Raw genomic sequence first — 144,179 nt, forward strand, 5'->3', positions numbered from 1 at the left:
AATATATGAATTTTGGAGGGGGCACAAACATGCAGTTTATAACAATGACTTATTTTAGTAAATCCAAAGCCTTCTACAAAAGTTAGTTTAAATATTTTTTAAAAAATTCTAGAGCAAAAAAATAAATAAATTCTTGAGCAGTTTTTTTATCTGGTGTGCAATGCAGAGGAGTCTTAATTCAGAGGTGTGGGGGATATTCAGGTAGTTGCTACATTATGCTTTTGTATTCAGAAATACTTGCTGTGGATTATTGTTATAGAAAAGAGCGGTGGTGGTAGTTTAGTCGCTAAGCCGCGCTCGACTATTTGCAGCCCGATGGTTTGTAAACTGCCAGGCTCCTCTGTCCATGGGGTTTCCCAGGCAAGGATAATGGAATGGGTTGCCATTTCCTTCTCCAGGGGATCTTCCCAACCCAGGAATCGAACCTGCATCTCCTGCGTCTCCTGCTTGGCAGGTAGATTCTTTACCACTGAACTACCTGGGAAGCCCATAGAAGAGATTAAAACTATGTAAACGGCATTAAGTAGGCCAATGGTTTAAAAACATTAAATACAGCCGTATATGATGTAGATATTTTTTAAAACGTGGTAGGTATGAATAGCTTTCTCTAACACTGTTGATATGGGTCAGTGTCCAAGATGCATATACAAGTGGAAAAAGCAGATACAGATCAGCGTGTCTAATTGGGTTCATTTGTAGCAACAAATAAAAAAGTCAGTGTAAAAACCTTTGCTTGTCAATGTATACAAATCTCCAGAAAGAGAAACAAGAAACAAGGGCGGTTGCCTTGGGGATGGGAATCAGTGACTGCATAACAAGAAAAGCAAGTGTTTTTATTGCACAGCACTTTGTACTTTTTGAATAATGAAGCTCATGAATGGATGGCCTCTTTTAAATAATTACATGCACACACACAAATGATGAAAAAAAAAAAAGACAAGCGAAAATCATAAACACCAAAACAACATAGGATTATCTACAGTATTCTGACCCAACAAAATTAAAAGATTCGCTTGGAATTTGGCTGAAACTCTAAGTCATATTAGGGAGTGAGGCCCTCCTAACAGAAGCCGTTTGAGGAATGGAATGCCTTCCACAGGTGTGGTCTTGGCCCCAACGTTCCAGCATCAGTGCTGAGCTCTGTGCTGAGTTTCACCATCCTAGTGGTACGCAAAGGGGCTTCCCAGGTGGCTCAGTGGTAAAGAACCCACCTGCCCATGTAGGAGATGCCAGAGACGAGCTTTGATCCCTGATTGGGAAGGTCCCCTGGAGGAGGGCATAGCAACCCGCTTCAGTGTTCTTGCCTGGAGAATCCCATGGACAGAGGAGCCTGGCGGGCTACAGTCCACAGGGTCACAAAGAGTTGGACAGGACTGAAGCGACTTAGCACGCACACATGCAATGGTGTGCAAAAGACAGACGCATCCAGACATCTCTGAGGTTTTCCCTGTTGCGGGTATTCACAATGGTTTGTTTTGCTCCTTTGTGCCTTTAAAAACATTGTGTGTGTGTGCGCTGCCTATTTGGTAATGAAAAGTGGGAAAAATGAACGCTGCTTAGAATTAATATAATGACAAGTATATTCCCATAAGAAAACTCCCCAAACGTCTTTAAACTCAATGAAAAAAATAAAAAGAGTCTTGTCTGGCCCTTGAGACTGTAAGGCGTCTTTTCTTTCTTAAAAATATTAAGCTCCCAACAAGTAGATTAAAAACTTTACCCTCCATTAAGTCCTAAAACAGTGAAAGTGAATGATCCATCTCCCCAGTGTCATATTTCCGGAGGGGACAGTGATTATGAATGTCTCTGGGATCTGTACGCTCCATTAAGTCCTGTTAGGAAGAATACTTTCCAGCTCTAAGACACAATTAATATCTTACCGGCAAAGGCATTCTTGAATAGATGACTGAGATTTTAATTACACTCAAGCAGAAAGTAATACTTTCTCAGGCTGGGTAAAAACACTCTTCGGAAGTAAGTTTGGGGTCCATAAAGACTGGGGATTAGTTTAGCTAGTCATTTGTAACAGGTAAGTGTTTGTGCTTTAACTTCCTGGACTTAACGCTGGAGAAGCAGAAGATGGTGTTTTAGGAGGAGGTCTCTCCTTGTCCAGCTGAAGGAGGGGAAGGTCTTTATGAATTTTTCCACGGCTGAGAATTCATAAATAATGATAGTGTTGATTGTAAAAAGGACAAAACGTCAGGATCAACATTCCCACAAATCTGTAAGTTAACCATTTGTTTTGTTTACCCAGTGCATTCATTATTACTGTAGGAAACGTAACGCATCTCACCAAAGCTGGAGAGAGAAACTGGAAGACAGCCACCAAATCTTCAGATGCAAGCCTAGCAAGTCTAGCCCAGTGGTTCTTTGTGAGGGGCAAGCAGGCAGCTTGTGGGATCTTAGTTCCTGGACCAGGGATCAAACCCGCAACCCGGTCCTCGGGAGTGAGAGCGTGGAGTCCTAACCAACGTACGCCAGGGAATTAATTCCCTAGGCCAGTGGTTCTTAAGCAGCTATGGTATTTATCCAGGGCGTATTTCATGCTGTCTGGAGATACTTTTGGTTATCACAACTGGGGGGTACCACCGGCATTTAATGGGCCAGCGATTAAACATCCCTGCTAAACAGCTCCCACCACAATGAACTCAGAAGACCAAAGTGCCAGAGTGAGAAATCAGGTCTAGAGGTTGCTGACTAAGGTGTTGGAGGGTGTCCCTCAAAGGCGACAGAGGTTTAGAGTAATCTCCTTTTAGAAGGGGGTCTCATCCATGATGTATCATTTCATTAGGGGGAATTATTCAGACCCCAGGAGACACCGCAGTGACAGCAAAAACACCGGGGAACAAAGAACATGCTTGTCATTTGTCCCGACAGCAGACAGCGCAGACCGTCCCTTAAGGGATAGCTAAAAAGGCCTGGAAGATAGAAATGAGATATGTGGCTTTTCCTTTTAGTAGGGAGGATGTAGGGAAAACCAGAATACTAGTTAAGAGAGAAGTTAGGCCTATTGGTAGCCACTCTAATTGGAGTCTTACTCTTTAAAAATGTTGGCTGGGGCTCAAGGTCTGGGGGTCCCCTTGAAATTAAACGCAGAATATAGTTTGTACATGTACAGTGCGTACTTTCATCAGATTCTCTGTGCAATCTATAAGCCCCAAAGACTGAGAACCATGACTATAAAGGGTCCTAAACGCCAGTTGTGGTTAAATGCATTTCACCCCCTATTTTTGAATAAGCCATACTTACATGTGGTGAGAATAAAATAAAACAGTGTGAAAGAGGAGTGAGAACCAAGGCTGAGGGCCCCTCACTCACCTTGGGCACAAAACGCTAAGGAGGTTTAAAGAAACTCAGTAATCAAGATAAATACTGTTTAAATGTAGTGTCTTAAAAATGAAATTATAGAAACAAAAACATTAATGGAAAAAATCCATGATGAACAAAATATAAAAATTCAAATGAAAACAAGGTCAGAACTACAGACTTTTTTCCTTTTGGCTCAAGCTCCACTATGACTCAGAAGAGCACGGTTACTTCCATTCACGGCTTATACAGGTTTCCTGTCTATTCTTCCAGAGAGGTTCTATGTAATTATAAGCAAATACGTATAGATCAGCCGCCTACCTGTACGCTTTTTGTTATACTAGGTATACCATGTCATACCTTGACTTCTTCATTCACTATCTCTTCAAGATTGTTGTTCCATATCAGAATGGAACGCAATATATTATCTATTTATGTTATACACATAGACAGCTTCCCAGGTGACTCAGTGGTAAAGAATCCACCTGCCAATTCAGGAGATGCAAGTTTGATCCTTGCATCAGGAAGATCCCCTGGAGAAGGAAATGGCAACCCACTCTAGTATTCTTGCTTGGGAAATCCCATGGACAGAGAAGCTTGGTGGGCTACAGTCCATGGGGGTCACAAAAGAGTCGGACACGACTTAGTAACTGAACGACAAGACGTGGATATATTTCAGGTGATCCAGTTACGCCAGAAAATGCACTTATTGTCTTTTCTTTTAAAGCACTGGTCTCACTAATTGCTTTATTAATTAAACATTTTTGTGCAAAGCACCATCTTTTCCTTGAAAATCCATTTGTCGAATACTGGATGCTACATCTGTATGCCAGGTCACATCCTATAGAAAGAAATATCCGGAGAACCATTCTTGATTAGTTCTGTTTTTAAAAAGTGCACGCCTCCTTCCCTCCCACACCGGACTTGGTAACCTATCTAGAAATGGCTGGATGGACGTGGTGAGACTCCCAGGTAAACTGAGTGTCCTAGAGGGCACACTGGCCTCCTCAAGTTACTGGTCACTGCTAATTAGTTTAGAGAGTGTAAATCCTTCATATTCTCAAATTCCGTTTTCAAAGAAACAGGAGGCTTAAGTCGCCACAGATGTGAATGATGTCATTAAGAGGGACTTCAGGAGACACAGTTGAAACCATCTGAAGCTGGCAAGGCACTGCAAACCCACGGACTGGCCCTGTGCTAATTCATTTAGCCAACACGGAACCATCCAGCTGAATCTGGCAGGAGCTCAGTGCCTCTAATAGAGTCTGAAAAAAAAAAAACCACCTTTTGTTGTTTCAGTTTGGGCTTAACAAAAAAGACAGTAAAGAATAAAGTTGGAAACGCATCTTTTGTTGGAAATTTGACCAGTACGTTCTCAGAGGGTATTTTCCATGCTCCAATAATGGCAGTGATTTCATAAGACTTATTTTGTGCAATGCCTTTTATTGCTGTTCTGGTCTCACGTTTGCTATATCGTGCTAAGTGGCTTCTCTCATGTCCAGCTCTTCGCGACCCCATGGACTGTAGCCCACCAGGCTCCTCTGTCCATGGGATTCTCCTGGCAAGAATACTGGAGTGGGTTGCCATGCCCTCCTCCAGGGGATCGTCCCTGACCCAGGGATCAAACCTGCGTCTCTTATGTCTCCTGCATTGGCAGGTGGGTTCTCTACCACTAGTGCCACCGGGGCGGAGAAGGCGATGGCACCCCACTCCAGTACTCTTGCCTGGAAAATCCCATGGATGGAAGAGCCTGGTAGGCTGCAGTCCATGGGGTCGCTGAGGGTTGGACATGACTGAGCGACTTCACTTTCACTTTTCACTTTGATGGATTGGAGAAGGAGATGGCAACCCACTACAGTGTTCTTGCCTGGAGAATCCCAGGGACGGCAGAGCCAGGTGGGTCCCACCTGCCGTCTATGGGGTCACACAGAGTCGGACACGACTGAAGCGACTTAGCAGCAGCAGCAGCGGCAGCAACAGTGCCACTGGGGAAGCCCATTGATTTCCCAAAAAAACGTGTGGAGGGTCTACTTTGTGATTGGCATGCTTCCAGAACTGGTGATGTATGATGAAGAAGGCAAACAAACAAAAATTCAAATGTTACAAAATGCATTCCATAGAAAGGCAAGACGACGACGAGCCCGCCCACTCCAGGGACCACGGGTTTCTCCATCTTTTTTCCTTTCGAAGCCTCTGCTAACATATAGTATTTTATAATATATAGTATATACATAGTGTTTTATAATGATGGAGGTACTTGTATGGATAGGTATATACTTATAGAGACATTCAGAGAGTCACGATAACATCTGTGAGGGGAATAAAAACCTCCCACATTTAAAAAATATTTTAAAAATTCCTTTTTATCTCGAATCTTCACATGGATTCCAACTGCTGATACTTTGAACTAGATTCTACATTTAAAAGAGTTCTCTGCCTTTGGTCAGTGTTGCCACATTTACAGGGATAAGAATGACGGCGATAATAATAAAAATCACAGAAGTGAAAATGCTCCATTACTGAGGTCTGGGTGCCTGATGTGTACACTGTAAATCATGTGCACCACTATAAAGCTTACACACAGCCCAAGCATGTACCCACACTCGGGCTGGCTCTTGAAATCACACAGCAGCACCGGGATGCGGGGCGAGACCCACCCTCCCCTTGCCTCCCCACCCCCAGGGGAGATCAGTACAGGAAGGGTTGGGGCTCAGGGCAAGTCCTTAGCCATCCCAGCACAGATCTGTTGGGCTCCCAAGCACTGTATTTCCCACTCTAACATCATGTGAGCAAACAAGAAGCTTGTAAATCGACATGTAGTAACCTGGGCTGGCACTTGTCAGCTGCTGGATTTGATGGAGCAGGCACACTAATTTCTAAGCCTCCAGTTCTGTGTTGTCACTAGAGGGTGGCAGAAGGTGAGCTGGGCCCCCTGGCTTCAATATGAAATGAGATAAACATTCAAAGTATGGACAACAAAGGGGTCCTGGCCTATGAGGATCAAGCCAGACGTGGCACGTTAAAAAAAAAAAAAAAAGAAAATCCATAAATTTTACAGTGCTCTCCAAATCTTTATTACTATATTATCTCTTTTTTTGGTAGGATTATCTCATTTTTATTTTTGATTCACATACAATTCACATCACATGAAATTAAGTATTTTAAAGTGTATAAATTAGCAGGCATTTAGCCCATTTGCGATGTGCAGCCATCAAGTTATACTATTTTCATGAGCATACGTATACTCACATATATATGTGTCAGCCGTGACAACGTGGGCACCTGACGGGCCTCCTTGGTCTTTGATCCTCTAGTCATTTAGTGCCCCTCAAGGACACTAGGCTCCTGCAAGAGTCTCCCAACCCCTGGGCCTCTAGCTCACACAGGGTTTCCTGCCTCTTCCCAATCCTGTCTTTGAATTTCAAAGCCTTACACTTGCACTCAACAAATTGCTATCGGTATTTAAGCATGGTCTTTGTGATATTTGCTGTTTTACAAAGCAAGTGAATGTCAGGGGCTCTGATTGGTTACAAAGCCAAAACTAATTCTGAGATAGCAAGATGAAATTTTAATTACAACCATCCTTGGTTTTAAAGACACCCGAATACTAAATAACTGTACACAGAATGCAAACACCACCTCCACCCCCAGTGGTGCTGGGCTGCTGGCGGGGTGGGGAGGACAGACAGTGCTAACTGTTGGAAAGTTCTAGAAATAAAAGTAAGGCTCAGCAACACTTAAGATCTTTGTACAGAAATACAGAAGCCAGTTGAAAGCCTTTTCCATATCTGATAACTGGAGCTATCACTTCTTTTCAAATGCAAATAAGTGATCTGGGGCATGATCAGAAAAAGGTTGAACTGGATTACTTGCAACAGAGTGCAGGAAGATGACTTTTAGCAGCGATGCATGTGTCCACAGGAATCAGCCCTGTTTTAATTTCTAGACTAGGAGTTCTACAGATTCACAAATAGGGAGAGGCCCTGGTAATTCCTAAAAAGCCACAAACAAGCCGTGCATTTCTGTTCCTTCCAATGAAACGCGCCAGACTGGGCAGTGTGTTCATGATCACACCAAAGTAGCAGCACCCAGTTCAAAGCGGAGGAAAAACAGTCCTAGCAATGCAAGAGTTTCCCAAAGTGCAAACATCCCAGGCCACGCAGCTCCCACAAATGGAAATGGTGTCAGATCTGCATCAGAATCGATCCTCCAGATTTCCATCCACAAAAGAAGGATGTGGTCAAACAGAACAAACAGCACCGGGGACAACAGAGCAGCCTTTTGCAAACGTTCCCCTCCCCTCCGCCCACCAAAGTTTAGAAACCGACATCCATTTCAGCGTAATCGCTCAAGATACAATCACGGCGGAGGGCAGGGGACGAGCACATCTGTGCTGTTTTCCTCTGAGAGATGTGAGCTGCTGATAAATATTCACAGCAGAGGTTTTTCCATAATTCTTGGAGTCTTCAAAAGCAAAGCCATTTTGGGAGCCCAAGCTTTTTGCTCCTGCCCCCGCACAAACACCAGGGGGAGGCAGGAGAAAAAATGAGTGCAAATGAGGGAGAGTAAGAGGAAAAAAGAAAAAAATTATTGATACAGATAAAAGAAATTAAGCGAGCCATAAAGTCTAGGCTTTGTTTTAACTGGGTTGTAAGGTCCTGCTGTGCTGCCCATAATCCAGCTGGGAGAGGCACCCCTGCTGGGTGGCTAATTAAAACAATTATAAATACAAAGAGGGTATCAATGGCATTCCAAGATTCAGACAAAGAGATAAAGCATTGAAGATTTAAATTGTCAATGGTCAGTCTCTCTTCAGGCGGTTCTGAAGAGGAGTCAGAGTCCCCAAGAACTCCAGACTCTTTTCTATTACTGACTTGCGTCTGGCTACTCAGGACTCTGCCTTCTGTTGGGTTTACAAACATCAAAATATGTCAATGATGGAATTAAGGGAAATTTTAGGCACAAAAAGACTTCAGTGTCCAGCATGTCAGGACGGCGGCTCTGAATTTTAAAATAAAATTCTATATGGGGAAAAAGGCCCCTGACCTGTCTTTGGAATCTCTATTTTCAAAACAAGAAAACAGAAAAGATCTTGAGACATTTTCCCCCAACTCAAAGTGATGAAATGAAAGTCAATGAGAAGTGATTAAAGAATATTTTTAAAAGTACTATGGGAAATTTAAGCAATGTTGAAAAGGTAGCAAGTTTGCTCACGTTACCCCTTCAAAGTATCTTTTAAAAGTGAGTTGCACGATTAAACAACAAAAGTGAAAATCTTTCTTTATTTCTTAGAACAAACTTCTTTTTATTTTCCCCCTTTCTGGCTTTTACAGGTTGAACCCTATGGAAGGAACACTCAGAAGTATAATAACCTAGAGTTGTGTAAATGAGTTCGCTGATTATGGTAAAGACTCTCAAAGGTGTGAAACTGAAAGCCACAGGCAAGAGCTAACATATGCAACTCTAGGAAAATGTCTGGCAACTTTCAATAGCTACAGCGCAGGACAAAATAAGCGTCAGATGTAAATTCGAATGTGGGAAGAGCAACGACCCTGATTCCTTTAAAGAACAGGATCCAGATACTGTTCTGCAGGCGCCTTGCACCTTCTCAGCCAGTAGGGACAGTCACTCTCTGCACGCTCGGAGCCTCTCGGGACTCAACCCCAGAGCGGAAGGCATCACAGATGTTTCCAGGGACACCACAGGGAGGGTGGTCTGTGTGTTGTCTCGAGTGGAGTGTGACCACTGAGAGCCTGCACTTCGGGGCCGGTTGGCTGGGCGTCAGGACAGAGACCCTGGAGCTCCAATTCGCCAAGGCTCACCCTTAAAAGGAACAACATACCTCTTCCCATCCTGAAAGAAAGGAGCTGGTGTAGCTGGTGAAAGCGGTTCAGGAGGCAGTGGTTAAGGCAGATGCGGCTCACAAGGACCCAGTGGGGGTCAGAGGCGGGTGCGTCCTCTCCCCGCCCCCCGCCCCGCTCCTCCCCTACCATCTCTCACTTCCTTTCTCTTCTGTCTCATTTTGCCTCCAGTGGCCAGGGGATTGAAACTTTCCTTGGGCTTATCAATGCTCTCCCATCTTTCTTCCATCAAGTAACTGGAAGATGTGTATCTTTCCTGGTGTTGAAATTGTATCAATAAAAAGGTCTGTGAGACTGAACGGAAACAATGGCCCGAACACATGACCGATTAGTAAAAAGAAAGGATTTGACCAAAATGTCTCCCCTGCCCCAAGGATAAAATGTTGCCTCAAAAAAAAAAAAAAAAAAAAGTTGCCTCTCACATGGATGGACCTAGAGACTCATACTGAATGAAGTAAGTCAGACGAGAAGGAGAAATATCCTACGACACGTGGAACCTAAAAAGAAGTGATGCAAATGAACTGATTTACAAAATATAGACTCTTTTGGAGAACAAACTTTATGGTGTGGGAAGCCGGAGTTTGGGGAAGAATGAGGAGAAGGGATAGTTAGGGAGTCTGGGATGGACATGTACACACTGCTACATTTAACATGGATCACCAGCAAGGACCTGCTGTTCAGCACAGGGGACTCTGCTCAGTGTTGTGGCAGCCTGGATGCGGGGGTTGTTGGGGGGAGGATGGACACATGTATACGTGTGGCTGAGTCCCTTCACTGTGCGCCTGAAGCTATCACAACATTGTTAATCGGCCATGCTGCTGATCTTAGTTGCTTTGGTCGTGTCCGACTCTGTACCCTATCGACTGTACCCCACCAGGCTCCTCTGTCCATGGGACTCTCCAGGGAAGAGAACTGAAGTGGGTTGCCATGCTCGCCTCCAAGGTATCTTCCCAACCCAGGGATCGAATCTGGGTCTCCTGCATCGCAGACAGATTCTTTACCACTGAGCCACCAGGAGGCCCATTAATACGCCGATACAAAATAAAATTTAAAAAAAAAATGTTGTCTCATAAAACACCTTTGCTGCTTTAGGTATTCTGAAGTTATTATATATCCAGAATATTCATGAAAAGTACAGAAACTTCTCTAGTTATGCACGTTCAACTCAGAGCTTTTCTGGATTTGAACAAAACTCCACATGGAAGCAAAAGTGTGACAAAAACCTGCTCAGCGCCAACAGACGGTGATGGGTTCTGGGCTCTGTCACTTGAGGCTGGTCAAAAGTTTTAGGCTAAGGCAAGGCTGAAACTCAGAAGCACACACTCAAGGCGCAGAGGAAAACAGGGGGCAGGTCTTCCAGCACTGGGCATGGTCTGAGTCCTGCACGTCAGGAGGCGTAAAAGTCATTAAGCAAACCTTCAAACATCTGAGCTTCCCATTTGACACACATGCCTTCATAATGACAAAAGCAAGACACACAAGTTATTGTGCTTTTTTTGTTTGTTTTTAAATTTGGCGGCACCGAGTGCCATGCAGGGTCTCAGTTCCCCAACCAGGGATCGAGCTCAGGCCCCAAGCACGTCCTGAGCACTGGGCTGCCAGGGAACTCCCAAGCTATTGTCTGTATGTGATCCCAGAAACCACCACAAAGGAGAGAATTTACTTACTACACGCACCCAGAACTCTGGGTGTTCTGAAGATGGGCCCTGATGGTCACGTGAGTAACAAACATAATTCATAAATTATTATTTATCCCGTTTCCTTTTGTTGCTTCCATTTCAATAAAATCAAAAAATGTGTAGTTTTAGTCAGTTTTTTCCGTAAAGTTATATTCTATTTACCAAAGACTATAAAAGATTTTGTAAAGAGCCAGATAATAAATGCTTTAGGCTTCGTGGTCTACGTATGGTCCCTTTCATATGTTTGTCTTCGTTTGTTTTACAAACCTTTAAAAATATAAAAACCATTCTTAGTTCATGGGATAAATATAGCCCTGAGGCTGTCTGAAATAAAATCCTGTCATTTGTTGACCCCTGATTTTGACAATAATCATCTAAAAACTTTAAAAAATAAAATACAATGATCAAAGTATAAAAGATTTGAATCCTCATTAAAAAACTAAATGCTAAAAAGTAAATACTTAATAAACATTTTAAAATATTTTTCTTCCAAAACATTCAAAATTATTTAAGATGGAAAGGTAAAATACAAATGATAATTGACATCAAGCTTTATGTAAAAATTATTTAAACAAAGCTGAAAAGTATATATAAAGTATTTGTTAAAGCCCATTAAATATGTTATAAAAATAAAACTATTTTCAATTCCAGCATTCAGTCAGTGTTCATCTAACTGTCGGTGTTGAGAACCTAAGCCTGTTACGTCAAGACCAATCTATATGCAAATGGAAGAGGAATATGAATTAATATTATAAAATGTTCTCTGTTGCCGTGTGCCGCTGGTACCAATACCGTGCTCTTTGTAACACCTCTGGAATCACCAATACCGTGCTCTTTGTAACACCTCTGGAATCACCAATACCGTGCTCTTTGTAACACCTCTGGAATCACCAATACCGTGCTCTTTGTAACACCTCTGGAATCACCAATACCGTGCTCTTTGTAACACCTCTGGAATCACCAATACCGTGCTCTTTGTAACAGCTCTGGAATCATGAACCGGGACGATGAGAAACAGGAAAGGGGAAGATCTGGCATTGATGGGGCGATGGACTATACAAAGTATCTCACTAATTTACGGCACGGGAGAAGGCTTCGACAGTCAATTCAGTTATCTTTCTCTTTCTTAAAGTACTTCCCCGGCTCAAATCCTCTATACACAGTAGAGTGTCGTCGGATATCGGCAGCAAGACAACCACAAACCTTCAAGGCGTTCAGAAGCAAGTGCCTTGTGCTTGGCAGAATAGCACCAGAGACGTGAAGACGTCAGTCATGGGTGAGGATGTCAGATGCCATGGCTCACATGATGCCATCACTGAGTACCAGGTGCTGAGGGGCCGACTTGCCCACGATTTTAAGATTTTCTTTTTATATGCACTATTTTTAAAGTCTTTATTGAATTTGTTACAATATTGTTTCTGTTCTGTTTTGGTTTTTTGGCCGCAAGGTGTATGGAATCTTAGCTCCCTGACCAGGAATTGAACCCGCGTTTCCCGCACTGGAAGGTGAAGTCTTAACCACTGGACCACCAAGCAAGTCCCCGCCCATGATTTTTTAATAAATATTTTGTGTGCATATTTTATATTCAGAACCACAGAAGTGAAGTGTCCAGGGCAGGGGTCCTTCCTGCCCAGGTCTAAAGGGAGATTGCAAAGCAGATTAAACAAACAAGGCCAGGTGGAAGGTGATGGGCGGCTGGCAATGGGGGGCAGACAGAGAGAGGGCAGACGGGTGGAGAAGCAGTGGTCTGGGAGGCCAGGCCCTGTCTAAACAGAACGGCCAGCATTCTGCCCTTACCAGTGACCGACATTAGTGAAGTGGACCTCGTGTTGCTGGAGCCTCTGACTTCTCAAGACAACGCTAAATCCTGGGGGTGTACATTAAAAAACTGACATTCAAGAGAACCCAGATTGAAAAACTAAAAAAAGCACATTTGGTGGCATCACATTTTTAGGCTGGATTGATGCCCAAAGCCACTATGAGCAGCCTTCTGGTCTACCGCATTTTCCTATTTGTGCTTATTTTTGAAGCATCTATGAACACTAATTCTTCATTTTGGGTAAATACTAAAGTAATGACAGAGCCAAAAGTGGGGAAGAAGAAGTAAGTCATTAGGTTAGAAAAGAAAAGAAAAGGGTAGGTTTACAGTGATGTGTCACAAGGGCGAGGTGTGTTCGGTCACTTGAACTTAGTAGAATATGGACTCTGCAGTGTCCTGTTTCCCGGTGGAGAAGCTTCTATAATCGACCATGTTAGTTTGTTTCTGGCTCTGCCACTAAGTTCAGATAACTTCTGAGAGATCTGCATTGTAATTCAGCTCATTTTCAGGAATAGGAGAGTAAGTGGCAAAAACTGTGAGATGAAAGGCAGAGATCTGCAGGGAATATTTCCGGGAGATGTGAAGACTCAGGACATGGGGTCACATCCCATGGATCTGGAGAGGCAAACGGAAGCTATCTGGCCTGAGAGTGGGGCAGGGAGAGAGAGAAGGGGATGCACGGAGTGCCGTGTCAGGCCTTTTGGAGCACAGGAGAGACACCTACAGGGAGGCTAAGAGGTCAGACTGTGCCAAGTTCAAAACCCAGTTTAAATTCTTACAAACTGGAAGAAGTTGCTTCTCCCTCTGAGGTTCTGTTTCATCATTTGGAGGAGGGTGACAATGATGGCCCATCTCCAAGGGCTAATCTGGGAAAATAAGTGAGCTAGTCCAAAGTCAAGGTCTAGTGCATGTCCCTCAATAAGTACTCAACCAAGCTGACTATTGTTAGGAGAATCCCTGGGATCCATCAGCAGTACGGGAGGCAGCTGAAGTTGAAGAGCACGCCTTGGAAGGGGGGCATATGTACTGGGGAGCATATGGTGGTGCTAGTGTCAAAGACCCCGCCTGCAAATGCAGGAGATGTAAGAGTCGTGGGTTCCATCCCTGCGTGGGCAAGATCCCCTGGAGGAGGGCATGGCAACCCACTCCAGTATTCTTGCCTGGAGAACCCCACGGACAGAGGAGCCTAGCGGGCTACAGGCCATGGGGTCAAACAGAGTCGGACTCGACTGAAGTGACTGAGCATGCCCACAGCCACGTGGATTTGGGGGAGCAGTGGAAGGAAGTGAAACCCTCAAAGCGATCCAGAGGAGGAAGTCAGGTAGGAGAAAGGCCGAGACAGGATTTGGGGAAGGTCCCTGGGTGAGAATAAAACAGAGATTTAATTTTCAGGGCAGTGTGCAGAGTAAATGTGAGGTCAGTTCAGTTCATTTCAGTCGCTCAGTCGTGTCTGACTCTTTTCGACCCCATGGACTGCAGCACGCCAGGCCTCCCTGTCCATCGCCAACTCCCGGAGTTTACTCAGACTCACGTCCGTTGAGTCAGTGATGCCATCCAACCATCTCATCCTCTGTTGTCCCCCTCTCCTCCCGCCTTCAATCTTTCCCAGCATCAGGGTCTTTTCCAATGAGACAGTCCTTCGCATCAGATGGCCAAAGAATCAGAGCTTCAGCTTCAGCATCAGTCCTTCCAATGAATATTCAGGACTGATTTCCTTCAGGATGGGCTGGTTGGATCTCCTTGCAGTCCAAGGGACAATCAAGAGTCTTGTCCAACGTCACCGTTCAAAAGCATCAGTTGGAATGACATAGAGGGGAGATGTTTAAAGTGCAGATTTTCAGAAAGCCTGACTCGGTGGTTCTGGGTGGGGGCCCAGGAATCTACAGGGATTCCAGCTGAAGTTAGGCAACAAGCCATTCTTGAAAGAACACTGTTAAGACAGAACATGCAGCCAGGGAGAAGAGACACAGAGGCCCCCATTGTTTCAGGGTGGTTGGTTACAGTACACATGTGTTTTCCTTCTAGTATCCATGCATTGACTAACACTTTCACACATGCATTGAAGAAAGTAAAAAGTTTTCAAGAGAAAACAGGTTGTCTTCAACAGGTTGTTTGATAGATAAAGGAAGGGATGGTGGCTGCTGGTGTTTATTTCTTTATTTTAATGGCCAAGGGACCGGCAGTGGTAAAGAACCTGTCTGCCAGTGCAGAAGACTAAGAGATAAGGGTTCAAACCCTGGGTCAGGAAGATCCCCCAGAGAAGGGCATAACAACCCATTCCAGTATTCTTGCCTGGAGAATCCCATGGACAGAGGAACCTGCCAGGCTACAGTCTATAGGGTTGCAAAGAATTGGACTCCAGTGTAGCAACTGAGCATAAGACGACAAATATCTGTGACCCAAAGTTTGGATGGATGAATTAAAGTGGTTGATTTTCCAGTGTTAAATCAACCTTGCATTTCTGAAATAATCCAACTCAATCATTATGCATAGTGGGAAAGACATGCATCAGTCAGGCTTCAATCTCAGGTTCCAGGCTCCCTTTCCTCTCTCAGGGTTCAGGCTGACATGACTTTCTCTCTCTTAACAACACAACAGTTCCCCAAGACTTGGAAATAAACATCAGTTAGTCTAGGGCAGTAATTTTCAAACTGTTTTCCTCTTAGACTCTATAAAATATTTTTTAAAAACCTCTTATGTGCTTTAAAGTTGACATCTACAAGATTTTCATATGTTTAAATAGCTTAAGAGGATTCTGGGACATTGTAATGATTTGCTGTTAATACATAATTTTGTTAAATGCATTGAAAATAACCTAAATATCATGTATTCTTGACCTCCCATTATCCACTTAAATCATGCATGAATAATCTGTTCTCCAGTATGGAGGTTCCTTAAAAAACTAAAAATAGAGCTACCATAAGACCCTGGAATCCTACTCCTGGGCATGGATCCAGGAGAAAAACATGACCCGGAAGGATACATACACCCCAGTGTTCACTGCAGCACTGTTCACAGTAGCCAAGACGTGGGAACAAGCTAAGTGTCCATCATCAGAGGAATGGGTGAAGACATGGTACACACACACACACACACACACACACACACACACACACACACACAGAGGAATATTACCGAGCCATTAAAAAGAATGACATAATGTCACTTGTAGCAACAGGGATGGACCTGAAGAGTCACACTGAGTGAAGTTAAGTCAGACAGAGAGGGAGACGTAGTGTATGACATCCCTTATATGTGGACTCTAAAAAGAAATGATACAAATGAGCTTACAAACCAGAAAGAGACTCACAGACTTAGGAAACAAACTGAAGATTGTTGGAGGGTGGGGGGCAGGGATACTTAGGGAGTTTGGGAGGGTCAGGTACACACTGCTGTATTCAAAATGGAACCAACAAGGACCTACTGTATCGCACATGGAACTCAGTGTTATGTGCCAGCTTGGATGGGAGGGGGGTTTGGAGGAGAATGAAGACATGTATATGTATGGCTGAGTACCTTCGCTGTTCATCCAAAACTACCACAACATTGCTATACCCCCAATACAAAATAAAAGTTTAAAGTTTGAAAAAAAAAAAAAAACCCTGTAATTTAAAGTCAAAAATTTATGTCAGTATTTAAGTTTTTCTTTCTTAAATTTGCACTTCAATTCCACATCCCCATGGAATTTGATATTAATGTAACAAACATTTTTTTAATGTTATAAACACTTTTGGCTTAGAAGTCTTTTATTGGTCACCTTATCAAACTTCTTGGCAAGGAAATTTACATATAAGTTGTAAAAAGTTCAGTTTATCTGGTCAGAATTGAGTTACTTTACAACAATTAATTTTTGTGCAATTGGTGAAAATAAGGTGAATATACTACAAAATCAGAACAACAGAAGTTACATCATTGTTGACATTTGGCCATGAATGCACATAGGCTCGTTATGATTTTCACTCCCTGCATATGTTTGAAATATTCCACTATAAAAAGGTTAAAAATATATTGAAGAAATAAGTTTGCTACAAACTCTGGTTAAACACTCCTAAACAAAAAGTGTAGAATTTTATTGGCAGTAACATTTTTAACATGGGCACAAGTTTGATCCCTGTTTGGGGAACGAGGATCTTGTAGGCCATGTCAGTTCAGTTCAGTTCAGTTGCTCAGTCGTGTCCGACTCTTTGCGACCCCATGAACTGCAGCACACCAGGCCTCCCTGTCCATCACCAGCTCCTGGAGTTCACTCACACTCACGTCCATCGAGTCCGTGATGCCATCCAACCATCTCATCCTCTGTCGTCCCCTTCTCCTCCTGCCCCCAATCCCTCCCAGCATCAGTCTTTTCCAGTGAGTCAACTCTTTGCATGAGGTGGCCAAAGTACTGAAGTTTCAGCTTTAGCATCATTCCTTCCAAAGAAATCCCAGGGCTGATCTCCTTCAGAATGGGCTGGTTGGATCTCCTTGCAGTCCAAGGGACTCAATACCATAGTTCAAAAGCATCAATTCTTCGGCGCTCAGTCTTCTTCACAGTCCAACTCTCACATCCATACATGACCACTGGAAAAACCATAGCCTTGACTAGATGGACCTTAGTCGGCAAAGTAATGTCTCTGCTTTTGAATATGCTATCTAGGTTGGTCATAACTTTCCTTCCAAGGAGTAAGCGTCTTTTAATTTCATGGCTGCAATCACCATCTGCAGTGATTTTGGAGCCCCCAAAAATAAAGTCTGACACTGTTTTCCCATCTATTTCCCATGAAATGATGGGACCAAATGCCATGATCTTCGTCTTCTGAATGTTGAGCTTTAAGCCAACTTTTTCACTCTCCTCTTTCACTTTCATCAAGAGGCTTTTTAGTTCCTCTTCACTCTCTGCCATAAGGGTGGTGTCATCTGCATATCTGAGGTTATTGATATTTCTCCCGGCAATCTTGATTCCAGCTTGTGTTTCTTCCAGCCCAGCATTTCTCATGATGTACTCTGCATAGAAGTTAAATAAGCAGGGTGACAATATACAGCCTTGACGTACTCCTTGTCCTATTTGAAACCAGTCTTTTGTTCCATGTCACGTGGTGTAGCCCCCCCCAAAGAAAAGATGAATGTGATTTTTAACAAGGTGGACAGTCCCTTCCCTTGGTGCAATCAAGCAGCAGTCACGATTATTAGGTTCTCCTGTATCTTCCCAGTGATGCTGGATGGATATATGAATACTCACATATGCTCTTTCTGATATACAAAAGGAGCACATTGTGTGCACATTCTGTGCCCTGGTTTTTGCCGATGTGTCTTTGTGTATGACTGTGTCCTATAAATATAGACGTATATATACAGACAGACACTTGCTTTTCATTTTTAAAAATGTCTTCAGGGAATTCCATGGAATGAATAAACAAATTATTTATTTATTTACTATTATTAAAAAATACTTGTAAAACATTTATTTATTTGGCCATGCTGGGTCTTAGTTGTGGCACCTGGATCTCGATCTTCATTGCAGCATGTGGGGTCTAGCTCCTTGCCCAGTATGGAACCTGGGCCCCCTGCCTTGGGATGTGGAGTCTTCGCCACTGGACCACCGGGGGAGTCCAGAAGTATGTTATATAGACAGAGTCTTCCCTACTTGGGGGTACTGAAGTGGTTTCTGATACTATGCCTTTATAACAGGAGCTACAGTGAATCATCTTCACAAAATACTGTTTTGTTCATCTCTGATTTTATCTTACAAAAAAACCCCCACAAGTTTTTAAGACCAATTTTAAAAGAAAAATGCCTCCTTTCAACAGCTTAAGCAATGCCTTTCATAGATTTAAAGACTCATCAGAATTGATTCTCTGGATCAGATTCAGGTGGGAACTTTATCCCCTTCCTGGTTCTCTAATACAAACTGGCCACCCCTGGTGACCCATACAAGTCTCACCTTTTGTTATTTATTTTCCAAATACCTAAGCACAGCTGTTTGCCCCTTTTCCCTGAAATGACAGAGGAGGGAAGGTTACCATTTATTGAGAATTGATCATGTGCAGGTACCGCACCAGGAGGTGTCGTCTCACGGAGCCCTCACAACAACCCGATGAAATGGACATTGTTTAAAGATCAGAAAACTAACGCTTTGAGAAGCTGAGTCACTTACTTAAGGTCGCACAGCTGGGAAGTGGTAGACACGGGGATTCATTCCAGGTCTGTTCAATTTCAGGAACTCATTCACTGCCTTGGGAGCCTGTTACATATACCCATGCTATTCAAGCCAGCACTGCCTCAGACACTTTTACAACTACTTTTACATTCATGGAAATATTTCAAAAATAGTACAGAACCTTCTAGAGATGCTTCACCCAGCGTCTCCTAGTTCACAGACTAAGACATTAATATTGGCTTCAACGCTGTTAACTAAACTAGATATTTTGTTTGCATTTCACTGATTTTCCCCACTGACGTCCTTTTTCTCAGCTTTGGGCTCCAATCCAGAAAACCATATTGCTCGTAGGATTTCCTACTCCTTTTAGCTTTAATTCCTGTACTTCTCAGCTCCCCCCCCACGTCTTGAGAGCAGAAATACTACTGGACATTTGAATCCATTCCAGCGTCGTAGGAACAGTGCTGGACCCATGACGTGAAGTGATTTATCTGGTTTGGCCTGATTTATTAAGCTTCTGGCCGAAGAAGAAAGCAGAAGTTGCCAGGCTCCAGAATATCAGGTGTGCTAATGAACGCCACCCCACCGCCCACCCCGACCCCGTAAAGCAAGAGCTGGGGGGACACATCAGCACCTTGTCTGCCGGGCGCTGGAGGAAGTGGGAGATTTGCTCATAACACCAGGTCATTTCCTCCCGTCCTGGCCTGACCTCCCAGCTCTCGTAGCAACAGCCAACAGAAGCCACGGCCAAGGCACTTAGTGACATCTTAAGGTGAAGGAGAGAACTGACAGGGCACAGGGTCCCTCACTCAGAGGGGAGAGAGCTGACAGGGCGCAGGGTCCCCTCACTCAGAGGAGAGAGAGCTGAGAGGGCGCAGGGTCCCTCACTCAGAGGAGAGAGAGAGCTGACAGGGCGCAGGGTCCCCTCATGCAGAGAAGAGAGAGCTGAGAGGGCGCAGGGTCCCCTCACTCAGAGGGGAGAGAGCTGAGAGGGTGCAGGGTCCCATCACTCAGAGGAGAGAGAACTGACAGGGCGCAGGGTCCCCTCACTCAGAGGAGAGAGAGCTGACAGGGCGCAGGGTCCCATCACACAGAAGAGAGAGAGCTGACAGGGCGCAGGGTCCCCTCATGCAGAGAAGAGAGAGCTGACAGGGTGCAGGGTCCCTCACTCAGAAGAGAGAGAGCTGAGAGGGAGCAGGGTCCCTCACTCAGAGGAGAGAGAGCTGACAGGGTGCAGGGTCCCTCACTCAGAAGAGAGAGAGCTGACAGGGCGCAGGGTCCCTCACTCAGAAGAGAGAGAGCTGAGAGGGAGCAGGGTCCCTCACTCAGAGGAGAGAGAGCTGACAGGGTGCAGGGTCCCCTCACTCAGAGGAGAGAGAGCTGACAGGGTGCAGGGTCCCTCACTCAGAGGGGAGAGAGCTGACAGGGAGCAGGGTCCCTCACTCAGAAGAGAGAGAGCTGAGAGGGAGCAGGGTCCCTCACTCAGAGGGGAGAGAGCTGACAGGGCACAGGGTCCCCTCACTCAGAAAGAGAGCTGACAGGGCGCAGGGTCCCCTCACTCAGAGGAGAGAGAGCTGAGAGGGCGCAGGGTCCCATCACACAGAAGAGAGAGCTGAGAGGGCGCAGGGTCCCCTCACGAAGAGAAGAGAGAGCTGGGAGGGCGCAGGGTCCCCTCACTCAGAAGAGAGAGAGCTGAGAGGGCGCAGGGTCCCATCACACAGAAGAGAGAGAGCTGAGAGGGCGCAGGGTCCCATCACACAGAAGAGAGAGCTGAGAGGGCGCAGGGTCCCCTCACTCAGAGGGGAGAGAGCTGAGAGGGTGCAGGGTCCCATCACTCAGAGGAGAGAGAGCTGAGAGGGCGCAGGGTCCCTCACTCAGAGGAGAGAGAGAGCTGACAGGGCGCAGGGTCCCCTCATGCAGAGAAGAGAGAGCTGAGAGGGCGCAGGGTCCCCTCACTCAGAGGGGAGAGAGCTGAGAGGGTGCAGGGTCCCATCACTCAGAGGAGAGAGAACTGACAGGGCGCAGGGTCCCCTCACTCAGAGGAGAGAGAGCTGACAGGGCGCAGGGTCCCATCACACAGAAGAGAGAGAGCTGACAGGGCGCAGGGTCCCCTCATGCAGAGAAGAGAGAGCTGAGAGGGCGCAGGGTCCCCTCACTCAGAGGGGAGAGAGCTGACAGGGCGCAGGGTCCCCTCACTCAGAAGAGAGAGAGCTGAGAGGGAGCAGGGTCCCTCACTCAGAGGGGAGAGAGCTGACAGGGCGCAGGGTCCCTCACTCAGAGGGGAGAGAGCTGAGAGGGCGCAGGGTCCCCTCAGAGGGGAGAGAGCTGACAGGGCGCAGGGTCCCCTCACTCAGAAAGAGAGCTGACAGGGCGCAGGGTCAACACACTCAGAGGAGAGAGAGCTGAGAGGGCGCAGGGTCCCCACACGCAGAGTGGCTGTTCCAAAAGCAGAGTTCCTGTCCTTGTTTTTGTTGCCTGCCCCACAGAAATACGAAAAGTCTAGACACTGAAAGGACATCAGAACACACTCAATAAAAGGAAAAGTTTGCTATGTAATTCTACCTGATCTCTATGATTATCTAGTATTTACCATGCACAGTAAAGTGTTTTTTAAAAATATTTTTGGGGTGCCAGGTCTTATTTGCAGCACGTGGGGTGCAGTTCCCCCATCAGGGATTGAACCTGTGCCCCCTGCAGTGGCAGCACTGTCTTAGCCACTGGACCACTAGGGAAGTCCCCACAGTAAGGGTTTTTTAAAATATATGAGGTTTTGTTTGTTTGTTTGGCCACAGGCAGCAGGCGGGATCTTAGTTCCTCAACAAAGGATCTAACCCACACCATCTGCAGTGGAAGAGTGAAGTCTTAATCCCTGGATCGCCAGGGAAATCCCTAAAATGTGTGAGGCTCATCCCGGATCCATCTAACAAATATATACTGAACACTGACTATGTTCCAGGTACTATTTTAGGGACTAGCTGTAAGGAATAAATGGTAGAGTTCTAACTTCTGCCCTCTGACTTTATAGGGATATAGAAAGCAGACCAACAATCAATCAACATAGCATACAAAGTAAGTACCATGTTTGTCAGTTGTGGGGTTCAGTTCAGTCGCTCAGCCTTGTCTGACTCTTTGTGACCCCATGAACTGCAGCACGCCAGGCCTCCCTGTCCATCACCAACTCCCGGAGTTCACTCAGACTCACGTCCATCGAGTCAGTGATGCCATCCAGCCATCTCATCCTCTGTCGTCCCCTTCTCCTCCTGCCCCCAATCCCTCCCAGCATCAGAGTCTTTTCCAATGAGTCAACTCTTCACATGAGGTGGCCAAAGTACTGGAGTTTCAGCTTTAGCATCATTCCTTCCAAAGAAATCCCAGGGCTGATCTCCTTCAGAATGGACTGGTTGGATCTCCTTGCAGTCCAAGGGACTCTCAAGAGTCTTCTCCAACACCACAGTTCAAAAGCAGCAATTCTTTGGCGCTCAGCCTTTTTCACAGACCAACTCTCACATCCACACATGACCACAGGAAAAACCATAGCCTTGACTAGATGGACCTTAGTCGGCAAAGTAATGTCTCTGCTTTTGAATATGCTATCTAGGTTGGTCATAACTTCTCTTCCAAGGAGTAAACGTCTTTTAATTTCATGGCTGCAGTCACCATCTGCAGTGATTTTGGAGCCCCCCAAAATAAAGGAGGAGCAGTGGCTGCACGGGCACAGGAGGGCCTAGAGGAGCCATCCCACGTTGAAGGTCAGTAAGGGTGGCGGTAAGGAGATACCCCTCGTCCAAGGTAAGGAGCAGTGGCTGTGCTTTGCTGGAGCAGCCGTGAAGAGATACCCCATGCCCAAGGCAAGAGAAATCCAAGTAAGATGGTAGGTGTTGCAAGAGAGCATCAGAGGGCAGACACACTGAAGCCATATTCACAGAAAACTAGTCAATCTAATCACACTGGGACCACAGCCTTGCCTAACTCAATGAAACCAAGCCATGCCCGCGGGGCAACTCAAAACGGGCGGGTCATGGTGGAGAGGTCTGACAGAATGTGGTCCACTGGAGAAGGGAATGGCAAACCACTTCAGTATTCTTGCCTTGAGAACCCCATGAACAGTATGAAAAGGCAAAATGATAGGATACTGAAAGAGGAACTCCCCAGGTCCAACATGCTACTGGAGATCAGTGGAGAAATAACTCCAGAAAGAATGAAGGGATGGAGCCAAAGAAAAAACAACACCCAGTTGTGGATGTGACTGGTGAGAGAAGCAAGGTCCAATGCTATAAAGAGCAATATTGCATAGGAACCTGGAATGTCAGGTCCATGAATCAAGGCAAATTGGAAGTGGTCAAACAAGAGATGGCAAGAGTGAACGTCGACATTCTAGGAATCAGCGAACTAAAATGGACTGGAATGGGTGAATTTAACTCAGATGACCATTACATATACTACTGCGGGCAGGAATCCCTCAGAAGAAATGGAGTAGCCATCATGGTCAACAAGAGAGTCTGAAATGCAGTACTTGGATGCAATCTCAAAAATGACAGAATGATCTCTGTTCGTCTCCAAGGCAAACCATTCAATATCACAGTTATCCAAGCCTATGCCCCAACCAGTTGTGGGGTTAGATCCTCTTAATGACTATCTGAGCACTTCTGCGTGTAAATCCTGGAAATATGACAAGGAACAAAATAGCTCCTTAGCTTTGAGATAAGACAGATTCTAGTCGAAGGGGAGGCAATTTTAAATGGAGGGGTCAGGGAAGGCCTTTCCAAGAAAGTACCCTTTGATCTGGGATCTGCTGCTGCTGCTGCTGCTAAGTCGCTTCAGTCGTGTCCGACTCTGTGCGACCCCAGAGACGGTAGCCTACCAGGCTCGGCCGTCCCTGGGATCTCCAAGCAAGAACACTGGAGTGGGTTGCCATTTCCTTCTCCAATGCATAAAAATGAAAAGTGAAAGTGAAGTCACTTAGTCGTGTCCGACTCTTAGCGACCCCATGGACTGCAGCCTACCAGGCTCCTCCATCCATGGTGTTCTCCAGGCAAGAGTACTGGAGTGGGCTACCATTGCCTTCTGGGATCTAAAAGATAAGGAAGAGGGAAGAAGGTAGAAAAAGCGTTCCAAGCAAATGGGGTAGCATGTGCAAAGGTCCTGAGGTAGAAAAGAGACCAGTAGTTTTGAACAACTGAGAGAGGAGAACATAGTGAAGAGTGTGTAGTGAGCAAGGGAGGAATTTCAGTCCATGGAAACAGGAAAGCCACAGGGCTGATTGGTTGCTCTTTTGACATTTCCCAGAATCCCCTTCCCTGTGGTTTCAGGTTCTGCCAGGGTTGTGGGGGGCACCCTTAAGAGGCCTGGCAGACAGAAGAAGACAGGCTAGCCGGTGGGCAACTTTCTGGAGAATTTTGTGTAGATCAGCTGTGCAGCTGCCCACTGAGAGCTTTCTAAAGGTTCTCAGCAGTTTCTGGCAACCTTTAGGAAACTGTCTGACTCTGTGACACTCTGGACCACAGTGCACCAGGCTCCTCTGTCCATGGGACTTTCCAGGCACAAATGCTGCAGTGCGTCGTCATTTCCTCCTCGAGGGGATCTTCCTGACCCAGGCATCGAACTTGCACCTCCTGTGTCTCCTGCATTGCAGGCAGATTCTTTACCTGCTGAGCCATCAGGGAAGCCCTCCCTCTAGGGCAGTGGTTGACAGTCTATGGCTCTCAGGCCTAACCAGCCCACTACCTGTTTTTGTAAATAAAATTTTATTGGAACATAGTGACACTCATATACTTGCACATCGTCTGTGCCTGCTTTGGGGCTGCAACAGCAGATCTGAATGGCCTGCAAAACCTAGAACATTTTCATTCTGGTCCTTTTAAAAGAAGTTTGCCAATCCTGTGCTAAGATATGGCAGGTTGCAAGCATATCTTACAGATACACCCCTGTATCTGTATATGTCTATGAGTGATTTCAGTTATCTGGCCCTACCCTTGAACATCCAGCAAAAGGTTTTGTGCAAGGAAATGATGGGGTCCAGCTAATGTCTTTGGAGAAGGCAATGGCAACCCACTCCAGTACTCTTGCCTGGAAAATCCCATGGACAGAGGAACCTGGTAGGCTGAAATCCCTGGGGTCACGAAGACTGACACTCAGTCAGACACGACTTCACTGTTCACTTTCATGCGTTGGAGAAGGAAATGGCAACCCACTCCAGTGTTCTTGCCTGGAGAATCCCAGGAACAGCAGAGCCTGGTGGGCTGCCATCTATGGGGTCACACAGAGTTGGATACGACTGAAGTAACTTAGCAGCAGCAGCTAATGTCTTGGTTGTTCAGACAAAGTAGAAGAGCTTTATTGTTTTGCCAGGCAAAGGAGGCCATAGCAGGCTAATGCCCATTAGACTGTGTCCTGCCCTGGAGGGAGTAGTGAGGAGTTTTATAGAAATGGTTCATAGAGGGCATGATCGCTCGTGGACTTTCTTCTGATTGGTTGATGGTGAAGTAATGGGGAGTCAGCATCATCAACCTTCTGGTTCCAACTGGTCTTGGGGGTGGGGTCTATGTGCTTGTGGGCAGCATAAGTTAACATCCCCCACCTGGTAGGGGTTTCAGTACCTGTAAAACAGCTCAAAGGACATGGCTCAGAACATCAGCTACAGTCCTCGAGGAAGAACGAAAGGTCCTTGACCTTGTTTAATGGCTTGAGTATTACTCTTTTGTCTTCTAGCTAATGTTTTAAAATTCTATTTTTGCTACTGTTTGGAGGGGCTTGGAGGAAGGCAAGACTGGGGGGGGGGGTCCCATAAAGAGGCAGTTATCCAGATGAAATGTGGTGTCAACTTGTACCAGGGGCATGGTGGGAGGGATGAGGTGGGAAGACGCAAGATACAGTCTAGAGACAGCCTGGCAGCAATGGACACACTAGTGTGCAGATCAGGATTCAATACTCTTCTCCACTGAAAAGAACCAGAGCCCCTCTGAGAAACAGTCCATCTCAGAGCTGGGGCGGGAGATACTCAAGAGGCACCTGGAACATGTGATACCAGAAAGTAAGGACGTGCTTAAAAAGCCAGGGGACCATGCTGAAAGGACACAGGGGCCAAACTGAAAGGCCTCCCAGTGGCCAAACCTGGAGCGATTTGAACAAACTAAATAAGCAAAGAGAAGAACACACAGTGTGAGCCAATAAATACAAGGGGAGGTAGGACAGCGCCTCCTTACAGAAACTCCCACAGACACATGAGAAAAGAATGATAGAATTTGAAAATCGCCACGTGGCAAATGGGAGCATGGAATCTTAATCACTGGACCACCAAGGATGCCCCTCAGCTATTTTTTTTTAGATATGTATTTTATTTACTTGGCTGTGTTGGGACTTGGTTTCTTCTGTTTCAGCACATGGACTCTCTAGTTTGGCCCAGTAGTTGAAGCACACGTGGTTGCTCCATAGCAGCTGGGATCTTAGTTCCCTGACCAGGGACTGAACCCATGTCCTCTGCATTGCAAGCTGGATTCTGAACCACTGGACCACCAAGGACATCCTCTCTCTGCTATTCTTAAGCTACTTTTACAGCAATCCTGAATCTTTTCCCAAATAATTAAATGATACAGAAATGAAAGCACAAGAAGTAGCCCTTAAAATACTAGATAAGCTTCCTTCTTTCCTTCCTTTTAAATATGTAAAAATTTAAGGAATTGCTTCCTTCCATCTGCCCCCTTTGTCAATCGCAGCATTTTTTCCAATTTTTAGGTTGCCCTCAGTTACTGAAAATCTGGCGAAGCTCTGCATTTTTTTGGGGGGGGGTGCCCATCCCATCTCCTTTCCTTGATCACTGTTACGTTCAGCTTTCAAGAGTCACATTTAAATATAGGAGTAGAAACAGTCTGCGGAGAAAGCAATGGCACCCCACTCCAGTATTCTTGCCTGGAAAATCCAATGAAGGAGGAGCCTGGTGGGCTGCAGTCCATGGAGTCGCTAAGGGTTGGACACGACTGAGCAACTTCACGTTCACTTTTCCCTTTCATGCATTGGAGAAGGAAATGGCGACCCACTCCAGTGTTCTTGCCTGGAGAATCCCAGGGACAGGGGAGCCTGGTGGGCTGCCGTCTATGGGGTCGCACAGAGTCGGACACGACTGAAGTGACTTAGCAGCAGAAACAGTCTGTGAAGCTATTAGCAATGAAAGATAATCAATTGGAAATGGTCCCCTGCCTGGCAATTTTCAAGCAGTCATCACCAAAAAACCAATTATGCTGTCAGCTCTTGGTCATCATGAAAGTCCTTGTCCAGTTAGAAGTTACAGCATTTGCTGAGATCTAAGATTTATATACAAGTAGTATTTAATATTGATTAAACAAATAAAGGCACATCATATAAATTCCCAACATTCTTGAGCAAAGTCCAGATTTTTAATAATTCTTCCTTTTACTGGTTACAATAGGAATTAGGTGCTAAATGTGAAATTTCAAATGATTTTATTTCTATACGGTGTTCACAATGTTGCTGGATCAAGGGGTTGGTGGATTTGATATTTGCAAATTGATATCTGGTCATCAGGACACTTGTGATATTTTTTTGCCATTTAAAATTTAATCAGGGCTTCCCTGGTGATTATACAGTAAAGAATTTGCCTGCAATACAGGAGATATGGGTTCGACCCCTGGGTTGGGAAGATCCCCTGGAGAAGGAAATGGCAACCTACTCCAGGATTCTTGCCTGGAAAATACCATGGACAGAGGAGCCTGGCAGGCTACAGTCCATGGGGTCTCGGAGTCTGACATGACTGAGTGACTAACACTTTCACTTTCATCAGGACACTTCTGATTTTTTTTTGCTATTTAAAAATTTAATACACATCACTTAACTACACAAAAATATGATCATGGATGGATTTTTAAAAAAGTCCTCCACTAATGCCATTAAAAGTTACTAATGCAATAATGATAATCAGCTTATCTAAATTAGCACAGTACTTAACAAAATAATGCTCAATTTTGGAGAAGGGGAAAGCCAACTTGGCATTCCAGTATTACTGATGAGGATAAACTGGTACAATCTTTGTAGAAAGCAATTTGGCAACGTTCAGTAAAAGCCTTAAATATATTCATGACCTTTGACCTAGTAATTCAATTTTTGGGAATCTAACAGAAGAAAACCAGTCGATCCTAAAGAAATCAGTCCTGAATATTCATCAGAAGGACTGATGCTGAAGCCAAAGCTCCAATACTTTGGCCACCTGATGCAAAGAACTGACTCATTGGAAAAGACCCTGATGCTGGGAAAGATTGAAGGTGGAAGGAGAAGGGGACAACAGAGGATGAGATGGTTGGAAGGCATCACCAACACGATGGACATGAGTTTGAGTAGACTCCAGGAGTTGGCAATGGACAGGGAGGCCTGGCGTGCTGGAGTCCATGGGATCGCAGAGAGTCAGACACGACTGAGCGACTGAATGGAAGAAAATCCAATATATGGAAAGAGCTTTATGTATTATTTTTAATGAAAAGAAACCCAAATGTCCACCAAGGGAGTAATGGTAAGTAACATTTATATGTCATTTTGACAACATGGAAAAATGCTATGTTAGGTTACAAAGAGGGGAAAATAAAAATTTCAAATTGTGCAGACATTAATATATATTACACTTATTATATACAAAGTGTATATTATATACACATATATATACACATATATTATTACATATTAGTGTGTATAGTTACTATATTAATGATGTAAAAATGTACTAAGCAGACCAAAAGACTAAGAAAATAGAGCACCATGTTACCAACTGATGCCTATGGATTCGTAACTAAATTATAGGTAATAAACTGCTTCCCAGGTGGCGCTGGTTGTAAAGAATCTACTTGCCAAACACAGGAGACCCGAGATTGATCCCTGGGTTGAGATGTCCTGGAGGAGGCAACCCACTCCAGTATCCTTGCCTAGGAAATCCCATGGGCAGAGCAGCCGGGCAGGTGCCAAAGACTGAGCACACACACAAAGGTAATTTTACTTTTGTGTATCATTTTGTGTTTTCCAAATTTTCTATAAGCATGAATTTAATTTATATGATAAAAGTGATAGAATGTATTACAACAGTTTTAAATTAAAAAAAATTAGATCATTATTTTTTTTTGGTGTGAAATATCAATCACGCATTGGATTGTCCCCAGCACAGTATTCCCTGTTCTTCAGAGGTGTGGTCACGTTCTCTGAGAATATTTTGTTAAAGGGAAGCCCAAGACTGGAAAGTGAATTGCAGATGAAAAAAGAGCAGATCTACTTGGTAATTGGATTCTTTTTGGCAAAAAACAAGGTCAGTTGCTGAAATTACTGCTCTAATTAGGTAAATCCCTATTTTATCCTGAAGTTAGAATGCCAGAAAATAACAAACCCATGAAGGTGATGGATTTTTCCAGGCTCACATTTTGAAAGAAGTTCTGGCAATTCATAAGCGGCATTATAAATTACTTTTTAATTTAGTTATCCAAGTATTTTCCAGAAAATAAGATTAAAAAGTGTCCAAAGGTGGGTAGGAGGGTGGAGGAGACGGATGTGGAGGCAGAGTGTGTAAGACACAAGGGATGAAATGCTCACAGAATTTTTAAATTTCAAAGGATTTTACATTTTAAATCAGCGTGTATATTTATATTTAGAACATGGACACCAAAGTCAATAAACTGGCAAAGTGGATGAGAATCTGGCAAATAAAAGCTATTTTTTTCATTAATTTAATATTCACTTGCTGTAAAAAGCCCAACAGACTAGATTTTATTAGTCATAAAACCTCTTTCCCACGTCTGCTTCGCTTACAGAAGACAGCCACCATTCAAGTTATTTCATATCCTTTAAGACAATCTCTATTTAAAACACTAAGGGGGATTAAACTGCAACTTTTTTTTTTCACTTAATAAATGACCTTCAGCTACTTTCCTCTCAACACACACTGCACCTTTTTCACAAAGCGTTTTGGCTGCACTGGGTCTTTGCTGCCCAGGCTTTCTCTAGCTGTGGCTTCTCCTGGCGGTGGTTCCTCTCGCTGGGGAGCTTGGGCTCAGTAGTTTCGCCAACAGGCTTAGTTGCCCATGGCTTGTAACATCTGTCCAGACCAAGGATAGAACCCACATCCCCTGCATTGGCAGGCAGATTCTTAACCACTGGACCACCAGGAAGTTGTGTGTGTGTGTGTGTGTGTGTTTTTAAAGTAATGCGTGGTCACGACTGCCTGACAATATCATCATTTGACAGTCCCATTCTCAAGACATTTGGTTGTATCCTTCTAACTGCTCTCATGGACAACGCTGCTCTGAACAACTCTGTAAATACTCATTTGCTTCCTTAATTCCACAGGAGAAATTTCTGTAATTGCTGGGTCAAAGGGAACTCACATTTTAATATTTTGGTAGATATCACCCAACTGGTGCCCCCCCCAGCCCAATCTCTTCCTAGCAGGGCGTAAGAATTCTCTTTCCTCACTAACTGGCTATGGAGTTGAATTTTGTTTAAAATGAATAGGTGATTTCTATTCTATTGTGTTCACTTTATTATGTCCATTTCTTTTCCTTAAAAAAAAATGTTTTTATTTATCTGACTGCATCAGATCTCAGTTGCTGCACGCGAGACCTTTGACATTTGCTTTGGTACGTGGGCTTCACTTCCCTGACCAGGGATCGAACCTGGGTCCCCTGAATTGGAAGTGAGGAGTCTCAGCCCCTGGCTCACCAGGGAAGTCCCTTGTCCACTTATTTTCAAAGGAGAGGAGTTTTGTATTTGAACCAAACAGAAGAGCACGAGGACAAAGTCTGTGCAGGTTTGTTCTAATTCAAGTAGGTACATCGGGAGTTACTATTAACAAAGTAAACCCAATATGCAACATATATAATGCATTCTAAAGTCACACGTAATTGATTTGAGGATTAAGGAAACTCCTGGGTATTTGAGAATTGTTGGCAGCTCTTAATGGCTCATTAAAAAGTATAAATTCTAGTTAGCGAGTCTGATCTGGGGTTGGCACGTGCCAGGCACTGTTCTAGCTCTTTTACATAGACTAACTTACTTAGCTCTCAGGACAACTCTATGAGGTAGGTACTATAATTATGTCTATTTTATAGATTTTGAAAAATGAGGCATAGAGGGTCTTAACTAATATGACAAGGTCACGCAGCTAATAAAATGACAGACCCAGAATTCAAACCAGACACTAGGACTGCAGCCTCTGGCCTCTTAACCACTATTCTCTATTCAAAGTTCATCTTCAGGAAATAAGGATGCATTCCACAGTCCTCTGCAAAGCTTTTTATCATAGCACTGACAATGGAAACTTCCTTACCTGCCTTTGGGTGGAGATGTCCCAACCGCCAAGGTGTTGCAATGGCTGAAGCACGGGTTAATTTCTTTAGGCTTACAGCAACAGAAAAGTATTATTTCAGAGGTTTGGAGGCCAGAAGTCCAAACTCAAGGTGCTGGTGGAGCCATGCTCCCTGAAGGCTCTAGGGGAACATTCCTCCTTGCTTCTTTTAGTTTCTAGCAGCTCCTGGCAGTACAGGCTAATTTTTATTTTGCTTTTCTCCATTTCCTCCAGTGACCACATATTGCTTTTGTACTAAGAGAACCCCAGTGACAGTTCTTAAGAATAGAACACTTTCAATACCAGAAAGTGGCTCATCTTTCAAATGTCTCATTCAAGCCCTGTACCAACAGCCACTTGGCATCAGGTTTCATTTCATAAAATCACACAGACACCATGACCCGCTGATGTCCACTCACTCTGCCTGCAAGAGTTCAGTGTGGAACATGGGGCCAGCATCACCTGCGACGGAGAGTTGCTGCAGGCGGTCAAGACCTTTGAGAGGTTCGGAGCGCATCTGGCCCGGGCAGCTGCTATAATCATGACTTTTGCAGCCAAAAGACAGCCATGGTGCATCATTTATTTATTGCCACTTCCTGCAGCTTTTAGGATCTTAGTTCCACAACCAGGTATTGAACCCGGGCCCCCAGCAGTGAAAGCATGAAGTCCTAATGATTGGACCAACAGGAAACTCCTGAAGACAAAATTTTAAACCAAAGAATTCATAGACACAGCTAATGGTGACTGCCTATTGAAAGGGAAAATGAGGGGCTGTGATGGGAAAGAGACTTTTCACTGTACATCCCCTGGTATTGCTTGATTAGAAAAACTATGTATAGATTATTATTTTAAAATAAAACATTTTAGGACTGCAGGACTTTACGGTGAGCTTTTTAATTAAGTGAACATTTCACAAATGTAAATTTACTTCTTATCAACATACTCAAACCACACTAGAATCTTTAATTCTAATAGCTAACAGCTAAGGCTTTCGTATTTGAACTGTAATATAAAACCAATATTTGGGGACAACCCATGTCAGAAAAAAATCCTACTCAAGCATTCCATTCATGTCAAAAACAATCTCAGAAATAGGAGAGCAGGTTCAAATTATGCATCATATTTTCATAAGCTGTTCTCACTGGCAGGGGTGGTAAACCACAGCCTGGGCTAGTGGCTGCTAAATCCAGCCAACTACCTGTTAGTTTTTTGAATTAAAATTTGTACTGAGATCATTGAAGATCCATGTATAGTTGTAAAGGTTACAGTGAGAGATCCCTATGTACTCTGCCCAGTGTTTCTCACAGTAACCCATGAGCTGCTTTTGTACAACCCACGAGCTGAGAGCAGTTTTTAGATTTTTAAATGGTTGAAAAATTTAAAAATATTTTGTGATGTGCAATTGCATGCAATCCAAATTTTGGTGTCTGTAAAGCGTTCCAGGGACACAATGACACACATTTCTTTAAGTACCATCCCTGGCTGCTTTTGTGTTTTCAGGCCAGAGCTGAGCAGTTGCAAGAGACTGTACAGCCTGCAAAACCTAAAATATTTCCTACCAGCTTTATAGAAAAAGTCTGCCAGCCTCTGGGCTGGAGACGAGGCTGGAGTCAGGAGAGAAATGAGTATCTGGAATAAAGATTTTTCTTTTAAAGACAAAACATTTCCAAATGACATCTGCACCATTGACTCCCTCAGGTCTTGCTGTTAGAAACGTCTTCTTGCAACAAGGGACAAATGGACAACCGACAAAGAGGCGGAGATAACCAGTTCCTCTCCAAATCCAGAGATGTTTATGCATTTGGAAAGAATTACACACAGGACATGAATTTCTTTTAAATCCAAAGGGATCATTTATCAAAACTACAAAAAAAAAAAAAAAGTGAAGGTAGATTGTTGCAGATGGACAAGTGACCACCAATACAGCTGAGATAATACTTTTCCTCCTAGGATGCCTAAGATGAGTGAGTACAGACGACCCTGGGCTGAATACTAGAATCATCCGCTGTTGTTACTCACGTGTTATGCTCCCAGCCTTAGGTCAAAAGCCTTCCGTGTTTGGCTGAAGCCAGTCTGCTGTGACCTTGCAAGAAACAGGTGGTACAGCAAGAGAGCACTTGGGAATTTCAGAATTGCTTGATGAACATACAGTGTCTGTTTTCTATAAGCCAACGTCCCTCAAACTAACAGGTGAGGATTGAGCCATCTTAAGAAGAGCTTGTTGGAAAAGGGCTGTACATAGGCACTACTACAAAGAGCCCTGTTTGATGAATCCCTTCTAACGCGCGGTTTTCTTTGGGGTGGGGTGAAGCAGGGGAAAATGTTTAAGCACGGATGCTGCTAGACCTAGTAATGATGGCAATAACTGCAAGTTCCAGTTTCACCCAGAAAATCAGACCCCAGAAATTCCATTAGCACAGAGGTCTTAACCAAGGGACCATGAGTAGAATTTTTAAGGTCCAGAGTTTTGCATGGGAAAGAAGATGAATCTTATTTCACTCATCTCTAACTGAAATTGAGTGCCTGTCAGTTTGGGATGTAGGTACGAGAACACAGAAGCGTTGACAGGACCAGTGACTGGGTCAACAAGAGAGACCGGCAATTTTCATATCGCTGGTGTCTCAGTGGTAAAGAATCTGCCTGCAATGTAGGAGATGTGGGTTCAATCCTGGGTCAGGAAGATCCCCTGGAGGAGGAAATGGCAACCCACTCCAGTATTCCTGCCTGGGCAATCTCATGGACAGAGGAGCCTGGCGGGCGACAGTCTGTGGAGTAGCCAAAAGGTGGGACACAACTACACTCACACGCTTCCTATCTTCCAAGTTTCATATAACATCCCGGTTGCTGTAACTATCTTGAAATACCATTTATGAGCATCTCTCCTTCAAAATAGGATTGCGGTTGATTGACCTTTGAACAACATAGGTTTGAAATGCACTGGGCCACATAAGTGGTCCACACAGATTTTTTTCAATAATAAATTATTATTATTAACCAACCTTGCAGTTGGTTGAATCCATGGAGGAATTGTGGACGTGGAAAGCCCAAGGCTGACTATAAATGATAGTTATGCTAGAGGTCTGCTGCTACCTTTAATACAATGCTAATTCAATGCACTTAAACCAAGAAATATTTTGATAACGATTTCAATAGTTTTCCTCTGCAAGCTTATACATTTTGCTTTATTTTCTTAAACATGATTCAGAGAGAGGATTCATAGACTTGGCTGGACTGGCAAAGGGACTCATGACTCCAGAAGCAATGAAGAAAACTGGCATTAGGTGTCTCGAGCAGGTGGTGTGAGGTAATAGAAGGAGTTCCACTCAGAGGACACGGATACAGGTTCTAATTCTGACCATGTGCTGGACTTGGATTCTTTACCTTCATTTTCTTCTCTATTAAAACAGAAGCGTCTCAAGGTGTGAGACATAAATGAGATCCTATCTAAGTGGCCTCTGAGAGTGGCTGAGGGTGGGCTCTGGGGGCCTGACACACTGCTGGGAGTTCAAGTGTAGTTATCATCAAGATCAGTATCGAAGCAAAATTTGCTCAACCATTTTGTAACCTGCCTGAGCTGGGGGAATGTAACATCAGTCATTCCTGCAATACTTACCCGAAGCACGTGGACACATAGCCTAGGGACATTTTCCAATTATCCAATAATACCCACATTCAAAATACTTTCCAAGCCAACTACAGACCTCACCGTTCTTGCAAAAGATCATGTCCTTTTCCGGCCTCGACACTTAGAACTCAAGTGGCTCCCTCCCCAGTTCCCCCACTTCTGCCAGTGGACGACAGCCCCGCCTAAGCTGCAAATAACTCACAAGCACAGGAGTCTGGCACACGTGGGCTTGCCTTTCCTGTACCAGATGCACTGAGCAGGTTTAACTTCTCCGAAAATCAGCTTTGTTCGTAACAACAAATGCAAATGGCATTCATGGTAACAGCTGAATGGAACTGTGTGGGAAAATTCTAGACCATCATGATTCATGGTGCTTTTCCCCTCCTATCTGGAGCCCTGGCTGCCCGACTCCAGATAGGAGTATTGGTCACAAAGGTTGAGACCTTTTCTGTACCAGTAACGTACACTGGCTCCCTTCCTAGGCATCTTCCCTTTCCTCACAGGACTGGCTATGTAATTTGGGCTTAAATGCAAACTCAGGACCCCTGGTTCAAAAACTCAGAATTATAGAACAGCGTCAGCAGAGCGGGTACCCGAGTGTGGGGCCCGCCGGGACCATATAGGTGGCCAACATCCATGAAGACAGCCCTGCTTCTTCACTGGGGCAGCTGTTCCCACCTGGCTGTATGTTAGGATCACGTGCACAACCTTAGAAGGTACCAATGCCCACGGCCTCCCTGCAGAGGCAGATTCCAATTACCCAGGAGCTTCCCACATACTTCAGCCTGGAGCCAGTTGGACCCACCAGACCGGAGTGACAGAAAACCTTGGAAGGACGCCATGGGCCTATATCACAGAGAGCAGCAGAGGGAGCCCCAGTGAGGGCCTGATAAAACAGACATTCCTGAGTGGAATACCTTGGGTGTGCAAGGCCAGTGCGAGGTGTCTTGTAGCAAAGTCACCTCCAGCCTTCACGAGAACGCTGCATGACTGCTCAGGGGCAGAGGATACATGTGACCCAGCATCTCCTTCCAGGTTTTAACTCGGGAAAGCTACTCTAGTGCCATGATTTCCTAGCACCCTTTGAACGGCCATGGCGTATAACCAGCCAGGTAGCAGGGGATGGAAACAGAAGCTTATGTGCAACCTTCTGCAGTGCTAAGGGGAGGCCTCCTCCTACCCTGGCTGCAGCTTCAGTGGCCACCGTTTTGGACCACGTGTTGCAGATATGGGTTGGGGTGGGAAGGAAGACAGAAACCATGATGCCCAAAGTCATAAGGTCACAGTGCTAATTCTTGGTTATCCCCATGCCCCAGCTCCGACAAAATAAATGAGAAAAAGACACAGGTGAGCCGATTTTTGCTTTGCTGTTTTAAACCTGTTGACATTACCATTAAGCCAAATGCCTGAAATGGCCCATTTTACAGATAAGCGAAAGGCTTCCTGGGTGGCTTAGTGGGTCAAGACTCTGCACCACAGAAGACTAGGGTTTGATCCCTGGGTTGGGAAGACCCCCTGGAGAAGGGAATGGCTACCCACTCCAGTATCCTTGCCTGGGGAATCCGGTGGACAGAGGAGCCTGGTGGGCTATAGTCAATGGGGTTGCAAATAGCTGGACACGACTGAAGCGGCTGAGCGCTCCATGAACAGACAAGCAAACTGAGAATCCGAGGTGCAAACTCTGGCCGGATGCTCGCCACACAGCAATGCCGGAGCAGGGCCGTTTGGACCCCTTTCCTCCTCAACCCCAACGCCTTTTAACAAGACGGCTCCTTTCGGATGAGTCTGTCATCGCCCCACTCAGCTCAGATTATTACTCTAACAAAATATAAAGTTTAAAATTGGAGAGCCAGCCCAGTTCTCTGGTTAAAAATGTGGACTCCGGAGTTACTCTGCCTGAGGCTGAAACCCAACTCTGTGCTAGAAGTTCCGTCACCCTCATGCTTCAGTTTCTGCATCTGGACAAGAGGCAGGGACGAGGGTGAAGCGGTTGAGGCACACCCCTTCAGTGCAAACGGAAAGGGGTGCCCAAAATCTCACTGATCAAGGAAAGTATTTTAATGCAATTTTTCTAAAAACCAAACTTAACACAGAAAATCCACAATGAACAGAAACATCACAATCTTAAAGACAGGACCAAGTCCTGCCTCAATTCCCAGGCTAACTTCTAATAAAACTTAAAAGAACAACAAAAACAAAACCAACAAAGCAGCTGACCTGTAGGCCACAGTTTGCCAATTTAAAAACTAGATTGCTTTAAAACATGTGATTGCTGAGTTTTGAGTGCCCTAGGCCAGTGCCTTCCTCGTCTCAACCTAGCTCCAGCTCTGGATAGCAACTGACAGAAGGAGATGAGTCAACACAGGTCAAGTTCTTATCACAGTGCCTGGCTCAGAGTAAGGACTCACATCAACATCGCAGCAGGAATTGAGGCTCATTCTTTTTAAAAAATTAAACACAGGGACAAATGAATTCATGTTCCATTGTTTAGAAGGCAGCAGGAAGTCTTAAGCAGAGGAAAGCAAGAGGGTATCTCCTTGATTTTTTAATTCACTGGACATTTTATAGCTGCACTGAATAGACATCCAAAGGACTTAGCATTTCCCAGTCCCTAACCTCCCTGGTGGAAGGCAATGGCACCCCACTCCAGTACTCTTGCCTGGAAACTCCCATGGACGGAGGAGCCTGGTAGGCTGCAGTCCATGGGGTCGCTGAGAGTTGAACATGACTCAGTGACTTCACTTTCACTTTGCACTTTCATGCATTGGAGAAGGAAATGGCAACCCACTCCAGTGTTCTTGCCTGGAGAATCCTAGGGACGGGGGAGCCTGGTGGGCTGCCGTCTATGGAGTCGCACAGAGTCGGAAACAACTGAAGCGACGTAGCAACAGCAGCAGCAACCTCCCTGGTAGCTCAGCTGGTAAAGAATCTGCCTGCCATGTGGGACACCTGGGTTTGAAAGATCTACTGGAGAAGGGATAGGCTACCCATGCCAGTGTTCTTGGGCTTCCCTGGTGGCTCAGATGGTGAAGAATCTGCATGCAATGCGGGAGACCTGGATTCAATCCCTGGGTTGGAAGATCCCCTGGAGAAGGGAAAGGCTACCCACTCCAGTATTCTGGCCTGGAGAATTGCATGGACTGTATAGAGTTGGTTACGACTGAGCGACCTTCACTCATAACCTGGAACTTGGGCTTCCCAGGTGGTGCTAGTGGTAAAGAACTCGATCCCTGGGTTGGCAAGATCCCCTGGAGAAGGAAACAGCAACCCACTCCAGTATTCTTGCCTGGAGAATCCCATGGACAGAGAAGCCTGGTGGGCTACAGTCCATAGGGTTAGAAAGAGTTGGACATGACTAAAGCAACTTAGCACACATGTACACAACCTGGAATTTAACCTATCTCTGCAAGGAGATCAAACCAGTCCATCCTCAAGGAAATCAGTCCTGAATATTCATTGGAAGGACTGATGCTGAAGCTGCAATACTTCGGCCACCTGATGCAAAGAACTGACTCATTTGAAAAGACCCTGATGCTGGGAAAGATTGAAGGCAGGAGAAGGATACGACAGAGGATAAGATGGTTGGATGGCATCACCGACTTGACTGACATGAGTTTGACCAGATTCTGGGAGTTGGTGATGAACAGGAAAGCCTGGCATGCTGCAGTCCATGGGGTCGCGAAGAGTCAGACACAACCAAATGACTGAACTGAACCTGTCTCTTGCATGAAACTGTACCGGCTAAAGGGACCCCAGGAAACCTGGCATTCTTTGTGTTTGTCCTGTGTTTTGACATATCAATTACCTTGTTGCTTGCACTCAACAGCCCAGGTCAGGAATCAGCAAAGGACAGCCCTCCAAATCATGGCCTGCTTTTTGTAAACAAAGTTTTACTGGCACATGGCTATATCCATTCACTTACCTGTTATCTTCAGCTGCTTCAATGACAATGGCAGAGTTGAGTGATTGTGCTACGGAGGTGAACAGAGTTGAATAGAGACCGAGGCTAGCAAAGTCCAAGATATTTCCTGTATGGCCCTTTACTGAAAAAATTCACCAGCCCCTGGTCCATGTAATGTCAAACTGCAAACGTTCATTAATCAGCGTCTCCTTTGCGATCCATGTGCACCTTGCAAAACAGAGCTGGGTGCAGAAACCAATTCAGGGCCTCTTAACTACTGTGGCTGTTTCCAGTTTCATTTGGTGATAGCTGTATATTTTAAGTCTCATCCTCATTTCATAAAGTTTTGTTGGAACCCAGACAGTCTGGCTGCTTTTGTGAAGAGAGTTTAGTTACGGAAGAGCTCTTACGGCTTCATAAAGCCTCAAATACTTACTATCTGGTTCCAAGCTTTTTGCTAATCTCCACTCTACTGGGGATCCAAATTTGCTAGGTGATACCAGTGTGGATCCAAGACCCTTGATGCCCATACAGCTGTGAAAAAAAAAGCCTTCTAAAGAGGCTGATATTGTCCCTGTTTCTCTGAAGAGCTATGACACCAGAAGTACAAGGAACGTTTATATGATTTCAATCTATGGGCTCCCACTTGAAACGTCAACAGCCCCTCTGTTACCAGAACAGAGACATAGATAAGACTCATGACAAACAGCAAAAAGTGACAATAGAATCTGTACAATGCACCAGCAACCAGGAATGAAACACTTCTGAACAACCAAAGATAGCTCTAAAACAAAAAAGGATTAATTCTCTCTGACATCATTTCTGTCTTTTCTTCTTAACAGTCGTTATCGCTTGCCTTGAGCCAAATGGAATCAGATGTGTTCAAAGTAACCTTCTAAAATAAGCTCTGTGTCTTTATTTCATAAGTGAAATAGTCACTTTTACAATCTATTGAAATTTTGTTTTCACATCCCTGTTCCTAGTTTATAAAAAACAACGGATCTATTCAGTGTTTCAAAGGCCCAGATATTTAGTTTGATGAGAGCACACAAGAATCTGTATTAAACAAAGACTGTATCTGAAGAAAAGAAGAAAGAAACTTTGGACAAATTATATATCTGCTGGCATTCCAAGACCTCTTAAGTTTCAGTCAAGTTAAATGTCCATTTACAAGAGGCTTGGGATTTCCCTTATTTGTTGGTTCAGCAAACACCAAGTGCTTACTATGATAAAAGACACTAGTCCCAGGCTTTTCCACGCATCGCCATGTACCACAACGAAGCCCAGGACCCACGGGGCCCCTGCTCTCTTTTGATGAACACAGATACACAAATCTTGAATTTCACAACAGTTACTGGCTGAGCTAGTGTTAGCTTAATCTCTGGCGCCACCTACAGGTCAAACTGCACTTTGCTTCACTTTGGCACGAAGACGCTCAGAAATCCTAGGTGCGTTTACACTGAAATTACCACCGGGTGGAGGGCACTGGGGAACCCCACACTGCGTAGACCACAAAAATGGAGTGTCCCGTTGACACCATTCTACAGACGAGCTTGCCTTTTTATTATAAGACAACAGATAAAAGAAACCACACAGAAAACATATAAGGCGGATACTCTTAGAAACCACCACCCAGGGTAAGAAGTGGAACTCTCCCAGCCACCGGACCCTCCACATACTCCGACATCCCCTTAACCTGCTCTACGGATCAGTGTAGTGTTAGTTTCCCACGTGGTCTAATTCGTCTGTTTCATAATCCCATCAGGGGCGGATCAGTTCTAGAACTGGAATCCATCGTGAAGGAAGTATCCCTATCGGATAGAGCAGTGCTCAGTGGACCGAGGAAACCTGCTTAGACGATGCTTGGAGGGAAGACAGATACAAGGGGTGAGGTTGGGGGAGGTGTCTCCCCAGGGCTGCCTCGGCGCCTGCCCTCACCCCACGGTGACCGCAGCCGTGGCATCTGCAGGCCTCAGGGTGGAAGCAGGCGTCCCCGGAGCGGGCGAGTCCAGCCTGGCTTGAGGGCTGGGCAGCGGCGTTGCGTCCGGAGATGCGGCCGGCTGACCACCCTCTCTGGGGCAGCTAGAGGCACTGGCTGGATTCCAGGGGCGCCTCGAGCTGCCCGACGGAGACCAGCGCGCCCAGCTGCCCGGGGGCGCCGCTCTCGGGCGGGAAGGTGACCAGGCCCGAGCTCTGGTTCTCAGCGTGGTCGCTGTGCTGCCTCCGGTGGCACCGCAGAGAGTCGTCCCTGACGAAGGCCGCCCCGCACGTCTCGCAGCGGAAGGCCCTGTGCGTCACGATCTTGGCCACGGGCGGCCCTTCCCGGCCCGGCGGGGCTCGGTTCTCCGTTCGGGCCTCGTCCCGGTGCGCCTTGTCGATGTGCTTGGCCAGGCTGCTGGGCCGCTTGGTGTCGAAGCTGCAGAAGTCGCACTTGAAGGGCCTGTCGGGGCAGTGCACGCGGCTGTGCACGCGCAGGGCGGCCGCGCTGGAACACGAGTAGCTGCACTCGGGGCACTTCTCGGGGTGCTCGGCCTGGTGCAGCCGGCTGTGCTCCAGCAGGTCGGCCCGGTCCCGGCCCTGGAAGGCGCAGTGCAGGCACTTGAAGGTGTGCTTGATGCGGATGTGCGACTTGAGGTTCGCCTTCATGGTGCAGCGCACGTCGCAGAACTCGCACTTGAAAGGCTTCTCCCCCGAGTGCACGATCATGTGCCTTTTCAAGTCCGAGCTGATTTTGAACTTGGCGCTACAGAGCCAGCACTGGAAGGGGGTGTCCCCTGGCAATGGGAAGGTGCGTTTCCATTAGAGCAGGCAGGCAACACAGAACTCCCCCCAAACATGCGTTCAGAATGGCTGGTGGCAGACAGCCAGGTCTTTAAAACTCCAGTTCCTTGCCACCTCCTACCACCACCACTTGGGAACACTGTGTATTAACTCAGGGCAATCCCACGTGTGAGTACTACCCCCACTTTAACAGATGGGGTAACTGAGGCTCAGAGAGGTCACATTATTCGACCACGGCCAAACAGCATCATGGCATCCACATCCACCCTCTCCATGACACTTCAGGTTCAGATCTAAACTCACTTGACATCCCAGATTTGGACACAGAAGGAAGATGTGTGGTTATGTGATACAAAACTGTTTCTAATCAAGATTTATAAACATGCTCACTTTGGTGTTTGGACTTCCCCTGTGGCTCACACAGTAAAGAATCTGCCTGCAACGTGGGAGACCTGGGTTCGACCCCTGGGGTTGGGAAGATCCCCTGGAGAAGGGAATGGCAACCCACTCCAGTATTCTTGCCAAGAGAATTCCATAGACAGACGAGCCTGGCAGGGCTACAGTCCATGGGGTTGCAAAGAGTTGGACACGACTGAGCAAATAACACTTTTTACTTCTCACTTTGTCTTTAAGTTGTATTATTACATCAGTTAACTGGCTTGTATCAAGGTTTTGCAGCTTCACACTGACAGACTGAATTTTATTTATGAAATTAACCCGTGAATATGGCAGCAGGAGCAGAAGACAAACCTTGAAATGCCATAGCCTCCTCTGTACTTCCTGGAGGGACGGCTTAGGAGATTAGTTCTTTGCAGGCTGTTACTAACATCCCTGTCAGTTGATTACAGGCAAAGATGAGATTGCTACATATCCTACACAACCATCCTTTCCCCAAACTTCTCCTGTGTTCTGTTGGTTTTGATTTTGACTCATCTAGCATCACTCTCTAAAACGAGTAGTAGCTTCAATGTTTAGTTCATCAGCTTGAGAGGTTTAAGATGCCTTTCTCTTTGCCACACTACCTCTCCTTGCTTGAGAAACGGCTTTATTTCACTTGATTTTCTCACTTCTCTTTTCTTCCTGACCTTTTCAGAAACCAGACTTCTATATTCTGATTGTCAGTTCTGCAGCTTTTTCCATGCTCTCTGAAAAGTTAGACCTTATAGCCAGCAACCCCAGTTCCAATTCACACTGCTCTGTTCTGACTACTGTTTCTAACAGAGCTCTTGGATGCAACATTCCTGTCAGTAGGTTGATACCAATGAGAACTGAAAAACTCTGGTAAGTTATGCAAGTACTCTGTTATCTCCAGGATTTTTGTTAGACTTGGCACATTCATACCACTTATTTCCTGCAGATGACTCACAGTCCACAGATGACACTTCACAGTTAGGAAGAGGAGATCGGTTTAAGGACGAGACATTAGGTGGGTTTTACCTATTACTCGACAGTTTGGGCCATCATGCCAAGAGGCTTCAGCTGCTCCTCTGACCTCTGCAGCCTCTATCAGTTCCAAGTTCAGAACACCCAAGGCAGTCAGATGCGAGCTGCAAAGATTAGCTCCCAGCTCTTTGGCTGCCTCCCACTTGTCTGCTGGGACACAGGTTTCTTGACTCAATTTTGGATGTCCGTATATGCCGGTCTGCTTGCCACTTGCCATGAATTCACTGGAAATTCTAATTTTCTGACTCTCCTTATGGGCTTCCCAATCCCCCTTTTTCTGCACCGTGATGGGTTGGTTGGTTCTATCTCCTTATTTCAACAGGGTCTCACACAGGGAGGGAAAAGCTTTTCTGCAAAGCCTAATTTCTAGACGTTTGTGATTACTTTCAGGTAAATTTGGTACGTTTCTTTTTTTATTGGAGTATAATTGCTTCACAATGTCATGTACAACAGAGTGCATCAGCTGTATGAACACATATATCCCCCCCTCTTCAGCCTCCATCCCACCCTGCTCTTCCCACCCCTCCAGGCCAACACAGAGCACCAGCTGAGCACCTTGTGCTACACACCAGCTTCCCACTAGCCTGCCGTTTTGCACGTGGCTACATGTTTCTGAATTAAGCCACACAATCATAGTTGATGTTGAATGACAAACACCTAGTTTATTCATCAGCCTTTTATTGAGATGCACCCTTTGCTTCTCGCGTGTTGAAGTGGATAATTGCCCCCAGCTGTATTCTGTGCAGGCAAGTTAGAAAACTCAGCTGTCAGACTTCCAGTGTTTTACTAGAAGCTGTTGTCCTGGTGGGAGAAACCACACCCTTCATATTAACAGAGAAGCTCCAATTTCCTTTACTCACACCCTGGAGTCATTTCCATTGCCTGTGCTTTAACTAAATGAGCGCTGAGGGGTCGGAGGTGCAGAGAGGCCTGGGACTTACCCGTGTGGGAGCGCAGGTGCACGGTGAGCTGGCTGGAGTTGCGGCTGGCGTAGGGGCAGAGCTGGCACTTGTAGGGCCGCTCGTCCGAGTGGATGCGCAGGTGCTTCTTGAGGCTGCTGCTGTCCACGGCCGCGTAGTCGCACAGGTGGCACTTGTGGGGCTTCACGCTAGTGTGGCAGCGCATGTGCATGGCCAGGTTGTCCTTCCGGCTGAAGCACTTGTCACAGAACTCACACTTGTGTGGCTTGTCCCCTGCAAACACACAAGCAAGAGTCGCGGCTTCAGGGCTTTTGTCCGTCAGGACGCCGGCAGAAAGATCCAACCAAGAAGGCGGTCTGAGTCCTGGGCTCTGCCTTTCCCTTCTGACCAAATGCCTGGAGACAGGAAGACACTGAGGTCTAGACAAGCATCGTGGAACAAGAAGGTGTGCTGACTCGTTCATGGCTCAGAACTTTTGCAGACTCCTGAGGAGCAGAGATAAAATCAGGGTGAAAGGAAGTCACAGGCCAAACCTTGTTTGAGAAAATGAGAGCTTTCCTAGAAGCTGTCAAGATCGGAGGGGGCAGGTGGCTTTCCGGCTCTCTAGCTGATGAGCCACCTGGAGAACAGTCAGGGTGACTCTTATGTGTGCTAAACCACAAGCAGTAGAGGCACCTGCTCTCCTGGGCCGTTAGGGAGGCTGCTTAGGCTGGAGAAGCATCACCAAGGCTCCAAGAACGTGAAGGTTCCCGGAGAGCAGAGAACCCCATGCCCAGAGCATCACCACCAAACTGCGTTCTTCCTTCTCCCACGACTACTCCAGACGGGTCACATCCAAAGACCTACCCAACAACCCACTGCTTAGGGAAAGCCAGAATCAGAAGGCATGCCCAACCCAAGAACCTGGACTCAGAGAAAATCATTCTTTCAACACCAAAACTACATATGGGTCTTTAAAAGGCTGTTTTGGGTTGTGCGAGGCTTGGGGGATTGTCGTCTCTTGATAAGGGATTGAACTCAGGCCCCTGGCAGAGGCAGTGCTGGGTTCTAACCACTGGACTGCGGGGGATTCCTCAGACATGGGTCTTAAGATGGCTCAATTAGAGGCAGGGTGGGACAATGTCCGAAGCCTAAGAATGACGACATCCTAAAGCTTTCAGGAAAAAAAAAAAGGCCCAGATGAGCACACAGCTCCTCAGACAACACCAGATGGTTGCAAGATGGGAAGAGTACCTGCAGAGTCCCACAGAAATTACTGAAATAAAACCCCATACTTAACTCGCTTCCCTGGTGGTTCAGGTGGTAAAGAATCTGCCTGCAGTGCTGGAGACCTGGGTTCAATCCCTGGGTTGGGAAGATCCCCTGGAGGAGGGCATGGCAGCCCACTCCAGTATTCTTGCCTGAAGAATCCCATGGACAGAGGAGCCTGGCGGACTACAGTCCACGGGGTTGCAGAGTCAGGCATGACTGAGCGACGAACAGGCACACTTGAACTCGCATTCAGTGGGAAGAGAAGATAAAGCCAGTGGACAGATGACACAAGGCACCACACTTGAACCGTGTACATCAGACCACAACAAAAGGTAACCGGATAAGATGCGGGATATAAGTAATGAAATGGGGAGGACTGCTTTCAAACCAGAAAAGAGCAAGGATAAAAAAGGGGCACAACCGAACAGAAAAGAAGGTAAAAGTCAAGCTAAACGTTCAGTACAAATGGATTAAATTTCCTGTTAAAGGTGTCAGTCACATTTTTTTAAAAGTCAGCTTAATGCTCTTGAAAAGGGAAAGTGTTAGTTGGTCAGTCATGTCCAACCCGGTGGCCCCGTGGGCTGTGGCCCGCCAGGCTCCTCTGTCCGTGGAACTCTCCAGGCAAGAACACTGGAGTGGGTGGCCGTGCCCTTATCCGGGGGATCTGCCAGATCCAGGGACTGAACCCAGGTCCCCTGCACTGCAGGTGGATTCTTTACTGTCTGAGGTACACAAATAAAAATGAAAGAGAAGTAGAGAATGATACACAGTGTTCTAGGAAAATGCTAAAAGGCATCAGAAATATCAACATTAGGCAAAACACATCATGGTAAAAACCACTACAAATTTCATATGGAAGAGACAGACTTCACCAAGTAGATGTGACTCAAACTTATGACACTAACGTGGTTTCACAAAAGGGTTTCCAAGGAAACCTGTAGGACATATTTTAAAACAACTTTTGCTCCGACAGTCGCAATTGGATTACAGGCTCTTAAGAGATGGACAGTCAGAGCCCCAGGGCCTAACCACTTTTCAGAAGAGTCTCTGAACTTCAGGTCCAAAGGCTGAAAGCAAGTGAACCATGTGCAATTCGAGAAGCTGGGAGAAACGGAAGTTCTCTGGTGGCCCCACGGCTAAGACTCTGTGCCCCCAATGCCGGGGCCCAGGTTCGATACCTGGTCAGGGAACTTGATGCCTCATGCTGCAGTGAAAACCGAGGAGTCCACGTGCCACAGTCAAATAAATACTAAAAAACAAACAAACAAAAAAACCCACCAAAAAACCAACTAGAAGTGAAAACAGACAGCACTTGCTCAATAAAAACAAAAGAATAGCTATTAAAAAGGGAGGTTTGCGCAAAGAAAAGACACCAACAGACCAGTGTTTTCAGTGTTGCCACTACAGCCGTTTGGGGCCGGGTAATTCTTTGCTGTGCCCTGTTTCGTGCGTTGTAAAATGTTTAGCAGTATCCCTTACCCCTCCCCCACAAGATGCCAGTAGCACCTTCCTCTCCAGTTCTGAGACTCAAAAATGTCTTCAGACATTACCAAATGTCCTGGGGGGGAAGGGGACAACACTGTACCTGGTTACGATCCATTTTAATAGACACGGGAAAAAAGAAAAGGGACAGATAGATAAACTTAATCATGACTATTAAGTCAGACTTTACCCCAACCAGTTTCTGTGCACGTGTGCGCTTAGTCGCTCAGTCGTGTCCGACTCTTTGTGACCCCATGGACTGTAGCCCACCAGGCTCCTCTGTCCATGGAATTCTCCAGGCAAGAATACCGGAGTGGCTAGCGATTCCCTTCTCTGGGGGATCTTCCCCACCCAGGGAGAGAACCTGTGTCTCCTGCTTCACACGTGAATTCTCTATCATCTGAGCCACCAGGGAAGCCGACAATCAATTAAGATGACTCAATATAATGGCTATGGTCCAGGAAGACACAAAATTACAGTCTGAATTAAGAAAGAAAACAGAGCAATAACAAATTTAGAAAAACTGCTATGTTAGAGATGTGCCCCAAGGTAAACCGTTTTTTGCGCAAATATTTGCTGTCCTTCTCGGGAGAATTAGGCTGCATGATTCCATCACTGTCGGCCCGGACACAGGACTGGCTCTGCACAATGGAGACCAGCAAACGTTCTTAAGAGCCAGTACCTTGGGAATTCCCAGGTGGTGGAATGGTTAGGACTCTGCACTTCCACTAGGGGGCACAGGTTCAATCCCTGGTCTGGGAACTAAGATCCTGCAAGCCATGTGGTACGGCCAAGAAAAACCCCCAACCAACCGACAAAAAGAGCCAGTGTCTGGTTGGCTACACTTGCTGCTCTTATCCAAGATGACCTGTAACATTCCAGATCAGGGGTTGAGTTTGCTTTTTTGAACTATAGTTTTTTTGAACTATGTTTCAGGTGTACAACATGATTCACAGTTTTAAAAGTTATATTACACTATGGTTATCATAAAATATTGGATTTATTTCCTGGGAAGAGCTAGGATTCTTAATTTGGGCCCTGTGGGTAAAATTTAGGGAGTTCCAGACCTTGTATGTGGAGAAGGAAATGGCAACCCACTCCAGTGTTCTTGCCTGGAGAATCCCAGGGACGGGGGAGCCTGGTGGGCTGCCGTCTATGGGGTCGCAAAGAGTCGGACATGACTGAAGCGACTTAGCAGCAGCAGACCTTGTATGAGAAGGGATTAAGTTTTTATCTCTTTTACCTCTAACTGGAATTTACCATTCCTGGACATTCTGAGAACTCACTCTTCCTATAAGAACTGCAGGTCCGTACCCTCGATCGCTATCGCCCCATTTCTCAAACCGAACTCATAGAAACAAGGAGTAAGACGCAGTGTCGGGGTCAGTGGGTCTGGGGTCCTGTATTTCTAGTGAGCTCCCAGGTGGCCGTGACCTCTTCGGTCTGTACCACTCTTCGGGACTCCCCTGGTGGCTGAGATGGCAAAGCGTCTGCCTACCATGCGGGAGACCTGGGTTCTCTCCCTGGGTTGGGAAGATCCGCTGGAGAAGGAAACGGCACCCCACTCCAGCATTCTTGCCTGGAAAACTCCATGGACGGAGGAGCCTGGTGGGCTACAGTCCATGGGGTCGCAAAGAGTTGGACATGACTGAGCGACTTCACTTTCACTCTTCAGGAAAGCAAGGGTAGTCTATTAAGATACTACACAATGAACACTGTGATAGCAGCTGTACTTACATATAGTTTAATGTGATTTTATTATGTTTAAAAATGTTATTCTGGGAGGGCTCTATAAGCTTCACAAAATTGCCAGGAGTCTTCGCAGGAAAAAAGGGTTAAGAGCACCTTTAGGTGGCATGTTCCAGACAGGCCACCCCACCAGCTGGGTCCTGGAGGGGAGACCACGAGGCGTGGAGCTGCCACTGGCTCTGGGGACACAGGGCTCAGTGGAGCTGGCCTCCGCGGCCACTGAGATGGACACCGCCATCACAGCCTAGTCCATGCACTCTCCAGCCTCTGGGAAAACAAAGTTGTAAACGGAGTACTGTGCTCACGTTCACCCAATTTTCCAGCAAAAGTGTTTCCATGTTCAATTGTTTAATAGCAGAGGGAAAGAAAAAACTGTCTCAACTCACTTCAAGACAGATTAACCCTGATATCAATACCAAGTGATGAAATACAGAGTGGGATAAAACAAACATTGGAAGACAACGTCCTCTATGAGGTTAAACGCCAGACAATTATCTTAAGTGCAAAACATTTGAAATTAAACCGTCACTTGTTTTTTTTATACTTTAGTAGCCAAGTTTGTCCAACTTTTTTGCTATCCCAAGTACTGTACCCCGACAGGTTCCTTGGCCCATGGGATTTCCCAGGCAAGAATACTGGGGTGAGTTGCCATTTCCTTCTCCAGGGGATCTTCCTGACCCAGGGATCAAATCCATGTCCCCCATGTCTCCTGCGTTGGCAGGTGGATTCTTTATCACCGAGCCACCAGGGAAGCCCCTCAACCATCATCCTTGATGAAAAAACCCAAAGCCAAGCAATACACATCCCAAGACCCAAACCCACTTCCGCAGACTCGGCATAAGAACAGACAAAAACTTCTCAAACGTGACAAAACGACTTCCACAAGGGTCCTAAGGGCTTGAACCACAAACGGTGGTTAAAAAAAAAATCCAACTAACTCCCTGGCAGTCCCGTGGTTAAGACTGGGTGCTTTCACTGCCGAGGGCCTGGGGTCGATCCCTGGTTGGAGTGCTAAGATCCCATAAGCTGCTCTTGCAGAGCGGCCAAAGGGGGGTGGGCGGGGGGAAATCAAGGTATTTCATTAGAGTCAGGAGTAAGATTCGGATGGTTTGCTTCACCACTACTCAACTCTGACCCCGAGCACCAAGGCACTCTGGACCGAGTAGAAAGACAAACACGATTTGCATATGACAATCTACCAGAGCAATTCAAGAGCATAAACTTGACCTCCTAGAGGACACAAGGCAGCCAGGGGCCTGGAGAGAACGTGCAAAACTTCTCTGAAGCTCGTTCTGCCGCCGTCAGCTCTCCTAAGTCCCCACACACCCCATCGCTCCCCCACCCTTCCTCCCAGGCTTCTCCCTGGAGAGACCCACACCCTGACTTGGGCGGTGGGGCGGCCCGGTGCGGCGATGCTTGAATTAAGTGTCGTGTTCCGTGATTCAGTCTTAACTGAGTACTTTTCAGCTAGCCCACCTTGAGGCAAATACAGTTCTTGTGTTTCTTTTGGACTTTATTCCTGTGGGCTTTTCATCTGCATATTGGCACTTCTGTTTGAGTGACTGCTTGTTCAGGTCCTTTTCTATTGGAGTCATCACTGCTTTGCAGGCATCCTTGTGTGTTAAGATGAACGCTGCCCCATGTGGCAGATTTCTTAACTTCTTGATGTCTTAGTGGAAGTTTTAACTTGAGTCATATTTAATCTGTCTTCTTGGTGGACTTTGCTAATTGTGTTTGGCTATCTATTTTCACCATAAATTTGTCCTCCTATATTTCCTGGTAAGTTATAGACTTTATTTAGTATACTTGGAATTTGAATGATAAATTTCCCTATTAAAGATGTCAATTACACTACAAAGTGTGCTGTAAACCAAAATACTTGGCTGTCTTAACAAGTGCTTGAGGGGTGTCTGCACTGGGTGTTTTCTGTACCATGTTGACTTGAAAGAACTAAAAAAACCACGGGTATTTCAGATTTGGTGTTTGGCAGATGTTTCCTTAAATATGAACGAAGTGAGCCAGTCATATCAAGGGAAGTTACTGGCAATACTGGGATAAACTTTTGGATTCTATAAAGTTTGGATTGCAAAACATATCCCTCACTATCCCAGGCCTGCAGGATCCTAGCTTTAGGTATTTCTACTGAGATTCATAATTAAACATGATTTTTTCCTATGGTACAATGAAATGGATGAACATTTAGAAGAATTACAGAAGCTGGCAAAAGCCACATTTTCCCAAATGACTGGCATATGACTGTCAAACCAAGTGTGGTTTGAAAGCCAGTCAAGCATGAGTGAGGGCCAAAGTTGAAAACAAATGGAATTTAACAAGTTTGAAAATTTTATGGAAATGACTGCAAATTCTATACAGCAACTAATATTTAACAAACTACCATTTGTTGTATTTTGGTATAGTGTTACCTGAAAAGGCTATCGAAACTCCATTTCCAATTACATTATGTGAGCGGCCAGATTTTCCTCTTATATTCCAACCAAAGGAACACACAGCAACAGGCAGGATATTGGGATACAGGGGTGAGAGTTCAGATAAACCATGAAATAAGACATGTTTGCAAATGTCTATACATTGTTACTTGCTTTGTTTTGGAAAACAGTTGCTTCTCATAGAAGTGTTTATATATAGCGGGCTTACTGTAAATTTATTCATTTAAAAGTAAAAGTTTTGGTTTTAACTTCTAATGCAGTAACTGTCAATTAAACTCTTCGGGAAACCTTCAGGTTTGAAGTGTGAAGTATCTCAAAACGGTGGTTGGAAAATCAATGTTTTACCCATTTGGCAAAGGTCCAGCTTTCGCCTCAAGCGACCCCCTGCATACACACTGCCATCCCCCTTACAGCTGCACTGAGAGGCCATGTGGTCTATATGTGAGCTCTTTTTCTTGGTAATAGAACCGTTTCTTTGTAGCTGGGCACTTACCACACAGATTCAAGACTTCAAGCTCCCGGACTTCATTTCCACAGCTAAGAATCGCCACGCTACTAAGTTCTGGCCAATTGGGCATCAACTGAAATGACGTGTGTAACTTCCAGGATACTGCCTTTAAAGGTAGGAGTAGGGCTTCCCTGCTGACTCAGACAGTAAAGAATCTGCCTGCAGTGCAGGAGATCCGGGTTCGATCCCTGGGTTGGGAAGATCCCCTGGAGAAGGCAACCCACTCCAGTGTTCTTGCCTGGAAAATTGCACGGACAGAGGAGCCTGGTGGGCTACAGTCCATGGGGTCGCAAAGAGTTGGACACGACTGATCAACTAACAGCAGCCATCTGAGACCACACCAATCCTTGGGATATCCAAGCAACGAAATAGGACCCCGAGTCCCTGAAACCATGGGGCTGGCCACCACACTCGCCAACAGGATGGAAATATGTTGGCTTTATGCAACCATGGGGAAAAATGCTAACAGCGCCCCAGGGCCCATTCCTGCTTTCCAGAGGTAGCATGGGCCTGCCCAGCATCTCCCCGCCGACTCAGGGAGCCCCACCAAGGACATGGCCTCACCGTGTACTTCCGTGTCCCCCTCATGCTTTGTATGACTCCAATAAGACATTAATCTAGCTTAGCCCCCACCTGTCTCTCGAGGTCCTCCTGGTACCGTGGCCATAGGGGCCTGACAACCCTTTGCAGGGCCCATCCTGTTCATTGTAGGTTTTGGGCAGCACCTTCAGCCTCCGCCCACCAGAGTGGCACTGCCCCAACGGAGCAGCACTGCCTGGTTACCCTCAGGACGGAGTCGCCCCCTGGGAAGTTGCCTAACCCGGCCACCTTGATAGGGAGTCTCTCATCTTTGTTCAAATGGCTCCCGCGGTCTGCGGGTGACTGCCATCATCCCGGCAGCCCTACCTCCTGAGGCTTCACGAGGAGGCCGTTCATGACCCACCCTTCCCAGGCCGGCCCTTTGCTCTCTAGCTTCCACAGCCCATGGTCCGTTTCCAAGAGAGACTAGGTGTCCAGAAAGCTGTCCTCTTGACGCTGGAGCCTCAGCGTTTCAGGTGGGCATGTGGCTGCCCATCTTGGAGCCGTTTTCCAGCCCCGCTTTGTGCCTGGTGTGATGACTGAGTCCGGCTCGTCATCCGGCTAGTCACTGGGGAGGCCGCTTCAGGGGCCTGGCCTGGGGGAGGCTCTGAGCCTTCCTCCCGCTTCAGTTCTCCACTGGCTGAGAGACCGAGGTCTGGAGCAGCTGCCTCCGACCAGGAGATGAAGCTGTTTGTTAGAATGACAGCTATATCCCACCAGCTGGGGACTACCTGGCTTCTTAAATTGTACCTGAGAAAAAGAACACTGATTGTGTTTAAGTCATTTAGTCTGGTTTCTGTGAGAGCAGAGACATCAGTATCTCAACTCATACAGGTAGAGGGTGGCAAAGTTTCTGTAATGAGCTAGACAGTGTGTCTCTGGGGACTATTCAGTAATCCCACTGTAGGGCCAGTAATCCCATGCAGCTGTTAATATATGATGGGCTTACTCTATTATTTTCAACAGCAGCCACAGGTAACAGGCGAGCCTGGCAAGACAACAGGCCATACGCAGTTTGCAGAGCCTGCTTCTAGGTCATTCCTTTGCTCCAGCACATCTGGTTTCTCTGCATTCTCAACAGCATGGTTGCTCAGAAGGCACCTTCCATCCAGAAGCAGCCTCACTGCTCTTATCCACAACCCCTATGGCCACAGGGCCTCTGTGCTCACCCTCCCTCTGCCCGCCTCTCCAACCGCATCCCACACCCGTTCTGCTCCGTCCACGCCTGTGCACCGTAATTCCCTCCCCCTGGAGTCCTTCCCTCTCCTTGCCTGATTCCGCAGCCATCTCTCCTACCTGAAGAGCCTCTTCTTCCAGAGTCTGCCATCACCAGCCTGCGACAGGCTCCCCCCGTCTGTCAGTTACCATCACTGCCTTTGAGACTTTTCAGGTCCCAGCCTCTCCTGCTAGATTGCGTCCTGAGGCAGACCTTCCATGTCGGGTTCACCATCATACACTCGTGTTCTCGGTTTTTTTCCAACACGCGAACGGGTACCTACCCGTGTGGATTCTTAGGTGGCGGTCCAGATCTTTCATGCCATGAACAGTTTTGAAGTGGCAACCTAGAAAAGAAAAAACAGGTTCCCTTAACAGGACCTCAAAGAGGAAGTTACGAAGAATCTGAAATTCCGGCAAGTCAGTGCCTGAGCTCCCGTGACCGCGCCGGGTACAGGGAAGGGGCTCAGCCCATCGAGTCTCCCCTTCACCTGGGTAGCAGCAGTTGAAGGTCCTCTCCCCAAGGGTCGCTGTTGGTTCCTTTGACTCGGAGGGAAGAGCCGCGACAGGGGCTTTCTGGGCATCACTGCTGTCAGCGGAGGGACAAGGTGGTTTGGGAACATCGTTATCTAGTTCTGAAGCTGAAATCGATACAATGGAAAGTATTACTTGATTTCTCAAATATAAGCACCATGATCAGGAAGATCCCCTAGAGGAGGAAATGCCAGCCCACTCTAACACTCTTGCCTGGGAAATCCCATGGACAGAGGGGCCTGGTGGGCTACAGTCCACGGGGTCACAGTGTCGGACACAACTGGGCGCACAGGTGTTCGAGCAGCTTTGGGCTTATTTTACCTTCCCCCACTCCCCCCAGAAAACCCCCAAACATTACAGATTAGAAGCCATGCACACTCTGGTCTCAACCATCCTCTTCACCAACTTCCAGGAAGCAGAGGGGACAAAGCAAATGGAAGTGTGCCAGGGGCACGACTGTCAAGATCCAGACTTCGCCACAGCACCTCGCAAATGACGTGGGGAAGACCTGGTTTGTAAAATGACTTCCAACCCATCAGACTAGCGTTTTTAATAAAATAAACACAAAGTATGAGAAAAATGGAAAAAGACAGTAAAAGCCCGAACGTTTCACATGTGACATAAAGCTGGATGTTTGCCGAGTTACTTTTAAATGCTGCTTCTGAACTTATTTTAACTCAACTCAGCAACAAGTCACAAACCACACTTCAGTTGTCACTGCTCTCCAGGTTAAAATGCCCCTGTTTCAACCTGAAACATGAAGAAAGAGAGACTAGAAGACTTGAGATGGTCTGCAGTATCAGGACTTTCTGCGATCCTGACCAAACATACTGCAAAATGCATTTAAAACCCCAGGATGCACCAACACTAAATGAACGTTTAAGGGAAGTTTTTAAGGCGTGAAGATGAAGTTAAAGTTTTAAAGATGATTCTAGTTGTTTGCAGGCATTCATGCTCAGTGACGTCCAACTCTTCACAGCTCCACGGACTGTAGCCCACCAGGCTCTGTCCATGGGATTCTCTGGGCAAGGACACTGGGGCTGCCATGCCCTCCTCCAGGGGATCGTCCAACCCAGGGATTGGATCGGACTCTCCTGCATGGACGGGCGGGCTCTTTATCACTGAGCCACATGGGAAGCTGTGTTCTAGTAGTTTGGGGACGGCTATTTGTAGACTGTACATGTCTGATGTGCGTCAAAATAATCCAGGGCAGGGCAACGGCTGTATGAAGAAACAAGATCAGCCACCTGTAACCAGTGATTGAAACTGAGCCTCTGGTTCATGAAGTTCATCGCATAACCCTCTGTTAGCAAGGCTGACCCAGGTGTAACTGTGGTTTCTGTCAGCCAAAATGGCCAGATTATTTCATAAAATTCAATCTAACAGGAAACTTTAAAAACTTCTATAACAAAGACCAAGTGCTCCTCAAAGACTGTAAAGTGATTTCTCTCCAAATAGATTTAAGACCCGGGTAAAAAGAGGTGCTGTCACTATTTTAGATCTGAAGAGAAAAAAATGTATTGAACAGTTTATGAATTACAGCCCAGGGTCAGGGACTTTTGATCCCAGGCTTCCCAGGTGGCTCAGTGGTAAAGAATCTGCCAGCCAAGTGGGAGATGCGGGTTTGATCCCTGGGTTGGGAAGATCTCCCTGGAGAAGGAAATTGCATGGCAACCCACTCTGTTATTCTCGCCTGGAAAATCCCACGGACGGAGGAGCCTGGTGGGCTACAGACCGTGGGGTTCTAAAGAGTCAGACATGACTCAGTGACTGAACGAACACCACGGACGGCGGATTCCACTTTCCTCGACAGGCTGGTCAAAGCAAACCTTCTCACCACAGAAGCTGCAGAACACGCTGAGGAGGGCATAGGGTTGGCTTGGTCATGTGCCAGCTGTGTGATTACCAGCAACTTAGCCTTTCTGAGCTTCGGTTTACTTCGCTGTGAAGAGGCATCACTGACCCTCCTCCGAGTAAGAAGAGATGCACTATGTAAATTCCCAGCGCGGCATCCAGCCTCCATCGCGTCAACACTATTACAGGGCTTCAGTTAAAGGGCCGCAGGCGTCACATCCAAGGAGCTGCGATGCTTGAAGCCCCTTAACAGGGACTGAACAAGGGACCTAGGCCCATGCCTTTCAACTGGGGGTCATTGTGCAATACCTGGGGACACTTCTGATCGTCATGACCATGTGCTCACATTTGTGAGCATCTAGTGGGTGGAGGCCAGGGACGTTGGTGAGCATCCAGTGATGCACGGGACCCCCCACCCGCCACACCAGAACCACCTCAACTGTGGGTTAAATGTAGTCTCCAAAGCCTCATCCACCTTAACTGGGGAGGGGGTGAGCCCAGGAACCTGTGTTTTAAAGCACGCCAACCTCATCCTACTTACTCTCTAAGCCTTTGATACTCAAGGGGTGGTCCTCAGAGCACTAACACCAGCATGATCCAGGAGCCTGTTAGAAAGGCAGAACCTCAGCTCTTAGACGTACAGAATCTGCGCTTTAACAAGATCCCCAGTTGAGGCCCATGCACATCAAATGGGGAGAAGCACAGCTCCAAGCCATAGCTTCTCAAATTACCCGCGCATCACAGTCACCTGGAGGGCTTGTTAAGGTACAGGTGGCGTGGCCCCCCTTCTGGAGGTCCAGAGTGGAGCTGGCGGTGTTTCATTTCTAACAAAGTCCCAGCTGATGCTGCTGGTCTGGGGACCACACTGAGACTTTCTGCTTGCGGGAAGAGAACCTGGCTCAGAGATGCTGCTCAAGGCTGCTGGGCAAGAGTTTTCAGTGAATCAGAAAACTTGGCACGTCTGAAGTCCATCACTGTGCCTCTCAGAGGAAGACAAAACCTTGTATTGCTTAGCAATTCACGTGCTAAGAAAGCAAGCCATTAAACTCCTGAGGGTTTTTAATCCCACTGAAACCAAGAAAACTGGAAAGCTAAGTAGGAGGCTGTGAAGCACAGTGGTTTACGCCTGGGAAGCCAGCTGATAAAGAATAGAATTGGAATCTGGAACTTATTAGCTGTGTGACCCTGGTTGAGTTCCTCAACTTCCTTGTTCCTCAGTTTCCACATTTATAAAATGAGGATTTTGGTCCCCATTTCCCAGGTTTAGACGAAGATTAAATTCCTTAACATACTTTGTAAAAGAACCTTCTGAGTCAGCACTATACAGATGCTCTTGGTTATATTCCCTGATGTGCACGCACACACACCACACACTCACACACACCACACAGGCACACGCGCCACCAAATTCTCAGGGAGAGGGAAAACAGTTCACAGGGCCAATGTGAAGGCAGGCAGAAGGGAGAGTGTTGGGTTAAAGCTCTCAGAAAACTGTGCCCAAGGCTATAAAGGGTCACCCAGGCAGAAAACGGCAGAGCTTCAGAGGCGACCTCCTTCTTCCAGGAAGGGAAGGAAGGTGGGAAGCCTGCTCTCCTGAGACAGGCGCAGCTGGGGCAGAGACCCTCCTAGGCTGGAGGAGGCGGTGGGCCGCACCTGACGGTGGGAACTCAGGGTGGCTCAGTGGCCCTTCTAGCCTTTTGAGAACCTGCTGGTGTCTTTTGCTAAGGTTGTTTTCCTGCCTCTCTTAGCTTCTCTCTGGTGGTGACTGAAGTTCCCGACTGACCTGTGTCATTCTGTCTCCTCCAGAAGCTACATGAGTTGTAAAGCCATCTGCAAATTAAGAGCAGCCCAACCTTAAAAAACGGTATTCCGAGGTAGCTCAGCAGGAGAGTATCCACCTGCCAATGCAGGAGATGCAGGCATGCGAGTTCAATCCCTGGGATGGGAAGACCTCCTGGAGGAGGCAATGGCATCCCACTCCAGCATTCCTGCCTGGAAAATCCCACGGACAGAGGAGCCCAGTGGGCTACAGCCCATGGGGTCGGAAAAGAGTCAGACACAACCTAGTGACTGAGAGCGCGCATGTGCGCGCACACACACACACACACACACACACACACACGTGCAACCTTAAAAAAAAAAAAGGCAGGCCTCTAGTTCACATCATAACCGACCTGAGACAAGTGTAGGGGACGTCAGTTACAGGCTGTTTTTCTCTGCAGCGGTGGCCACCCGGCAGTGCCGCACAACACCCTCCCCAGCCCCTCCAAACACGGAGCAAGGCTCCAGGAGGTCGCCCTCCAAGCGCTGTTTGCAGGAGTAAAAAGTAGCCCATAGCACTCACTTTGAACAGCCTGTGTTTCTTCAAGAACCGTCTTATATTATCGCTCCCCCCACAAGACTCAACATCCCCAGTACCGCCCCAGTTCTTTACAGAGGAGCCGCAGCCCCGCCCCGCCCCCAGGAAGACCCTGGTTCTACCTGCCTATCCGCACTCTACACCTCGAGGGCAGAGACAGGGCATTTTGGTTGCAGAAGTTTCACCCAGCCAAGCTTTACGTTTATATGCAAGCCACCAGTTTAGGAGTGGCTTTGTTAAGCTGCTTCTCTCCTCCACTGGCTCCCTGGGAGCAGTGCGGTCATCAGAGCCCACCGGACACCTGCTGCTGGAGGTCTGCCCCTTCTCGCAGAAGAGACCAGATCCTGCCTCCCTTTCGGAGCCAGGAAAATGCAGAGGCGGCGGGAGGGAGAAGGGGACAAAGTTCCAGTGAGGGCTCCTCTCACCAGCTCCTGGCTAAGCAAAAGGCAGCAACTCATCGCGGGGCTGGCTGGGTGGGGTGGAGAGACCTGAAATAGGAACCTACACGGTCTCATCAGAGGACAAGATAATCACGGCGGAAGCGCCTTAGAAATGCAGATTCCTCGACTCCACTCCACCCCTGGGATTCCAGGAGCGCGGGGTGGGAGCCGGAGGAATCCAGCGAGTTCTCAAAGCTTCCCACCCGCAGAGTCTTCGGAAGCAGAGGCTGCCTCTGGGCACTCAGGGTTCCCCAGGGTCTCCAAGCTTCTCCCGGAACCCCTCTAACCCTACACCCCACCGCCATCCTTATCCCGCTCCCGCCCTAAACCCTGGCGCCACTTCATTCAGAGTAAGAGTCAACACCCTCACTGGAGCCCGGGGCCCCCGGCCCCTCTCAGACCTCAGCCGGACGCCCCCGCCCCAGCTCCAGCCTCGCTGATGCCCTCGGCCGCCTCTACCGCTCGCTCAAAGCCTCAGGAGTTTTCCTCGATGGTGCCCTCTGCCGAGAGGCCTTCCCCAGGCAGCACCCCGGCCCCTCCCAGATCGGTGCTGTCCCAGCGCTCACCCCGAACACGCTGCACGTGCCACCGCTTTATCTTGGGGGCCATCGCTCCGGTCCCCAGAGGCCTCGAGCTCCAGGTGGACGGGAACGGGTCGCAGTGCCTCCGCTCTAGCACCTCTCTCCAGGGCCCGGCAGAAGCTCGGACATTCCCCCCCCCCCTCAATTCCGTCCCCGCCACCCTCCCCCAACATCCAGGGAGACGCCCGGATCTCGGAACGCCCACCTCCGAGGCGCACAGCCCCAGCCCGGCGCCAAGGAGGCCGGGCACGCCGAAGGCTGCCTCCGGAGGGATGTCAGAGCATCCTTCCAAGGTGTGCGAGAGACGAACCGTCATCGAATAGCGCTTGGGGGGCTGGGGGGCAGGAGTGGTTGCAGGAGAGCGACTCGGGGAGCGACGTAATCTACCCGAGAAGGGTTAACTTACAAGGGTGTGTGTGTGTAACTTACAAAGGCAAGGGTAGCAAGGTCTGAGCCCCAGAACTCAAGTTGGAAGCCTCACCAACCCCCCCCCCCCTTCCAGCCCGATGTCCGAGACCTCGCACCCACGCGGGTCTGCGGAAAGTCCGAGAAAACCGCCCCCAGCACCCGGGGTCCCCGGCGCCACTCACCCGGCTCCCCCGCCGCCTCCGAGGCCGCCTCTGCGAACTCCCGGCTCGCGGACTGCGGCTGCTCGGAGCTGAGATGCTGGGGCCTGGCCTGCTTGCGCCGCGACATGGCGTGAGGATCGGGGCTCTGGCGACTCCCTGCGAGCGGCCAGCCTCACACAGCCAGTTCCCGGAGTTCGGGAATTAACCCGGCTCGGCCGCAGCGCGCACGTCCCGGCAATCCTGCTCATCAGCCCAGCAGGACGGTTTATCAGGAGCCCTGGCGGCGGACTGGCCCGCAGCCAAACCTCGGGACTCCCAGGGAAGCGCGGGGCGCACTCGGGCAGCCCACACCGGCTGGGAGCTCCTTAGAAATGCAGACTCTCGGGCTCCACCCCAGACCCGCGGAATCAGAATCTGCATTTTAACAAGCTCCCCAGGTGATTCGCATGCATATTAAAGTTTGAGAAACCGTGTCTGCATTTTAACGAGGTCCCCAGGTGATTCGTTTGCCCATTAAAATTTAGAAGTACAGCTCTCCTCCGACTTTAATGTGCGCGCGAATCACTGGGGATCTCGTTAAAATGCAGATTCTGACTCAGTGGGTCTGGGGTGGGGCCTGAGCTTCTGTATTTCTAACGAGCTCCCAGGTGAGGCGGCTGCTGCCCAGGCAGCGCTTTTAGATTCTGGCTTAATTGGTCTGGACTTGAACCCTGGACATTGGTGTGTATATATATATATATATTTAAGTCCCTCAGGTTATTCTGATTGCCAAGGTTGGGAAGCACGACCTCCACTCGTGGCTGCGTATTCGAATTTAAAATTTAAATTAGGCTACAACTGCAGGGTGAACCCACTGGTCCTGGAAGAGCTGGGTAAAAATGCAGATTCCGCAAGTTTTCGCTTCAGGCACCAGGGCCCAGGAATCTGTATTTCTGTGCACCGTCTTCCCCATCCGACCCCCAAACCACGCCCCGCCCGGTCCCGGGACCCCGGCGCCCGGAGTCCGAGACCACACAGAGGGAGCCTGGGGCCAAGAACGGGGCGGACCCCGCCCGGCAGGTGACCGAGGCGTGGTCCAGGGAGCGGGGGGCGGTTGAGCTAATTGGCGTTCTTGCTCAGACTGGCTGGGTCTTGATGAGACCCGAGGGGACCCCTCCTGGCACCAGGTAAACGACATCCAACTGGGAGCAGAAAGCCACCTACGAGCCCCAGGTGTTTGCGCTCTTCGGTTGGGGAGTTACTCGAGGCGGGCTGTGCCCGGAGCTTGCCCGAACCTGAGAGTCACGTGGTGCCTTTGGGTAAAAAGACAGGTTCAGCTTTGAACCCGTGGGGGCGAGGCCTGGGAGCCCGTATTTCTAACACAGCCGCCGGTGCGGTTTTCTTCAGTGGCTGGTCCGGCCCCGTGCGGCTTCCGCTTCACCCTGTCATTCATTCACCTTTTGTCACGTTTACCCTTGACACACCCTAGGGGACTGCCTGCGAGAAGCACATTTTTATATTTCTCAAAGACAGAGCTTGTTTTCCTCAAATTTCCTGTTGATTTTCAAGTTGTAGATTGATTGTAAACATGTCTGTGTAAAGCCGGATGAAGTCACTCAAGGTTAAATTTTCACGACGTTTATTAAAAGCAACTTTTAAAGCTTTCTTTGGGATGTGTGCCTAAGGGCACATGTGGTGGTGGCGGCGGCGTAGGCGCCAGGTCGTGTCCGACTCTTTCGGCCCCCTGGAGCCTGCCAGTGTCCCCTGTCCATGGAATTCCCCAGGCAAGGATACTGGAGCGGGTTGCCCTTTCCTTCTCCAGGGGATCTTCCCGGCCTGGGGGCTGGGGGAGGGAGGGTTGAACCCGCATCTCCCCGGCCCAGGGTGGGGGTTGAACCCGCACTCCTGCGTTTCACTGAAGGCGGGTTCTTTCCTGACTAAGCCTCCAGGGAAGCCCTCGGGGTACACACACAGGTAAAGCCGTTTCAGAACATCCTGGTGCTTGTGCTTATTGTGTGTCTTTTTGAAATGTCTCAGAACGATTATTAGGTGGCGCTTGCCTCTTGTTCAGTCTCTCAGTCGTGTCCAACTCTTTGCGACCCCATGGACTGCAGCACGCCAGGCTTCCCTGTTCACCATGTCCCAGAGTTTGCTCAAACTCATGTCCATTGAGTCAGTGATGCCATCCAACCATCTCACTTCACCCTCTGTCTGCCCTCAATCTTTCCCAGCATCAGGGTCTTTTCCAATGAGCTGGTTCTTCGCATTAGGTGGCTTAAATATTGGAGCTTCAGCATCCATCCTTCCAGTGAATATTCAGTGTTAGTATCCTTTAGGATTAACTGGTTTGATCTCCTCGCAGTCCAAGGGACTCTCAAGAGTCTTCTCCAGCACCACAGTTTGAAAGGATCCTTTCTTCAGTGCTCAGCCTTCTTTATGGTCCAACTCTCACATCCATACACGACTACTGGAAAAAATACAGCTGTGACTAGATGGTCCTTTGTCGGCAAAGTGATGTCTCTGCTTTTTAATACGCCGTCTATGTTTGCCATAGCTTTTCTTCCAAGGAGCCAGTGTCTTTTAATTTCACGACTGCAGTCACTGTCTGCAGTGATTTTGGAGCCCAAGAAAATAAAGTCTGTCACTGTTTCCATTGTTGCCCCATCTATTTGCCATGAAGTGATGGGACCGGATGCCGTGTTCTTAGTTTTTTGAACGTTAAGTTCTAAGCCAGCTTTTTTACACTCCTCTTCTACCTGCATCAAGAGGCTCTTTGGTTCCTCTCTGCTTTCTGCCATTAGGGTTGCCTCTGGGGAAGTTGAAAGAGGAAACGCAAGTAGCCCAGAGGTTGGGAGAGGTCTGACACCACTCCACAGGTGTGTGCCTGTGTCTATATCTGCTGTGGATAGAGGTCATTTCTTCAGGTCAGGTGCACAGAATTGGATTAACCAATCTTTGGTGTTAGTACATGTCCCGTTGCCATCCCTGATGCGCATTTGTTTGGGTGCTTGTCTGTTCCTTGGCTTATTGTGATATAGTTAATACCAGGGAACCTGCAACCCCCACAGACCTTAACCATAACCTGCATTTCTCATATACCTCCCTTAGCCCCTCCCCCAATTTAATTGCCATCAACCTAAACCCTCCATTCTTCATTTCTTTGCCCTTTTACCCCCTTGACAAGTTTTTTTTTTTTCTTTTTTGCACCTACACATATTCCTTAAATCTTAATTTTTCAAGAACGTCATTAAAAGGGAACGTAGTGACTTCCCTGGCGGCGCACTGGTTCTGCCTTCCAATGCAGGGGGTGCGTGTCTCTGATCCCGGGTGAGGGAGCCAAGAGTCCCACATGCCTTGGGGCCAAAAAACCAAAATGTAAAACAGAAACAGTGTTGTAACAAATTCAACAACGACTTTAAAAAATGGTCCACATCAACAAATACTAAAAAGAAAAAAGAAATGGGAATGTAATCTCCCAGGAATTAGTTAGTTCAGTCGCTCAGTCGTGTCTGACATTTTGCGACAGGCTCCTCTGTCCTTCACCATCTCCTGGAGCTTGCGCAAACCCATGTCCATTGAGTCGGTGATGACATCCAACCATCTCATCCTCTGTCGTCCCCTTCTCCTCTTGCCCTCAATCTTTCCCAGCATCAGGGTCTTTTCCAAGGACTCAGTTCTTCACATCAGGTGGCCAAAGTATTGGAGTTTCAGCTTCAACATCAGTCCTTCAATGAACACTAGGACTGATCTCCTTTAGGATGGACTGGTTGGATCTTCTCAAGAGTCTTCTCCAACACCACAGTTCAAAAGCATCAATTCTTCGGTGCTCAGCTTTCTTTATAGTCCAACTCTCACATCCATATATGACTACTGGAAAAATCACAGCTGTGACTAGACAGACCTTTGTTGACAAAGTAATGTCTCTGCTTTTTAATATGCTGTCTAGTTTGGTCATAACTTTTCTTCCAACGAGCAAGTGTCTTTTAATTTCATGGTAGCAGTCACCATCTGCAGTGATTTTGGAGCCCCAAAAAATAAAGTCTGTCACTGTTTCCACTGTTTCCCTATCTATTTGCCATGAAGTGATGGGACCGGATCCCATAATCTTTGTTTTTTTGTGTTGAGCTTTAAGCCAACTTTTTCACTCTCCTCTTTCACTTTCATCAAGAGGCTCTTTAGATCTTCACTTTCTGCCATAACGGTGGTGTCATCTGCATATCTGAGGTTATTGATATTTCTCCTGGCAATCTTGATTCCAGCTTGTGCTTCCTCCAGTCCAGCATTTCTCATGATGTACTCTCCATATAAGTTAAAATATACAGCCTTCACGGACTCCTTTCCCAGTTTTGGAACCAGTCCGTTGTTCCATGTCCAGTTCTAACTGTTGCTTCTTGACCTGCATACAGATTTCTCAAGAGGCAGGTCAGGTGGTCTGGTATTCCCATCTCTTGAAGAAATTTCCACACTTTGTTGTGATCCACACAAAGGCTTTGGTGTAGTCAATGAAGCAGAAGTAGATTGTTTTTTTGAACTCCCTTGCATTTTTGATGATCTAATGGATGTTGGCAACTTGATCTCTGGTTCCTCTGCCTTTCCTAAATCCAGCGTGAACATCTGGAAGTCCCCCTATCAGGGTTCAAACCTATGGTGCCTGCACTGGGGGCGTGGAGTCTTATCCGCTGGACTGCTAGGGAAGTCCCTAGTTACTTCTCATTCTTTATATATATTACTTTTACCTTGAGTTTAAAAAAAATATATAGTTGTTAGGTAGTTCCCTTTCTTCACAGAGAAAGTGAATTTTTAAGGCTTGTCACTTTGTAAAAGAAAAATGGAGTATATTTGTAATTTTGATAATTTAAGCAAGCATTTTGCCAAGAGATAACACATACTGCTGAATTATACAGGAGATTTTTCCTGGTCACTCAGCATCTCCTTACAAAGCATTGCAAAGATTCCAGAGTTAGTATCCTATCATTGCTAAGCACATGTACTGAGGCCAGCCGGGGTGAGAATCCCAGCTCTGAGACCACGTGACCTTGAGAAAGCTGCCCTGTGCTTCAGTTTTCCCATCAATAAAATGGGGATGCTGATACACCCAGGGTGGTAGCGAGGGTGAATGAACTTCGTACATGTAAAGTGCAGGGAACAGTGTCTGCTACAGAGGCAGGACTGTGAACGGTAACAGGTATTCATGACAGTAGGGTGAGAGTTAGAGCTCTCTGTGATAGTAGCTAATGCTCATGCAGAACTGGCGGTTCCTGGGATTCCCTGGAAGTCCAGTGATCAGGACTCTGAGCTCTCACTGTTGGGGACCCGGGTTTGATCCCTGGTTGGAGAACTAAGATCCCACAAGCTTCGTGGTATGACCAAAAAAAAAAACTGAATTGGCGGTTCCAGTGAACTTGAGGTACTCGTTTTATGTGGGAATAAACAGAAAGCAAACAAGCGTGTGCTGACGTTATCAGCCCTTCTGAGCTGCATATTCTCATGCCTTCGTGCCAGTTTCTCTCTCTGGTAAATAAGTACTGCTGCTGCTGCTAAGGTGTGTCCGACTCTGTGTGACCCCATAGATGGCAGACCACCAGGCTCCCCCGTCCCTGGGATTCTCCAGGCAAGAACACTGGAGTGGGTTGCCATTTCCTTCTCCAATGCAGGAAAGTGAAAAGTGAAAGGGAAGTCGCTCAGTCGTGTCCGACTCTTAGCAACCCCATCGACTGCAGATTACCAGGCTCCCCCATCCATGGGGATTTCCAGGCAAGAGTACTGGAGTGGGGTGCCAGCGCCTTCTCTGTTAATAAGTACTAGTACTCATTTAATTAGTCAAGTAATTTCTTTTTTAAGAGAAATAAATTAAAAACACAATTCTCTCTCTGACTGTTCCCAGAGAAGAAAAAGATAGCTCATAAGAATTTGAAAAGAAGGTCCAAACTCACTTACGATGAAAGAAATACAAGTTAAAAATACACTGAAGTACTATTTTATATCCTGTCTGAACAGAAGAGATAAACACACGTACACCCCACGTTAGTGGAGGGGAGTGTATGTTGTGGTCCAGCTATTCTCCCCGCTGTGCACTTCTCAAACTGTATGTGGGCATCGCTGGGGACCTTGTTAAAAAGCAGAGTCTGACTCCAGTGCTTCTCAAACTTTAACGTGCAGAAGACTGACCTGGGGATCCTGCTAAATGCAGATTCCAGGTGAGAAATGTGTAAGCGGCGTTCAGCATCACTAACTATAAGGGTGGTGGTGGTGAAGTTGCTAAGTTGTGTCAGACTCTTCGAGACCCTGTGAACTGTAACTTGCCCGGCTTCTCTGTCTATGGGATTTCCCAGGCAAGAATACTGGACTAGGTTGCCATTTCCTTCTCCAGGGGAATCTTCCTGAGACCCAGATCAAACCTGGGTCTCCTGCACTGCAGGCGGATTCTTTACCGACTAAGCCCGATTATTGGAATGAATATTAACCACAAAGTCCTTTTTTCTTTTAACCTATGAGCTCGATAAAAATTGAGAATGCTGATAACATCTACTTTTAGCAAGAGTGCAGGGAGATTCGTCCTCTCGTGCATTGCCAGCGGGAGCGTGAGTATTTATGTCCCTCTGGAGGGCAGTTGGGCGGTGAGTCTGTAGATGCACCCTGCCAGCGGCCTGGCAGTGCTACTTCCCGGCGACGCTTCAGAGAAACGGTGGCACACGTGCCAGGGGGCAGGTCCGAGGATGTTCGTTGCAATTACCACTGTCACAGCAAGAACCCTTGGGCGACAGCCGAAATGCCAACAGTAGAGGAGTGGCTGGAGAAGGCGCTGGCACCCCACTCCAGCACTCTTGCCTGGAAAATCCCATGGATGGAGGAGCCTGGAGGCTGCAGTCCATGGGGTCGCTGAGAGTCGGACACGACTGAGCGACTTCCCTTTCACTTTTCACTTTGATGGATTGGAGAAGGAAATGGCAACCCACTCCAGTGTTCTTGCCTGGAGAATCCCAGGGACGGGGGAGCCTGGTGGGCTGCCGTCTATGGGGTCGCACAGAGTCGTACATGACTGAAGCGACTTAGCAGCAGCAGCAGCAGAGGAATGGTTAGATCCAGCTGTGGCTTACCACATCAGGCAGCAAATAAAAGTACTCAGGCAGATTCACGGTTATAGGCGTCGCTACAGTCCATTCTGAAGGAGATCAGCCCTGGGATTTCTTTGGAGGGAATGATGCTAAAGCTGAAGCTCCAGTACTTTGGCCACCTCATTCGAAGAGTTGACTCACTGGAAAAGACTCTGATGCTGGGAGGGATTGGGGGCAGGAGGAGAAGGGGACGACCGAGGATGAGATGGCTGGATGGCATCACTGACTCGATGGACGTGAGTCTGAGTGAACTCTGGGAGATGGTGATGGACAGGGAGGCCTGGCGTGCTGCGGTTCATGGGGTCGCAAAGAGTCGGACACGACTGAGCGACTGAACTGAACTGAACTGAGAGCTCTAGATAGACTGCATGAAGAGGAAAAACAAGTCCTACAAAGACATGAAAGTGAAAAATAAAGTCGCTCAGTCATGTCCAACTCTTTGTGATCCCATGGACTGTGTTCTCCAGTCCAGAATGCTGGACTGGGTAGCCTTTCCCTTCTCCAGGGGATCTTCCCAACCAGGGACTGAACCCAGGTCTCCCCCACTGCAGATGGATTCTTTACCAGCTGAGCCCCCAGGGAAGCCCACAGAGCCAGGAACACATCTTCCATTCCACGTGTTTCCGGTGGTGAAAAATGAATGTCCAGGGGCAAAACGTTTTGGCAGAATGCACACTGGCTGTGGGATTCCCATAGGTGGCTCAGTGGTAGAGAATCCGCCTGTCACTGCGGGAGATGTGGGTTCGATCCCTGGGTCGGGAAGATCCCCTGGGGGAGGAAATGGCAGCCCACTCCAGTATTCTTGCCTGGAGAATCCCATGGACAGAGGAGCCTGGTGGGCTAGAGGCCATGGGGTCGCAAAGAGTGGGACACGACTGAGGCCGAGTGAGCATGCGTACTGGCCATGGGTTCAGGGAGACGTGGGCAGGGAGTACTTTGGAAGGGGAAGGATTGGAGAGCCGAAAATATCCATGGATGTGCCCAAGAGAACATTATACTCAGTAATGTTTTTTTTTTTAATAGGGAGGAGCGGGTTCACATACCACTTTATGGTTAAAAGTTAATAATTAAAATTACTAAATTATGGCTATATCACACAATGGAATAAATTCTTCGTGACCACAAAAACAGTTTCCCTGTGCACGGATGGAACATTCTTCAAGATGCACGCACACATGCAATAGTATTGTGATAAAATTTAACACATTTACATATACGCACATTCTCGCATAAACTTGTGATGCAGAGGAGACCAGGTTGCTGGTAACAGGAGTTATCTCTGGTGACACGACAGCAGTGTTTGTGGCGCAGTTGTCTGAGTGACGGGCATCTTGGCTATATGCCTTTTCACACTCTTTTAAGTTTGAAAATTTTAAATTTGGCACACGTACAAGAATGTACAAAACATAAACGTGCAATTTAAGGCATAACACCTGAATAACCATCAACGTCGGAGAAGGCAATGGCACCCCACTCCAGTACTCTTGCCTGGAAAATCCCATGGACAGAGAAGCCTGGTGGGCTGCAGTCCATGGGGTTGCTAAGGGTCAGACACAACTGAGTGACTTCACTTTCACTTTTCACTTTCATGCACTGGAGAAGGAAATGGCAACCCACTCCAGTGTTCTTGCCTGGAGAATCCCAGGGACGAGGGAGCCTGGTGGGTTGCCATCTATGGGGTCACACAGAGTCGGACACGACTGAAGTGACTTAGCAGCAGCAGTAGCAACCATCAGCATAGGAAGATGGGGAAGCTTCTTAGCACTAAAGAAGCCCTTCACGTGTTCCATATCAGCTTCTCCTTCCTTCAGCCACCTGCTTCCACAATCTCTAATTCTGTGCATTCTTTAAAAATAGCTTCATCACCTAAACATGTTGCTTAGTATTGCCACTCGTGGAATGGTATGACTTAACTTTCCTTCCCTTCCTTTAAGCCTGTGAGATTCAACACGTCACTGCAGGCAGCTGTGGCTCGTTCACTGTTGCCCTGTGAACATATTCACGCTCCATCTACACCTTCATTGCTGACGGGTGGTCTCCAATTTGTAATCACGAGCAATGTCGCTACGAACATTCTCGCACTGGTTTCCTGATTCATATGTATAAGTTTCTCTATGCCCAGAATCTGCATTTCACTAATAACAAAATCCCCTGGTGAGTCTCCTGCACGGTAAGTTTGAGAAATGTAGTGTGGGAGGAATGCCTGGGTCAGAACATACGCTTATGTTAAAATTTCCTAGGAAATGCTAACTACTTCAATGTGGCCATACTAATTTATAACCCTAGCACCATATATGGGTTATATAGCATATATAGCTGAGCCACTGGGCTTCCCTGGAGGCTCAGCTGGTAAAGAATCCGCCTGCAACGCAGGAGACCTGGGTTTGATCCCTGGGTTGGAAAGATCGTCTGGAGAAGGGAAAGGCTACCCACTCCAGTATTCTGGCCTGGAGAATTCCATGGACTGTATAGTCCATGGGGTCACAAAGAGTCCAGACACAACTGAACAACTTCACTTCACTTTGTCAGAATATATAACTTTTTAAATTGAAAAAAAAAAAAGAAGCAGCACCTAGTTAAATAGCCACTGGTGCTAAGTTGCTTCAGTCATGTCTGACTCCCAACTCTCTGCAACACTGTGGACCACAGGCTGCCAGGCTCCTCTGTCCGTGAGACTCTCCAGGCAAGAATACTGGAGTGGGCTGCCATGTCCTCCTCCACGATGTAGGGACTGGACCGACATCTCCGGCGTCTCCTGCCTCAGCAGATGGGTTCTTTGCCTCTAGCGCCACCCGGGCAGCCCGCAGTCACTGGGACACAGTCTTAGCTGAAAATGGAAATAACCATGAAACAAACAGATCCTCAGCTCCTCCTCCCCTTTCCTTTCTCCTCCATCACGCCAGCCCCTCCCCTGCATGGACTAGAATTTGAAATGATGGGCATGAAATATTGGAGGAGGGTACTGTGTAAGCAACAATGTGGATCAGGACGTTTATGGTGGAAACAGCCTCCAGTTCACTGGCTGGCCCCGCAGCTATGGAAGTTCCTGAACGCTAAAGGAATGTTTTCCCAGAATAAGCATTCTAAACTTCTAGATGTGGGGCTGGGTGTGGCAGGCCTGGACTGCTCAGTTATCTTACGTGCTCTCGAGAAAAGTGCATTTCGGTTCCTTTGCGGTGGCACTGACGTCACCCAGCCCCGCTGTCATTTCCAGGCTCTGTGAGTGTTCCATAGATTATGTCACAATTGCGCTCATCTCACACGCTAGCAGAGTGATGCTCAAAATCCTCCAAGCTAGGCTTCAACAGTACATGAACCGTGAACTTCAGATGTTCAAGCTGGATTTAGAAAAGGTGGAGGAACCAGAGATCAAATTGCCAACATCCGCTGGATCATCAAGAAAGCAGGAGAGTTCCAGAAAAACATCTACTTCTGCTTTATTGACTACGCCAAAGCCTTTGACTGTGTGGATCACAACAAACTGGAAAATTTTTCAGGAGATGGGAATACCAGACCACCTGATCTGCCTTCTGAGAAACCTGTATGCCAGTCAAGAAGCAACAGTTAGAACTGGACATGGAACAACAGACTGGTTTCAAATAGGAAAAGGAGTACGTCAAGGCTGTATATTGTCACCCTGTTTATTTAATTTATTGCAGAGTAAATCATGTGAAATGCTGGGCTGGATGAAGCACAAGCTGGAATCAAGATTGCCGGGAGAAATATCAATAACCTCAGATATGCAGATGACACCACCCTTATGGCAGAAAGTGAAGATCTAAAGAGCCTCTTGATGAAAGTGAAAGAGGAGAGTGAAAAAGTTGGCTTATAAAGCTCAACATTCAGAAAACGAAGATCATAGCATCTGGTCCCATCACTTCATGGGAAATAGATGGGGAAACAGTGGAAACAGTGACAGAATTTATTTTTTCGGGCTCCAAAATCACTGCAGATGGTGACTGCAGCCATGAAATTAAAAGACGCTTGCTCCTTGGAAGAAAAGCTATGACCAACCTAGATAGCATATTAAAAAGCAGAGACATTACTTTGTCAACAAGGGTCCATCTAATCAAAGCTATAGTTTTTCCAGTAGTCATGTATGGGTGTGAGAGTTGGACTGTGAAGAAAGCTGAGTGCCGAAGAATTGATGCTTTTGAACTGTGGTGTTGGAGAAGACTCTTGAGAGTCCCTTGGACTGCAAGGAGATCCAACCAGTCCATCCTAAAGGAAATCAGTCCTGGGTGTTCACTGGAAGGATGGATGCTGAAGCTGAAACTCCAATACTTTGGCCACCTGATGCGAAGAGCTGACTCATTTGAAAAGACCCTGATGCTGGGAAAGATTGAGGGCAGGAGGAGAAGGGGACGACAGAGGATGAGATGGTTGGATGGCATCACTGACTCGATGGACATGAGTCAGTCCGTGAGCAAGCTCCGAGAGTTGACGATGAACAGGGAGGTATGGCGGGCTGCAATCCATGGGGTCACAAAGAGTCGGACACGACTGAGCGACTGAACTGAACTGATATTATGGCACACAGTCTCCCTGACTCTGACATATTCTGCTAGCACTTGTTCTAGAACCATTCATTTGTTTAACAAAAATTAATTTGATTCCATCTGAGTGTGAGGTGCTGTGTCGGCCTCTAGGAATGCCACAGTAAGCCTTGAAGGAAGTCACAGAGTAGGCAAGAGGAAAAATAAGTAAGCGGCTCCATACAGTAGGGTAAAGACTCACACAGTGGCCGGGCAAAGCGGCATGCAGGAGGCAGACTCATAACCCCAGAAGTGTAGGAAGAGCAGGTCTTAGCCAGACCGAGAAACGAGGCCAAGAGGGAAGAGACTGTGCAGAGATCAGCCACGGCACTTGCGAGAAACCTGTCTGGCTGGAGGCGGGCGGAACGCTGGAGCAGGAGGTGGGTAGGGAGGAGACGCGAAGGCTTTGATGGCAACAGGGTGTAGTGGAACCAGCTCCTGTTTCTTCTTCCCCTCTCCCTATTGAACGTGGACATTTCCAGAGCAGGTCCGAGGCCTGGTCTGGGAAGGTTACCTAAGCTCCCTCACCTGAGAGGCATCAGTAGTGATGGCTGCGATGGTGTCAGTGAAGAGTGATCACAGAGGCTCGCCGTGTGAGCATCTGTGAACACATCTCACATGCATTATCTCACCCGAGTCCAGCTCTTCAGAGATGTGTGATTTTGAAGAAGTCTCTTAACCTCCTCTCTTGAGAGTCCCTTGGACTGCAAGGAGATCCAACCAGTCCATCCTAAAGGAGATCAGCCCTGGGTGTTCATTGAACGGACTGATGCTGAAGCTGAAACTCCAATACTTTGGCCACCTGATGCAAAGAGCTGACTCATTCGAAAAGACTCTGATGCTGGGAAAGATTGAGGGCAGGAGGAGAAGGGGATGACAGAGGATGAGATGGCTGGATGGCATCACTGACTCCATGGACTTGAGTTTGAGTAAACTCCGGGAGTTGGTGATGGACAGGGAGGCCTGGCGTGCTGCAGTTCATGGGGTCACAAAGAGTCAAACACGACTGAGCGACTGAACTGAACTTAACCTCCTCAAGCCTCAGTTTCCTCATCTGTAAAATGAGGATGATAATTCTCCCTAACTCGAATGGTTTTTCTGAGTATTAAAAGGGAAATATATGTAAAGGGGTCGACAGTAAAGAATCAAGTATATTAGGTATTATTTTTATTTTTATTGACAGCCATCTACCTACTACTCTTATAATAACTTTAAAAACCACTTTAAAATGCGATAAATACTTTAAATAAGATATTTTAAATAAAATACTTTAAAATACAAATTATAATCTATTGATTTTATTGAGTATCTACAAAGTGCCTGATTGGCTTGCCTTGGGTCATATACCCACCCTTTAGCCCAGGGGTTGGCAAGCTATGGGCTATGGATCAAATGTGGCCCATTTGCGTGTTTCTGTAAATCAGGTTTTATTAACATGGCTCCACTCACTTACATATTTATCTATGGCTGATTCCTGACTAATTCAAAGGGTAAAGAACCCGCCTGCAATGTGAGAGACCTGGGTTCGATCCCTGGGTCGGGAAGATCCCTGGAGGAGGGCATGGCAACCCAGTCCAGTATTCTTGCCTGGAGAACCCCATGGACAAAGGAGCCTGGCGGGCTACAGTTCATGGGGTCGCACAGAGTCGGACACGACTGAGCAACTTTCACTTCACATGGCTGCTCTTGTGCTAGAACCACAGAACTGATGAGCTGCAGTAGAGATGATGAATATTTACCGTCAATTATTTCTGTTGAAAGCAGCAACTCTTTCTGTTGCCTTATAGGATAAACTCGCTAACCTTTGCTATTGGACTGATAGCTTTGACCAAGGTCACAGGGCACTGGCATGGGACGCATGCCTCCCCTCATGAAGGCCGGCCCTCACACACTGGAGCCCGTTAAGCTCTCAGGAGGAAGGAGAATTCCCCTGGTGGTGGTAGGGGCATCTTTTTGTTTAAAGGAAACAAGGTTTGCACTATTAGACTGAAAGCATCCGAGCTGGCTTTTTAGTTAAGTGCAAGGGCTGAGTCTAAGCAATGACGTGTACATTGATACGGCCCCAAATTCTGCCCAACGGGCGTCCTCAGTACAGACCACGACCACAGGTCCCATCAGAGCTTCTCTCTTTGGGAGTGAATCAATTAGAGTTCACTGATTACAAGCAACAGAAACTGCTGGCCAACTGCAGGAGATCAGGGATTGACTGGTAGTGTGTGAGGGGGCTGAGAGCACAGCTTGGGCGACAGGGAGACGGGCCAGAACGAGGGACAGGATGAGGCTCGTCCACTCGGGATGCTGCAGGGGTGTCTGTGGTGCTGAAGCTGGAAACGCCTAAGCTGGGCCCCGCTGCTCCCAGAAGCTGCTGCCATCGTGCTCTGCTGAAACCTCTGCGGAAATGCTGCTCTTCGGAGTGAGCTCTCAGACCTCCTCTGGTTTGCACTGGCCTTCCCAGGTGGTGTGAGTGGTAAAGAGCCCGCTTGCCGGTGCAGGAGACAAGAGACATGGGTTCGATCCCTGGCTTGGGAAGATCCCCTGGAGAAGGGAAAGGCTACCCACTCCAGTATTCTTTCTTGGAGAATGGTCCATGGGGCTGCAAAGAGTTGGACACGACTGAGCGCTTTTCACATGTGTTAGGTACCTAATGTATATTACTCTTTTTGTTTTTCGTTTTAAATTGAAGTATGGCTGCTTTATAATATTATGTGAGTCTCAGGTATACAGTATAGTGATTCAGTATTTTTGTCGATTATATTCCATTATAGGTTATTATAAGATAATGGATATGGCTATACCGTTTATCCTTGCTGCTTAGCTGTTTTACATATAGTATGTGTATCTGTTAATCCCATATTCCTAATTTGTCCCCTCTCCCTTTCTTTTCCCCTTTGCTAATTTTCTGTATCTTAACATGCGTTATTCTATTTAACATGTATTATTTTATTTAACTCTTCTTTACAGTACTATAAGGCAGGCATGGTTATTACCTCACATTATACAGAAGACGAAACTGAGGTTCAGAGAGGTTACGTCACTTGTCTGGGTCATTTTCATTCTCTGGGATAATACGGAGCTGGGATTATAACCCACATTGATCTGACTCCAGAGCCGTTCTTCCTAACCACTGCCATCCATATTCCACTTCTCCATGGGCCTGCTGTACAACCCAGGCTTGTGAGGGCTTTGAATGATATCCACGTGTTCGTCATAGACCCAGCTCTAACAAACTGCTTCGTAGAACCCGCTATTTTTTTTTTTTACCCCTATTGGCTCAGATGGTAAAGAATCTGCCTGCAATGCGGAGACCTGGGTTCAATCCCTGGGAAGATCTCCTGGAGGAGGAAATGGCAGCCCACTCCCGTATTCTTGCCTGGAGAATTCCATGGACAGAGGAGCCTGGCGAGCCACAGTCCATAGCATCGCAAAGAGTCGGACACAACTGAAGTGACTTAGCACGCACGCATGCTGTCTACACTGGATTAGGTGGAAAGAAGCTCTGTAAAGATGACTGCCAACTTACTAACTTGCAAGAACTTTTAATACTGAAAAATTTTTAAGTTCTCATGGATCCTTCAACATAAAAATCTTTCAAATTAACCTGAACTCTGCTGATCTTTCTGGAGACACATAGTAACTTAGAGTCAGGTAGAAATGAATGGAATCCTCTTTGAGAAAAGGTGTAAACTCTCTTAAAAGCTGAAGCATCTCCAGAACTTTGTCCCTCTTATATATCTTCTGGAATGTGCTGAGTCTCAGAGCCAGCAGGGAAAATGCTACTTCGAACCAAAGATGCCACAGGGAGACCAACAGGTCTTGGGCAGACCGAGTGGGGTGTCCTGTGGGCAGGTTTCCTTCCCTTTCTGAAAAAAGGGAACTGACCAAAAATTTAAAAAAAAAAGGAAAAGGAGGTAAGATGTGAAAAAGAGACCAGCTGGATTTGCATTCACAGTTTATAAGAACAAACACTTTTTTCATCATACTTGTGTTGAAAGTGATTTTAAAGTGGTATTGTAGGGAAAACGTTGTTTTACTTGTTCAGGTAAATGCTAACACGGGATACGGTAATTCAGTAGACAATTGTAAATTGAGGACGTTCACAAATAGCCTCCTGTGTTAGCTTTTGCTGTGTCGCAACCTCAAAATCTCCATGGCTTTTGACCACAAATCTTCATGTTCTTTTTCCCGGACCTGGGAATCATTGCGGCTCTGTCGGCTTGGGTGCAGGTCAGCTCCATGTGGCTGCTCGTTTTTCCCTGGGTCTTTATCTACACAGGGCATGTTCTTCTCATGACAGGTCACGTGAGAGGGACAGGATGAGCCAAACTGCACAGGAACAGTGAGAAAACCCCTCTTCCCATCAGCTTCATTGGCCAGAGCAAATCACACAGCTTTGCCCAGAGTCAACGGGGCCAGGCAGCCACTCTACCCACCGTGATACTGATGGGCGACGGTGGGTAAGTCCCAGGGAGGGGGTGCCGGGTTGGAAATAGGAATCTAATCCACTATGCCTACTAACATTGGAAGTAGGAATACAGTCACATGGCGAAGAATAAACAGATAAAGATGATACATTTATAGGAAGAGTACATTTATCTCTAAAGCATTAGGTCAAAACTCAAACTCCATCAGCTCTGTGGCATGTGACTTGTTATTTTTCTTGGAGAACGGACCCGTGGGATATGAAACTCTGACCTTTGCCTTATGTTGCTGTCTTCCATTGCTAGGGCAAAGCATTAGGCGTTATTTTGCAGCTTCTGGGCTTGGCCTTCCATTGGAATGGGTGCTAAGGGCATATTGGAAGCTACTTAGACCTGCTCTCCCGTCCTACCCAGGCTGGATGATGGACTACACGGACTCTTTATATACCTGATATAAATGCGGTATTGCTTCTCTAGAAATAAACAACTCTCCCAGGAGCTAACACTCCCTGAGGAGCACCATTTACTTCCTTACTCTTTTGGCTTTTTCCTTTCGGAAGAATGCTAGCAGGCTTATATTTTACTCTCTTAGATCAAACACAGAATAATATGAAACCCCAAACTGAAGTATTTTGGTGTGTGTGAGAAGCTCAGAGCAAAGATTCTACCTTTGAATTTCCCAAACTATAGCTGTAAAACCAACATGCAACAGAACACACCTGTCACTCACAACTGGGGGTAGGGGTGGCAGGTACACCCGCAATGGCTTCCCAGTCCCACTTACTATTCCAGGGAGGCCCAGGGCTGGGTGGGAGTAGAGAAGAATCCCAGATTTACCAGACTGGATGAAGGTCGTGACTGGAGAAAACACGCTGATTCGAACGGGGGTAGGTGATTTGAGTGATGGCTGTGGGTTGAAACATGACAAGGGAATTTGCTGTGTGACCTTGGGTGGGCTTCTTACCTTTTCTGAGCCTTTGATTCTTCAGTATTCCCCATGTTGTCTGGGTCAGAAAAATAGTCAGCAGTGCTATTTCTAAACCAGTCTCAGACCCCTCACAGGTGCCCTGTCTTAGTGTTTCCAAAGCTGGGCTGTGGCTGTGGGCCTTTTTAACAAGTTTTCCAGGTGATTCTTACACCAGGCAAGTTGGGAAACATCTGTTTCTGCACAATATGGGTAATAATTGTGCCTCCCTTGTGGGCTGTTAGGAGGATGAGATAACTGCGTTCAGCATTTAGCACGTGTTGGACAGAGGAGCCTGGCGGGCTACAGTCCACGGGGTTGCAAAGAGTCGGACATGACTGAAGTGACTTAGCATGCATGCATGGCATATCCTGAGTCAATAAATGTTAGCTTTTTATTACTGAAAATCATGATTGCTATTTGTTTAATAAAAATCTGTTATGTACCTACTATGTGCAGGTGTACTGGGGCAAGGGTTGGCAAACTATGGCCCAACACACCTGTTTTTGTGTGGTCTGTGAGTCAAGAATGGTTTTCACATTTTTTAAAAAATGGTTGAAAAAAAATAATAGTTTGTGACACTTGAAAACTATATGAAATTCAGATGTCAATGTCCATAAATAAAGTTTTATCGGAACACAGCTATACCCTCTCCTTCACTATTGTCTCTTGTTTACAGAAGCTTGCTAAACCCTGCTCCATAGCAAGGGCCTTTAGCTGGGGTTCTTGTGTTTGGGGAATATAGAAAGATTTCTCAAGAAGTGTGTGGGCATGACTGAGGAAATCAGTTCTCAGATCCTCCACTTCTAAGGGTACGTTTCCCTAAAACTGATAAGAACACACCCAGAAGGTGACTGATGGTGCCGAGGTTGAGAGTAAGTGCTCCACTGGGAAGGAAATCTCAGGTGGGTTTCAGTTCTTTGCTTTTAACAAAATTGACCCAATCAATTATGATTGATTGTTGTATGATTTTCTGGCATTTAACTCAGAAGGAATTTAAATAATTGAGAAGCATTGCTGAAACAATACACTTTCTATGTCCACATCCTTACTTATGTGACTGAGACTTCTCAGGGTTCATTTACATCAATAAAAAAGAAAACTGAGAATATAACTGCAAGTGATCTGTACCTCATTCTAGCAGCTGATAAAAACTTCTAAGTAATGTTCATCACAGATATATAAGCTGATTAAAAACTAGACCTATCAGTAAATTTAAAAAATTTTAATTATCAAAACATGTTTACAACATAACAACAAAAAGTTGTTTCTAATGATAATTTGATGTAAAGAAATGTTTAAAGCTTGGAGCCCTATGGTCAAAGGGAAAAAAAATGTGTTTCAATTTGTAGAACCATAATTTTATTGCTGAGTATTTGGATGAAATGATTAGTTTCAGATCTGGAAGTTTCAGAGACTGGTTCTTTCAACCTGATTGGCTGAGATGAGAGACCTCCCAACTTTTTCCCCCATCAACACTGCCATTCTATCTCAGTTTTGCCGGTCACTGGATCAGATCAGTATCAAACATTTCCTCTCCATGAGAACAGATTTTAAAGATGACTTAAAAGAACCCTCTGTCCAAAGGTATTATTCCTCTGCCAGGACAAAAGAAATACCAACCTATGTGACCTTTCTGAGGAATATACTCAAGAGATTAATGGAATAAGGATAAAAATCAGAGTAAAGATATGAAATACAGGAAAAAGAGTACAAGACACTATGGTGAATAGTGAATGTTGTAACTTTGATTATACCTCAGTGGATGATGGTAATTTGGGAATTATAAGAGACATTCTGCAGGGTAACATTTAACAAAAGCCTGGAGGGAATCTAGAAGCTATCTCAGCAAAACCCAGGATCTGGGGAGGGGGTCCTAGAAAGAGATGTGGTCCGACAGCCTCCTCTTAGGAGGACGCAGATTCTTAATGAAAGGCTGGTGCCTGGTTAATATTTACATTTGATGTAACAGTAGGGGAAGCAATTTAAGAATAATCACTAAAGTTTAGAAAGAAACTATTAGCAGAATGGAGACATATTTAAGAACTATTGAGAACAAAACGAAAAGCTAGAAAGGGAAAAGAAGAAAATCACAAAGTTTAATAAGTAGTAAATATTAAATAAGACAGAAATGAATAATACTAAGTATATGTTACTATGATAAATGCAAACAGTTTGAATTCTCCAACCAAAGACGAAGAGATGCTATTAAAGAAAGATATTAGACCACAGAGTGGGCAAAGATAAACTGAGCAAATATAATAAAATATAAAATAAGTCTTATAATATTGTCACAAAATGAAGTATAATTTAAATGGAAAGATCAGACGTAACAGATAAATTGTAAAATTGACAAAGAACACATCACAGCCACAGAATTATATGCATCAAACATGTGACAAAATACAATAAAACATGGTAACACAAGCAAAGCTCGATAAAAAAACACAATGATAGTGAAAGGCTTAAAAATACTCATTTCAAAGTTTACCAAATAGACAAAAACTAAGAGGGATTCAGAAAATCTGAGTAACAAAATCAACATGCTTAATTCATAGATCTCCATCATACATTTACAAAAATTGGTCATGTGCACGGCCATAAAGGAAACTAATAAATTACCCAAAGCACATATTTTACAGATCGTATTCTCAGATCAAAACATTAATATCAAAAACCAAAATTAGTTTCACAAATTGTACTTACTTAAAAAAATAAGAAATAAACCTCTTGGGTTTTATCCCCCGACCCACCAAACCAACCAACCCACCCTGAAACTGGAATAACCAAGAATCTAGAAAATTTTGAAAAAACGCTTCATATAAAAATCTGTAGAGATATGGATGTCAAGAAAATTTCTGAACGACTTGGAAATAGGCAAAAAAGATTACTGGCTGGTCCTGAGAGATCGCAGCCCTGGGTTCCCTAATTCTATAGGGGTCAATGCCTGTCAGTGTTTTTGAGATATTTTACAACTTTGTGAGTTACAGAAACATACGATAATGCAAAAACATGTAAGAATGCAAAGACTTTGTGGGTGGAATGTACCTGGTGGTTGCCCTGTAGACGCTGACCAATTTGCATCTGTCTGTGAACTCACTTGAGTATTCCTGATCGCCTTTTTAAGTGTTCATTCATTGACTTCTCCTTGGAACCTGTTGTAACATCTTACTGATTCCTTCATTACTTAATGAATTAAATAAAATTGCTCATGCCTGTTCACTTTATATTTGTATGACAGTCATGATTTTAAAACTTTGAAAAAATGATCTTTTTTTTTGGAAAAAAAAAAAAGATCTCTAAGTCATACTGGAAAATATATAGGTTTAAATGCTTTTACTATTAAAGGCTGAAAATAAGGCTGACCTTAATACAGGAAATTAGACTAATAAAATAAACTGAAAGAAAAACAGGGGAAAGAATTAATAAAGACAACACTGAAATAAAGATAAATGCTGAACTGCATAAAATGGAGGAGGAGTAGAGAAAGAATCAATAGAAGCAAAAGATTTCCTTTTACATAAACAACAAGATAAACTCTTGGCAGACTCCCTAAGGAGAGAACGGAAAATACCGAAAACAAACAAACAAAACAACCCAAAAAACCCATCAATGGCAACAAAGCCAGATCAAAAGTCAAACAAAAATCCCCAAAACCTTTCACCAAACCCCACAAACAAACAAGCAAAAAAGGCAGTCAGAAAGCTGTCAGACCCAAAAAATACCGGGTTCTAAACAATTTTAAGAGACTAAGTGGAATTACATACTACAGATTTGAAAATTTAGAGTGAAATGAATGGTTTTTTTTTTTTTCCCTTTTGCAAAGTCTGTAGTACCAAAATATATCAGGATCCAAATAGAACATTAATTACAGAAAAAAATTGGAAAGTTTCACAGGAATGTACAATGAAAAAGGGACAGACATGGGGTTCATGTCCCAGGTGCCCAACAACCCAAGGAGAAAAATGAGAGAGTGTGAGTTTAAAGTTCATAGGTAAGAAAAATGCAAATAATCAGAAGCCTGTGCGGAGGCATCAGGGAGACGCAGATCAAAGCACAAGCTCAGGGAATGCAGAGTCCTGATTACCATTGTCACACGTCAGATCACTAAACCTCAAAAGATCAGTAACACCCGAGGTTGGTGATGGCTGGGGCTCATATCCCAGTGAGACTATCATTTTGAAAAAGCCATCTGAATCTACGCAAGTGCAAACTACAGAAACTCACTGACACTCACTCTGAGAAATCTAACCTACAGAAAGAAAATAAAGCACAGATGAATACAAGGAATTATGCAGGACATTTACTGTGGCAGTTCCTAACGGCAAACAAAGCCGCAAACGACCTGAATATCCACAAATACGGAGGTGGGTGTTTATAACATGGTAATTCATACTCTAGCTTTTGCTTAAAAAAAGTTAGGCGTTGCTGTCCTGACACACAGTACTGTCATAAGTGGGATCGTGAGAGCAGGTAGAAGGAAACGTACACAGCATGACACCATAAAGATAAGGAGAGACCTTTACTGGGGCTCAGACAGTAAAGAATCTCAAGATCTGGGTTTGATTCCTGGGTTGGGATGGTCCCCTGGAGTAGGGAATGGCAACCCCCTTCAGTATTCTTGCCTGGAGCATCCCATGGACAGAGGAGCCTGGTGGGCTACAGTCCATGGGGTCACAAAGAGTCGGACACGACTGAGTGCCTAACGCTTTCATTTTTCACATCAGAGAGAAATGTAGGTAGTGTCATACTACAAAAATAAGGACAAACCTTTCCTAGTTATCTTTTGAGTTGGTATGAACACGGAGAACTCACTTACCTTGGGTGGGGCAAGAACAGGCTGGAGATTATGGTCTTGGTGTTTGTTCAGCTCTCTCTATAGTTTATCATGAAGAACAAGTTTTCCCGTTGTCGTTTGTTAAAAAAAATCCAAATATGCACGTGTGTATATGCACATGCGTGTATGTGCCTTATTTGTATAAATGGAGAGCCGCAGCTTTGTGGAGTTATGATGGTATAAAGACAAGTACAGTGTATAAAAAGAAACCAGAGTGCTCAGTTCAACCGCAGCTCTGCAACCGGAGCAGGAAACACACGAGCACAGAAAACAGAGATGAGAAGAAAGTACAGCAAAATGGTCACAATGTTTACATCTGGGTAGTCAGAATCGTGTCTTTGAATTTTTCTTAATAAATATGCAGACGGCCCCCAATTTATACGATGGCTCAACTTACAGTTTTTTAACTTTTCGATGGTACAAAAGCAGTATGCAATCAATGGAACCGCACTTTGAATCTCGCTCTTTTCCCAGCTAGCACTCTGCAGTCTGACCATCTCTCCTGGAGGCTGGGCAGTGGCAGTGACTCAGCCATGGGATCCCGAAGATGAACAAGTGATACACCTACAGCTATTCTGTACCCCTACAATCCATGACTGTCAGTTTCTGCAGTCAATACATTACATGAGATATTCCATATCCTGCTACATATGGGCTTTGTACTAACCCAGCTGGCGGCTAATGAAATGTTCCGAGCGTGTTGAAGGTGAAGCTAGGCTATGTTTGTAGATTAGCTGCATTAAGTGAAATTTTGACTTCATGACATTTTCAACTTCGCAATATTTTCAACTTAACGATGGCTTCATCAGGACATAACCCATTTATATGTCGGAGGAAGAGTTGTAACATGGTTCCCATATTTTCTATCTTGACTATATAACATTTATAAGCAGGAAAAATATCATTTAAAAGTTGAAACAAGGGGCATACTGGGAAAAAAAGAAACATGTAGAACATAGGTTCGTGAGAGTTTCCCAGGTAGAATTTAGTGGCTGAATATTTTCTCAAAGAGCTGCAAGCAATAATCCTAAAGTGATAACTCAAATACTAACAGAGTAAACTGCAAGTTTTTTTTGATTTCTTATCAAACCACAGTTAATGATGCATTATTACCATTGCTGATATGAACATAAATTCTGGCAAAGAAGATATATGAATTATCAAGACTGTGTTCAAATAGAAGGGATCAAAAATAAAAGACAAAACCCAGCTCGAACTCTGTGTGTCTTATGGAAAGCTGGCTTTCTAACAGGCAACCCCCAAGGTTTCCGGCATCTCCATTTTGCATAGTTTCTTAGTTTGTTATTACAAAAAAAGGGGGGATAATATGTTTATATAAAAGTGAGTTGATATGCATGAGAATTTTAATAAATTCCTGCGTTGGGGAAATTAAAGTGTTGATGACCCTGGTAAAAACGTATCTAAAGTGTCCTCTCGTTTTAAACATGCGTCTCTCACAAGCGTAACCTCCCCTCCTGACCAATCCTTGCTGATGCTCTGTGCCAGCATGTTTCATTCATTTAGGATTTATTAAGAGCCCATCCTGAGTTGAAGATAATGCTAGAAGCTGGAAATCAGAGATGAAGACCCTAATTCTGATCTTTGACAATGAACGTGTTATTTGCTCAGTTGTGTGCCACTCTTGGCGATCCCATCAACTATGTAGTCCTCGAGGCTCCTTTGTCTATGAAATTCTTCAGGCAAGAATACTGGCGTGGGTAGCCATTCCCTTCTTCAGGGGATCTTCCCGATCCAGGGATCGATCTCGGGTCTCCCTCATTGCGGGTGGATTCTTTACCATCTGAGCCCCCAGGGAAGCCTCAGGTCTTCAAAGTACAGGAAACTTGAGACTACTCTCTGGCGCCACCTACTGATCACACAGCATTTTAATTCAAAACAGTAAAATTTGAATTTCCTCTCTGTACAGCCCACACTTTGGAAAAACATAGATGCTTTTCCAATCTCGCTTGTTTGATCCCTGGGGCTGCATGTATGTTAATATCTAACACAACAGTATCCTAGAAAATTTTCCTAAAGGCTAATAGGAACTTGCATTATATTAGCATCTGAACAGAAATGTCAGGTTCGTCACTCTGAAGTTTTAAAATTAAAACGATAGTTGGGTCACTTTAGGCACCACACATTTTTGACTGTGAAGAAGGCAAGACGTTTACATACTAATCATGAGAGAGGACTAAGAATCTTTGCTTCTTCAAGTTCTCAATTATATAACACCCCCCCTCCCCAATAACCCAAATCATACGGTGACTCTAAAGAATCATTAACATTTGTTATGCTTGAATCATGTATCAACTTATTAGGAAACCTATTCCTTCCCCCCCCCCCCCATTTGCACTAAACTGTTTTAAGTCAAATATCCATGTAACATTATGTAGAAAATGGTCCTTCATGCCAACAGATTTGTATCCATGTATTAAAACACGATTACCCCAAACACGGGGGATTTCAGAATGGAAGCTTACAAAAGGCTGAGAAGTACCATCTACTACACAAATTTAATGAGATGGAAAAATCCTTTATTAGAGTTGGGAAATCAAGTTGGAAGCAAACAAATGTATTCACTACTCATTTCATTCCAACCCCTAAATGGGATCATGTCGGTATCACTGGAGACTCTACAGCAGTTACCATATGGTGATTCAGAGGTCTCAAAATCATCACAGTGTAAAAAAATTACAGTGAGCAGTATAAAATTGCAATTTATTATGGGGGCGAGGCGTTTTTCACAGCAGCCCTTGAAAACAGTAAAGGCAAACCTCTCACAGAATACTGACTTCTTTTTTCTGTCAGTCCTTTCCCCCCTTCCTTTGTTTTATAAGCACTAGTCTGGGATGGAATCCGCGGGACAGAGCAGGGCTGGGTGGGCACCTCCTTGGACGATGGAGTAAGTCTGCTTGGGGAGCTCTTGCTGGGACGTGGAGAATATGGGCGGCGCCGTGGTGGCCACTGCGATGCTCTGGCCTCCGTCGCTGACCACGGTCACTTCGGCGGCCCCCTCCTGAATCAGGGCGTTCAGGCCTTCGAAGTCAGTGCACGTGATGCCCGAGCTGGTGATGAAAGTCTGGTTGCCAGAGCCTTCCTGGGGGCCGCCCGGGGTGGTGGGGATGAGGGTCTGGTGCAGAGTGGCGCCCTCCGTCTGGTCGTGGGTGGTCAGCAGGACAGCCGGCTGGGGCAGCGCCGCGGCCTCGCTGGGGCAGCCCGAGGGCGGAGGGGGCGCGATCAGGTTGACCTGGCGGAGGATCTGCAGCCGGCTGTTGCCCCGCAGCTCCTCGGGGTTCGGCGCCACCAACGTCGGCTGCACGATGTTCACGGCGGCCGCCGCCGCCTGGACGATGGTGCTGGCCTGGGGCACTTGGTGGCCGACGATGATTTTGACCCTGCCCTCGCCGAACTGGGGCGCCGCGGTGGGCGGGAGGGGCACCTGCAGGTGCCCCACGGCCAGGGGCGCGGCGGGCGGCTTGCCGGCGTCCACCCGGAGCTGCAGGACCGTCCCGTCGGCGCCCTTGCCGTCGCCGTACTCTCTGTGCTGCCGCTTGTGGCTGCGGAGCGAGTCCTCGCGCATGAACGAGGCGTCGCAGCGGTCGCAGTGGAAGGTCTTCTTGGCGTCCAGCTTGGCCGCCTGGCGGCCGCTCGACCGACCCGCCTCTCTCCGCTCTGCCGCCTCGCTCTTGAGCGCGTCGCCGTGGAACTTCTTCACGTGCTTGGCCAGGTTGCTGGGCTGCTTGGTGTCGAAGCTGCAGTGACTGCACTTGAAGGGCCTGTCGGGGCAGTGCACGCGGCTGTGCACGCGCAGGGCGGCCGCGCTGGAACACGAGTAGCTGCACTCGGGGCACTTCTCGGGGTGCTCGGCCTGGTGCAGCCGGCTGTGCTTGCGGAGCGTGGCCTTGCTGTCCCCCAGGAAGTCGCAGTGCGGACACTTGAAGCTGTCCCCGCTGTGCTTGATGCGGATGTGCGACTTGAGGTTCCCCTTCATGGTGCAGCGGACACTGCAGAACTCGCACTTGAAAGGCTTCTCCCCCGAGTGCACGCGCATGTGCCTTTTCAAGTCCGAGCTGATTTTGAACTTGGCGCTACAGAGCCAGCACTGGAAGGGGGCGTCCCCTGTCAACACAAGGTGAGTTTCGATAAGAACAGGCAGGCAACAACCACAGCGGATCCCCCCGAAGCACACACCAGAAACCCGCTCAAACTGAGGCCGGCGGGTGGAGACCTTCTAACTGCGGCTCCTAGCAGCCCCTGGGAGGAAAAAAAAAAAAAAGAGGGGTCCGGGGCTTCTTTCCTTTCCCCAAACTTTCCCACCACCACCATCATAATACCCGGAAGGAAAATGGAGCCTGAAAATCAAGCTGCTTAATCGTCCCCCATAAAATAAGATTTGTGAATATGCTCAGTGTATCCTTTAAAACAATCAGGCTAGCTCTGCTACGGAACCATTCACAGTTGTATAATTTTGCATAATCCGTTGATTTTGATTGAGTTACGTGTTGTAATAGATTCAAGGGTGCATTTTCAAATCAGTCAGCTCCGTGCTCACTCATCAGAATATTCTTTTTACAGTGATTGAGACGCCCCGCTTATACTTCGTGTAGATTTTTATCATTAAAGATGTGTTTATTGCGTGCAACTTATTTATCCCACATCGCCAGCTGCGTTCTTTACTCTTGGAGTTACAAAATCCAGCTGCTTGATTTTTTTTTTTTTTAAGATTCATGTTCGGTGAAAGATGAACAGGAAAAGCGAAACTGCAAACATCTGAAAGGACATGGATATTCCAAATTTATTTCCTCAGTGAATGCCAAGTCCCAATCGTCTGATAACTGAAGCAAATTGGAGAGCCCACCCATCGCAATGCTGTTTGAGCAAGAGAAACAGCAGCTAAGAGTCTTCGGTGGCTTCTGGGAAGGCAGGTGCCCTGCTGAGCATTCCACAAGAATGGTCTCATTTGAAGATCCCGACATTCCTATGAGGTGGGTACCACTGTCAATATTATTCTCAGTACTATTTATGAATGAGAAGACTGAGGCCTAGAGGGGCTACATCACTGGTTCACAATCACTGGGTAGTACATGGCAGAGCTCGGATTCCAACCCAGGCTGATTCCAAAGCTGGTACTTTAGGTGCTGGGTGATTATCTGTACATATGACCAAGGCTTTCTTACCATAAACTTAAAAGAGTGGGTTTGTGTTCCAGTTTTTTGGTACAAGACCTATAACATCATCGTGAGATGTTCGATAAATGCAATTAACAATGGCAGGGAGCAGATTAAATAAGCTTTGAGAAAATGAAGACGCTCCAAACCAAACAACGCTTTGCATGACTAAAATGCCACTAAGGTCATTCACACGAAACTCTCAAACAAGGAATGGTAAGCTATACAGACTATGGGACAAATCTGGCCCACAGTTCATTTCTGTAAATAAAGTTTTATTGTAACACAGTCGCGTGCATCTGATAATGTGTTGTTGATGATTGCTTTCATGCCGCCACAGCAGAGATGAGTAACTGTGACAGACGCTGTATGGTCCGCAAAGCCTACAGTATTAACTATCTGGCCCTTTATGGAAAAGTTAGCTCGGTGGTAGAGAGTCCGCCTGCCAAGGCAGGAGATGCTGGTTCAATCCCTGGTCTGGGAGATCTCACGTGCCTTGGAGCAACTAGGCCTGTGTGCTGTGACTGCCGAGCCTGGGCTCCAGAGCCGGGGAGCTGCAACTGCTGAGCCCTCGTGCCCTGAGCCCGTGCCCCCCACTGGGAGGCGCCACGCAATGGCAGCCAGCAGCCCGACTGTGGGGCGGCCCCCACTCACTGCGCCAGGGGAAGGCCCACGCGCAGCAACAAAGACCCGGCACAGCCATAAGTAAATGTATAAAACCATCAAAACGAAAAAGAAAGTTTGCTGACTTCTGCCTTAGAATGCTGCTCGTAACCTTTTTCATGCCACGGGACCCCCTTTCGGCAGTGAAATCCGTGGACCCTTTCTCAGGACAACGTTTAAAGGCACAGGTAAACTAAAATAAAAATCAATAGGAAGACAAGAGAAACTAGTTGTACTGGAAGTTATTAAAAATCGAAAGAAAAAAGTCTGTGATTTGGTGATGTGTGTGCTTTATTAGTGCATGAAGTGACAAGCTGCAGAGGCGGGTCTGCTGCTGCTGCTGCTAAGTCACTTCAGTCGTGTCCGTCCCCCACAGACGGCCTCCTACCAGGCTCCTCTGGGACTACAATACTTTCTAAATAGAGAAGAAAGTAAACTATACTTTGATCGATCAAAAATACTTGCTATAAAAAGATCTGTGACTTCTATTGACAAGGTCACACATACTGTAATCAGATTGGATGCCTGTTTTCATAACTGAAGGACACATCACGCTCCAGTAAGATCAGTGAGAACGAAGATGTGATTTTTTCCCTCATCCAAGTTCATGGGCCTCCTAAATTCTACTCATGGATCTCGGGGTGGAGGTGTCTGTGAATTCAGAGGAAGAACTGTTGCTTCAGAATGTTCTACTAGGCATTCCAATTACATCACTGCCTCAATTAGTGACCATCTGTTTGCCTTTTTTTTTTTTTTAAAGCAACCAGCAAAGGTCAAACCTGGAAAAACCAGGTAACCAAATCTCAGAGCTGAGTTGCAGAGCTTAACAGCACTTTCTGACATGAAAGCAGAGGGTTTAAATCTCTTCATCATCATCTTTTTCCTTTTTTAAAAAACTTTTATATGTTCTTTTTCCTTTTAAAGTGAAAGTGAAAGTTGCTCAGTCATGTCTGATTCTTTGCGACCCCGTGGACTGAAGCCTGCCAGGCTCCTCTGTTCATGGAATTCTCCAGGCAAGAATACTGGAGTGGGTAGCTATGCCCTCCTCCAGGGGATCTTCCTGACCCAGGGATAGAATCCGGTCTCCTGCATTGCAGGCGGATTCTTTATGAGCTGAGCTACCAGGGAAATCCTTTTCCTTTTAACCGTAAATTAATTTCTTAAATGAGGCAGAAATGTTAGTACCAGTCCCATAGGACCAGAAATTCTCCAAAGCTAATGACTACGTTTGTTCCTACCCACTACCTGGTTCCCACAGTATCTGATACCTGGTAGGACTCAATGAGTGGTGCTCAATGGATAAGCAACTGATGTGTTTTAAGCTGACAGAGCTTTCTTGAGTTCAGGTTGCTGCTAAGACAAGGTAGTTGATCCAAGAGAGGAAAAGGTAAAAACAAACTTCTATTAATTCTACAACTTAAAGAAATTACAAGTGCCACAGATTTATAAAAGGGAAATGAATGTTCCATGGAGACACTGCGTAACTGGCATACAGTTAAATTTTTAGAAAGTACACCTTTTCTGCTGCTGCTGCTAAGTCGCTTCAGTTGTGTCCGACTCTGTGCGACCCCATAGAGGGCAGCCCACCAGGCTCCCCCGTCCCTGGGATTCTCCAGGCAAGAACACTGGAGTGGGTTGCCATTTCCTTCTCCAATGCATGAAAGTGAAAAGTGAAAGTGAAGTTGCTCAGTCGTGTCCAACTCTTAGCGACCCCGCAGACTGCAGCCCACCAGGCTCCTCTGCCCATGGGATTTTCCAGGCAAGAAGACTAGACCAACTTAAAAACGCTACTATAAATGGCAAGCTTTCCCTCCTAAGTTGACTCTGACCCACTTCGCTAAGTGCATCCTTCAGTGCCCCTAACTTAGGTGGGAGAGACTTCTGAAGAAAATCAAATGGACAGCAGTCATGCCAGCGTCTTAACTTGCTATAGTATCTTAATGTCCCCAGAGGGCCCCACCTCCTGGCCCTCTCTGCACCCACAGCCTCTCCCAGGTAAGTGATTATGCAGGCTCTCCTGGCAGGGGCAGGGTGACCTTCCATGATCCCCCAGATGGTAGCCTCAATCATGTCGCTGGGTTTGGCAGACGGTGTGCCAACTAGACTTGATGCAAGTAGCGGCATGAACCAGGGCCCATGAGTCAGGCTCTGCCCACGTGCGCCTCTGTCACCCGCTGCCATGAGAAGGCCAATGCTGTCCTTGCCCGCTGGTCTGTGAAGGAGGGTAACAGAGGCAGAGCAGAGCTGGGCGGCTGCAGCCAAGGCCCCTGGACACCCGGCCCACAGCTGGCAGAGCCTCGCATCTGTAAGTGAGCCCAGCGAAGACCAGCAGAGTTGACCAGGTGACACTCAGCTGATCCCCAAACACACGCAGAGAAGGCATGCTGCTGCGTCCACTGAGGCTTTCTGGGGCCTTTTGTTACGCAGCATCATTGTGACATTAGGTAACTGATACACATATTAGCATCCAGAAACACAGTGCTGCCTTAGCAGAAAAGTACAATAATGTGGCGCTGGCTGTGGGACTGGGCGGCAGGTAGAGGCAGGGAATAGTGGTGATGGCCAGAACTGAGCGGCAGACGTTTGGCAAAACTCGCCTGTCGTGACTCAGAAGATAGAAAGTGTACCCACTGAAGTTTGGATCTGAGCAAAGAGATTAGTTCTAAGCAGAACAGTCAAAGTGTCTTACAAGCTGTGTCTGATAAGGTCCCACAAGAAAGAGACAAACTCAAACAAGAACAGGCCATTTCAAAAAGGAATCTAGAGACAATACAGAAAGTCAAAGATGTGCTGGTCGGGATGAAGCTTCTCATCTCCAACCAGCAAAAGATTTTCAAAGTAAGACAAAGATCATATCCAGGGAACTGATCTCAGAGGGAAGAGCAAATGGGGAAAGAGGGGTGAAAGCATAAGGTTCCTGCTTAAAATCTCCAAAAGAATAAAGTTGGTGCCAGCCAAGTCCTCTCAGCTGGACAAGGATTCCTAAAAGTCTCACTGGTTTCAACCTCCAGAAGGCTACATGCCAAAAGTGTCTATAATTAGGTTTAGAAGAAAGGCAAGTCTCCAAGAGGAGTATGGGTGTGGCTTCTGGCACACAGACACACAGGAAGTGCACAGAGTTTTAAGGGAGCTCTACTAGCAACGATGTCACCAGTCTAGAGAAAAATAAAAGACCCCAAGTTTCTCTAGGATGGAACCAGGTGGAGAAAGTTTCTCAAAAGTACATTTCCACTCCTTTTCAGAAGTGGAGAAGGAAGGGGACGCTGCAGGGGACAGAGCCGAAAGCCAGGCAGCTGGGCCAACGCTTATTCAAGAAACACTTCCTGTCCTCAGAGTTGGGGGACCTAGAAGCATCTTTCCAGAGAGAGTTCAGAAATCTGTGGACCAGTGACTGCCAAGTGCCTCCTGTTCCTCCCCCTTGGAGTGGCAGGATTATTCCAAGTATTCTGACTGTGTTTCACTGCTATTTGTTGGGAGTGTGGGGACAGACAATTTGCCTTTCTATTTCAAATTCAAAAGGCTCTAGGTCAAGAGAAGCCATATCTATGCCTGATGGAGATCATAGGATCCTGGTCTTTAAAGCTGATTCTATGATTAGATGTGACTTGTGGGGATCTGGGGAGAGCAAGAACCCACCTGCCTGTCAGAGAGAAGTGGATGATGGTGGAGTGAACTCCGGTTGGTGTGAAGACGGCCTTCGCCATGTAACCTTTGATGACCCTCCACTGTGGGTGAGCTCAGCCCCACCCCTTGATACCAGGTCCAATCAGGTAACTGACTTTAGCCAACAGGATGCAAGCAGAGGCTTGCCATGAGCTTACACACAGGGGCATGCTCGTTTTGTCTGCCATCGTCCCACTGGGCCCAGAGGAGGCCATGAGGTATGAGGACACAGCCGGACTTTCCCAGCTAAAGCAGGGGGACAGCCGGCAGACGCCCAGCCAAGGTCAGTGGACACCCGGCCTTTCCCACATACGTGATTAAGCCCGGCCAAGATCAACGGAATGTCTAGCCAACTGCCTGCTGACCTGAAGTATGTGAGCAATGAATGCTTTTACTAATATATTATGCCACTGAGATTTTGTGGTGGTTGTTACACAGCGTCAGTGAATCGAAAGCTAACAGACACACACTTGCTAAAAGGGAAACGTACCTAATTTGTTAAGTTACCTACTCTGCTGAGTTTTTCCATCAAGCTGTCCCATGATGAAGTGATGAGTATTCTTTAAAACAATCATCGAAATGTCTAACCACATGTTGTGCACTTACTAAAAATGCATTTTATATCTCTATTTCATTTCGAGCACCTTCTTGATGAAATGCTAGTGGGTGAGTTACAGAGCTATATAAGGAAATGCACAAAGCTGGAACCTGACTGTTCTCCCCTGTTGTTCAGAGAAAGATGCTTCTGAGCAGTTGACGAGCAAGACGGCACCCTGGGGGGTGAACTGCGGCGCGCAGTTCCCTGCCCGAGGCTGTGACTCAGCGCGGGAAGGTGCCGGTGCCTGAGCGCCAGGCCGGCGGGCGCGCAGAGCGAGGGCCGCACGGGGGACTTACCCGTGTGGGAGCGCAGGTGCACGGTGAGCTGGCTGGAGTTGCGGCTGGCGTAGGGGCAGAGCTGGCACTTGAAGGGCCGCTCGTCCGAGTGGATGCGCAGGTGCTTGTTGAGGCTGCTGCTGTCGGCGGCCGCGTAGTCGCAGCTCTTGCACTTGTAGGGCCTCACGCCCGTGTGGCAGCGCATGTGGGTCTTCAGCTTGTCCTTCCGGCTGAAGCACTTGCCGCAGACTTCACACTTGTGCGGCTTGTCGCCTTCACACAAGCACGCGCGGCAGCAGGGAAAAAACGAAAAAAGAGAGAGGCTTACTTCCCGCGGCCTTAAGAAAAGAGTAAGGCACAGTCGCCCAAGAATATTTGGAAACTCCCCACCCCCCAAACTAGATGGATGGGTTCTAGTTGTCAATAGACAGCTGGTGGGGAGCTGCTGTGCAGCGCAGGGAGCCCAGCTTGGTGCTCGGTGATGACCTAGAGATGACCTAGAGGGTGGGGTGGTGGGGAGGGAGGGAGGTTCAAGGGGGAGGGGATATGTGTGTGTATATATATATATATATATGCTTACATACACACACACACATAGCTGATTCACTTTGTGGTACAGCAGAAACTAAAACAAGATTGTAAAGCAATTATACTCCAATTAAAAAATAAAGCTAGCTGGGGCTCCAGCTAGCTGAGGTTCAGTCGCTGAGACTCTGCACTCCCGATGCAACGGGCTAGGGTTCAATCTTTGGTGAAGGAACTAGATCCCACAGGCTGTAGCTAAGACCCAGTGCAGTCAAATAAAGAAACAATAATAATGAAAAAAGCTAGATGGGTCGTCGGCAAAGAGCTGGCATCTTGGGAGACGGGGAACTGCTTCTATTTTGTTGATTAGGATTTTCTAATTTCTCTGACAGTGAATATGAATTCCTTATCAATTAAAAATAGAAAGCAGCTCAAATTTTAAAGTGCAGCTAAGTAAAAATGAGAAACTTTGTCTTTTACACCCATTTGTTCTTTTTCCTTTTTCATAACAGACACAGCCCAAAACTCAAGAGTCTCTGAGCTCATGGCTGACCAGCCTAAGAATACATTTCTCAGCCTCACTTGCAGCCAGGGGTGATTCTGCAATAAAGTCACCATCAATCAAACAGCAGAGAAGGTAAACGTGTTCCTTTCCTAAAAGGAAATTGCTTGACTTTTACTTTTTCTCTTTCCACCTGTCTTGCCAGCTGTTACCATGACATGGAAGTGAGCAAACATGTGAGGACATCACGGCTGCAGAGGGTGGATACATGCCCAACGCACTGTGACAGCAGGCGGGACTTCAGTCCTCAGACGGCCTCCCAGAACACGCTGCCTGTCTGCCTAGACCACCTGCTCACCTCTGGACGGTTACGCGAGACAGACACAGACCCCTGCCGTGTGGTTACGCCAGACAGACACAGACCCCTGCCGTGTGGTTACGCCAGACAGACACAGACCCCTGCCGTGTGGTTACGCCAGACAGACACAGACCCCTGCCGTGTGGTTACGCCAGACAGACACAGACCCCTGCTGTGTGGTTATGCAAGACAGACATAGACCCCTGCTGTCTGGTTATGCAAGACAGACATAGACCCCTGCTGTGTGGTTACGCCAGACAGACACAGACCCCTGCCGTGTGTGAGCTGGCACGTGAGCTCCTTTGTTACAGCAGCTTAATCTGTACTCACTGACACACCTGTCGTCTAGCCACCCTTGAAAGTGAAGTGAAAGTTGCTCAGTTGTGTTCGACTCTGCAACCTCATGGACTGTGCTATACAGTCCATGGAATTCTCCAGGCCAGAATACTGGACTGGGTAGCCTTTCCCTTCTGCAGAGGATCTTCCTAACCCAGGGGTTGAATCCAGGTCTCCCGCATTGCAGGCGGATTCTTTACCAGCTGAGCCACAAGGGAAGCCCAGGAATGCTGGAGTGGGTAGCCTATCCCTTCTCCAGGGGATCTTCCTGACCCAGGAAGTGAACTGGGGTTTCCTGCATTCCAGGCGGATTCTTTATCAACCGAGCTATCAGGAAAGCCCTGCCACCCTTGAACACCTGCCAATTTTTTGATGTATACTCTTCTGATGACTTTTGTATGTGTATGTGTACATTTTGGGGTGCAAAAGCCTTCCTGAGCAATATCAATTTAAATACCTATTTTTGAATGGTACTGTGTCTCTCAATGATTTTACTTAACACTTTCAACTTGGATCAGAATCCAGGATGGCCTTGCCTTCTTAGCCAAATGCAACACTGTCTTCCTATTATTGGCTACTTTCTTATACTTGAAATAATTTCAATCATGTTCATATCATTAAATTTCTAGAACATAATTGTTAAGGGTGAAGTATTTCACTGTATGGATGTACTGTAAATTAATGAACCAGTTTCCTACTTGGCCATTGAAAGAATGAAGTGGATACACCCACATATGGATGTGGAAAGACCTCCAGCATTAAGGGAAAAACAGCAAGGTGCAGTGAGAGTGTCTATAATATTAATTTCGTAAGAAATGGAAAAAGTACATTTTGTGTCTGTTAAAGCCCAGTATGGGCTTCCCTGGTGGCTCAGATAGTAAAGAATCTGCCTGCAATGTGGGAGACCTGGGTTTGATCCCTGAGTTGGGAAGATCCCCTGGAGGAGGAAATGGCAACCCACTCCAGTGTTCTTGCCTGGAGAATCCCATGGACAGAGGAGCCTGGCGGGCTGCAGTCCATGGGGATGCAAAGAGTCAGACACAACTGAGCGACTCATGCCAAAATTTAAGAATGAGACACGCTGGACTATAAAGGCTGATGACTTTGGGGCATGTATCAGATATGAAGGAGGCAGGCAGTGACTCAGGATTTTCACTTTTTACATACCAAACACATAGTTTGACCAAATCCTATATAGCTAAGTGCTAAAGTCAATTGTCAGTCAAAGGTCATCACTATCTTCATAGAATAAACATCTGGGATTTAAGAATACATCTACAGAAGTGTATTAAAGATTATAATTTTATTATTAAAAATGTTCATGGTTGGAAAATCCAGCAACCATCACTTCTCGTTACTGTCAGCTGCTACAGCTGTGGGTGCCATCCTGCGTACTCCGATGCTGGACAGTGGTGGAGCCTGGCGGGTGGTTTTGGGCCAGCTCTGCTGGCACAGAGTCCTGCTCCCCTTGGTCCTGGCCACACCGTCTTCTAAGGCAAGGACACTCTGTCAGCTCTCCGACTTGAAGATGTTAATGGAGACGCTACAGTTATACAGAAGCCACCTTACAAACCCAAGCCTGGTTAACTGGGAGGAGAGGACACTCCCTGAGGATCTGCAGCAGCGAACTTCAGGCCGCTGTCCTCACTTATACTTTATAATATGTCCCTAATTTTCATAAGTCATCATAGCACTTTACTCTTGCAATGATGAATATGCTATATGTGACTGATGGAACTTCAACATAGGAAAACCCACCAGGAGAGATTTATTGCTTGGTACATTGAGAATGCTTACCAATACCTGAAACAATAATTTCAGAGTCTGATAACTCGATGAAATTCAAATGACAAGATGCTGTGAGGCTGATTAGACCTGTGGCCAAGGAAATATCTGAGATAACTGCTGGATATCTTATTGTCTTCATTTTACCTTATAGATACTTTATCTGAGGCTAAGTAGCAGATTTTGGGCAATTAGTGATGCCCAAGACAAATATCAGTGTCCCTCCCTTATATAGATGGATACTCATTGAACTTATACATGACTATATCATTTGACTTATAAGCACCTAATACTTTGTTTAAAATAGCCTAAAAGCAATTTCTTCTCCATGCGTAAAGTCTAGGAGACACAAAAATGATCCATCAAAGGAAATTAAATCACCAGAAATCATCGTGGCTTTCTTTTTTCCATGCATCAGTCTTTTTTTTCTCCTTTGAAAATAGTTTTTGTTAAATTTCCCCTTGGAAACTGCAAAAATCACACACTCAGGTATCCGTCCAATGACTAGTGTAAAGATACCTAAGTGAAAAGTTGCTATTCTCCCCCTTCTTGCTCTGTTTACCGGTCATTACACACACACCACACACACACACACACTTACAAGATATTCTCCTCCAGATGAGAAGAGCAGGTGCATTTAAGTTGTAATTAATTCTGGCACATCAATATTCAAAATGCCCATACCTGTTCACATTTCTTCTCCTGTTTGCTCCTATCGATTCTAGCACTGAGTTTTCTCGCTCTAAACATTTGCTGCCAAAATCATGTGTAGAAACAGCATCTTGTTTTTATTTCATTTCTGTCTGTGTTCCCGTGACGGCCAGTGAGGTCTGTGTCATACCAAGTGTCTGACTTGTCTGGACCCCCAGCTCCCAGCAGAGGAGGGACGTGTGTGACCACTTACCAGTGTGGATTTTTAAATGACGTTCCATGTCCTTCATACCATAGGCAGTCTTGAACTGGCAACCTTAAAAAGGCAAGGAGAGATCAACGACAGAGGGACACAGTCACTCTAGAACGGAGAAGCCGCAAAGCAACTTCCTTAACCCACGGATGGACATTAACAGCACGGCAACAGGACCAGCCAGAGAGGCAGCGGCAGCCCGCTCCAGTGCGCTGCCTGGAGAATCCCGGGACGGGAGCCTGGTGGGCTGCCGTCTATGGGGTCACACAGAGTCGGACATGACGGAAGCGACTTAGCTGCAGCAGCAGCAGCAGGACCAACAGGTATCAGTGTGAATCCTGATACCAGGAGTCAAGAAGCATGTAACATCACTTCTGTGCTGCACCTAAGTCTAATCAGACAGATCCAAAGTGATGAACATGTTATGCGATAACTGGCCTGTTACTTTGCAAAAATATCAAGTTCATGAAAGACAAAAGCTTAGATTAAAGGAAACTAAAGACACATAAAAACTAAATGCCATGTGTGATCACAACTTGGATCCTGGACCAAGGGAAAAATATTTTTCTTTTGATACAGAGGACTTTTAATGAGAACAGTTGGCAAACTCTTGATAAAGTCAGCAGTTTGATAACAGCATTTATCAATGCTAATTTCCTGATTTTGATGATTGTACTGTGGTTATATAAAAGAATTTCCTTGTTTCTAGGAAATTTATATTAAGGTGCTTAGAGGTAAAGGTCATGTCTGCAACTTTGAGGGAAATATATGTACATTTAGAAAAAAACAGGGTCTTCCCTTGTAACTCAGTTGGTGAAGAATCTGCCTGCAATGCAGGAGACCTTGGTTCAACTTCTGGATCAGGAAGATCCCCTGGAGGAGGAAATTGCAACCCACTCCAGCATTCTTGCCTGGAGAATCTCATGGACAGAGGAGCCTGGCGGGCTGCAGTCCACGGGGTTGCAAAGAGTCAGACAGGACTGAAGTGACTAACCCACCAACCACCAGAAAAAACAAAGCAAATGTGATATGTTAATATTTGGGAAATCCGGATGAAAGGTAAAGGTCGAAGGGAAAAGAAGGGGCCGGCAGAGGAGGAGATGGTTAGTTAGCTTCACTGACTGCAATGGACACGAGTTTGAACAAACTCCAGGAGACAGTGAAGGGCAGGGAGGCCCAGCACGCTGCAGCCCATGGGGTGGAAAAGAGTCAGACACAACAATAAGAAAAGGCTGCTCAGAAACTTTCTGTACTATTTTCGCAACTTTTCCCTAAGTCTGAAATTATTTCCAAATAAATTTTTTTGTTTTCCTTTTTTAAAGTAGGTAAGGGACAATTTCTCTGGATATCTTCCTAAGCTGTAGCACCAAGAAAAATTCACAGAAATCTGAAATTCTCACTGTTCCCATTCAAAGGTCCTTGGCTGTTAAAGTCTCAGAGCCCAAGTGCATGGTGAGCAGAGGCAGTGAGAGGTGCGCCATGCATGATGGTGGAAATTCTGTGGGGTTGATCTCTAAGCCAGGCAGTTTGCAGCACAGCTTTGCCCAGTTGTCGGGAATCCAGGAGCTCGAGCCCGGGACCTGGTGAATGTCACATTCTCTACACACACAGGACTCAACGCCGCCTTTACCTGGATAGCAGCAGTTGAGCCTCTTCTGAGCAGGTGGGGCTGTGGGCTTTTTGGTACGTGACTTGGCAGGGAGAGAGATAACAGTGGCTGTCTGGTTTTCGTTGCTTTCCGTGGGCAGATAAGTTTGATAGCCATGTTCAAAAACAAATTCTGGAGCTGAAACTAAAAGATAGGATGATTACTAATTTTCCTAATATGCATACCCAGTAGCTTACTCCCTTTGCCTACATTCCTTTGTGAGAATGATTATGTTAGATTGTTTTTCCACTGTTCCTTGCTGCTTAGGAGTGATCACGCGACCCTGTTCTAGCTGATGAGACACTAGAGAACATCCACTGAGGGGGCTTCTGGAAAAGATTTTCTCCCTGGTTTAAAAAAAAGGTGGGGGCAGAAAGAGAAGTAGTTGAGGGAAACTCATTCTTGCTGCCCTGGTTGCCCTACTGTTTGTCTTTGGACATGGCTGATGAGGATGTGATGTCTGGATCTAGGCAGCCACTTTGTAACCATAAAGGGAGCTGCTGAGCCAGAGCCCTGAAACCCATTCAAATCCACACTCATTAAATAAACAAGAAATGTCCTATCATTTATACCAGGTAGGTTTTCTGTTAACTTCACCCAAATGCACTAGGTCCTGTACTTTCAGAAGCTTTATCACAAAATCCTTTCAAACACCAGAAAGGAGCTGACTGAAGGAATTCTGGGCAAACTACGAATACTCTCTAAACACAAACACTCTTCAAGCACTCCTAAAACCAACCAGCCGCAAAACCAACCTTATAGTCTCACAGAAGTTTTGAGGAAAAAAGAATAAATGAAAAGAAGACCAAACATCATTATCATCTCTGTCTTTAACTTTTCTCATTATAACAGGTAAGACAGGCAGTCCCAAACGTCTTTTCTTAAAACTGTTTTTACTGCTTTGTTAATTAAGTTTATAGTTTGCAGTTTGGGAATATGTATTTTCTTTCTTCCTTTATGATATGTAATCGTCACACGGAGATCTGGCTTCAGACAGGAGTAAATACGGCCTCTAGGGCTTTTTCAGGTGAACCTGTCAGGCTGAGAGGCCCTCCTGATGATTTTGAGAGCCAGTGTCATACTCTGCTTCCCAAACTTCAGTCACGGAGGCACCGCCTTTGACATTTCTCCATTGTATTTACAAAGTACACTTCTTTAAATCAACACAGGTCTGACATCACTCCCTATTTCAGCTTTGCCTGAAGCAGTAATACCCACTCCAAAGGTCTGAGGTGCCAGTTATGTTTTCTCTTAAAACAAACATTCTCTCTCTTTGAAGCTAAGATGTTATAGACTGTAAGATGTCACATTATTTTATATACAATAAATTTTTAAAAGCTGTCAATTCAACACATGATAACGCACTGCTTTCATATTCCTTAGGTATTTTACATATACTGATATTCCTTAGAGACTGTATATGTATTGAATGAGTTCTCTAAGAGTTCACTGAACATTTGGCAGGAAATCCACGTTCCCGGCATGCAGCTCTTGGGCGCCTTGAGCAATGACAACCTCACCCCAATGTGTGTCAAAGAACACCCAGGTGGATCGGCATTTGGTGTTTGAGCAAACTCAAGGTTTCCCCTTCTTCTCAGCTGAAATATGTCGGGGGGAGTTAAGTGGCTTTTGTTTAAAGCTGGCAAAAGATTCTGACAAACTGATGTTCCAGCTTCTTGCCAAGTCTCTTTGATGACATGACCAACCAGCCCCGCCTCTTGTTGAGATGCTTCGTCTACTCTGGGATTTAGCTAGTGGTTTTCAAAGTGTGGCCCCCAGCCCGCAGCGCTGGGTGCCCAGGCAGCAGTAATGGACTTACCTAGGAATTTGCTACAGAGGCAAGTTCTTGGGCCCCACCCCAGCTACTGAATCAGAAACTCCAGGGTGGGCCCAGCAATCTGGTCTAACAAGCTGCCCACATGATTCTGATAAACACAAGTTTGAGAACTAATGGTACAGACCATGCTTTTCCACGCAGCTCAGCAGTAACCTTAATTCAGCTTTGTCTAGTTGAGGGACTCCATCTCTCTCAGTTGTTGCTTTGCAAAAACCAATGGTTGTTCCTCCAGCAACAAAATTTGCTTCATCAATATCAGATGGACCCCCTACTACTATTTCCAGGTATTTCTGGGTAGAGTTACTTTTCATCTTCAGCCTGAGTCATCTTGCAGTATCTCAGGAGACATTTCAAACAGCAATTAAACCCAACACACAGAGCTCCAAAAAAAATGCACACTTCTCTGCCAAAGTGAGTAAAACAGTGATTACTGATAATAATCCAGGTTATTCACAAACGTGCAAAGGCAATTCCTTGGTGACTGCCTCCGGGCCAGCAGCCGTCTTGCTGATTCCAAGGTGCAGCCCCGTTTCAGGTGTTATAATGTGTCTGGGAACTGATGTAAGTCCAGGCTCAGCCACTTCCCACGGGTGGGACCTCAGGCCAGTCGAGGAGCTCCCTTGAGCCTGTTTCCCAGCCCGTCAGCAGGGATAATCACTGTGCCCACTTCACAAGGGTATCACAAAGCTTCATGAGAGCATCAGTAGTGCAGGATATGGGCACAGTGAGTCTTAATAAACACTAATCCCTACAGCTGAACAGAACTGGCCACCAAACTCTTAGCGGGAATGATCAAGGCTTAGGGGAGCAACCACTTCCACTTGCCTGGGACCGAGGGGCTCCCGTGGTCACGAGACTTGACATAAAACTAGGATGGCTGGTCACTCCACCGTGACCCCCCGGCTCGTGGGAAAGAAGATGTGGGGGGCACAGGGGCTGGGGGTTGTGACAGTGGCCAGGCACTCCCTACAGCCCGGCTGCAGAGTCTGTGACCCTCCAGGAGGCGAGTCCTGGGTTCGGAATGGTCCTGAGCCTGGGATTCCCACTGTCCCTGGAGATGGCCGGGCCTGTCTGCTACCTGGCCCCCGCCCCGCCCCCACAAGCCTTAGCATCTCTTTTGTGGTGAGACACAGCAAAGGGGAACCCTGAGAGTGTTCCGGGTGGCAGCTCCTTTTCAGAAGTCCGGTTTGCAAACACTTCCTCCCACCCAGGAAGCTGTCTTTACATCCCGCTGGCTGTCTCCTTAGGTGCACAGAAATCGACGCAGTCCTGCTGGTCTATTTTGGCCTTTGCTGCGTGTGCTTTTGGCGTCTTTAGGGGAGGCATCCAACTGGAGGGGTCATTTGTGGGGGGCGGTCCCGTGTCTGTCTTCAGATTTGGCATAAATAGTGGAATCTGAGTGTTCAGCATATGTGAAGGCAGCAGGGATAACCCCAAGCACCCAGATCTGCTGAGCCGGGGAAGCGCTTCCAGCAGAGATGTGACTTACGCCCAGGGAAGAATGTTCTCAACCCTTCTTTCCACTGGGGTGACCTGTAGCATGAGCTGCTGCTTTCTGGGGGTGTGGGTGGGATGGGGGTGTCTCACTTTTAACTCTCTGCAAGAGTTCAAGGCCTCGTCTCCCTGTGGGTACGGCTCTAACAATCAAGTCCAGTGTTTCTGGATCAGCCCCCACGCCTCCCCTCCACCCCCAGCAGCTCACAGCCTCACACCTGCTCTCGGTTTTGCTGGACTCTGGGGCTCTCCCTGGCTTGCCAGTGTGCCCAGCCGCACGTCTGAGACACGCAGCGTGTTAGGCGCAGTCTCCGTTTGTAGCAGAAGCGCCTCGGGTGTTCAGTTATTCACCCATGATGTTGCTTAAAAAGTAAGACTGTCGCATGAATTTCATAGGGAACCAAAACCGCCTTCTGAGCTTAGGACCCACTGGATGTCTTAGACCCACTGAGCTCACAGGGGCCAGCTGCAGCTCTTCCCACGAAACTGCTCTTCAAACATCTGAGGTCGTCCACGCCTCCCAAGGCCCTTCGCTTCTCCTTTCTCGTCTTCAACTTAAAAACTCCAGTTTTAATCCTTTTCTCTTTTTTAAAATTAAAAGTGTATTATATCGTCAAAACAAAAGAAAAAGCGACTAGAAAATCCCGGGAGCATGGAAAGGCGTGGAGAAAACCTGACCAACGCTGCCCCGCCGTGGCAGCGTGCCCCTGCAGGAGGGGCTCGCTGAATCCAGCACTTCTCCTCTGAAGCACTCCTCTCTGCTGTAATTAGTTACATGGCAAAGCATCTGAGGCCCTTCCTCTCCACCATTCGGCTGGATGCGCCCAGTGAGGACGTGTATTTCCCTCCATCACCGTTTGCTAGAACCGCGCGTGGAACCTGGCACAGCACAGGGGCTCAAAGTACACCTGTTGATCAGATGGCCAACGTGTTCTTTTTACACAGAGTTTAAAAATACAGAACTAAGATCATGGCTTAAATCGTTTTGTATTCTTTTCTTTTTTATTAAACGATTAAACAATTTTGCTCTGTGAAAGCATTCTGCCACGTTATCAGCTCACCCAAAACGCAATTTCTTCTGGCTACATAACATGCCACCATGTGGGCTGTCCCAGCTAAATTAACCGTTTCCTCTTTTCTGGACATTGAGTTGGTTTCTAGGGGTTTACCTTTATAAATAACACCTATCCAAAAATTTTAACTTATCTTGTTAGTTTCTCTGGATACCTTCCTGTAAGCTGAAGAACCAGGTCAAAATGGAATGGTCATTTTATGGCTTGGTGACCCATAACTATAAGATCCTTTAGGAAAATCTAAATCAGTATATATTCTCCCCTTCACCTTGACAGGACAACATGAGATCATTTTAGTGTGATCTGCATTTCTTTCCTAATTGGTAAAAAAATCCCTTTTCACTATATTTTATTCATCCACATACCTTCTTTATGAACTGCCTGTTCAGGCTATTAGCGCTTTTTTTTTTTCTATTAAACTTTTACTTTTTCCTCATGACTTGTAAATGATCTTTACAAATTAAGGCTATTCCTTCACTGTCACATATTTAAATCTACTGTTATACGGGCACAGAAGCTGGACCGATCAGACCCACTTGCCCTGCGGTTAGGAGCTGGAACAAAGACACTGCGGTTTGCTGTGGACATCTATTTTGAAAAAAGAAGCACCCATGTGCCAGACATTGCCACCGATAGAGTTCCATTCTTTCCTGCCTTTCTCCTGGCCCGGGTTCTCAAAACTGATCAGGAAGCAGAGATTCTGATGCGAGGTCTGGGTACAGTCTGGGTATGTTTATAGCTGTATTTTACTCACGTTTTCCATTCTTTTGCATACCAGCTTTCAGAAGTTCTGCTCTAGACTATTCCAGGAGGGTAGTGGCAGGAGTAGCTGACCAGAAGGGCTTTGGAGCTGGATTCCACTGCTAAGCCCCTTCTCTGTGACCCCCTGCTGGCCTGGCTACACCAAGACAGTGGAACTGAGCCTGTTACCCATCCTAGCCAATGGCATCTGGGATTCCTGGGGAAGCGTTTCCTCTCTGTTAAAGAGAAGGTCCCTTTCCCCATCCCTGAGCAGGGCTGAGTGAAGACTTGAGGAGGAAAGCAGCCACCTTGTGGCCATGAGGAGGATTACTGCCTGGGAGAGCAAGACGCAAACCCTGGGTCTGCCCTGCCAGCTCTTATCCTGAGATAGGCAGTGTCTCACAGTCCAGCCCTCTTGTAGCTTAGCGTTAGTAAGAGCAACCGAAAGCATCTGAACTAACCCAAGCCCTCGCTGGCTGGCCCAGACTCCCAGGACCCTGCTCAGAACTACCCAGATAGGATTGTTAAAGGAGGGGGCTGGGGATCTCCATCTTACTGAAGCTCCAGGGGGTTCTTTTGAGAAAGGCTGCGATGAGGACTTTACCAAGGGTGCTGAGGGGCGGTCAGATGCACAGCTTCTGCAGCCTGAGAGCTTGGCTTCCAGCCCCAGGTCTGGCTTCGAGCCCCTTTCTGGCTCTGTCACCTCGATCAAGTTATTTAACGCCTCTGTGCTTTAGTTCATTATGGGTAAAACAGGGATAATAATTATTAGTAGCTAATATATGTTGCAAAAATTTAACTTTTTTAAATTAAACGTTAAACTCATTAACAACTGAAGTTGTGAAAACCTACTTCACATATTGAGAAAACTGCTTGGCACAATAATAAGCAGCATGCAAGAATTAGCTGGGCTTCCCAGCGGGCAGAGCAGTAAAGAAGCCGCCTGCCCGTGCAGGAGACGTGGGTCCCGTCCCTGGTGTGGGGAAGACGCTCTGGAGGAGGAAATGGCCGCCCACTCCGGCATTCTTGCCTGGGAAATCTCAAGGACAGAGGAGCCTGGTGGGCTCCCCTGGGGTCACAAAGAGTCAGACATGACTGAGCGACTAACACTCACACAAGAATTAGCTATTACTATTATTATTGCCAGATTCTCCTGGCAACTCACTACCTCGTTTGTTTTACTAAATTGCTCACACACTCAACAGCCTTCACTGGCTCCCTAGCTCCTCCAGAATAAAGGCCAGATCAAAGCAGGGGCTGCTACTCCATACCAGCCACTGTGGTCAGATCTCCCCTTCAGCAGCAGGGACCAGCTTCTCCACCTCCAGACCTGCGCGAGGAAACACCCCCCTCCTGCTGTCTTCCTCCCAAAGGCAGGTGAGATTCTCAAGGTCTACCATGCGTGTGATCTCACTCACCATTTCTCCCCGTGGCTTTCCCCGCCGAGACCAACCTACTCCATGAACTCTCTGCACAAGGGGGTGCTGGTCACACATGGCTGGGCTTCCATGTCTTACAACTAAGTTCTCCTCCGCTCCCGTACGAGCTTGGACTCCTCCAAGGGAAGCATCTCCATTATCTTGGCTCCAGCATCTGGCACCCCCCAGTCCCAGAGCCGTCCTCACTGGGCCCTCATGATGGAGCCGGCGCCACGCCATGAACATCACGGACTTGAACGAGTTTAATCTGAACTCCGCCCCCTCCTGCATTTACTTGGGAACTTTTACTGAGCGCCTAGGATGTGCCAGGCCTGGGGCTGGGCGGCCGGAAAGCAAGACTGATTAGTCCCTGCTCCAGGGAGGTTATGGGGCTTCCCTCATAGCTCAGTCGGTAAAGAGCCTGCCTGCAGTGCAGGAGACCCGAGTTCAATTCCTGGATCGGGAAGATCCCCTGGAGAAGGAAATGGCAACCCACTCCAGTATTCTTGGCTGGGAAATCCCACGGACAGAGGAGCCTGGTGGGCTACAGTCCATGGGGTTAGAAGAGTCGGACACGACTTAATGACTAAACCAGGGAGATTATAGTCTAGTGAACTGGAAGTTAAACCACTACCTTGCTTCCAACTAATTAGTTGCTTTGCAAATACAGAATAAGGGTCATTTAAAGTGAAGAAAACAAAACAACCCACTACTTGGAGGCCCACAGGCCAAATTGAGCCTTCAGATAATTCTGTTTTTTAGGCTTTCAAAATCAGTTAGGTGGGCTGGGTCTTCCCCACATCAATGACCTCTGGCCAAAGACCACCAGGGATATACCTGTAGTTGAATAAGCTGATTACTCCGTCCAGTAAGGGAATCCTCACCCCACGGGGGCTGTGGAGGGTCTCAAAAGAGGGTGCCTGGAAGCATGTAGAGTTTTAGATATTTGGGGCTCATGTTAGATGGTTCTGCGAGGAGGCTTCAAGGAAGCCTGCATTGGAGGCTGCCAGGAAGTGGGGACAACCCTATGACTTGATATCTTAGCGACTAGTGCTCAGATGCAGAGAAGGCTAGAGCAGCAGATAAAATCGATAAAGCAGCAGGCCAGCGGGGCAGGGGGAGGCCCGCGGTTCTGAGGCTCAGGCATGATGACAGAGGAGCTGTTTCCAGCCTGCCCCAGCACAGTCAGAGCTGCCCTGTCCCATGTGGACGTTCTGTGACTCTGTTCAGCACGGAAACAGCAGAGCCCGCCCCGGGGAGTTAACCCAGCTCCCAGGGACTCCAAGGCCGGCTGGCGATGCCCCCTGGCTCCCCTCTGCTGGTCGTCCGCAGCCTGCCCACTGCCCCTCACAGCCCATCTGCTGCGGTATTTACTGCCCCTGCCTGCTCCCAGGAGCATCTGCATTCACTGCTCTGGCTAAAGACGGCTTGTTACCAAACAAACTGATGGCAACTGTGATAAGGGCTAGTTGAAGAAGTGGTGAAGAACCTAGCCTTCGGGGTGAGGAAGGGAGGGAGAAATCATGGCTAGCTTCTAGGTGTAGGTGACTTTTAACCTGGGTCCTGAAAAAGTCAGAACGAACCAGAAGAGGTGGGAAAAGTCAGTGATAATTCAACTAATACTGTCTGGAGGCTTGCCATGAGTCAGGGCCTGCGTAAAATGTTCCATGAGCTGTTTCACTTAATTTCTGCAGTCCCCGATTCAATAAGTAAGTAATGAGAACTAACCCTGACACCTTGAGTGTCTGCCATGTAGGAGCCCCTGGCAGCGACCCTCTGAGGTGAGTACTATCATTACTCTCCTATTTTACAGCTGGGCAAGTGGAGACCCCGAGACCCTAAGTCACCTGCCTGAGGTTACCTGGATGGGAAGTGACGTGGCTGGGATCTGAACCCAGGCAGTCTGACTCAGGAAACTAGACTCTCTCCACAACCAAGTTCCATGGCCTTTCTATGTATTTCTGTCCCCACTTTAAGAAGGAGACAACGCAAGCTCTGATAACTTGCATCACTCACACAGCTCCTAAGGCCCTCTGCAGCCAAGACTTTAACACAGGGGCCTGACCCCAAGCCCCATGACTTCAAGCGGGGAACTTAGAAAATGCATGTAGGATGCTAGTTTTTTTTCACCAGCGTCAAGATCTGATTTTATTGCTTTTATAGAAAAGTTCTCAAATCAAATGCCAAATGATAGGCAGCTTTCAAAGCCAGCAGGCAGAGAATAAATTTTACTTTATATCCAACATGGCAACCCACTCCAGTATTCTTGCCTGAAAAATCCCATGGACAGAGGAGCCTGGTCGGCTATAGTCCATGGGGTCACCAAGACTGAAGCGACTGAGCAGGAGGGGGGGGTCTGTTTTAATCAAGGACTGAAGAGGCACCAATAGCCCTGGACAAGGTCTGGGTGTGGGTATCGAGAGGAGTCTGCCAGGGTGGGGGTCGAGGCCTGGAGTCCCCTGGGGAGCTTGCTAACAATGCAGATACCTGAGCCTCAGCCAGGCAGATTCAGAGGCGCAGCCCTGGCACCAGCAGCTTTAACGAGATCCCAAGGGACCCTGGTCCAAACTGCCGCTGCCACAACACCGAAGCCCAAACTTTGGGGAAGCTGGACCCAGCAAACCAAAATAAACAGTGTAAAAGAAAGTGGGGGGGTGGGAAGCAAGATGCTGCTTGTTTGGGAGCAGAGCTGCAGGCACACGCTGGGAGAGCAGCTGGGTCGGGCAGAGACTCAGCGCCCTGCCAGTCTCACTTGGGCATGCATCCTGATGTTAAGAAAGTGAAAGTCGCTCAGTCATTTATGTTGATAAAGTGAAAATCGCTCAATCGTGTCCGACTCTTTGCAACCCAAGGTTCCACAGTCCGTGGAATTCTTCAGGCCAGAATACTGGAGTGGGTAGCGTTTCCCTTCTCCAGGAGATCTGCCCAACCCAGGGATCAAACCCAGGTCTCCCGCATTGCGGGCAGATTCTTTACCAGCTGAGCCACCAGGGAAGGCCTTCATGTTAATAAAAGCGGTCGTTTACTGAGTCCAGTGACTGTCATAGGCCCTTTATTTGGATTATTGCAGAGTCTCACAATAACCCAATCCTATTAGGCACCTAATTCTACAACCTAATAGTACTTGCTGTTTACTCACGAAGTCATGTCCAGCTCTTTGCATAGCCTGCCAAGCCCCTCTGTCCATGGGATTTCCCAGGCAAGAATACTGCAGTGGGTAGCCATTTTCTTCTTCAGGGGATCTTCCCAACCCAGGGATTGAACCTGCGTCTCCTGCACTGGCAGGCGGGTTCTTTACCCCTCAGGCACCTGGGAGGCACACCTGCTAGTCTTAGGGACCCTTTTTAACAATCCCTTTCTACAGATGAGGAATCTGAGTGAGCAACATGCCCACAGCCCAGGGTTGCTGACTGGGATAAAGGCCCAGCAGCCTGTCTCCGGCGCGTGGTGCCCCCGGCAGCTCTGTGCGGTGGGGAACACTTGTGCAGTGGGCACCTGGGCGTATGGGGTGGTTGGGAAAGCTGAGGCACGGCTACTGTCAACGACGGCGGGGCCGTGGAGATGCCAGGAGGCGGGGGAAGGTCTCCGAGCCGAGAACTAGGACGGAGGAAGGGGTGGTTGTGTGGTGTGTGGTCAGCTTCACCAATGGACGTGAGACGTGGGCCCCTGTGAATACCCCACACTGAACCAGTGCCAGGAATATGATGCTGCGGGTCAAATGCAGCCCCTGACCTCGTGGCTCTTACGGTTCAGCAGTGGGACAGGCCCTAAGTTTGTTTTGCAAAAGATCCTTTAATTACGGGCACCTGATCTGAGAGAACAATGCCAGTGTGTGTGGCCTCAGAGCGGGGCTCTTTGGGGCGAGGCAGTTAAGCCCAGCTCGGACACACACACCAGCATTAAGTCAGCTCCAGGCAGCGGGGCAACACATGCAAACGCCCCGGGGCTCAAGGAAGAGTGGCCCGCTCGGGAAACAGAAAGGACATCATCACGGCTACTGTGAGTCAGAGGGGAGCGGTGTGTCCTGAGATGCAGCCAGGTCCTGTGTGCAGATGGTCCTGAACCTTAGGTTTTGAGGGTGGGCTGGTGTCAGCCAGGTAAAGGCGAGAAAGGCAGAGGGGATGGCAGCAGGGAAGGCTCAGAGCCCAGAGAGAGGCAATGGCCACAGATGAAGGGTCTTGAGGCCTCCCTGCGCTGGGGCCTCGGGTCCCAGGCTTCACACCGGGGTGCGGGGTGACCGGGAGCTTGTTTCTCAAAACAGAGAACCCGACACTCAATCTTCAGGGAGAAGACCACGAGGGCCAGGGCCAAGGGACGTACGTCCCAGGACTGTCTGGAACCTGTGCTGGGACCCTGACCATCTCTCATCTCCACTCGCAGCTTCCCTTTGTCCAGCTGTAAGATGAGAAGGTGGCACCAGGCCCATCTCTAAGGTGGGTTTCAGTCTGAACATTTTCTCCGTGATTTCCTCTAAGATGAGATTAAGAGAAACTTGGGAGAACGTGGGAAGACCTCAAGGTAACCTGATGAAAGTCTGTGAGGTGATCAATCATATTTCAATGCTTAACAAATTTCAGAAGAAACATTATTTTGGATGCATTAAGGAAATGACCACGAACTTCCCCGCTGCCAAAATTTCAGACACAACATCAATGTTCAAATGATAAGGTAAAAGTTGGTACCCTTCGGAGGTTCTCCCCATCTTAGCTCCAAATTAACTGTTTGCACAACACTGAAAACAAGTCAGAAGTTGCAGATGGGCTCGGTCAAGCTTACAGATGTATTTTGTTTGACCAACAAAGTTTTTTTTTTCCCCTCGTCGCCTGACATGTGGGATCTTAGTTACCTGACTGGGGATCAAACCTGTACTCCCTGCAGTGAAAGGACCGTCTTAACCATTGAATTGACAGGGAAGTTTCCTAACAAAGTTTTAAAATTTGGGAAATTTTACATTTTTCAGTTTCTCAGAAAAACACAAATATCTAACTGATTGAATCCAAAGAGCAACTTTCTCTATTTCACCAGAGTCCCCACCATCTCCTAATGCCTTCTGCAGAGTTGACATCTTTCATTAACATTACTTGCCTCATTCCTGTTCTAGAAGCTTTCCTTGAATATAATACGTATGCATATATACGCCTGTTTATATTTACCTTGAGACTCTATGTGGGCACACAGATCTAGCTTCCTTTTCAGAGCTAAGTCACATTCCACTGTCTGAATTTATTCATCTAACTGTTAGATTATTATTCATTATCCATCATGGCATTTATTTATCTAATCTCCTCCTGACATATACATTACAAAATTTCCATTTTCTTTACAGTATATCAGTAAACACCCTTGTGCATTTTCACTTGTCAAGTTTTATAGGATAAATACCCAGAAGTGCACATACTGGGTAAATGTGTACATTTAAAAATGTGAAATATTTTAAACATAAAAATTAAAGTTCGAAAGATATCACAAGACTGCCCGGCTTATATGAATGGATATCTCCAGAAAGGAAAGGAAAGCAGTATTTGATTTGCCTTTCTTTATTACTGAGGGATGATGAGTCAAGGGCACATCCTGTATATTTACTGGCTCTTGAATAGCAACTGCTGCTCTTTGCTGACTTTCCCATCCAGTCCTTTTATTGGTTTTTAGGAGTTTTTTTTTTTTTTTTTTAAATATCTGAAGGATATTAGGCCTCAGTCACATGTACTGCATTTTATTTCCCCAGTTGTCTTTAGGCTTTTTATATACATTGTTTTTACTTTGGAAAAATGGTAATTTTATTTGCCACCACATAACAATTCTTTTTCTTTGGGGGGAGCAATCCTATAACTGCCTTCTTTGCAAGGCACAGTATCAATATATTTTTTGATTTAAAAATTTTGATGCCTTTCCCCACAAATACATCCTTTATTTTCCCACAGGATGAAACAGTGTGTTTACCAACCATCTCATAAATGGGTGACTTACTAAAGTTATCTGTCTTGTCCCTTAAGGCAGATTATAAAGGAATAAGCATAGAGGTGTGTGAGTGTTTGGGTCCCTCTGCATGTGTGGACTTCCCTGGTGGCTGAGACGGTAAAACATCTGCCTACAATGTGGGAGACCTGGGTTCAATCCCTGGGTCGGGAAGATCCCCTGGAGAAGGCAATGGCAACCCACTCCGGTACTCTTGCCTGGAGAATCCCATGGATGGAGGAACCTGGTGGGTACAGTCCATGGGGACACAGAGTCGGACACGACTGAGCGACTTCACCTTCACTTTCTTTCTTTCGCACGTGTATACTTTTTACTCTGCAACTTTGACGGCTTCGTTGTGCACATTTAACTTTTGGATCCATCTGCGGTTTCTTTTGGACGTGACCAAGAACTAAGATGACCTTTTCTGTTTTTCCAATTGGCGGCACAGGGAAGGGGAGTCATCAATACTTGTTTATAGATTTTTTAAATGTCTTAAACATTTTTCTTGTCCTTTACACAAATAATGCAAATTCAGGAATCACACACATATTTCCACCACCCCCAAATAACTACTTTTTCCTTTTTTACCATTTCTTGCAAGTATTTTTTTCTTAGTATATAGCTTTTTTTTTTTTGGTTTTGTTTTAAAAACCTGGTTTTTGTCTGTTAGTTTTGTTTAGCACGTGACAACAATTTATAACTGCTACCACTTAATGTTTTAACCTAGCAGTTCCCAATCCTGGCCAGGCAGCTAGCTTCCCCATGGAGCTTGTTAAAATAATGAATCAGCAATCCTAGGGGGTGGGCCCTGGTGTCTATATTTTTAACAGGATCTGGAGGCCTCTGGGACATAGCCAGGCCGACTCCGAGTGACTACCCCACCCCCCAACCATACCTGTGATCGTCTGGGTCTCCGAGGTGATGGTTCGAGTGGCAGTCTGAGTCTGGGTGGCAGGCACCGTTTCCTCCGATACAAACTGGACCGTGCTGGGCGCCGCCCCAGACGTGCCGGTCAGCTGGCAGCCACTCTGCTTGTGAGCCACAAAGGCGTCCAAATTGTTAAAGTGCTGCTTGCAGATGCCACAGATGTGGATGTCGGGAGTCAGCTCCACCAGCACGGTTGTGCCACCTGGAACTCCATGGGACAAAGCGGGAGTCACAGGTTAATTTCAGACAGTTTGAAATGACAGCACAAACCAGACCCACGGTGAGAAAAACGGGCATGGTGGCAGACGCGGCTAGTTGCTGGCCCAATATCTATTCCACTCCCCTCTTCTTGCACACAGAAGCACAGTTCTGCCCCAGCAGCAACATACCCACCCAAGTAATGCTCCTGATTATTCCCTGTGGGGGCACTAGGGGTATTTCATGCAAGAGGGTTCTTCCCTGCACTTCAAGAAGGCTGCCTTGCACTTCAAAGGACCATCTCCTATCTCAAGTAAAACGTAATTGTACTTTTCAGTCATTATGAGAGCCAAGGCTCCCACTATTCCAACCCTCTCCCCATCGTGAGAACCACTAGCCTGAATAATTTTGGTTCATGACATACTTGGGAATCCCTCCAGTACAGTGCTGGAGGAGCTCCAGGGAAAGACATGATAAAAAGGGAGATGACATGGTTGGCACTGTTCACCTCTCCCTTCAGCCTTGAATGCAGATGTGAGGCCAGGTGCTTCTGCAGCCATGTTGTAACATGAGGTAAACAGTACGATCTCTACAAAAGTTTACTTCACTGATCCCCTAAATCAACCCTAGAATCAATCAATTCCAGACTTCTAATTAGGCCAGTATAGTTCACTTTTGTTACTTGTAAGCAAAATTAATTCCTGACAGAGGCATTATTTCACTATAGTAATAATATCAAGAATTAATACTGTACTTAACACTTGCAAAGTGCTTACCACAGTCCTGGCACTATATTAGAAACTGCTATATAAATGTTTGTTAAATAAAGAAATATAATGACTAAGTCTCTAACTAATAAGACAAACTGAATTTTTATTTAAAAAGTTTTCTTTGCCTTATTACAAGGAAATTCATATTTATAACAGAAAACTTGGAAGAGAAGAAGCAAGGAGGGAAATTACAGTCTTTCCACCTATGGCTACCATGAACATTACAAAATATTTTCTTCCATTAATTCAATTAAAGATTGTTTATATCGCAGTGCACTGTAAATTAACCTTTTCCCCAGTACTGCTGTATAAGCATTATGCTCTATCACTAAAATCTCTTTATATAAATATAATTATTTAATAGCAATACAGTATTCCATATTTTTTAAGCCTCATAATTTCTAATTGTAAGGTTTGTATATTATTCCCAATTTTCCCTGAGTCTAAATAGTATTTAAACCACCTTTGTGCATAAACAGTTGGCATCTTTGCTTCCTAATTAAAAAAAAAATTATAAAATATCTGCATTATGTTCAATGTCCTGTTACAACCAAGACAAGACATCTCTGTGCAGAAATACAATTTGGTTGACTTCTAAGAAAAGATACTCTGCACTGAGCAAGGTAGGTTTATAAGCCATCTTGCAAACACTGAAATCAATGGATGGAAGGACGTGACATTTCTCTTCACTGTCTTCCTGTAGCTACTGAGGTGCCCAAGCTAAGAGGAAGACAAGGAATCCAAGAGACATAGTGACTGCATCGAGATTCCTTAACGGCAGGACTGATACCGGGGAGGAGATGGGATGAAGTTTCTGCTTCATAAGATGGTTACGAGAATTAAATGACATGGTGCTTGTAAAAGGCCAGCACAGGGATCCCCAGCATATCACCTGATGGGGTTATTATTGAGGTGTTCTAGTTGAATTTGAAAATATCCCCTCTGAAAATCTGTAATGAACTGAGACCCAATAGAATACACTGGGTCTATTTTTTTTTTTTTTTTTGCATCATCAACAAAAAGAATTCCTTTATCTTTGCCAGGCTCCTCTGTCCATGGGATTCTCCAGGCAAGAACACTGGAGTGGGTTACCGTGCCCTTCTCCAGGGTGTCTTCCCAAGCCAGGGATCGAACCTGTGACTCTTCCGTCTCCGACATTGGGAGGCGGGTTCTTTACCACTGGCGCTGCCTGAGAAGCCTCTTTATCCTTGCAAAGTTCTCCAAACCTGTCTGGGCATCAGAATAAAGGCTGGGGTGGGTTGTTTAAACACGGACACGTCTGAGCCCCACTTCAGAGAGTCCCAGCGGAGGTGGGTGAATGGGGACTGAGGTTTAGGGGAAAATCTGCGCTTTTCACAAGTTATGCAAGGAACATACAGGCAAGTTTAGGAGCCAGTATCTTCCAAGTCGTTAACAGTAACATCTAACAAGTGCCAGGGGTTCTCAAACTTCCTGGGCCTCCGAATCGCCCAGGGCAAGACCATCCTCGTCCCCTCAACCCCGGCCCCACCACCCGGTAGGTGGGGCTCAGAGAGCTTTTTTTTTTTTTTTTTCCCTTTTTTAAAAAATAAGCGCTGGAGCTCCCAGGTGGCTGGTTCGCGCTCAGCCCCTGGTCCACACTTAGGGAAACAACGAGCCAGGCGAAACCACGGGCTTGAAAAAGGCTGTCATCATAATGAAAATGAACCTCAAACTCAAAACTCAAAGAAAACGCCCACGGCCCCGTTCCCCATTCAGATCTCCACCTTGAACGTGGACAAGGCTTTGCAGGAAGCCGGCAAGCCCAGCCAGCCAGACCTCGTGCAGTCCTCCGAACCCCAGACTTCAAGGATTCGGGGCCACCGAGACAGAAGCTTTCCCATCAGCGTGGCCGCGGTTACCCCAAATCCACCTGAGGCTGCGCCGGGGGCGGGGAATGCCGCGAGAAGGTGGGCGACGGTCGGAGCCGCCAGCCCTCCCCCGCCACCCCCTGCCCGGGGGGCTCTTCGGAGGCTGGCGAGCGCCCCCGCCTCGCGCCGGCTCGGGTGCGCGCGCCCCCGGCCCACCCCGGCGCCTCCTGCCCGGCGCGCCCGCCGCGGTCCCCGAGACGCCGGCTCGGGGCCGTCACCCCGATTTCGGGGCCCCGGGCCTGCCCGCTGCGTCGCAGGCGTGCTTGGGCCCGGGCCCCGGAGCGCGCACTGCGCCCGGAAAAGCACTTACTTTGCACCGAGCCCGGGAAGCTCTCGCCCTCGTTGCTCGCGTTCATGGCCGCAGACTGGGGGCGAGGGGGTGGTCCCCGGCCGGCCGGGGTGCCAGGGCGCGGGGCGCGCGGGTCTACATGGTGCAGGGACTTTTCCTTTTATTTTTCCACCCCCCGCCCCCAGCCTTCCTTCTCCCAACTCCGCGAGGCGGGGAGGACGGATGTACAGCGAGCGCCACTTCCGCTGCCTAGAGGGCGCTGGCCCGGCCCGGCCGCACCAACCTGGCTTCGCGGCTGCGGCTCCCGGGGGAAGAAGCCGGCCAATCCCGGCGCCCGGGCCGCGGGGTCTCCCCGGGGTCCGGACGGCGCACAAGCGGAGGGGCGGCCGCGGGCAGCGGGGGACGCGCCCCCCCACCCCCCCGGGCTGCAGCAGCCGGCGCCCTGCCCGCACCCCGGAGGGCTGGGCCGGCGCGTTTGGCACCCCCACCCCCTCCCCACCCCGGCTCTGGCGCCTTTGCACCTGCCGCTCTGGGCATCTGGTCCCCGCCGAGTCCGGGCAACCGGGTCGCCCCGGTGGTTTGCAGAAGAGGCCCGAGCCAGGCAGCAGTTGGGTGGGTGCGTGGGGCGGGGGGGGGGGGGTTGGTCACAGGCCTGGCGGGTGGGGAATGCCGGCTGAGCGCATCCGCAGAGCGCTGGGCGGGCCCCCTGCCCAGTAGTGAAATAAAGAGGACCCTGCTCACGTGCTTGGGTGGCAACTGGGATCGGTCGCTGGGGCAAGACCCCTGGCTCTGGGGGTCCGCCAACTCTTCTGTGCATCACCACCCCCGGAGAGCTTGTTAGGACGGAGGCCGCGGGGCCGGCCCAGAGTTCCTGACTCGGTGGGTCCGGGGGGAGGCCCGAGGACCAGCATTCTAAGTGGCAAGGTGAAGTTCCTGATACCGGTGGGCGCTGCTGCCCCCGATCTGACCCCGCGCTCGGCTGACTTCACCTGCCATTCCCTCCTCCCCTCAGGCGTCAGCCCGGAGCTCTTTTCAGCCTCAAGGCTTCTGTGCTCACTGGCCCTGTATCCACCGGCCACCCTGCCTAACGCCCTCGGGTCGAATGCCGTCCACAGAGAGGCCCTTCTTGGCTAGCCCCCCGTTCTGATCCTGCCGACCCTCCATCCAGTGGCTCCCCTGTTACTTTCTGGTCTGCTTTATCTTAGAATTGATCAAATCTAACCTGGTAATCTCTGTATCTCTGTATCTACCAGTCTATCCATCTATCTGCAGATCTATCTAATTTGTCAATCTCTACAGACAGATACACAGATTTATTCGTTTATTACCCTTGCCCCTTACATTCAATAAGTCCTCAACGACCTGGAATGAATAATAAAAACCTCTCTGCCTCGCTGATACATCTATCCCCAGTGACTTGGCCTGGTGCCCGGCACATAGTAGGCCCACAGTAAATAGGGTGAGTATAACTGATGGAATTATCCTGCGGTTTCCATTGAGGGTTTGCTCATTCTTCCAGCAGCAATTTACTTAGAAGCGTTTGCCATGTGCCAGGCAGCGAGCTAGCCCCTGGAGGTACAAGGGCGATCCCGACTATTTACTTCCTGCTCTAACAGAACTTGGCTGGTGGCTAGCGATGCAGTCCACGCTAAACAGTCAGATCAGCAGTGTAATTTCTTGAGAATAATATGATCTCAGAAGACACGAACCAAGGATGTGATAGTGGCTTCCTTGGCCTATCTGAGCAAGCAATATGTGAATGAGGCCGCTGCGTCTGGGGCAGTTCCAGCCTGGGGGACCGGCAGGCGCGGGAGCCCTCAGCCGCCATGCGCCCACTGGTCCCACTGCGAGTCTCACCGCTCTCCCCCAGATGCTCAGGTCAGCCAGACCCCCCTCACTGCTCCTGCTCAGACACGCCCAGCTCTGTGTTTCCTCCTCCTTCTGCCTGGATTGCCTTTCCCTGGTCTTTGCAAGACTAGCCAAATGGAAGGTCACTTTGTGGGGGAGACCCTTTCTGTCTCTTATCTGAAGTCCTTACCCCCCGCTTGGTACACTCTGTACATCACCTCCGTTACACCCACTCCTGGTCTATATGACCCAGAAAGGCACCGCAGCATAGGGCAATGTTTATTTTTTTAACGGTTGATAAATGAATCCTCACCTGGATGAACATTTCCAGCCTCATGCCCCTTCCCAGTCACTGTTACCCCAGCTCCCTAAGTCCAGACAGATAAACACCATACAGAATTCTGTTGTTGCAGATTCCTTTTGTTGAGAGCAGTATTTTTTATTTTTGTCAGAAGAGGAGAAACACCAAGGGGGCTTGCTAAGGAACAGATTCTAAAGTTCCAATCCAGATCGACTGCACCCAAATTTCCTAAGGCAAGACCTGGTGATCTGCCTGTGTTTCACAAGTGCTTCAGGTAATTCTCACCACGATATGATTAGGGGCCTTACGAATCGGTGCTTAAGTCTGCCCATCCTGGACACACACTATTCCAAGGTGATGTAAACCCTGGGGCTGTTTCGCTGTAACCGGTTGGGTGACCTGTGTGGGAGACTCAACTCTTTGTGCCTCAGTTATCTATAGTCTGGAAATAGTAATGGTACCTATTTCCCTAAGGTCTTTTCAGAGGAAAGTGAAAGTGAAGTCCTTCAGTAGGTCCGACTATTTGCCACCCCATGGACTGTAGGCCATCAGGCTCCTCCATCCATGGATTTTTCCAGGCAAGAGTACTGGAGAGGGTTGCCATTTCCTCCTCCAGGGGATCTTCCCGACCCAGAGATCGAACCTGGGTCTCCCGCCTTGCAGGCAGACGCTTTACCCTCTGAGCCACCTGGGAGTCCATATATATAAAGTGCTTAGAGTACAAGGCTTCCCTAGTGGCTCAGAGGGTAAAGCGTCTGCCTGCAGTGCAGAAGACCCGGGTTCGATCCCTGGGTCGGGAAGATCCCCTGGAGAAGGAAATGGCAACCCACTCCAGTACTCTTGCCTGGAGAATCCCATGGACAGAGAAGCCCGGTGGGCTACAGTCCATGGGGTCGCAAAGAGGCGGACTCGACTGAGCTTAGAATACCGCCAGGGCAACAGTAGCATGATCGGGCAACAAATGTTTAAAAAAATTTAAATATTTACCCCATGCCCAAGGGCAAAGGAGAAGCCCCAGCAAGACAGGAGGAGGGGCGAATTCGCATTTAAAATCAAACCCCATTTCCACCAGAGACACTCAGAAGGCTCAAATATACCTTGTGCGCACCAGGAGCCAGGGACCCCACAGAGACTGAGCCAGAACTGCGTCTGAGTGTCAGCTGCAGAGGAGCGGGTCAGCAGTGGCCTGCCACGGGGGCAGGGGCTCTGGGCAGCAGACCTGGGTGTGGCATAAGCCCTCTTGGAGGAGGTTGCTATTAACCCCACCATAGAGCCGCCGGAACTTGCACAGCACCGGGAAATAGGCTCTTGGAGGGCACAACACAACCTTGTGCACCCGGACCCAGGAGAAAGGAGCAGTGACCCCACAGGAGACTGACCCAGACTTGCCCGGGAGTGTCCAGGAGTCTCCGGGGGAGGCGTGGGTCGGCGGGGGCCAGCTGCAGGGTTGGGGGCAGAGTGCAGCAGTGCATCATGGGACCTTTTGAAGGAGGTCTCCATTGTCTTCATTAGCTCCACCATAGTTTGGCCTCAGGTCAAACAACAGGGAGGGAACATAGCCTCACTCATCAACAGAAAACTGGATTAAAGCTTTACTGAGCATGGCCCTACCCATCAGTTTCCCCCTCAGTCTCTGCTATCAGGAAGCTTCCAGAAGCCTCTTACCCTTCTCCATCAGAGGGCAGAAAGACTGAAAACCACAATCACAGAAAACTAACCAATCTGATCACACGGACCAGAGCCTTGTCTAACTCAATGAAACTATGAGCCATGCCGTGTGGGGCCACCCAAGATGGACAGGTCATGGTGGAGAGTTCTGACAAAACACTGTCCACTGGAGAAGGGAATGGCAAACTACTTCAGCATTCTTGCCTTGAGAACTCCATGAACAGTATGAAAAGGCAAAATGATAGGATACTGAAAGGGGAGCTCCCCAGGTTGGTAGGTGCCTAATATGTTACTGGAGATCAGTGGAGAAATAACTCCAGAAAGAATGAAGGGATGGAGCCAAAGAAAAACAACATCCAGTTGTGGATGTGACTGGTGAGAGAAGCAAGGTCCAATGCTGTAAAGAGCAACATTGCATAGGGACCTGGAATGTTAGGTCCACGAATCAAGGCAAACTGGAAGTTGTCAAACAGGAGATGGCAAGAGTGAACGTCGACATTTTAGGAACCGGAGAACTAAAATGGACTGGAATGGGTGAATTTGGCTCAGATGACCATTAGATCTACTACTGTGGGCGAGAATGCCTTAGAAGAAATGGAGTAGCCATCACGGTCAATAAGAGTCCAAAATGCAGTTCAGTTCAGTTCAGTTCAGTCACTCAGTCTTGTCCAACTCCTTGCCACCCCATGAATTGCAGCACGCCAGGCCTCCCTGTCCATCACCATCTCCCGGAGTTCACTCAGACTCACGTCCATCAAGTCCGTTCTGCCATCCAGCCATCTCATCCGTCCCCTTCTCCTCCTGCCCCCAATCCCTCCCAGCATCAGAGTCTTTTCCAATGAGTCAACTCTTTGCATGAGGTGGCCAAAGTACTGGAGCTTCAGCTTTAGCATCATTCCTTCCAAAGAAATCCCAGGGTTGATCTCCTTCAGAATGGACTGGTTGGATCTCCTTGAAGTCCAAGGGACTCTCAAGAGTCTTCTCCAACACCACAGTTCAAAAGCATCAATTCTTCAGTGCTCAGCCTTCTTTACAGTCCAACTCTCACAGCCATACATGACCACAGGAAAGACCATAGCCTTGACTAGACGGACCTTAGTTGGCAAAGTAATGTCTCTACTTTTGAATATGCTATCTAGGTTGGTCATAACTTTTCTTCCAAGGAGTTAAGCATCTTTTAATTTCATGGGTACAGTCACCATCTGCAGTGATTTTGGAGCCCCAAAAAATAAAGTCTGACACTGTTTCTACTGTTTCCCCATCTATTTCCCATGAAGTGATGGGACTGGATACCATGATCTTCGTTTTCTGAATGTTGAGCTTTAAGCCAACTTTTTCGCTTTCCTCTTTCACTTTCATCAAGAGGCTTTTTAGTTCCTCTTCACTTTCTGCCATAAGGGTGGTGTCATCTGCATATCTGAGGTTATTGATATTTCTCCCGGCAATCTTGATTCTAGCAGTACCGAAATGCAGTACTTGGATGCAATCTCAAAAACGACAGAATGATCTCTGTTCATTTCTAAGGCAAACCATTCAATATCATGATAATTCAAGTCTATGCCCCGACCAGTAATGCTGAAGAAGCTAAAGTTGAAAGGTTCTGTGAAGACCTACAAGACCTTCTAGAACTAACACCCCCAAAAGATGTCCTTTTCATTATAGGGGACTGGAATGCAAAAGCAGAAAGTCAAGAAACACCTGGAGTAACAGGCAAATTTGGCCTTGGAGTACGGAATGAAACAGGACAAAGGCTAATAGAGTTTTGCCAAGAGAACACACTGGTCATAGCAAACACCCTCTTCCAACAACACAAGAGAAGACTCTACACATGGACATTACCAGATGGCCAACACCAAAATCAGATTGATTATATTCTTTGCAGCCAAAGATGGAGAAGCTCTATACAGTCAGCAAAAACAAGACTGGGAGCAGACTGTGGCTCAGATCATGAACTCCTTACTGCCAAATTCAGACTGAAATTTAAGAAAGTAAGGAAAACCACTAGACCATTCAGGTATGACCTAAATCAAATCCCTAATGATTATACAGTGGAAGTGAGAAATAGATTAAAGGGACTAGATCTGATAGACAGAGTGCCTGATGAACTATGGATGGAGGTTCATGACATTGTACAGGAGACAGGGATCAAGACCATCCCCATGAAAAAGAAATGCAAAACAGTAAAATGGCTGTCTGGGGAGGCCTTACAAATAGCTGTGAAAAGAAGAGAAGCAAAAAGCAAAGGAGAAAAGGAAAGATATACCCATTTGAATGCAGAGTTCCAAAGAATAGCAAGGAGAGATAAGAAAATCTTCCTCAATGATCAGTGCAAAGAAATAGAGGAAAACAACAGAATGGGAAAGACTAGAGATCTCTTCAAGAAAATTAGAGATCCCAAGGGAACATTTCATGCAAAGATGGGCTCAATAAAGGACAGAAATGGTATGGACCTAACAGAAGCAGAAGATATTAAGAAGAGGTGACAAGAATACACAGAAGAACTCTACAAAAAGATCTTCATGACCCAGATGATCACGATGGTGTTATCACTCACCTAGAGCCAGACATCCTGGAATGTGAAATCAAGTGGGCCTTAGAAAGCATCACTATGAACAAAGGTAGTGGAGGTGATGGAATTCCAGTTGAGCTATTTCAAATCCTGAAAGATGACGCTGTGAAAGTGCTGCACTCCATATGCCAGCAAATTTGGAAAACTCAGCAGTGGCCACAGGACTGGAAAAGGTCAGTTTTCATTCCAATCCCAAAGAAAGGCAATGCCAAAAAATGCTCAAACTACCGCATAATTGCACTCATCTCATACGCTAGTAAAGTAATGCTCAAAATTCTCCAAGCCAGGCTTCAATAATACGTGAACTGTGAACTTCCAGATGTTCAAGCTGGTTTTAGAAAAGGCAGAGGAACCAGAGATCAAATTGCCAACATCCACTGGATCATCGAAAAAGCTAGAGAGTTCCAGAAACACATCTACTTCTGCTTTATTGACTATGCCAAAGCCTTTGACTGTGTGGATCACAATAAGCTGTGGAAAATTCTGAAAGAGATGGGCATACCAGACCAGCTGACCTGCTTCTTGAGAAATCTGTATGCAGGGTAGGAAGCAATAGTTAGAACTGGACATGGAACAACAGACTGGTTCCAAACTGGGAAAGGAGTACGTCAAGGCTGTATATTGTCACCCTGCTTATTTAACTTATATGCAGAATACATCATGAGAAACGCTGGGCTGGAAGAAGCACAAGCTGGCATCAAGATTGCCAGGAGAAATATCAATAACCTCAGATATGCAGATGACACCACCCTTATGGCAGAAAGTGAAGAGCAACTAAAAAGTCTCTTGATGAAAGTGAAAAAGTTGGCTTAAAGCTCAACATTCAGAAAACTAAGATCATGGCATCTGGTCCCATCACTTCATGGCAAATAGATGGAGATACAGTGGAAACAGTGGCTGACTTTATATTTTGGGGGGCTCCAAAATCCCTGCAGGTGGCGACTGCAGCCATGAAATTAAAAGATGTTTATTCCTTGGAAGAAAAGCTATGACCAACCTAGATAGTATATTCAAAAGCAGAGACATTACTTTGCCAACAAAGGTCTGTCTAGTCAAGGCTATGGTTTTTTAAGTAGTCAGGTATGGATGTGGGAGTTGGACTATAAAGAAAGCTGAGCACTGAAGAATTGATGCTTTTGAACTGTGGTGTTGGAGATCTCTTGAGAGTCTTGGACTGCAAGGAGATTCAACGAGTCCATCCTAAAGAAATCAGTCCTGAATATTCATTGGAAGGACTGATGATGAAGCTGAAACTCCAATCCTTTGGCCACCTCATGCGAAGAACTGACTCATTAGAAAAGACCGTGATGCTGGGAAAGATTGAGGGCAGGAGGAGAAGGGGACGACAGAGGATGAGGTGGTTGGACGGCATCACCGACTCAATGGACACGAGTTTGAGCAAACTCTGGGAATCGGTGATGGACAGGCAGGCCTGGTGTGCTGCAGTCCTCGGAGCCACAAAGAGTCGGACTACTGACTGACTGACTGAGCTGAGCTGAAATTACCATTTAAATGTGTAAAACCGTTTAGTCTTGGTTGTGCCGGGTCTTCCCTGCTGCTCGCAGGCTTTTCCCATTGCAGCACGTGGGGCTCCTCTTGGCTGTGGCTCCTGGCTTCTCAGTGGGGCTTCTCCTCTCGTGGAGCGCAGGCTCCAGGCCCACGGGCTTCTGTGGTTGCCGCACTGGACACAGCTGCTCCACAGCATGTGGGATCTTCCCTGACCAGGGCTCAAACCCATGACCCTTGCATCGGCAAGCAGATTCTCAACCACTGGACCACCAGCGAAGTCCAAATCCTATTTACCATTATTATTATGTCTTCCTGTTGCTGTCTCCTCTCCAGACAATAAGCTCCTGGAGAGCATGGGCCTGATTTCTTTCATTAACCCTGCATCTCTGGAGCCTAGAACAGGGCCTGACACATGAGACCTGAGTACAGTTGTTGCTGCTGAATGAATTCACGTATGTTTCCACCAGCTCCGTATTAACCACTTGCTACTATGCTCAGCCAGACTTTCTCTACCGCACCTGTAGGTCACTGCAGTGTTTTTTTTTTTTTTCAGATCTTAAAATATCCTTTTTTTATTTCTTTTTTTCTTCCTATACATGTACTTCTTATTATAGGTGTATTACAAGTTCTTGGTTAGTAGTTTAGAAAAAACCCAATAATATAAGAAAAGAAAACCCATATATAATTCAGTACCCAGAAATAACTTTTCGGTTGATGAATCTACATAAAGCCTTTCTCTCTTTTTGTATATGTTTGTATGTGTATGTGGGTCTCCCAGGTGGCATGGTTGGTAAAGAACCCGCCTGCCAACGCAGGAGGCATAAGAGAAGCGCCTTCGATCCCTGAGTTGGGAAGATCCCCTGGAGGAGGGCCGGGCAACCCACTCCAGGATTCTTGCCTGGAATTACTTCTACTACTCGTGCTATGTCATTTAATCCTTAGAACAACACATAGGTAGACACTGTCACACTCGTTTATAGATGTGGAAACTGAGTCTCCTAAAAGTTAAATAAATGTCATCCGCATGGAAGGCCGATAAAGGACCAGCGCAGTTAAGACTCCTTGAGGACAAGTAACCGACACTGTAAGAAGAATGGAGATTTGCATATGTTACAGTCAATCAATTAGAATTCTATCCTTCTTTAAGTGATTTCTGGCAGGAGATTTTCAGATACTTTCTTCAGTTGTTAAGAAAATACATAGGACCTTTCCTGGTGGTCCAGTGGCTAAGAATCTATCTGCCAATGCAGGGGACATGAGTTCGATCTCTGCTTGGGCAACTAAGATCCCACATGCTTGGAGCCACTAAAACCCACGCGCCACAACTCCTGAGCCTTGTGTAGCTGCTGCTGCTGCTGCTGAGTCGCTTCGGTCGTGGCTGCACCTGGGAAAGCCTGAACACAGCGACAAAGGGCCAGTGCACTGGAGCGAAGTCCCAGCGCAGCCAAAAATAAGTTAAAACACACTATTTTTATGCTGGTAGTATTTATTAATCGTAGCAAGAAGACTGAGGTCACAGTCACTGGCTTGATTGTTGTAAGTTCTGCAAGCAAAGATATCCTTGTCCTAACAAAATGGTTTATAATTTCAAGTGATCAAAATTTTTTGACAGTAACCATTTTAACAGATTTAGTTTCCTATAGCAACCATGCACAATTCACTAAAATTGAAGTTCTCAGGGCAGAAACTTTTGTTCATTTTCTTCCTTGCTGACACCAGCGTCTATAATAGTGTCTGGTATCTAGAAAGGGATGGATAGATGGATGATGAGCAGACAGATGGATGGACGGGTGGATGATGGGTGGACGGGTGGATGACTAGTATCATGGTTACTTTGGAAGACAACTATTAAAGCAAATCTTTGACGATTATAGGAAAGCATTTTTCCCTTTTCAGTAAAACATACAGACAGAAGTGTGATACAGTGACAGAATCTAGAAAAATTACAGATTTCATTTAAGTTGTATAGTCACTGATATGCAAATACCTTATAGCCTTCTTTATTTTTCTAGACAAAGGCTAACAAGAATGGCTAACCCAGGGCTTCGCGGTTTTCAAAAGTACTTGGGTCAGCAACTTCTCCACTTCTCCATTTCTCAAAAGTACTACAGAAAATTCTGGCCTAAGGGTCCACCCATAAATTTACCCGAGGTGGGTGAGCTGGCTCCAAGCCTCTTGTCGTCTGATCGCTTCGCTGCCTCCCCTGCTCGGCTCTGCAGGGGAGCTGACCCCTGTCTTGTCTTCCAGGCTTCCGGGGCTTCTAGCTTTCTGTCGAGTTTGCTAGTGGGTGGACGGAAGCGGGAGAAGCAGCCGGAGTCTTTGCCCAGGTCTTCCTCTCTGGGTGGCAGGGTCTGCGTCTCTGCTCTGGCCTCGGATCCCAGATGGGCCCACTGTGGCCTCAGGCAGGGGACTCTGGTTCCTGGTCTCTGAAATACAGCTTCCTCCCTGGGGAGCATGGGCCGGTGACTTCCAGCTGATGCTATAATCTCTTGGTTACCTAAACATCCATTTGGCCTTTCAGCTATCAATTCCTGATGTCAGCTTAACTTAAATCCTCAGACTTGCTTTCTTCTCCTGGTTGGGATCTGGTTTAAGGTTTGGATTAAGGTGTGTGGGGCTTATAATTTTCTTCTGGCTTTCCTGGACACGGCAGGCGATTCTTAATTGGAGAGTGTCTTAAAATCTCCAAGGGAGTTTGCTGAAAACACACACACCTGGGCGACACCCAGCTGCGCGGGAACAGAGTTTTGAGGCGTGGAGTTCCAGGCACCAAGCCTGGAGAAACGTCATGGGTGACACCAGCTAGCCCCTCCCGACCTTCTCGGTGAAACCTGATCTAAAATCTTGGCAGCAGACCAGGGGGAAATTTTTTATATTCCAGAACTGATTTGCAACAGTATTTAACGACGGCCTGCAATCTTTACATAAGATTTACATAATCTTTACATAAAAGTCAACGAAGAAACTCTTGAAAGTTAAAATAACCACTGAAACCTTATGTAATAGGATATAGTCAAGACTCAACCTGTTGGGCATTAGGTGGTGATTATACAACCAATCATTTTGATGAGAGCTGGCTCTGAGACTTGTCTGGCGTCTGAGGGTGGCACGCCTGTGCTTTCAGAGCAGCTTCACGTGGATGAGCCCATGCGAGCAAGCACACACACGCCTGAGTTTTTTCACTTTTTTGTATGGTTACTGTCTGAAGACGAGAGTGCTCCAACAGTATAAGGAGGTGTGTCATGAAAAGGGTGTGCCTCTGCAGCCTCTCACAGCTCCCCCTGTCTCCCTTCCAAGAAACAGTCATTATCGCCAGTTGCTGGGGTGTTCTTCAGAGCAGTATTATCTATACAGATGTATATACATATCTCCCTCCATTTCTTTTTCTTCCAAATGAAAATACATTGTAAACAACACTCGACACCCTGCTTTTTTGCATAACAATGTAGTTTGGAAAATATCGCTTGTAAGTGAATCTAGCTTTTCCTCCCTGCCTTAGGAAGAGTTCAGTTTTTCATTGTGTGTATATACATATACTAAAATTTACTCAAACAATCCCTGTTAACGAACGTTTAGTTTGTTTCAAGGGTTTTATTACCATTGACAAAGCTGCAATGAGTCTCTCTATCTGTATCTATGCCTGTACAGGGGAGAATGTGTATCTGTAGTATAACTTCCTAAGGTAGAATTGCTAAGCCAATGGGTATGGCATTTAGTGGGTTTTTTTAAAAGTTTTTTTGTGGGGATATGGACCATTTTTAAAGTCTTTACTGAATTTGTTACAATACTGTTTCTCTTTTACGTTTTGTTTTTTTTTTTTTTGGCCTGGAGGGATGTATAATCTCTGCTCCCCAACCAGACACTGAAGCACATCCCCTACATTGGAAGGGGAAGTCTTAACCACTGGACCACCAGGGGCAACTCTGCCTTTCAAATTTTGATGCTTTCCAATGGCACTTTGAATGCCCATCAGTAACTTGTTAGGGCATCTCTTTCCTACATTCTAACTCACATAGTTATCAGGTTTCTGATCTCTGTCAATCTGGTGGGTAAAAAAAATGCTGTGTCAGAGATTTAATTTGCATTTCTCTTATTATGATATACCTCTGAATTTAATCAAAGGAAAGCAAACTCAACACCTGTCTCCAACAAAACAGAACAATGCAGTTACAGTCTGTATAATTATGAGTTCAGAGAGGTTCAGACATAACGCACCGATGGCAAAGGAGACACCTTGTCCCAAAATGTGACTGCCGAAAAGCTAACCTGCTGGGGTTGGCTCTCAGCTTGCTGGGGTCCCCAGTGTGTTAAAAATTAGCAGGCAATACTTTAGCTTGTGTGTTTTCAAATGGTTTTAATATGTGACAGAAAATTCCAATCAGTTATTTGCTAAGATCTTGAAACCCTAAATGATGGTATGGTTTGAAAATCACTGATCTAATCCTCATATTTGGAGAAGGCAATGGCAACCCACTCTAGTACTCTTGCCTGGAAAATCCCATGGATGGAGGAGCCTGGTAGGCTGCAGTCCATGGGGTCACTGAGGGTCTGACACGACTGAGCAACTTCACTTTCACTTTTCACTTTCATGCATTGGAGAAGGAAATGGCAACCCACTCCAGTGTTCTTGCCTGGAGAATCCCGGGGATGGTGGAGCCTGGTGGGCTGCCGTCTATGGGGTCGCACAGAGTTGGACATGACTGGAGTGACCCAGCAGCAGCAGCAGCAATCCCCATATTGGGCTTCCCAGGTGGCACAGTGGTAAAGAATCCACCTGCACTGCAGAGGGTGAGAGTTTGATCCCTGGGTCAGGAAGATCCCCTGGAGAAGGAAATGGCAACCCACTCCTGTATTCTGGCCTGGGAAATCCCATGGAAAGAGGAGCCGGGCAGGCTACAGTCTACGGGATTGCAAGAGTCAGACATGACTTTGGGACTAAACAACAAAGCCCTCATTTTACAGAGTGCAAAACTGAGACCCTTCCCTTGTAGGATCCAAAACTGTTGGTAAACATTTTTTAAAAATCTTTTTGAATATCTTTTAAAATGCCTTTAAATTTTGGAATCATTGAAGATTCATAAAAAGTTGTGAAAACAGTAAGTTCTTATATTACCATCTCCCCAGTGACAATGGCATATTCTTTTGGAGTTACCAAACAAACAAAAACATCTTGAAATGTTTATTACTTTTAAATGCTTTTTACCCATCCAAGATCACAGCCAATTCAGAAGGTAGTCATATGACAACTGTGCTGATAATCCAGATTTTCAGTAAGGTGTCCCAGGAAGTGTTAATACTTTAGTTAGGGCCACGTGTGCTATTGAAATCAACAGTCTCCAAGATACAAGGGTTCAAAGTCATAGAAACTAATTTCTCATTCTCTGCAGTCTCAAATGGGTGTTCCCATCCATGAAAGGGGGTCTCCTTGAAGGAAACACGGACCCTCTAGACTGGAGGAGGTGTATTTTTGATGTACAAGTAGCTTGTTTGCCACAGAAAGGATTCTCCGCTTTTTCTCAGATGGTGTATCACCCAGGAGACTGGAGAACCTAGGGTTTAGTTCAGTTTGTTATCATTTAGGGGCTTCCCTGGTGGCTCAGATGGCAGAGAATCTGCCTGCAATGCAGGTGACCTGGGTTTGATCTCTGGGTTGAGAAGATTCCCTGGAGGAGGAAATGGGAAATCACTCCAGTATTCTTGCCTGGAGAATTCTATGGACGGAGGAGCTATTGTTTTGGTTTCCTAGTATCTCTTTCTTACTTCTGAGATAAGACTACTTCTTTCTGTGACTTCCCTTGAGAATGACTGCCCTGACTCCACGTAAAGTAAGTCACAGCCACCCCCCTCCCCCCAGCCCAGTTGTCAACCAAAATGGTCACGTGACCCAGACCAAGACAGCTTCTATCATCCTGAATTACCTGAAGCTCCTCCAAGCTTCTGCACTGTATACCTTCTGTCCTGTTTCCATCTGAAACTCTGTGTCTCACTTTATCAGGATCAGTTCAGTTCAGTTCAGTTCAGTTGCTCAGTCGTGTCCGACTCTTTGCCACCCCATGAATCGCAGCGTGCCAGGCCTCCCTGTCCATCACCATCTCCCGGAGTTCACTCAGACTCACGTCCATCGAGTCAGTGATGCCATCCAGCCATCTCATCCTCTGTCATCCCCTTCTCCTCCTGCCCCCAATCCCTCCCAGCATCAGAGTCTTTTCCAATGAGTCAACTGTTCGTATGAGGTGTCCAAAGTACTGGAGTTTCAGCTTTAGCATCATTCCTTCCAAGGAAATCCCAGGACTGATCTCCTTCAGAATGGACTGGTTGGATCTCCTTGCAGTCCAAGGGACTCTCAAGAGTCTTCTCCAACACCACAGTTCAAAAGCATCAATTCTTGGGTGCTCAGCTTTTTTCACAGTACACGACCACTGGAACGAGCTCAAGGTCCCCTTCTACGGAAACTCTTTAAAATCTTGGCTGATCTATGAGCCTCTTCCTGCAGGTCCCTCTGTGTGTCCGTGCCCTAGCACTTGTGCTGTGCTTAGTCGCTCAGTCGTGTCCGACTCTTTGCAAGTCCATGGACCGTAGCCCGCCAGGCTCCTCTGTCCATGGGGATTCTTCAGGCAAGAATACTGGAGTGGGTTTCTATGCCCTCCTCCAGGGGGTCTTCCCAACACAGGGTTTGAAGCCATGTCTCCCGCATTACGGGGAGACTCTTTACCAGCTGAGCCACCAGGGAAGCCCAAGAATAATGGCGTGGGTAGCCTATCCCTTCCCCAGGGGATCTTCCTGACCCAGGAATCACACTGGGGTCCGCTGCACTGCAGGCGGGTTCTTCACCAGCTGAGGCGCCGGGGAGCGTTTTTTGCTGGCTGGTCGTGGCCTGTCTCAGTTAGGACACCTTTGGCTGCCAGCGTCTTACACAGAGTTTTTCTCAGTTATGGCTCATGCACAGGTCACCGCAACCCTATTGGCAGATGGACAGAAGTGGATTTACTGGAGCTCCTGGGCTGGTTACAGTGGTCAAGACTAGCTTTGGTCTGGGTGCCTAGCCTCAGTCTAAGCTATACAGGAAAATACTCGTTTCCTCGCTAGTGACAAGCCTACTCTGTGATACTGTGATTTATAATGAGACACGTGTGGTTGGTTTTCCACCTTTCTTGGTTTGAAGCTCCTAAAACCCTTTGGAGTTTCCTCAGAGATGAGAGTGATGAAAACGTCTTTTGTTATGTTAATGAGGTGGCTTTTGGGAACCCCAAGTCACCTAAGCAAGGGTGCTGGTTGCCAGGGAAACCCAGCCTGTGTTTAGCCCTGGTTGGAACTTGCAGTCTCAGATTGGTTTTACCACCAATGGCTGGGATTTAATCAACACTGCCAGGGTAAGGGAGCCTCCACGAAAACCCAAAAGGACAGGCTGCAGACCGCGTCCGGGCTGGTGAACATCTGGCCAGGAATTCAAGGGGAGCAGGGAGGCTCTGGGCCCCTTCCTACCTACTCACCCTGTGCCCTGTTCCACCCGGCTGTTCCTAGGTTGTGTCTGTTTATAACAAACTGGTGAGAAATTAGTAAAATGTTCTTTGAGTTCTGTGAGTGACTCTAGAGGGTTAACGGAGCTCAAGGCGGGGGCCGGGGGGACGGGGGGGTGTGTCTTGGGACATGCAGATCCCCAGCTGCTGCCAGAAGCTCATGCCAACATGGGCCTGTCACTGGCTTCTGAAGGAGAGGGCGAGGCCGTCTTGCAGGACTGAACCCTTGACTTGTGGGATCTGACACTACCTACCTGTGGAATTGAGCAGGGCACCCAGCTGGTGTGGGAGACTTGCTTGTGTCTTAAAATACACACACACACACACACACACCCCAGAACACGTGACTAAGTTCTGCTCAGTAAGAGGCAGAGGAAATCTGGAGCCTTCTGAGAAAGAGTTCTCATTCTGAACCGAAAGTGGCATGTGAGAAGAAAGTTCCTTCCTACCTCCTTCCCAGAGTTATCCTCTTTTCTCTGGGTGTTGTCAGGAGTGGACCTGGGTTCCAGCGCTCTGACAGCCACCTTGTGGACGCCAGGCTTGGCGGCGGTGCCCAGGCACGAGGAGAACAAACAAAGAGCCTGGGGTTTTTGCTGGTGTTACTGAGCCATCGAGCCTACTCTGAGGCTGCCTACCTCCTGACTTTTCATTAATTGTAATAACAGATGTCCTAATGATTTCAGCCAGTTCTCTCCAACTTTTTTCACAGCAGGGTACATGATCATTCAAATGATAATGACTTAGTTATTATCACACTGGAGTCAAATGGCAGAAATTTTGAGGCACTGATATGCAGGCTGGGAAAAGAAAATCAATCCCATTTCTTTATGCTATTTCCTTAGAATATAGAAAATAAAATGGAAAGTTTTAGAAAATAATTAACAATTACAATTTTATAAAACTTTTTGTTAGAAAATGTCAGGTTCTTTACATGAGAAACTTGAGTTTGCATCCATAAAGTCTGTGTATCAGATTTACGCTTTAAGTGGCTCCATGCAATTCCTGTCTTTTTAATGAGGATCATGTTTTGTGATCCTCATTAAAAAGGATGAGATGCCTGGACGGCACCACTGATGAAACGGGCATCAACTGGCGCAAACTCCGGGAGATGGTGCAGGACAGGCAGGCCTGGCGTGCTGCAGTCCTTGGCGTCACAAAAAGCTGGACACGGCTGGGCGACTGAACAACGACATGCCACCTGTGGTCACGTTACATTCGTGTTACATTTGGCGCTAGTGGTAACGGACCCTCCTGCCAATACGGGAGACGCAGCTTCGATCCCTGGGTTGGGAAGATCCCCTGAAGGAGGAAATGGCAATCCACTCTGGTATTCTTCCCTGGAAAATCCCACGGACAGAGGAGCCTGGTGGGCTACAGTCCATGGGGTTGCACAGAGTTGGACAGACTGAGCTACTTCAGTTAAGTGCGCTATGTTACCGGCACAGGAAGAGCCAGCCATGACAAGCTCTGTCCGCACACAGAAGCTGTGTGAAAACACGCTATTTTTATAACAAACTTTCAGAAATTTCCAATAACATTTTTTTTAAGGGTCTAGCAGCCAGCACACATATCCTTTCTTGTCATTGGTAAATGCTGGAATTTCTTGTGGCAGTACAAATGGCTTTCAAGTCCAGTCAGACTTGGAGGGAAAACATCATATATTTTACAATAATGATGAACCACCACCGGCAGGACACAGAGGCGTGGTTCAAGCAATCCCCAGCAGGGAGTCTGCAGCCACTAAAGGGCCACAGCTGAGGACGACGTGAAGTGCCCAGTTTATAGAAAGGCAGGTCAGGACCGCTGTGTACCTGGAAATCAACCCACTAGTAGCTGTGGCCAGACCCCCACCAGCTCCACGCTGGTCAGCCGGGGCACGGCGTTCCTGGGCATCAGGAACACGAGCTCCACCAGCACCCAGGACGCCCTGGTCACTGTTGGTAGCCGCGAGCTCTGCAGCTGACGTGGACGCCTAGCTGGGCAGCATCTTCCTGCACCATCCGGGCCGCTCAGCGGAGGACGAGAATGAGGACACGGTGCTTCCTGGTAGGGTGGGTCCACGGCTTGGGTATTTGTCCGTTATCTTTTCATGTTAAAGAGAGAGATCCAAATTTGAACTGGCTTTAAACAAAGATGGGGATGAATGACTTCCACTTCAAGGATGGTGTTATCAGGAATGGCTTTCTCTGTCTCTCTGGTCTGATTTAGGAAAAAAATTATTTCATCAAGCTAACGTTTTAAGTTTAGTTTTTCATCTATGTTATTAAGGCACATATATTAAAGAGCTAGATAATTCTGCAAGGCTTGTTATCAGTGAGAGTGATCTCCGCACTCCTATTTCCCAGACTGCAAAGGAACTGCGGTGTAATTATGTTTAGACAAATATTCAGTGGTCATAGCTGTACCATAGGATGTTCTGATTAGCTTTCCTGTTCTGCACAACCTTTTGTTTTCATTAGAGCTAAAAGTTTTCCTTTTCTGTCTATCTACTTACTTATGTGTGTGTTAATTCATCTGAATGAGTTACCACCAGTTGTGTAAATCTCTTCTCAATGAATTCAAACCCTTGACAACTCCTATTGATTTTACCCTCCAAAGAAGCTCTTCGATGCCGACTGGAGCCGCTGAGGAGCTACTGTCTTAGGACGTCTTCACGTCATCCCGGGGCTTTCTTACGTTTCTTCCTCATGGCAGAGCCCCTGGTTTTACAGATCTTACGTCTTCACTTCCTGGTTTATTCCCGAACTTCCACTTTTTTTTTGGTATAGTAGATTCCTATGACAAAGTAGAAGGAAAGCACGTTTTAAGATCTGTATCCTCCTACTTTGTTGATTTGAGTTTAAAATTCTAGGCTGGGCAGACTATGACTCAGCAGGGAAAAGGAACAAATGATGGATACGTGCAAAAACTGGGGTGAGTTTTGGGGACTTCCCTGATGGCCCAGTGGCTAAGGCTTGACACTCCCAACGCAGAGGGTGTGAGTTCCCTCCCTGGTCGGGGAACTAGATCCCACACGCTGAAACTAGGAGTCTGGGCACCCAAAGTAAAGACCCCGTGGGCCACAACCAAGAACCAGTGCAACCAGAGAAGCAAATAAGTATTAAATGGAAAAAGAAAACCAAAAGCAGAACTTGGTGAATCCCTAAGACACTAGGTTGAGTGAAGGAAGCCAGTCTCAAAATGTTACATGTTGCAGGAGTCCATTTATACGACACTCTCTAAAAGACAAAACGAGGGTGGTGGAGAACAGATCAGTGAGGGCCAGGGTTTAAGAGTGAGGGGAAGCTGTGAGTACAGACGGGCAACACCAGGGAGATTTAGAGGGGATGGAAATATTCGGTACCCTGACTGTGGCGCTGGTCACCGAAGTCTATGCTATGCTATGCTATACTAAGTCGCTTCAGTCGTGTCTGACTCTGTGCTACCCCAGAGATGGCAGCCCACTAGGCTCCTCCGTCTATACATGTGTTAAAACTCGTAGGCCTGGACTTTCCTGGTGGTGCAGGGGATGAGTATCTGTCTGCCAAGGCAGGGCACATGGGTTTGATCCCTGGTCTGGGAAGATCCCACATGCCACAGGGCAATGAGCCCATGCACCACGGCTGCAGGGCCTGTGCTCCACAACGAGAAAGGCCACTGCGATGAGAAGCCTGCACACAGCCGCAGAGCAGCACCCACGAGTACAGAAAGCACACGCAAAGCGGCCAAGACCTGGCACAGCCAACAGCAGGTAAATAAACTCACAGAACTGCACACGGACAGGAAAGGTCACCATCTGTATCATAAAGCAAAAACAAAAGAGACACTCTAACCTACGATTCTGATTGGTTCTTGTTGTTGGAGGTGGTGTGTCCTGCAGTCTCCATGATCACCAAATTAGCGAGTTCCGAACCCCTGTTTCTGGGAGAAACACAGAGCTAGGTTCCTTTGAGCCCTTAGACGTGATAGTTTCATCAACACATCAGTACATAACTTTATTTTATGTGTTTCTATTGAAAGACAGTTTGTATATTATTTTTGCGTTAGTGCTGAACTCTGCCAACTGTTAATTGTGCGTGTATGCGTGCTAAGTCGCTTCCAATTTAATATCCAACTCTGCGATATTATGGATTGTGGCCCATCTGGCTCCTCTGACCCTGGGATTCTCCAGGTAAGAATACTGGAGTGGGTAGCCTTTTCCTTCTCCAGGGGATCTTCCTCACCCAGGGATCAAACCCAGGTCTCCGGCATTGCAGGCGTTTTCTTTACCATCTGAGCCACCAGGGAAGACCAAGGAAAGTTTACATACCACACCGATGTTGGCCGCAAGGCGCAAGGCAGCTCCGCTGTCCTTGGGCTTCCCCTGCTGATGATCGTATGTCTGGTACCATCATGATTGCTGTACTTTTAGATGAAAATTTCGTCTTTTTTTCCCACCAGCTTTCAGCTACCTGTCCTCGTCCCTTTGTAATCTGAATTTTAATGATGATGTTGATTGTTTGGGTCTGTTTCTACCCACTGCATGGATCTTGGCTGTCTAATTACTGAGTGACCCCTATCCTCTGGATTTTCCTGTCCCCACTGTCGCCCCTGCTCTCGTCCAGGCCCCCCAGCGTCTGGCGGTGGAACTCCTGCCCTGCGCCTCTCCTTTTCTGTTTTCTTTTCAATAATTTATTTCTTTATTTTTAAAACGTGGTTTTGCTATGGCTTTGTTACCTGGAAAGTCCCGTGGACAGAGGCGCCTGGTGGGCTGCAGTGCACGGGGTCATGAAGAGCTGGGCGTGATGGAGCACATGAGCACACAAGAGGGTCCTCACGAAGGTAAAACCGAGACTCTTTCTGTGTCCTGATGTGGTGGTGGTTACACAAGTTTACATGTGAGATAACATTTATAGCATTGCACACTTAATGGAAAAACATTGCTATCTGTATTTTAAATTAAAAAAATGAATTAGTGAATAATTTAAGGGCAGGCTTCAGTTCAGTTCAGTTCAGTCGCTCAGCTGTGTCCAACTCTTTTCGACACCAGGCCTCCCTGTCCATCACCATCTCCCGGAGTTTACCCAAAATCACGTCCATCGAGTTGGTGATGCCATCCAACCATCTCATCCTCTGTCGTCCCCTTCTCCTCCTGCCCTCAATCTTTCCCAGCATCAGGGTCTTTTCCAGTGAGTCAGTTCTTCGCATAAGGTGGCCAAAGTACTGGAGTTTCAGCTTCAGCATCAGTCCTTCTAATGAATATTCAGGACTGATTTTCTTTAGGATGGACTGGTTGGATCTCCTTGTTGTCCCAGGGACTCTCAAGAGTCTTTTCCAACACCACAGTTCAAAAGCATCCATTCTTGGGCGCTCAGCTTTCTTTATAGGGAAAGCTTAAAAGGTGAATAATCTGAACCCCTAGACCTGGGCTCTGTGGGGGTGAGATTGGGGTTCAGAGAGGGAGTGTGTGTTGATGGAGCTTCCATACACCCTTCCTCCTCTGACCCTGTATTGGGGGCAAGTCAGTTTCTAATTTCCCATTTCTCCTCCTGTGCAGTCAGAGTAATGCCCTCCCCTTCCAAGAAGTCGTTATTCCTGGAAACTGTGGACCTGTTAGCTTACTTTGCAGGTGTGATGAAATGACGGATCTTGCGTTGGGGAGATGACCCTGGACTGTCTGGGTGGGGCCAGTGTAACCATGAGGGTCCTTATATAAGGGAGGCGGGAGGAGATGTGATCACAGAAGAAGAGGGACAGAAAGAGAGAGATCTGAAGATGCTGCGCTACTGGATTTGACGGTGGAGGAAGGGGCCACGAGCCCAGGAGTGCAGGCAGCCTCTAGAGACTGGAAAAGACCAGGAAATGGATTCTTCCCCTGAACCTTCAGGAAGAATGCTGCCCTGCCGACACCTCGGCTCTAGGACTTCTGATCTCCAGAACTGCAAGGTAACAAGCCGCTTAGGGGTTTTTGAACGTTTGTTCGCTTGTTTACGGCTGCGCTGGGTCTTCGCTGGCTGCACGCGGGCCTTGTCTGGTGGGGGCTGCTCTCTGCCGCGGTGCGTGGGCTTCCCACTGCAGGGGCCCCTCTTGTCTCGGAGCACAGGCTCCAGGCTCACAGGCTCCAGGAGCTGCAGCACATGGGCTCAGTATCACGGCAGCTCACGGGCTTAGTTGCTCCGTGGCAGGTGGATCGTCTGGGACCAGGGATCGAACCCTCGTCCCCCATATTAGCAGGCAGAGTCTTAACCCCTGGGCCACCAGGGAAGTCCCCTCTTAGTGTTCCAAAGCCAGTAAATGGCGGTGATTTGGCACAGCAGAATTAGGAAACCCGTGCACCTCTATTCATACATTCCTTCAATATCCCTGGCTTATTCAGCTCCTCCTTTGAACTGGTTCTAGTACCTCTACAAGGAGCCAGACCCGCTAATACCTTGAATTTAGTTCAGTGAGACTGGGTTTGGACTTGTGGCCTCCCTGGCTGTGAGATAATACGTTTGTGAGGCTTCCAGCCACTGGGTTTGTGGTCATTTGGTACAGCAGCGAAGGGAAACTTTACTCTGCTTCGGGACGCAAAGGGAACATGAGTGCCAGTGCCTGAGATGGAGACATGGGTGTGAAGTGCTTCAACAGCTCACTAAGCTAATAACTTAGAGCGGACCCCGCAGCCTGAATTAAAGTAAGCTTCTTCATCAGGATCACTTACGCGGTTTTCAAAATGCATTCAAGCCCCTAAACTCCTCTTACTGTAACAGAAACTTAGCTAAAAGTATGATAAACAAGGATCTCCTTGGGTCAGCATTTCTGTCTGACCATAGTACATAAAAGGTTCCTGAAAGTGCCTACAGTCATAGGAAACAAAGTTGGTGTTAATGAGGCCACGTCCAGGAGGTGTCAGAGGCAGAAAGTTATACAGGGATGGCCACTGACTTTAATCTCTTTTACCACGTTGCAAAGATGACTCGATGGTTGAAACATCACAGCTGACTTCCTTTTTGATTTTTACCAGAGATTTCATTGTTCGCTTCATTTTTTTTGTTGGCAGATGTGACATAAGGTTTTCCAAAAAACTTATTCAGCACTTCAAGGCGTCATCATTCCTTGGTCCTGTGTCCTAGCATATTTGGCTCAAGGTTTAAAAAAGGATGACTCTGGTGAGTATACTTGGCTGACCAGGCCTAGAGTAAAAAGAGGAAAGAAAAATGAGCAGAAGTGACCAGGAAGATTTCAGTGAGGCCTCATAACAGCCCATTTCTGGCACACATTTCACTTTTTTTTTTTCTTAAAGCCTTCCAACCTGGGAAGTACTTAAAGAGGCACACAGATAGCTTAGGGCACAGTCTCTATTGTGAGTTGAATTGTGTACCACCCCAAAAGTTATGCGGGTTGAATCCCCCAGGGAACTCTGGAGACAGTTCAGTTCAGTTGCTCAGTTGTGTCCGACTCTTTGCGACCTCATGGATCGCAGCACACCAGGCCTCCCTGTCCATCACTAACTCCTGGAGCTTACTCAAAGTCATGTCCATTGAGTAGGTGATGCCATCCAGCCATTTCATCTTCTGTCGTCCCCTTCTCCTCCTGTCCTCAATCTTTCCCAGCATCAGGGTCTTTTCAAATGAGTCAGTTCTTCGCATCAAGCGGCCAAAGTATTGGAGTTCCAGCTTCAGCATCACTCGTTCCAATGAATATTCAGGACTGATTTCCTTTAGGGTGGACTGGTTGGACTGAAGGCAGTTGGGCTGCTGTAATAAAAATGCTATAGCTTGGGGAGACTTCAACAACATCAGTTTGTCCTTCACACTCTTAGAAGTTGGGATGTCCAAGATCAAGGTGCTGGCCAATACGGTTCCTTGTGAGAGCTGTCAGTCTGGTTTGTATATAAGTAGATGTCTTCTTGCTGAATTCTCACGTTGCAGACAGAGAGAGAGAGAGAGAGAGAGAGAGAGAGAGAAACAGGAAGACAAGCATTGAGTGCATAACGGCTGTCTAGATCTGCTCTGTTCAAGATGGCAGCCCCGACCCACATGTGGCCACTGAGCCGTTGAAATGTGGTTAGTCCAAATTGAAATGCACTGTAAGTGTGAAATGCACACTGAATTTTGAACACTTAGTACCAAGAAAAGAATGCGAAATACCTCACTAGTAATTTTTAACATTGACTACATGATGAAATGGTATATTTTTGCTGTAATGGACTAACTGAAGTGCATTATCAAAATTATTTCACCTGTTTATTTTTACTTTTGTAAAAAGTAGCCAATAGAAAGTCTCAAGTGACAGAGATGGGACGCATTATGTTTCTATTGGACAAAGCAGGTTTCTATCCTTGCATTTGGTCATTAGTGAAGGGGGTTGGTTAGGGCATTTTTCGGTGTCTGTTAGTCTCTCGGCCACGTCCAGCTCTTTGTGACCCCGTGGACTGTAGCCAGGTAAAAATACTGGTGTGGGTAGCCACTCCCTTCTCCAGGGGATCTTCCTGACCCAGGGACTGAACCCTGGTCTCCTGCATTGCGGGGGATTCTTTCCCATCTCACCCACTAGAGAAGCATAGGACCTTTCTAGGTCTGCTGCTGCTGCTAAGCCGCTCAGTCGTGTCCGACTCTCAGCGACCCCATGGACTGCGGCCCACCAGGCTCCTCCGTCCGTGGGATTTTCCAGGCAAGAGTGCTGGAGTGGGGTGCCATTGCCTTCTCCACTAGGTCTGCCTGATCCCAAGCAAGACTGGCGTGGGCAGCTTGAAATGGAAAGAGCCCAAGTGTGGGGCTGTTAGAAGCAGGTGCCTGTTGGGAGTCTGTGTGCAGGAAAATGGGGAAAAGATGCTCAGGGACATGACGTACTCACATCACGTGTTCTCACCTGTGCAGTACTTACTCTGTGGCTTAGCTTTATTTTCATTTATAAGAACTTCCTTTAAAACAAAAGTTCATCATGAGCAATACTACTGGGGTATCACAGGCTTGACATGTTAGTGATATTTCTAGGACACGTTAAAATAACGATTAAAATAGAATCATGGTTATCTCCCATCCCACTGAAGGTGCACATTTTGGAACATTCTGGCGGAATCTAAGTTTGCTAATCTTCAGCAAAGGAATTCTTTTGAGAGAATAGTTAGTCATTCTCTGATATATTTAATTATGGCTTTCCTTCTCTTCCATTTTACGAAGCCATTTGAATTCTTTCAGTGTGTTACTTTGACACGTAACTCAGTGTTTATGCAACAATCATAAAAATTAATTCTCTTCCTTCTTGAAACAATTTAAAAATCTTCATCCTTGGCCTGCCTTATTGACATGTGCACATTAAAGTCTGACTGTGTGACGATAATAATTTCACAACAATGAATAAATGTCAAATTAATTATGTTAAAATAGTAATTTGTCTGCTTCCTTTCTAATATGTATAATTATTAATTTGGGGGGAAGTGTGAAGGAAATCTTAAGTATATTGTCAGAGCTGAGGATCAACCTCTGAAGTGGTGTTTACTTTTTCTTCTGAAATGTATTATGTGGGAGCTTCCTTTTTGTCCAAATATGTTACTTGGTGGTCAATAAGTTCTAGGGAAATTCCAGACAATGTCTTAGGTTTCAAACCAGTGGCTAGGACATGCCAATGGCAATATTACGAGAACTTTCTGTTCATGAAAACTTTGTGGCATTTTTTCAGTGGGAGAAGGGGCAGGGTGTTTTTTTTTTTTTCTCCGTCATGATAAAGGTTGTACCCTCTTCTAATTTTGTTTGTTTGCCGGAACACCTATGGGGCTAAACATAGAAGACGTGTGTTTCTCTTCATTCTTAAGTATTACCTTGAATGTGTATCCTCGATGAATTCTTCCCAGTTTAGTCTTAACACTCTTGATAGTATACGTTGCCATCATCTAAAGTGATATAAACTGAACCTCTCTCTTGTTTTTGTAATTATACTCAGTTTATAACTTATACACGAATAATTTTTCATGTATGCATTCTTATCAGTTCAGTTCACTTTAGTTGCTCAGTTGTGTCTGACTCTGCGACCCCATGGACTGAAGCATGCCAGGCCCCCTGTCTACCACCAACTCCCAAAGTTTACTCAAACTCATGTCCATCAAGTAGGTGATGCCATCCAATCATCTCATCCTCTGTCGTCCCCGTCTCCTCTTGCCCTCAATCTTTCCCAGCATCAAGGTCTTTTCAAAGGAATCGGTGCTTTGCATCAGGTGGCCAAAGTATTGGAGTTTCAGCTTCAGCATCAGTCCTTCCAATGAATATTCAGGACTGATTTCCTTTAGGATGCACTGGTTGGATTGCCTTGCAGTCCAAGGGACTCTCAAGACTCTTCTCCAACACCACAGTTCAAAAGCATCAATTCTTCAGTGCTCAGCTTTCTTCACAGTCCAACTCTCACATCCATACCTGACTACTGGAAAAACCATAGCTCTGACTTGACGGACCTTTGTTGGCAAAGTAATGTCTCTGCTTTTTAATAAGCTGTCTGGGTTGGTCATAACTTTTCTTCCAAGGAGCAAGTGTCTTTTAATTTCATGGCTGCAGTCACCATCTGCAGTGATTTTGGAGCCCAAGGAAATAAAGTCTCTCACTGTTTCCACTATTTCCCCATCTATTTGCCATGAAGGGATGGGACCTGATGCCATGATCTTAGTTTTCTGAATGCTGAGTTTTAAGCCAACTTTTTACTCTCCTCTTTCACTTTCATCAAGAGGCTCTTTAGTTCTTCTTCGTTTTCTGCCATCAGTGTGGTGTCATCTGCATATCTGAGGTTATTGATATTTCTGTCAGCAATCTTGATTCCAGCTTGTGCTTCATCCAGCCCAGTGTTTCTCATGATGAACTCTGCATATAAGTTAAATAAGCAGGGTGACAATATACAGCCTTGACGTACTCTTTTCCTGATTTGGAACCATGTTGTTCCGTGTCTAGCTCTGCCTGTTGCTTCTTGACCTGAATATAGTTTTCTCAGGAGGCAGGTCAGGTGGTCTGGTATTCCCATCTCTTGAAGAATTTTCCACAGTTTGTCGTGATCCACACTGTCAGAGACTTTGGTGTAGTCAAAAAAGCAGATGTTTTTCTAGAACTCTCTTGCTTTCTTGATGATCCAGTGGATGTTGGCAATTTGATCTCTGGTTCTTCTGCCTTTTCTCAATCCAGCTTGAACATCTGGAAGTTCACAGTTCATGTACTGTTGAAGCCTGGCTTGGAGGATTTTGAGCGTTACTTTGCTAGCGTGTGAGATGTGTGCAATTGTGCAGCAGTTTGGACGTGATCTTCTGTAGCATATTGGGCACCTACCGACCTGGGGAGTTCATCTTTCAGTGTCCTATCTTTTTGCCTTTTCATACTGTTCATGGAGTTCTCAAGGCAAGAATACCGAAGTCATTTGCCATTCCCTTCTTCAATGGACCACATTTTGTCAGAACTCTCCACCATGACCTGTCTGCCTTGGGTGGCCCTACATGGCAGGGCTCATAGTTTCATTGAGTTAGACAAGGCTGTGGTCCATGTGATTAGATTGGTTAGTTTTCTGTGATTGTGGTGTTCATTCTATCTGCCCTCTGATGGAGAAGAGTCAGAGGGTTATGGAAGCTTCCTGATGGGAGAGACTGACTGAGGGGGAAACTGGGTCTTGTTCTGATGGGCAGGGCCATGCTCAGTAAAGCTTTAATCCAGTTTTCTGTTGATGAGCGAGGCTGTGTTCCCTCCCTGTTGTTTGACCTGAGGCCAGACTAGGTGGAGCTAATGAAGACAATGGAGACCGCCTTCAAAAGGTCCCATGATGCACTGCTGCACTCAGTGCCCCCGACCCTGCAGCAGGCCCCCGCCGACCCACGCCTCCCCCGGAGACTCCTGGACACTCCCAGGCAAGTCTGGGTCAGTCTCCTGTGGGGTCACTGCTCCTTCCTGGGTCCGGGTGCACAAGGTTCTCTTGTGCCCTCCAAGAGTCTATTTCCCAGTGCTGTGTAAGTTCCAGCGGCTCTATGGTGGGGTTAATGGCGACCTCCTCCAAGAGGGCTTACGCTGCACCCAGGTCTGCTGCCCAGAGCCCCTGCCCCCGTGGCAGGCCACTGCTGACCCGCTCCCCTGCAACTGACACTCAGACGCAGTTCTGGCTCAGTCTCTGTGGGGTCCCTGGGTCCTGGTGCGCACAAGGTATGTTTGAGCCTTCTGAGTGTCTCTGGCAGGAATGGGGTTTGATTCTAAACATGATGTCACCCCTCCTACCATCTTGCTGGGGCTTCTCCTTTGCCCTTGGACGTGGGGTATCCTTTTTTGGTGGGCTCCAACATTCTTCAGTCGATGGTTGTTCAGCAGTGAGTTGTAGTTTTGGAGTTCTCACAGGAGAAGTTGATTGCATGTCCTTCTATTCTGCCATCTTACGCCAAACTCAGGCTTAATCACTCCGAGCTGAGCCTCCAGAGAGACAGCACGGGGCCCTGTGGCCCCCTGGGTCCCCGCCGCCACCGCTTTCTGCAGAAAGATGTATTCCCACAAGACTTCCTAATTGAAGATGGATTTGGTGAAAAACATTGTGGGTATAAATGGGGTCTGTGGATGTAAACAAGGGCCCTGGCAGATTGAAGTTTAGCTCTCAAACTCCTCTCTCCTGTGATATGGTAGTATTTGAAAGTTTCTTACCAGAAATTACAAGGTTGTAACCTTTGGCACGATTTTCCTGAAGGCAAAAAATATTGCATTAAAATATTATTTTGATTACTGACCTTTTTGTTGCCTCCTTAAGTGTTTTACCTGAGATGAGTGTCTTGCCTCATTCTAAACTTGGCCCTGCTTCTGAGCTGTTTCCTGATAACTTGAAGTAAATGCAGCACAGTCTTACCGATTCTTGATGATTCCTGAATTTGGATAATGCGTTTCCGGAATGTCAGACTATTGTGTATTTTGAATTTTCCAATAAAACATACTTTACAAACATAATACATATAGTAATATATGTGCAACAGAAAAGCTTTGTTGTCTTGCTTCACTTATACATTACATATGTGAAAAGTGAAAGTCACTCAGTCGTGTCCGACTCTTTGCGACACCATGGACGCCCGCCAGGCTCCTCTGTCCATGGAATTCTCCAGTCAAGAATACTGGAGTGAGTAGCCGTTTCCTTCTCCAGGGGATCTTCCCAACCCAGGGATTGAACCCAGGTCTCCCACAATGCAGGTGAATATTTTACTGTCTGAGTCACTAGGGAAGCTATTATGCATATAAACGTAAGTATTAATTATAACATTTTTTCTTAAGGTTCCACATTTATACTGTCAAACTTTGGAAAATAGCTTTGCAAGGGTAATGAAAAAGATTAAATCTCATCTCTCAGAGGATCCCTGATAATGCTTTTATATATTGCAGTCCTATATTTTGCGTGTCTGTGTGTGGACTTCCCAGGTGGATAAACATACGGCACACCTTCTTTATCCGGTCCTCTGTCAATGAGCATTCGGGTTGTTTCCAAGACTCGGCTATTGTAAACAGTGCCGCAGTGAACACTGGCCCCCGCCACCTCCTTTTTTTTAAAGAATATTTATTTATTTGGCTATACAGGGTCTTAGCTGTGGCATGAGGGATCTAGTTTCTTGACCAGAGATCAAACCCAGGCCCCATGCGTTGGGAGCACAGTCTTAGCCACTGGATCAGCAGGGAAGTCCCAGGGCACTTTCTTAGCTTTTTTTTTTTTTTTTTTGCTACACCATGAGACTTGTTCCCCGACCAGGAATTGAGCCCACACCCTTGGTAGTGTAAGCATGGAGTCCTAACCGCTGGATCGCCAGGGAATTCCAGCATCTTCTACTTTTGCTTCCCTGGTGGCTGAGAGGTTAAAGCGTCTGCCTGGAATGCGGAAGACCTGGGTTCGATCCCTGGGTCGGGAAGATCCCCTGGAGAAGGAAATGGCAACCCACTCCAGTACTCTTGCCTGGAGAATCCCATGGACAAAGGAGCCTGGTAGGCTACAGTCCAGGGGGTCGCAAAGAGTCGGACACGACTGAGCGACTTCACTTTCTTTCTTTTCTACTTTTGCTTACCAATTTATGTCATTAAGCATTCAAGGAATGATTAACAATAGCCTCTTTTATGCCTAACGTGTATGTGTTCTATTCATATAAAAAGAAATGTTAATTTTAGAAAATTCTACGTTTACATGTGAATGTGCACTTCTGAAGAACCATCATACTACAGATACTATGTTGAATTATATATTTTTATGGAGCAAGAAATCATGAGTGTTTTTCCTCATCAGTGATATTCCGTGATCTTTAATGGCCACCTGTATCCCATTAGATGAACACAGATGGATATGCTGGTTAAGAACACAGGTTTTGGCAGCTTGTCCATCTGTTCTGACCCCTCGGCTCCTCTTAACTAGCCGCAGATCTTAGACAAGTGATGAAACAACTCATGTCTCAGCTTTCTTACCTGTAAAAGTAGAAAGAAACTGTATAGGATTGTTCTAAGAGTACAGGACAGAATGTTTATTAAGCCCTTGGAACTTAATGGAACAATGCCTAGTTCTAATCCATCAAGGTAAGATATATAAAAATAATAATGTCATCTAATCCTCTCTGACCAGATGT

At 46.8% G+C, this 144,179-nt stretch overlaps 1 protein-coding gene across 5 annotated transcripts; it reads right to left on the bottom strand.

Moving 5' to 3' along the window:
* Positions 1-40,498: 40,498 nt before the first annotated feature.
* On the bottom strand, positions 40,499-114,428 carry ZFP64 (ZFP64 zinc finger protein). Of its 5 annotated transcripts, XM_068987169.1 has the most exons (9): positions 114,259-114,428; positions 111,060-111,299; positions 97,626-97,787; positions 95,996-96,058; positions 91,607-91,858; positions 53,522-53,671; positions 53,315-53,377; positions 43,821-44,072; positions 40,499-41,429 (listed from the first exon to the last, which is right to left on the bottom strand). In XM_068987169.1, the coding sequence occupies exons 1-9, from the start codon at positions 114,302-114,304 to the stop codon at positions 40,738-40,740; spliced, it is 1,920 nt and encodes a 639-aa protein (XP_068843270.1). In that variant the 5' UTR covers positions 114,305-114,428; the 3' UTR covers positions 40,499-40,737. The 5 variants fall into 5 exon arrangements, with proteins under 5 accessions (XP_068843270.1, XP_068843272.1, XP_068843269.1 ...); XM_068987168.1 differs by lacking the exons at positions 40,499-41,429; positions 43,821-44,072; positions 53,315-53,377; positions 53,522-53,671 and adding an exon at positions 84,012-85,337 and having other exon boundaries at positions 111,060-111,293; XM_068987167.1 differs by lacking the exons at positions 40,499-41,429; positions 43,821-44,072; positions 53,315-53,377; positions 53,522-53,671 and adding an exon at positions 84,012-85,337.
* Positions 114,429-144,179: the final 29,751 nt, after the last annotated feature.

This window comes from Capricornis sumatraensis, chromosome 15 (assembly GCF_032405125.1).
Source record: "Capricornis sumatraensis isolate serow.1 chromosome 15, serow.2, whole genome shotgun sequence".
NCBI lineage: Eukaryota > Metazoa > Chordata > Mammalia > Artiodactyla > Bovidae > Capricornis > Capricornis sumatraensis.

Bases quoted from the DNA above. Each gene is read 5' to 3' on its own strand.
- ZFP64 (XM_068987167.1), bottom strand. From the start codon at position 114,304: ATGAACGCGAGCAACGAGGGCGAGAGCTTCCCGGGCTCGGTGCAAA. The intron at 111,300-114,258 runs GTAAGTGCTTTT...TGTCCCATGGAG, and splicing joins CTTCCCGGGCTCGGTGCAAA to TTCCAGGTGGCACAACCGTG. The intron at 96,059-97,625 runs GTAAAGGCGGCG...TGCCTTTTTAAG, and splicing joins GCTCAACTGCTGCTATCCAG to GTTGCCAGTTCAAGACTGCC.